We start from the raw sequence: 144,179 nt of genomic DNA, 5'->3' as shown, positions 1-144,179 counted from the left end.
ACAGGGTTTTTAAGGTCAATCGGGATCGGCCGATCTAATTCAATTTCATGGCCGATCCATATTTAATATATCCTATAACTCCATTGTTACGTTTGTTTGTCGTTGTCCTATTGCATCAGCCGGCATTAGCGAGTTGGAAAAGTGAAGCGGACACGCGTCGGTAACATTGATAGCTAGTTAAAATGTCTGCAGTTTGGCAGCATTTTAAAATACTTACAGCTCAGTCGCTGACTGCAAAGTGCAATGTCTGTAATATGGAAGTTCCACGAGGTGGTGGTAACAGGTCCTCTTACAACACCACGAACCGTTTGGAATAACGCTGTTTAAAAAAACGGCGTTAGGTAACGCCGTTATCTTTTCAGTAACGGGGTAATCTAACTAATTACTGTTTCCGTCGTTACAACGCCGTTATCGTTACTGAACGTTAAATGCGGTGCGTTACTATGAATTGATTGAATAAACTGCGTAATCCAAACGCACCCCTGGCTCCACACACACACTGCTAGTGACCGGGTGGGTTAACAACGAGATAAGCGATTATGATTGGCTAAGGCAGAGTCATGTTTCATGGTAGCCAATCGGAGCCAGTGTTTTTACACACAAGCCAGGCCACGCGCACCACACACACACACACACAAACAGATTCGAAGAAGCAGCAGAGATGACGAGTCCAGAGCAATCCGATGACAAGTTGGTATTTTCAAGGTGGAGATATAAGCACTACTTCATTGAGGTCAAAGGCAAGAACGTGCATGTAAAGTGTACATTATGTCCACGAGCGAAGACTTTGTCGACAAATCTAATGAAGCATCTCACAACGACACACGCATCTATAAAGCTACTTCTTTTTTTTTACAGTAACACAAATAATTACTTTCCCTGGTAACTAGTTACTTTTTTTATAGAGTAAGCCTAATTCAGTTAGTAACTCCGTTGGAACAAGTAGTGAAAACTATAACTAATTACTTTTTAAAAGTAACGTCCCCAACACGTACCCTTTTAAAAAAAAACTCTTATTAACAAGTGAGAGAATAAAAGCTATTGAGCACAGCTTGGATGCATGTCTATTTCTTAATGTACAGGAAATTAAATGCTGTTTGCCAACACAAAAAGTGATATCGGAAATCGGTATCAGAAAACCAGTATCGGGAAATATCGGGATCGGATCGGGAGCAATATGAAAATATCGGAATCGGATCGGGAGCTAAAAAATGAGATCGGGACATCCCTACTTGTATCACCCGTTAGAATCACGGCCTTTCCCAGAGACCCGTCCAGGTGTCACTTCATTCACCCGAGCCCATAAAGCATCAGACCTCGGTACCACTTTTGATCGCTTCAGATGAGATGAGCGTAATAAGCCGGTCAACGTAATTTACTCCATCACCGTATCCAGGTCAACGCTTGGTGTCCATTGGGAATTGGGACCATTGGGAAAGCTGCACTCAGGCAGCTGCATAAAGAAATATATATATATATATATTAAACAACTTTCTTTTCCCTGCAGTGCAGTGCCCCTTTGTTCACTTTCCCCCAAACAGGATCACTTCTCATGTACAGGAGCGAAACACACAGCCAAGTCCCAAGCGCACCTATGTTCACCCGTGCGGCCTCCACTGAAAAATGACCCGCCTCACGCACCACAGAAGAAGACAATGCATGTGTGCATTAGCCTGGCCTGATGCAGCGGGGGAAGAAATGTAAAGCTGGGTTTGCATCATTAAAATCGTAATTACTGCGTTCATTAAAATAATATATTTCACAAATGCTCATGTGGCAACGCTTTATTACTAGAGGAGGAAGATGGAAAGAGCAAAACAAATAATACAAATGAGTTGTGCCAGCGGTATTCAGCTGCCTTCATAGCAGACAGAGAGGTCAGAATATTGACCTACTGTATTGAACTATCAGGTCAATCATTGTGGGGATTTGAGGTTTGACGTCTGCAACATGCCCACAACCTGTATCCCTCACTAGGGGAGAGAGAGAGGACGAGAGAGAGAGAGAGAGCGAGAGAGAGAGAGAGAGAGAACGAGAGAACGATTGAGAGAACGATTGAGAGAGAGAACGAACGAGAGAGAGAGAGAGAGAGAACGACAGAGAGAGAGAGCGAGAGAGAGAGAGAACGAACGAGAGAGAGAGAGAACGACAGAGAGAGAGAGCGCGAACGAGAGAGAGAGAGAGCGAGAGAGAGAGAGCGAGAGAACGATTGAGAGAGAGAACAAACGAGAGAGAGAGAGAATGACAGAGAGAGAGAGAGCAAACGAGAGAGAGAGAGCAAGAGAGAGAACGAGAGCGAGAGAGAACAAGAGAGAACGAGAGAGAGAGAGAGCGAACGAGAGAGAGACAGAGAGAGAGAGAGAGAACAAGAGCGAGAGAGAACGAGAGCGAACGAGAGAGAGAGAGAGAGAGAGAGAAAGAGAGGGAGAATGAGAGAGAGGGAACGAGAGAGACAGACAGACAGACAGACAGACAGACAGACAGACAGACAGGGTATGATGAGAGATCAAGAAATAGAGGGAGGTAAAGAGACAGAGAGGAGGGGGGAGAGAGAGAGATGGTAATACACATCTTGATGTTCTGCTGTGGTGGGTGCGGAGACCCGGAGGAGTAGCGGGGGGCATTAAATCTGCCTGGGGACGAGAGCCAGTGGCAGTCTGTCAGCCAGGGGCCCTCAGAAGGCGTTTTAAATTTTGCCAGGATGACATGTCTCGTCCACCACTCAGACTGTGCTGACAGCAGCTGACAGTTAGCCAGCTTTTACGAGGCCGGCTTGAAGGTGGCTCAAAGTCGCTGGAGAATAAGCAGCTGGCAGAGGGAGAGCGGATCTGGCCGGAGTTCGGTCTGCAGTCGGACAAAAAAAGTGTTTGAGGCAACAAAATAATTAAGACGCCAGCAGAGTCCAGCTGAAGCAGACATGCTCCCCAAAGCCCAAAAAAAGAAATATAAAGTGTTTGAAGCAATAAAATATTTAAGACGCCAAGAGAGACAGCTGAAGCAGAAATGCCCCAAAAAGCAAAAAAAATGTTTTCTGTGAAAATGTTTTTTCGGGGGAAGCTACTTGAATACAAAGGACCATTTGAACGGTGATCAACAGCACCAACAACAACACCCTGAGAGTACGCGCCTCCGAGCGCCGGGAACTTACAAGTGGGACTGGAGTGACGGGGAGGGCTGGAGACGAATCGCTGGGAGATAACGCGCGGCTCTGCGTTCTGTGGTAGCAGGCTGGGAGTCCACGATTAGGACGGCCGTACGGCGCCGTGCCTTCCAGACCGCGCTTCACAGGGCTCGCCTGTGTATTAACACGCTTCCATCGCCAAGGAGACGCCTCTGAAGCCACCCTGCCTGCCTTGACACATTACCATGGCGTTAGCCTATGTGGAGGTACAGGGGAAGAGGGAGGGAGGGAGGGAGAGAGAGAGAGACAGAGAGAGACAGAGAGACCGAGAGGGAGACGGAGAGACAGAGAGGGAGACGGAGAGAGAGAAAATGAGAGGGAGACAGAGAGAGAGAGAGAGACAGAGAGAGAGAAAGATAGAGAGAGAGAGAGAGAGAGAGAGACAGAGGGAGGCAGAGAGAGAGAAAGGGAGAGGGAGACAGAGAGAGAGAAAGAGAGAGAGAGAGCGCAAGACAGAGATAGAGAAAGGGAGAGGGAGACAGAGAGACAGAAAGAGCGAGAGAGAGCGAGGGAGAGACAGAGAGAGACAGGGAGAGACACACAGAGTGAGTTAGAGTCACACAGAGAGAGAGAGACACGTTAGCGAGAGAGAGAGAGAGAGAGAGAGAAAGACGAAAGATGTATATCTGTGTGTGGTGGGGGAGTGGGGGTATGATGGACGAGGTAGGGGGATTTATGCCTTTGATAAAATACCCATCTCGACCCAACAGCCAGTGGCACACTGCACCTTATCGATCGCGCACCACGCATTGAGCTGGGATATTGGCACCGATCAATTTTGTCCCCAGAATTTATGTTGCCGCGAGCCATCAGGCAGCAACGGATTCAGAACACATCCCGGCGGTAAATGACATTAACCGACCCGGGCGTCTAACCACGAGGGGTCTCTGGACGCACAGACACTTGGCGGTTAGCCACGGAGGACTTCAGACACCCACCGGGCCCAAGGTTGAAAGGTCACCGTTGTTAGGAAGATGAATGGAATGGGATGGAAACGGATAACTGAGTGAAAAGATCATTAATATTAAATCGAAAGGAATCGGCCACAGCAGGGAAATGACCACGAAAAAAAGCAATCATCATTATGTTATCAGTGCTTAGACACGGCCCTTTGGCAGGGCGGGATGTTTGTTTATTAATTATTAAAAATCAAATATGAATCTGTAATTATATTGTTTGGGCCTCAAACCAAACCAGCACGTCTTTGGAAAGCAGTAACAACGGTCTAACAAAAGGGGGGAGCTTCTGAGTGTAAAATCAGTCTTTACTTTGAGGTTCTGAATCCAAATTTACACCTGCAGCTGAAACATAAACTCCACCTCCCCAAGGAAGGACCTTCCAACCAGCATGCCCAACCCCCCGGCCTGCTCAGATCCTGACCTTGGTTCTTCAGACCCTCAGACCTGCGGATCTACGGCAGAGGAGGGTCCCCCTGCAGTGGGACCACAACGCGTTATGGAGGCTGGAAGCAGAAGGAGGATCTCTTTGTTCGCCCCGGTCAACCCTTTCCCCATCCAGCTGCTCCCCTAGCCATCACAGCCCACCCCGGCTCCCTGCTCACCCGTTAGGCAGCCGGTGCACCCAGCAGGTGTCTCTGCTCCGAGAGGAGGCTGAGATTAATCAAAGGCACAACAGAACCACCATATTGGCCTCCTTGAGAAACTCATAATCGCTGTTTGAAACAGGCCAGACTAATATTTCCTGTGCAATTATGCAAGGCCAAGGCTGCGGTTTGCTGTAAAGGCAATAGGCCCGTCACCCTCCATAAACGCATTACACAATGCAGCGGCATTGTGATTAAATATTTCCCTTGCAATATCTCTTCCTCACCAGAGCCGAGGGAGACCGGGGGGCCGGGGTAGGGCCGCTGGAGCAGGATGCTAGTGGAGGCTAAGGAATTATTACACTTAGCCCTTTATTTCTTATGAAGTTATTACTTATTCCTTGGTTAACCTTTTTTGGGATAATATTCCTCAGACTAGCAGGGCGGGTAAAAGATCCAGACTAAATAAGTTAAGAGAAAGAGGAAAAATTGGAAATACAATGCGCTGTTGGTTCTAAATCAAGAAATATTTGCACTAACTAAAACGTAATGAAAAGACCATGTACCGATCGCACACAAGATCGTGTTCCCAATATATAAAATCATGGGGACTTCTGGAGATCGTCTTCCTTTGCCATGTCATCACCCTAGAACTTTTCTTTAGAAAAACTCTGCTGAGGACGTTTGTGGTTCATTCTATCTCATAGTTCCCTACTCCGTTTTCAGTCCGTCGGTCCGGTTCCACCACCCTCAGCCAATCTCCTTGCTCTATTACCAACACAACCTCTATCCCCGCCTCACAGCCGTAATTCTATGAGATTGCCGTATCAGTAAAGAAACAAGGGCGAGATGGGCAGCACGACCAGGGTCTCTGTCCTGTATGAAGCCCTGTCTCATATAGGGCTGTGGGATGATTTAGTGAAGAGTGGAGGGCTCTTTAAAATGAGTAAGAGCCTGGGATGGGGGGACACGCCTCCTCGCAGGGCCATTTCGACTGGGTTGGCTAAAGGGTGAGGCGAGAGGTGCTGTCCATTTACAAGACTGACAGCACAATCAGAGATGTGTTAATCACGCCTGCTTGTCTCGTTCATCAAGCCAAGCACCACTGCTAACTGCAATGTCTCTGCCCACCAGTGCAAAATGTGTTTCCATTAATAATCTGGATACCCTCCAATGAAGAATAATAAAAGTGACCCCCCCGAAGGAAGTGTCTTCCAGGACTAAGGTGGGACGGTAACTTTGTCACTCTATTTTTAGATTTAAAAGGCTTTTGGTTATTTTAGAAGGTATGTCTTTCTATCAAGGTCCAATAAGACCTGTATATTTTAAATATGTAAATATTGTATTATTACTAATATTATATACTATTATTCAAAATTATGCTTCTATCATTATAATAGAAAGATGGGAAGCCACAACTGAGGTATAGGATCTATAGCTGGAACAAAGGGAAAGTGGGTCAAATCATTATAGAGAAATAACTTAAACATCATCTTTACATAATAGAGCCAGAATGCAGTACTGCTGAACTTGTAAGAGTCATCTAATTGTTTTTGCTGACTCAGGTATTCTCTAGTTAGCTTAAAGGGTATAAAATCTGGTCTCACCAAAAGGTTCTGCAATAACGAAGAGAATGTGCATTATGGATATGGAACATCAAGCATCCTAATGTGTTGGGGGGAATTTGTTAATCACTGGATCCATATCTGCCACAATGCCATGCCAACCTGTAATGCCAACCTGTCATTGCTTTACAAATGATTCTATCTCAAACTTGGACAGAGAAGCACTAATAAAATCTTCTTTTAGTCTCGCTCTGAGAATATGGTCGGATGACATAAACATGCAGGATACACAGTTGCATGTACACATGTGCATAGTGAAGAGTGCATGCACTATGCATGTGTATGATTAGCTATTAGATTAGAGGGTGTGTTTAGATACAAGCCATGAGAACCTGAATTCTGTACTGTTGTTTGTGATGTTGTGTTTGTAGTCATGGTGGGGCAGATTAGTATAGGGGTTTGGGTGTTTAACGCCTAGCTGAAAGGTACAGCCCATGTCCATAGCCCACCTGACGGCATACTTGAGCACGACGCACCACCACGACACGCTCCTTAATGACAGGAATCTCCATCGAATGACAGTTGCTTTGGATTCCTTTGCGGAACAGTAAATAGTAGCTATGAATAACTTTGGTACACACCAAAAAAGTGGTGTGTGCAGAAGGCGATACTTGATAATCCACACAGCGCACAGAGCCTTCTGGCCGTTATTTAGGCTAAATAAAGTTTTTCCTGGCTACAACTCCGCTAGAAACATTGCTCCCTTTGGTTCAATTTAAGGCCATGTTGAGTCTGCACACTGAATTTGCCTTCACAGTGTTACAACAAATGAATCAGATTTCCATTGGGCAACTCTGAAATATTCTTTGAAAGCATTTTTTAAACAAATGCCAACTATTTGTTGCTGGTGGACAGTGATAATCTTTCTGTGTGGCCGCAGTCTTGCCATCCCCTGTGTAATGTGTTATGTCTTTTCTAATGACTTTCTGTTCAAGTGCCGATGGCACCCAGTTCTGTCTAATCCCTAGCACACAGCTGTTTCACAGAGATTAATGTACAGCAATACAATAGTATATAATGGAATAAAACGCAAATCCAGGCTTTCAAGGCAGGACCATAAATATTATTTGCATTCGTCGATAATTACTGGGTTTTTGGAATGATGTAAGTCATGTGGTGCGTTTGTGCTGAAAAAGCAACGGCCTCGAGCTTAATTAGAATATAGATTTTTAGGGCTAAATCGGTAACACACGCTGCCCGATGTCAATGCAGATGCTGTGAAGAAGCTTCCAGAAAACTCTTTGAACCTCTGTGACTGGAGGCACATTGCAATTAAAAGCTTCCCTGCTTGTTGAAAATGGAAAGACATTCATGCTTGAGGACGTCAAAATAATAACTTTTGACCATTTTCGGATTAAGGTTGGAAGATGTTGATGTATAAATAAATAAACACACTGCTTGTTAACCTTAAGAAGAATACATATATATATATATATATATATATATATATATAGACACATTATTGTGCTACAGAACAAAAGCGATTGTCATGCAGGTGTGAGGTGGCCTCCGTGCCGGCTGTCTGATCAACGGCGCGAGGCTGTCGATAGATCACGTCCCCGCGGAGGGAAGGGGGTCCGGACCTCTGCCGAGCCTGATGTATCCTCCGTTTAGGACATGTCTTGTTGTGTGAATGCTTCCCGCAGCACAAAAATGCACGCCGTGAGGAAGCGGTGTGAATCAATGTGAGCGCCTAATGTCGAAGCACAGAGATGGGGAAAGTACCATCTACCACTTTACTTCCAACTTGGTGTGAATGAGGGATGAAATGGAGGAAAAACGCCCGCCTCATCGCGTTCCATTGTGAAAAGATGGAAACAGCAGAAGAATATGTTTTTTTGAAGGGGAAGGGGTTGGGGTTTAGCGAATATGGACGCTTATGGTCCAGAGTGAAATGAAAGCATCCATGAAAATACTGTACAATGCTGATACCACAGCAACCTATGTTGGATTCTCACTCAGCCCTATCTTGTGTCGGATACTAGGCGAGTGCTATTAGCATCTGGGTAAGAAATAGGGTAAAGCTAATGTAAAACGATGTGGGGTATTAGCAGTGAGCAATGCGGTGCGCGAGGTGGGATTCCTGTGAACATCATGGATTCTGATGCCATGGTGGGAGTTGCACTAATGTGGAATGATTATTAAGCAGGCCCTATACAATCCCTATCCCCTTCCAGCACACACCGCTGTGATGCACGTGATCCCCTGAATGAGACAAGCATGAGAATCAGGTGTTTCTTGGCATGGACTTATTTTAAAGCACATCCCAGAGTACACAATTTTTTAAAATAAATATCTTTAGCGAGTTCTTTAAACCGAGTTGATAACAAAACGGCAATCCTTCTCCACCATGGACCACGGGCGGGGCAAGGCAACGCTGGTGGAGTCTGGTTATAGCAGGTGGTCACAACGGTTATAAGGAAGGACTTTCTACAGGACCCTACCCCCAAAAAAGTTCAGTCTAATATAAATATTAAACAAAATTATCAAATTAAATAAATTGAACCACAGACAGAACAAAGTTAAGTAGGTAATAAGCTAAACACTCTCGTTGGAATACATGATACATAACCTTGTCCAGAACGTTGTATAATGTGTCGCCGGGCCGACCAGGGCGTGCTGACGAGGGCCTGTGCCGATACGAGGGCCTGCGCCGATGCGAGCACTGCTGCGATTGGTGGGTACACAGCGGAAGTGTGAGTGACAGTTATAAATGTTGAAATGGGGGGCTGATTAATTACAGCATGTTGGCTTCATTAATTATTATCATGTTGTTTGAAGCTCGATACCCACAGTGCTTTTTTGATAAATGGCATCACCATTTGTTGTTTGTTCACATGCCACCACTCCACAGCGTTCATTTATCAAAGTGAAAGCCGCAGAAAACACGGGCAGACAAATTATTGTAACATAGGGTCACGTAAGAAAATTAAAATGAAAACAGATCGAGTCTGTAGATGCGACGAGCTCCGGGGCTATTGGATGCAACAGCCTGACATTTTAATGTGAAGATAATTATCACAAGCACGTATTTAATTGCACGAACAGGATAAGCAGTTTAGAGATTTAATGATTGAAGTTAATGTGTAAGATCTAAATAACATAAGTTGCAACCTCAATTTAAAAACAAGGTGGTGTCAATGAGTTCTGTTATCTAACAGCGGATTAAAAATAAAAACACAGTTTGACATTTGTACTTATTCTTTCCCTCTTCTATATTTACCATCTTGTATCACATCACATGCAATGTGAATAATACAACTATTTCCTCCATCAGGTTTACCATTTACTGTATCATCTCAGGGCTATATTTGTGTCTGTGCTAAAATTATGTTGTCTTTCTCCACCTGCTCTGAGGATACATTTACGCGTTGCAATCTCAAAGAGAAAGAAAAACTAATCATGACAGCTTTGAGGACGACCGCTCTCTCCAACAGCTGAATCTTTGCATGGATGCTTGGAGGAGTGAGAAGACCCAGAAGGCCTTCAGATGAGGGGATGGGGGCAAGGAGAGAGAGGAACCAGCCAGATCAGAGATCCAGGACAGACCAGGGACCCAGGAGGAACCAGAGACGCAGGGCCAACCAAAGAACCAAGACAGACCAGAGACCAGGAAAGACCAGAGACCAGGACAGACCAGAGACCAGGACAGACCAGAGAACCAGGACAGACCAGAGACCCAGGACAGACCAGAGACCCAGTACGAACCAGAGACGCAGGGCCAACCAAAGAACCAGGACAGACCAGAGACCAGGATAGACCAGAGACCAGGACAGACCAGAGACCAGAGACCCAGGACAGACCAGAGACCAGAGATCCAGGACAGACCAGAGACCAGAGATCAAGGACAGACCAGAGAACCAGGACAGACCAGAGACCCAGGACAGACCAGAGAACCAGGACAGACCAGAGACCCAGGACAGACCAGAGGACCAGAGAGACCAGAGACTAGGGATGCACCGAAATTTCGGCCACCGAAATTTTTCAGCCGAAAATGGCCCAAAAGCGCATTTTCGGCTTTCGGCCGAAACACTTTTATCACCGAAACAACACGGCCGAAACAGGAAATTGTGATGACACAAACAAAAACCGCGGCCAGCACACACTTGTCTGGATAAGCCATAGATCATCAGTGAAACATTGTGAAACAAATGACACCTCTAGCTAAATGTAGTAATCTAGAGAACCAGCTACAACCTTGTTTTCATCCAAACGAGCCGTCTTTAGCGACGGCTCGCTATGAGACAGCTTCTATGAGCTGTCGGCTATCAGCCGCGAGTTTAGGGACCGTCCGTAAAGTGCCGACAGCTTCTATGAGCTGTCGGCTATCATCCGCGAGCTTAGGGACCATCTGCAAAGTGCAAAACGGAAGACGGTGTTGTTGTTTTTTCAGTGCTAAATAAATATTTTTATACTTTTAATAATTGTAATTGATTTATTCTTTGAATTGCAATGCCTTGATTTTAGTGAGGTTAGTACACAGTCATAGCTATAAATGCAATGGTAGGCCTACTAATAATTGGCATAATAATTTATTTCGGCCTTGGTTTCCTCATTTTCGGTTTTCGGTTTCGGCCAAGAATTTTCATTTCGGTGCATCCCTACCAGAGAACCAGGACATACCAGAGAACCAGGACATACCAGAGACCCGGAGAGACCAGAGACCCAGGACAGACCAGACACCCAGGAGAGACCAGAAACCCGGGACAGACCGGAACCGGGACAGACCAGAGACCCTGGACAGACCAGAGACCCCGGACAGACCAGAGAACCAGGACAGACCAGAGAACCAGGACAGACCAGAGGCCGGGCCTGGGACAGACCAGAAACCAGGACAGACCAGAGAACCAGGGACAGACCAGAGACCAGGACAGACCAGAGAACCAGGGACAGACCAGAGAACCAGGGACAGACCAGAGACCAAGGACAGACCCCAGCCACAATGCTATGTGATTAACCCACAACTGCTTGGAGGAGTTGGAGCTGGGGAGGGGGTGGGGGGGGGGGGGACATGTCATAGGATGAACGTCAGGACAGAGAGAGAAAGAGAGAGAGAGAGCGAGAGAGGAAGTGCTTCAGAGGCTGAGGAAGAAACACGGGATGACAGGTGGTCCCGGGGGGGTTGATCAGCCTGCAACCAGCCTGTCAGTAAGAACTCATCTGGTACCGGCAGATCCTCCATGTCAAACAGCACGGGGCACAGGAGGGACCCTGTGTATGGGCTGGCTGGGATGTGGGTGTATACAGCTGTGATGTGTGCGTGCATGTGCGTATGTGTACATGTGTACGTGTGTGTGTACGTGTGTGTGTACGTGTGTGTGTGTGTGTGTGTGTGTGTGTGTGTACACATGTATGTGTGTTTACGTGTGTATACATGTGTACATGTGTGTATACGTGTGTGTACGTGTATGTGTTTATGTACATGCGTGTGTGTGCGTGCATACGTACGTGTACGTGTGTGTGTGTGTGCGTGTGTGTGCGTGCATGCATGTGTGTGCCTCTGACGCCTGGTGTCAAACAAAGGTGCCATTATTGACACGGCATGCTACAACACATCAGCACATGGGAACATGACTGTAATTATCCTCCTGGACAGATGGGAAAGCGGTTGCCATTCAAAGTGTGCATGTGGCATTTCACGCACTAAGGGGTATTCTATTAACTTCACTTTGCACTACGGTGACCGACACAGGATAGTGTGCTGTAGTGTGGTGCGGTGTAGCTAGGGGGTTCAACTAACGATTTAGCTCCAAACAGTCCTCAGCTCCTCAGATCCCTGAGAAAGACGTCTAGCCCCCGACCGCTCATTAATGACTTGTATCTCTACTCTTTGTAGGTCACTTTGTATGCAACCATCTCCCTAACCCTAATGAGGAAATACTAATTAGTAGTAGTTAATGAAGCCATAGGCCAGTGAACCTGTAAGCATTGGTTGACGAGCTAATCGATTGCCAATAGGTCTTCTCCGATAGAGGGCAGGACAGTAGTTGCTAAGATGTTCGACTGGTGAACGACGTGCTTGAACAAGATGCCACACCCCTACCTGCTCCTTAATGGGTTGTCTGTAGTGTAGTCTTTCATTGTAACTCATTTTGGATAAAAGGTTGTTTTGCTAGATAAATAAACAGTAGCACGGTAATAGAAGCAGATATACAGTATCTTGGGTCATCACTTAAAGAATCTCATGTGAGCTTTAAGAATAAATAGTATGCTAATTTACTCTGTATTACTTTCCAGTCACTTTTTGGCCATACATCACCTTTTCACTCCTTTTCACTCTGTTTGGCCTGCGACAGTAAACCCAAGCTGTTTAAGCGTGTCTGCAAAGCATTTGGGTTTGGTAATGAGTTTGTGCAACTGTGGCAAAAAAATATGTATGGAGGGAGCTGATTTTGTTCTTAAAGCTGTTTAGCCCCATGCCTGACAGCTCCCAGCTGATTCTGCACTCATGTCCTGCTGACTCTCCAATTAAGCAGAATAAGCACAGACACTCCTTTAGTAAGGCATTGTGTTACACCGCCAGTGCTACAACTCTCTGTGGCCATAGATCATATAACGTGGGCATGTACAGGGAAACATAATTTGGGACGCAAGATCGCATTTTAAAAACTTTCTGATGTGCAGGGGAAACTGCTGAGTAGAAATTAAAAGTAGACTAGGGGGAGCTCAGTGGATAACCTAGACCCAGTTGTTCACAGAGTACAACTCTCTCAACGTTTCTAGTTTCTACTGAGAGTAGGAAGCCTGTATAAGAGCCATGTACGGTATAATTCGGTGCCCTGGAGAAATATCTCATTACCAACCATCAATTAGCAGATAATGTGATCGTGATATAGGGGGAGAGGAAGGTCAATAACAAGGGATGGGGGAGCAGGGTTTTTGGTGGGTGAGTGTGTTTGCTGGATGAGTGTTGCGTGAAAGGTACGGTGGAAGAATGGATGTTCCATTCTGCGTTGAAATGTGAAACGACCGCCCTAAACACGGTAGCTCATGACACAAAACCATGTCAAGGCTCAGCAACATGGGGATAGCAGATGACCCAGATAGAGATACACACGCATACCCTCGGGGGCTGGATAGTCTAGTGTTAAGTGTGTTTGACTCCCAGCAAGAAGGTTCCGGGTTCAAACCCCAATGCATGCAGTGTTATCCACGTCCATGCATTCTTAAAAACATACAATGTTCAGGTTGCATCTGCTAGGTAGTTAATCCCTTATACAAACGTTAACCCGGAATGGTGCAGTAGTAACTGTCATTGCCTGTCTTAATGACAGCAACTGTCATTAAGTACCTATACATATCAACCGACCACGGACGGTGGTCACTATAGGGAACAGATTCCCGGTAGGGATCCTATTTTACTTTCCTCTAGTGGTGGGGTGATTTAAGGTGTACCGGAGATGAATATTTCCATGGCCGGATCCGCACCAGAGTACTACGCTGGAGAGCAGGCGGCGTGCAGTGAATGACAGCAGGGAACACGAGAGACAATGGTGCTACTAGGAATGTAATTTAGTGGTAATAAAATAGAAAAGAGCAAAAATTGATTTCTAATCTTTCTTTCTTTTTCTCCTCTCAGTCCACCAAGAATGAAAATACCGCCACAGACGAGCGGTTTGGCCGTATTGTTATTGATTTCCCAGCTATTGATCTGTTGCTAAGCCTTGTAAGTTTGTTTATGATGGATCTATAGAGGAGGAACATAACTATTTTCCCTTAAAGAGCAAAATGTGTCGTTAGTGTGAAAAAATCTGACCTCAACTGTCAAATTTGGAAATTAGATTTGACAAAATACAGATACTAACTTTTTTCAGTTGGCTGCCTCCCAGGTGGTTCATGTGAACCAATACCATTGTTAAAGGTGCAAGGAGAAATCTAAATGTGTGGTATTCGATAAATTAATTTTCAAAAAGGCTAGAATAGGTGGCATTCAAGTTATTTCCATGAAAAAATGCTAGCAAAGGACTAAACAATTAAAGCCAGACAATCTTATCTACTGCTTTGGTATGGCGTGAGTGCTTTCAAAGACTTCAATAACAGATCTCCACCTTCTGCTAACTGTGTATTCCCACACAGTGTTTGCTTAAAGGATCCATAACATTGATACGTAATGAAAGTCTCATCCCGACTTATCCGAGTCCATCTGTCTGTGTGCATCTCTGTGTAAAGACAACTAAATTAAAACAAAAGCTTGACCGAAGCCGTGTCCGGATGATCCGATGCCACCAGGGACAAGTGGACATGAGAAGAGAAAGATGTGTCTGTCACTAAGGTTACAGTGTTGAGACCCTCCGTCATGGATCGCTCGTCTTTCTGGACAGATTCAGTGTTGATGAGGGTTTAAGCTGGGATGAAGACTTTACCATCAGCTTAGTGAGGATAACAGTCAATATTAGCCATGCAAATACTACGAATGACAACCTAGGGAACTGTACTGTTAATGTTATTATTCATATTATTAATAATGTAATCATAAACAAATGCTAACTGTATTCGGTTCGGCATTTAACTGTAGTTGAAGCTAATGGTTCCAATCTTAATTTACACTTTTTGTAAGTTGTCAAATTGTGCGGTCAAATTGAGCATGACTTCACTACAAAACCTTCCTCTCTAAAGATAATGCAATGTAATGCAACAACAAATCACATTAGAGACCACAACCTTTCCAAGGATGCCTAACAGCAAATACATCCAAATGATTGACATGCTAGAAGTGCATTACGCATAATAAAACGAAACCAGCACGGCTAGTTGCTGACATATGACGAGACAGTTACTGTAGGCTACTGCATGACTCGTCCAAAGGCTCGTTACCAGAATTAAAAGGCTGTAATCAACCAGTTTGTGAAGTTGTTGACAGACACAACACAACACGACAGCTACTACAGGCTACTTTGTGAGTTGTCTAAATTGTTGAGTCGAGGATTAATAGGCTCTAATCAGATGCCAGTGTCGACAGTCGCCCCCTTTGCGGGTAAAGCATCACCTGAATGGAACACAGAACACGTCACACAGTAAGGAGCTAATAACGAGGTACAAAGCAGAGTCATCTCGCAGCATTTAAACACACATCAGGGTCATTTTGAAGGTCACTGGGAAAGCTGTTGGGACTCTTGAGAAGGGAAACTTGTGTGACACACTGGTACGAGTGTGAGGGTGTTTCAGGAGTGGTAGAGCAGTAAAGGATGCCTAATATACGTCCTTCATAACTGCTGCATTGAAATAAAACAGTTAAATTCCCACCCATCTTTCTCTCGGTTTGCCCAGAATTTCATAACCAGTATTCCATTTTTGAGTGGCTAATGGTGTACAGCTGGGAGATGTTGTAAATGGAATCATTGTCACGGGGCATTTTTGTCCACTCATATCCTCACACAGTTAATAAGGATTGTTGCAAAGTATTTAGGATTATATTTTCAGCCATAATCAGGCAGGAATTAAAGCAGAGAACCAGAGGTCTGTTTCATCATCATTTATTTTGTTTTATTTTATTTATTTTTAACTTTTCATACCTAGCAGGAGTATTAGTTTCTAGTTGGGTAAACTATTTGACAGTTTGAAGCAAAAAACCCTTAATCGATACAAATCATTTTGAAGACACAGTGAAGCCTGTATTGTTCCCCTGTTGCCCTCAATACACACTTTGTCAAATAAAAAGACAGACTGCACTCAGCAGATATTGTATTACTACATCTCATGTGCCCACTTCCTGCCAATATGCCTGTCTACCCACAACCCCCCTGCCACACGCAACCAGCGGAGCGTTGCGCAGGCAAATTGAAAACAATATGTCAAAACTGGCTCACTACATTTTACACACAACTCTGAGGAAGACAATACTCTACTGTGACAGCCGCATAAATAGTTCAAATAGATGACCAAATGCAGAGATACAAATACTACAGTCCTACGTTGACAAATACTTTAATACAAATGATCACATTTCCCTCCTGTATTACCAAATACAATAACGCAAACACAAATACACTAGTCCTATATGACAAATACTTTGCCGATCCATTTTGTCTCAACTGAAATTTAAGGACGTTAGACCGACCCGATTCCTTATCCTCTTAACTTGGTGTCCGTGTCAGGTCGGGTTAAGCCCTCAAAACGTGACTCTGAACACTAATGAAACACTTAGTCACACTCAGGGCTGTTAATATGGGCGTACAGATTATGACAAACGCTGCCCGCCCCCCACACGTTTATGCAGGTTAGGCGCGGCCGCCCGGCCCTAGCCCAGCGCTCCCTCCCAGCCAGCTGTGTCCCAGGGGGCCTCACCCCAGGATAACACAATCAGACTCCGCAAATCTGTTTACCCAGGTGAGACCGCCATCTGGCCAATAGAGGGGTGCCAGCAGCTAATCTGCGCTAAATTCTCTATTGCTTTCTATCAGCCGCTCGGGTGAGGAATGGTTAGGTTACTAAGTGCTGGCAAAACAATAACGACCTTTGTTTGATTACAGTCGTGGTCATCCGCGTGCTGAGAGTCTGCAGCACCACTTCTTATTCTGTTTCAACTGGATAAGAAATAGTGAAACATCATTTTGTATACCTTCTTCCTTTTTTTTGTACAGAAAATATAGACAATAATATAATATTTTAACAGTAATGGGCAGGTTTCAAGGACGGCATACTTCTATTACATTTTCTAGCTGATATCTCCAAGGGAACGACCATCTTCTAGAGCACTAGACTGCCATTCATTTGGCATGCAGCAGCATTTGTAAACAGCAGAGAACATGCTTTATTGTTGTACCAATAACGCATGTACCATTGTACCATTGTTGTGCATGTCCACATCATTATTACACTGCCCAACCAGGTCAAGGCTGCTCTGTTCTGTAGCCTACAGGGCAAAACCATAATACCTCAATAAAATAATAACACATTAAAAAACAGCTCAGTTGGTCGAGCAAGGCAGAAACCATGCCAGGGTTGCTCATGCCATTCTCAATGGAGCTGACCATGTGAAGAAAAGCGTATGCACTCGCTCACTGAGACGCGTTGGATGAAAGCAGCCACCAAATGGCATGGTATTCAGCAATATACAAAATATTTCTGGGTGGCATGTGGCTCAGGAGCTAGAGCGGGTTGGCTGGCTGGCTCACTATGCTCCTCCGAGCATAGTGTCGAGGTATCCCTGCAAGACACCTTACCCCAACTGCTCCCGACGAGCCGGCTGTTGCTTTTCATGGTTGACACCGCAGTTGGTGTGTGAATGTGTGCGTGAATACAAAGCAATATTGTAAAGCGCGTTGAGTGGCCACTGGTTAGAAAAGTGATGTATAAATGCAGTCCATCCATTTACCATTTACCATTCTGCGGGTCTTCAGACTCATGTGGCCCATGGTTCACACACAATAGCATCCTGAACCGTGACAGAGCGCCATACAGAACCATCCTTGACCGACTCATCATCCCTAACTATCTGTTTCCCTCCCACAGTGATGTAGAAACCTCCCAGTCTCCACACAAGAGAGTATCCCCTTCCCCCAGCAAAGCTCTACATACACAGAAACGTGCTTACATCAGTCATTTCTTAAGGTGCCACTCATTTCGGCCCAGAGGCAGGGTGCGTGATTGAGGCCCCGGACCTTGACAGGCAGAAAGCGGCCAGGAATTAAATTCCTGCCTCCACAATTACATTGTGGATGTACAGTACACATTGACCCCCCCCAACATGGGAAGGACTGCAGCGAAGTGCTGAAGAAACTCTGTGAAATGCTGCATTTCATATCATAAAGAGGGGAAGGCGGGGTAAGAAGACTGATGTAGTGAAAATACACACACTCCCCATTACAGAGTGAGGCGGCTGGATGTAATTCTGCCCGCTAACCTAATCTAGTTTATTTACATGTCATGAATGATTCACTCTTGACATTCCGCTAAGTACAAATATGGGATGTTTATTCAGACTAAATTCGGGCTTGGTTTCAACGCTGGACTGACGTGAACTGTGGTTTACACGGCTACAAGCTCCAGGGGTCAGGCTAGCGGTATAGCGCTTGTGGCTTATGATTAGTTTACATGTAATCTGCTGCCACGCTAATGACCTGTAGGGGAAAGCGTTGGCATGAATCCATTGTAGCGCGCTGAAGTGCAGCCAGTTAGCCTGGGCTTAGAACTGAGTTGATGCCTCTGAAGAGTGTTTGTTTGTTTGTGTTTGTGTGTGTTTGTTTGTGTGTATCGTTTGTGGTTTTCCCTCTATTTACTGAATGGCTAGAGCAAACGCAGTGGAAAAAAAAGGTTTGATCTGATGCTGCAAAACATGCATGAGCATATGTTTGCATTGTAATCATTTTATGTGTAGGGCAAATTGACACTCATTTTTCCAAAACAAATCACAATGGACGATCCAGTGAAATGTGTTGTGTGAGGCATCGTCGAGTGCTTTCTCACTCTTGTTATCTCAGTGAATCTATTTTGACTTTTTTCTTTACTTCCATCCTTCGTGGGATGAAAATATGCCAAATTACTTTCCTTAGAAACAATGGCTTTCAAAGTCCCCCCGAAAAAAACTGAAAAGAGCTGATACTACTTTGGAATCTTGTTTGAATAAACACATTTTCCCCTTGGGATTCAAAAGCTCTGTAGACAGGGCGCCCAGCTGAGAGTGATCCTTTGTGCGACAGCAGTTTGCTCTTAAATCCATGACTGCTGATTGGACGGAATTAACAGTTTTAACAAGCTAGGCAAAACCTTTGAAGCTTTACATTAGTGTCATGCACCTTCTGAAGTGTTCTACATATTTAAAGGAACAGTGCACATAAAACCCTTGAGTGTGGCTCCTATCTCGCTGGAAAGAGATGACAACCTGACAAGAAAATGGGCACAGGGGTGGCAGACAAAGTGCTGGACACGACACAACAGTTCACTTTTCACTGGGCGCCGTGGACCGACGGCCAGAGAGGACTGGAGAGGCTCTCAGGGCACACAAAATGACCAGGCGACAAATGGCGCAATAATCAATAGCTTCCCGGGCCACTTGTTAAAAACACTATTTCCATCTCCTCTGAGTCGGAGACAGAGAAAGAGGGGGAGGGAGAGAGAGAGAGAAACCTCTCAGACATGGAGAGCCACATATCAATCTCCGCCCCTGCCCTTGCCTGGCAGGATGAAAAATAGGGGGCCCTCTGTCAGTGACCAGTATTGATTAGGAGTGAAAATGTGATCATTTTGCATTAACGCACACCTCAGAGCCCGGTTCTGTCAGGGCCCGCCAGTGAAAATGAATGTTTTCATATCATGCATAAGAAAAATATGGTCGCCTGCTCACTATTCCCCCCCGAGACAAAAGAGGTGCACGGCACTCACGGGAATGTAATGGGATTCCAAAAGGCTCCTAATGAGATGAATAAGATTAAACTCGTTATTTAACACATTTTCCCGCTACTTTAAGGACATTTATTATTGCCTCTGACACCCCTTTAATAGAGCCAACGACTTGGCATTTCAAATATCAATTTCTGATAATTAGAGATGTCATAGTGAGAGGGAGTGGGGCTGGATGCGGGAGGGGGAGGGGCGTCGGCCAGCCAATGGGAAGGGGCCTCGTTCCAGTCGAAGGTGTGGAACGTGACCACTAGTTCTGCCGGCACCACAGTGTTGGGCAGTAGCGTCGCTATTTGTAGACGCTGGTAACTACAATTCTCAGTAGCTTGGTGGTAACTTCACTATTTCCTGAATCAAGTAACTTTTCAGTAGCTTAACTCTTTTATTGATCAAGTAGCGTGGTAACAACCACAGAAGCTATTTTTGATATGGCTTAACACAGTGGAGAAGCAGTTTGTAGTCTAGAAAATAAATTATATTATCCACAACACAAGCACTCAAGATTGTTCGGAACATGGGCACACTCCTCCGGCGGCAGTCCGCATACGAGAAAAACAATCCCTTTCTCCTCCATGTCGCGGTTCAATCTGGACTTGAGAGTCAAACCCAAAGTTCCTTTCCCCCAATTCCTTCTCCATGGCCAAGATAACTCCCACTATGATTCTTTACTTGTTGTGGAAGTACCAGAGAGTCAGAGAACCCGACTTTAAGATTCATAATATCAGAGAATATAATATAAGAATATATATATCAGTTTGGCCGCGGCACAATGAATGAATAAAGAACGTAAACACGTCAGAAGAAAAAAACATTTATTTTGACAGATGTGCCCGAAGTTACTACTTTACAACCTTGTTGAGGAGCAACATTTAGAAAAACATGTCATTTTAATTCAGCCTTAGGTGCAATCGAAGCATAGTGTGTACTTCAACCACTGAATGCATGCTCGCTCCCGCGGATACAATTTTTATAGGGGGTAAGCATTCTCTCTCTCTATCTCTCTCTCTCTCCCTGTAATCCCAAACATTTTAACTTTTGAGTGATCATTGGGGAATTATGGAGCACATTGGCACATCCTCTTTCAGGGGATGGGTATGTTAATGAAATGTTGTATGTTAATGGAATGTTTTTTTTATAAAGTCCTACTACTGGATGGTTTGACTGCTGTAGTTTTGTTTGTTAAGCCTATTACTCCAGGCATTTTTATTCACTGGCTGGAAGGTTCTAATAAAGAAATGGAATCCCAGCAATCGTTGGTCTTTGATTTAATTTATTTTAGTGACTCTGGCATGTATATTGATAACCCAATGGAATTGACTTTTATGAATTTGGTCATTTAAACATGTATTTTCTCATGTTGATTGCCATGTTAAGTTGGCGTTGGAGACACTGGTTCTGACAGGCTGGGTCGGTACAACCTCGCTGAATACATTCCTCTCCTAGTTATTAGTCATTAAGCAGACGCTTTATTTTGAGGTGACTTGCAGTGGAGGTGACTTGCAATTTACGGAGAACGTAAAGTTGAGTTATTTTGCTCCAGGATACCGACAGGTAGGCCGCCAACATCAGGGACGAACAGAGCCTCACAGCTGGGAGTCAAACACCCTAACTATTACTGTACCCTGCCCTAACTATTACTGTACCCGTCCCTGCCCTAACTATTACTCTACCCTACCTATTACTCTACCCTACCCTAACTATTACTGTACCCTGCCCTAACTATTACTCTACCCTACCCTAATTATTACTGTACTCTGCCCTAACTATTACTCTACCCTACCCTAATTATTACTGTACTCTGCTCCAACTATTTCTCTACCCTTCCCTAACTATTACCGTACCCTACCCTAACTATTACTCTACCCTACCCTAACTATTACTCTACCCTGCCCTAACTATTACTATATACTATTACTCTACCCTGCCAGTCGTTCACAAATACCCTAACTATTACTCTACCCTGCCCGTCGTTTACAAATATTCGGTCCATTTCTACACTGAGATATAAACAGGCCCGATAGCTGGACGTCCAACTCTCAAACGATCGCGAGTGCACGGTCAACATCCCCACAGGTCAGGGTGGCTGTTCTGCAGACTTTGGAGGCTCTATAAATGCATTCAGTGACCTTGCCCACGCCAGGTTCAGCCTTTTTCCTTGCATGCTTGGGTGCTGGGGTCCTTTTGTCCTGCGAAACGTTTTAACCACGCTTGGGGTTGTGGATCCACACGAGCACACTGCAACATCACACACGACCAAAGTGACTCACTTTCTAGTTCGCCGTACGCCAGGTTTCAGTTCAGCGGTCTCCCTCTGCCCGAACCATATGTAAATCCTACTGGGATAAAAGGGAAACTAGTGGAAGACTCAACTTTGAGGACGCCTGCGTCAGCACCGCGGGAAGATAAAAAGGAGCAGGAAAAAGCAATTTGTAGCGCCGTGCTACTGACCCTCCTTAGCCGGGGCGGCTGTGGGCTTCATAAGGATGGAATAGCCCACGGCGCCGGAACACCAGCTCCACAAGGCCACTCTTTCCTTATTGAGGGCACCGTTCCTCACGTCGCAGAAGTCATAAATACCACCCTGACGGTGGAATGGCCTGTAGTATGATATTATTATTGAAGTTTCCTGTTGTTGTTGTTGTTATTCTTCCCTCCACTCTTTTTTCCAATTGCAAATTTAATATTGCGCTACCAACCCTACAGCTTCCCACATGCTAAGTGACAACAGCTCAGAGCAGCCTCCCCCTGCCGGGTGTTTTGTCCCAGGCTCAGGCGTCGCTCCACAGCTCAACCACTATGACAGAGGTGATATTACACTGAGTGTCAGAAGCCATGCACCTTATCTGGACACGTAATCACTACCTTGCAAACAGTGATGCATTAAACATGGGATGAAGGAGCAGCGCAATATATTTTGTTTGTTTGAGTCCCGGATTGGTAAAAACAAAAGTAATATGGGGCTTGCAGATGGAGATATTGTTTATGGCGGGAGGCCTGGAAATTTTCTGGAAATCGTAGGAAGACAAAAAGGTGTGATGGCTTTGCCCACAATAATCTTGTGTCGTAGATAACGTGCCTGCGACATTAACGCGTCTTATTCTACAAAAGTAAAAGCAAAATACAATCAACGCTTATGTTTCATCATTTTCAAAACGCTATCACAGTGAAACCAACGGCAGATTTACAAGTGAAACCGCTTTGGAGCAATAGACAAGTAAAAGATAATAAATGTAATCATTTTTCTCTCCGCTTCCCTGGGAAGGTTGTGTAAAATTGTGTTTCAGTGGTGCATGTTGACGGTGGCGTCCACAACAGTCAGGTGCATCAGCCGCCCTAATCCCCCTCCAACGGCCGGGGAGCCCGGGCAGTTCTCCGGGTGCCGCTCCGTACAGATGTACTGGATTACCCAGGGTTCTCGGCTGCCGCAAACAGATGTCACACCGCACTACGCTGTCAATTCCACCAGACAGGTGGGAATTGCTCTCCAATCTGTAGTAAATCAGGGGTGCAAGTGAATTAAATTGAGACAAGCCTGTAGGGTGGGGGGGGGTTGAGGGTGTGTGTGGGTGGGTTGGGGGGGGGGGGGGGGGGGGGAAGGGAAACCAGTGTCTTTTCCAGAATGTCACGCTCAGTGGAGGGGTGGAAGCCATGGTACCATTAAATACCCTTCAACACACACGTGGCAACAGCGATTTCACTCCTCACATCTTTTAATTGGTACCATCCATCACGCTCCTGCTCCAGCCTCACGCATGTGATTTGATATCTTATTACAGTAGGTTCCGCTTTCAAAGGGGAACTGCCACGTTACGATTTTGTGGTCCCCCAAGGGCCTTAATAGGGACCACCTTGTCGGAGCCCGGACTCCGCTGACCGTACAGATCATGCAAAAGCACGAGGTCCAATCAAACATGCCCGGCCAGGGCTTTAACCCAATCCAGAGGAGCTTTCCATCCATGCATATCAGCACTCCAATGGCAAGGGCAGGTTTCATAAGCTTGGAAGGATCAAAGCGTCGAGATGCAGGCGGTGTGGTCTTAATGTATGTGTGGTGACGTCCACTAGCAACTAGTAACGACTAACTCCAATGGCTCTTAGCAAAAGCAAGGTAACACTGTTTCTGGCTAACTAAATTGCGTTTGCTGAATTAATAATCTAACATATTATTTATTGCCAAAGTCTTAATTGGATGGCAGTGGAGGAAGTGACAATGACAACACTATCTGCAACGCACCAGAATCTCACGGGACCACAACAATCAGCGACAGTGAATATTAAGGCAATACCAACCAGCTCTATTTTAATCCCAACCCCCATTACCCCTTTTTGTTCTATTTGACTTGGCATGGCATAAAGTAAAGGCTAATTAAACAATCAAGCCCGTGGAGCCTGAATCCATTTCCGTCCTTTTGACATTGTTACGGCTCTCGTCCCCTTGGCGGGTTCAAAGCCCGCAGTCTGACGCCAGCCTGGGAGAAGCGCTGTTGTCGCACTTTGTTTGTTCCCCCGGCCTCCGCTCTCTCTGTGAGGACAGAGCTTCAAAGCCCGAGTACACTGTGAGCCCTGGCACAACACACTCGGCGCCCCCCGCCAGCGGTCTGGAGCCGGCCCCCACCCCAGAGTCAACAGTCCTCCCGTGGAGGAACTGCAGAGCTGTGTCAAATATCAGGACCGGGTGGCATTGAAGTTGTCAAATGACTTGAACGTGATGTTAAGGAGCTTGAAATCAGCTGGCGACAGCCCTGCCACACACGGGCGACCCGTAATTAGATGGATCTCTTTGTAGAGCCCATAAAACAAGGGATATGTATTCATACCCACTTTATCCGAGTTTTCCGGCTTTGCGTTTGTTCAGTTGGTTTGTACTGGTAGGAAAAATGTAAATTCCGAATCCGGTGGAATGGTTTTCGTATACTTTTTTGTGATAACGGACCGGCATTATCTGTCTCAACAGCAGCAGCGGCTTTCTCCTTCTTCGTTTCTCTCCTACATCCTCCAGCTCCTTTGCAGCCGAAGCAGCAGAAGCAGCAGAAGCAGCAGAAGTGCAGCGCTCTGTGAGGCTCTTCTGTTCCCCAATGGAGCACTCCACATCCAAAGACCCCACTCCAAAACACTTCCCCTCCGTCTACCAGAACCTCTGACGGATCCACCAGCAGCAGCGACCAGCTAGCACTTCCCCCCTCCCCATCCCCACCCAAACCCCCACCCAAACATCTTTTCAACACCTTCTGGAAAGTTCTAGTTGATCCGAGAGTCCACTGACAGAATCCTAACATGTGAAGCCCGGGGCGTGAATGGGTTTGGGGTCGTGCATGGTGTGACGTGGTGTGACGTGGTGCGGTGGCTGGCTGTGGAGATGACTGAATGTTTTGCCCTGTAGCGAACCTACGAAGGTCAGCCTCTGCGTGTGTGACGGATTAGAGGCAGGACCAGAGGGCCGTCAGGTGAGATCGACCGTCCAGGAGTGTTCAGCGTGAAAGTCATACATTCTGCACCGTACTCTAATTGCACTGGGCAACAACAACATATTCATAACACGGACATGATTATACTGTATTTAATTATTTAGATCCAATTAAAATAACGTATAAAAAGGAAACAAAGATTAGAAATACGTGTGATTTATAACAAAATAATACGACAATCTACTAGGGGTGGGGGGAAAAAAATATTTATGTGGGTATCGATTTTTTAAAGAAAATAAATGTCAACGTAATCTTAGTGGAAACGTATTGATGGTACCGTCCAACAGAGGGTGCTATAGTGTATTCGCTTAGAGTGGATTTGCATCAACTATGATCTGTTCTGGTCAGCCACTTTCACATTAAATACATGGCGGATATCAATGGCCTCAACGTTATATTCATTGGTTAAACCACAGGAAAGATAAATTCACAACAAAGATCACAATCTTGTATCAAAGAAAGAGTTGAAAAGGTTGCTCGACTAGCCATGAGGACTACATCTCCCAGTGAGCTGTGGTGGTGATGGCTGCTGTAGCTGTGGTGTGATGCCACACCCTGTCTCTCTCCCCCTCAGCAATGGCGCCTAGCATGTGCAGATTCCAGTGCCTGGCTTCAAATATGTGTGTGTTTGTGTGTCTTTGTGAGTGTGTGTGTGTGTCTGTGAGTTAGTGGGGGAGGAGGCGTGGCACGCAGGATGGATGTTACCCATCATGCAACTCAATCAGCCGCCCAATGATTCATTTCACAGACGCTTAGGTAATTATAGGAGTCTGCTCTTCACCTCTGGGGGGGCGGGGGGGGTGGGGTTCGGAGAGGGGGGGCTGGTGGGACAACATAGCAGAGCTGGGGAGGGTGGAGGTGGGTGGAGCAGAGTGGAGGTGGTGTAGGGCTGGGGTGTGGCAGGAAGCTGAGACGGAGTGAGACTAAGAGGAAACGGGGGGAGATGGTGCTGGAAGGAGAAGACAGAGCAGGCGGAGGCGGGGAGATTCATTATGCCGGTGTCTGAGGTCTCGTTCAGGAGAAACATTATGGATGACTGAGTGGAGGAGGTGGTGGTGTGCCGGAGTCCTGGGACCTCAGAAGAGTTGTTTACACCAATTAACATGGAGGAGATGCGCAAGCCACAGAAATAGACAGGATACAGTGGAAGGAGAGGAAGATGTAGACAAAGGCTATTAAAGCAGTGTGAGCGATGGAAAGGGAGGGATGGAGGGAGGGAGGGAGGGAGAGAGGTGCATAAAAGAGAGTTAAACTAGTGGGTTCCTGGTTCTAGGCAGGAGTGCAAGCGCCCCCTATTGGTAGAAAGTTGGATTTGCATGGAGACATTGTTCGGGTTTCATTGTCTGGAAATCACCCTGATACTAGTGTATATATTTATAAATGGAATTATGATTTAATACAAGCTATATCAAGATTGCATCTCTATGTTCTTGGTAGAGGATTGTAAGGATATGGTTGTCCTTTAGCCATCAAGCTGATCAATACAGCTTAACCTTAACATATATTACATTGAACTTTAAAAAGCACATCATTCTTTGCAAAGGAAAGGAATTTTACCACTGTTGCACAAATGCTGTGTGTGAAGTGCAGAAAAGGAAGGAAAATGGAGGTGAACTCCCAGATTTTCATAAACTCAATAGTCTTCACAGAGTTCAATGAAGTGAACACAATATTGATTTGGATGACAACAAAAAATAATTGCATGCTACGTCTGCCGCGGGGCGGGCTGAATGAATCAGGGGGAAAGAGCCTTTGAGGATCTATGGCCGGGGCCACAGAGCTAAAGAGAGCCCATTGATTTTGTCATGTTTGTGTTCAAACTAGAAATATTCACGGCGGGTGCTTGTTTAGGCGTGGCTCGCATCGAGCTACGCGGCTCGCATCGAGCTACGCGGCCAGCACCACTGTGTGCATGGTGGCTTGAGGCCATTGATCCCCAAACCCGGGTGACGCCCACTGTCCAGGCAGTCGGGAGTCTGCTTGGACAAACGTTAACGCACATCGGGAGCACACGGCGGTCCGAGAGGCACGGGGACCAAGGGGCAGAGGGGGCTGGTACGTTTTGGGAGGGGTGCAATAAAACAATACAATACATAAAAAGTCATTGATTTAACCATGCATATCCTCAGAAAGACTCAATAACAACAGCATGAGGCTACTGTTTAAAAATCAAAAAGAATCTAATTATTAATCAGTGCAGCAATAGCAGAGATTTGATGTTAAAGTCAGCAGGGCGAGACATGTAGAATCAACTGTTTGAGGTTTGTGTTATAGCCCCGAAAAGTGAATATCTGACCCCCCACAGCAGGTCAGGACGGGCTCCACTGACACAGCTGGGCCTTTACGTTGGTACTGGAAATTGCTGGGTATAAGGGCGTACAACAGTCAATCTGAGCATTAGCATTAACCAACGTTGACCTTGGACTGGACCACATCACCCCCAGCTCACTCGTTAACATTTAGCTTTGTTCTGAATAAGAACAATGGCTGAATCATTAGAAATGTAAAAAGAAGACTCATTAGTGGAGGTGAAGCCCCCCCAGCAGACACCATAATCAGTCATAATTCATAGATGGTTGCTTGTTGTTATTATTATAACGTACCATTCGCTTGCCAGACTGGCTTCATTCTCAAGAACTACTGACATTTAGCATTTGTGATTCGGCGGTGGAAAAATAAAAACGCTTTAAAAAAATAAATACATAACAGTGAAGGCTACCGATGTGCGTTATGTCACCTTTGGAATAATACATTCCCTCGCAGCTCACATCAGTTATGTGTTATGTCATACGTCCTCATCTACATCCAGGCTCTCATGTGACCTTCCAATGCAGCGCTGGCCCACCATTTGCATCCCTCTCCCCGCCTATGTACGTCTCTCTCTCCATCATCATTACCTCCCTCCCCCCTGTACCTCTCCCCTTCCCTACCAAGCAGCTCCCAAACACTGCTCCTCTATCCACCGTGGGGCTGTTTTCCACTCCATGGTGGTGGTCGTCGTTCTTGTGACTCTATTCTCCTCCCCTCCGTCCCAGTGTGTGCGGCGTTCGCACCGAGCATTGTGAGGCGATCCAAGGCTACGGCGACATAACCAGGTGGAGGTGCCATTGTGACTAGCACAATTTATCGTCTGCTCCCGAGCAGGAGAACCGCGTTCAATAACGTGCCGTGAAGATTAATCCACAAAACCACCCCCCCCTTCCCCCCACGCCTTCCGACACCAGAGGCCGGGTGGGAGGGGGCCAAGGCTGTTTCTGCAGGGTCCCCCTGCCGGGTAATTTATACACACAGCAGGTAACACAGCTCAGCGGCGGTGGCCCTCGGAGCAGTTAAACCAGTGTGTATTAGTAATTCCAAACCGTTTAATTACACTTTCAGCTTTCCACAAGTCTGACAGCGTTGTAAATTAAAGTCTGTGAAAGGTTGTGGCATTGTACATTATGACTTTCCTCCGCACGTTGACTAATACCGTGTTGGTTCTGTGACGTTCCGCGGATCGGCTGCAGGAACATTCTCCACCTGGGCCCCCTTGTGTTAGCATAGTCCATTAGTGAGTGATTTGTGTGCATGGGCGTGTGTGCGTGTGTGCGTGTGTGCACATTTGTGTTTACATCAACACGACGCGATCCATATTCATGAAGGTGACAGGATGATATTTACATAACGTACGTACACACACTTCCTTTGAAGTCGGTCGGCGTCGCCATCGCTAAATCCGTTCCCTCCCGCTCAGAGATAACTGTCAAACTGTTCAACCAAAACACAGGGTGGCGCGTGCGGAAGTGGCACGTCTGGAAGAAAACTGTTATTTTCCCCCCACGTTGTACACTGAAGGAAATGTTCTGGAACTCTGGGATCACTGACAGGCGGGCAGGGAGAGCAGCGGGCGCTCCGATAGACAGCCGACGATGATGATGTACGGCCCTGCACACTCGGTGCTCGGGCCTCATTCATCTCGGCCCACCGCGACACTTCCATGGGGCGCTGATGCGTGCGCTAGCAGGAAAAGGTTCCTCCCACAGAGCTCGGCCCGGGGTTCTCCTGAAGCAGGCCCTGTCCCTTGGCCACACCCCTACGCCGCCGAAACCCACAACGCCTCCCTCCTCCGAGCAGACGCCTCCCAGCGCTCCCGCGGCATCTGGCGCCGTGGCAACCGAGAGGCTTTGATAGGCCCTTAATCATCAACATGTGTCAACACAAACAACCTCCCATAAACCTGAGGCACAGTGCTGGCCTTGCATGCGTTATGAATGGTCTAGTGCACTCTGTAGGCTGGGGCTCTGTGGTCGTACTGTAGTTTTAGTGCTGTGGTCTTGTTGTAGTCGTGCTGTTGTTGTAGCGCGCAAGTCAGGTTGTAGTAATATGCTAGTTGTAGCACTGTAGTCACGGTGTTGTCATGCATGATTGTAGTCCTGTTGTAGTCGGATTGTAGTCATGTTGGATTAGCGTTGAAGTCATATATCTAGTATAGCCAAAACTAAATGGCCAAGAATGTACAGATATTCTCTGGTTTCAGATCACCTACATGTCTCCCAAATTTGAAATAGTCAACAAAGCGCCAAGTGAGAGCACGGTGAGGTGTATTAATCCTTAAAGTAATTCAAATCATCATTCATCTGATCCCTGAATCTCCTTTGCATCATGGGAATAAGCACCATGGTACCAAGATACAGATCGCTGAACCACAATGATCTGAGGTACTAGAGGACAGAAAATAACACCACCCTGGGGTCAAGCCCCAGGGTCATAGTGTCTGCCGTGTAATTGTAAAACTAGCCGGAGGGCAGGTTAAATTACTTCCATGTCCAATTAAAGCTTTGCGTTTATTTTGTTGTAAACAAAGGCAAGCTAGCGTACACTAGTGTACACGCAACCTACTTATCTTTTGCAACCCCCTTGCTGGGGGGATGGTTGTCCGAGAAGGCTGAAGTAACTAGGATGATTGACGATTCATTTAGTTCACTTGAGAGACTGGGCCTTTGGTGCTGCATGCTGGGTGAAGTTTGGATTAACACGACAAATGTATGGATCCATTCTCCATATCCTGGGGTTAAGAGGAAACAAGGAAGAAGATACACAATAGTGGAGTGGCCTTCCACTGTCTAAAAAGCTTAGGAAATTAAGAATAGAGACAGTGCCCTGGCTCTCATTCAGCTCAGACTAGTGTCATTGTTTCTTATGATGTTAAAAAACCCAAAGAATATTCTACTCTTGTGCCCAGTCACTCTGGATAAGAGCGCCGACTTAACGGCGAGACATGTAAAATTGGAAATGTAATTACTTGCCGGTTCCACACACTCTGTGAACACTTTTACACAACCTGATAAAGCGCTGCTACATACACCTCTTTTTCATATTCAGATAAAGGAAAGGAAAAATGATTACCACAAATGCAATTTCCAATAAACAGACACCTTGCTTGTGGGGGCTAGTGGTCTTTTCATTGCGTGGGTTAAGGGTTGGGCCATGTGATTGGTCACAGTCCACTGGGATATCTCTGTACTGGCTCCATCCAGTCAACCCCTTAATGGCTCAAGTCATATTTCACCACCTTACGTACGGTTAAATCAAAGAACAAAGCAGGTCCACAGGTTTTTTCAGGTTTTTCAACGTAGCCACAAAGGGGTTTTTAAATGAACAATGAAGGCACCAAACCGAACCTCTTTCCAGGTGGTTTCTGTTCACTGTCTATTGGCTGAGTAGCAACACAGGTCAGCCTGACTGAGCACGCGCAGCCAGGCGTCGTAAATTAACTCCTGAAATGGTTCCGGAAACGCACGACAAAGAAAGTTCTCGAGGAAATAATTTGTGTCCTAATGGAGTTCGCACACCCTGCTGTGTCGTGTTCCATTTGAGTACAGCGGCCATGTTTAGTCTAATGAATCATACATGACTACACAGCGGCCCTGCAGGAGAGAGGCGGGAAACACGGCCGCCCCGCACACCGAGCTGCCAGCAGATGTAAACAAAATGCTATTTCTGAAGGGTGTGTATGTAGCTCCATCCGGAAAGCCGAAGTTGCTTACACAAAACTGAACTCCTAAAATATAAATGACATGAACACGGGGGATAGAATGGGACATAGGTCAGCATGAAGGGTGATGATTTAGGGAACTGACTATGCGATAGGCGGATCATTTATGTAACATTTTCTCATAGTTAGTTTTTATGCTAATTGGTGATTTCATTCAGACTAACCATAAAGGGTAGATCTAGATTCTCTTCTACTGAAAGTGAAATTTCTTCTGTGCCCATCAAAGCATTTGCATCCCCACAATTTAAACAATAGTGCCACCTACTGGTATAGTCCTGTCGGGGTTCTCAAAAGACCACACATTCAGAGAATCACCTTTATAGATAAATCATTAATATCAGGTACTATGGGTGTAACTGAATTGTGGGTCTGTAGAACAGAGGACGAATCTTTAACATTACAATTCTAAAATGACTTTACTAATCCCATGCCCCACTGTGAAAGTGAAACCATTTCTATGTCACATTTTCCTTCCCTCGTTATTAAGGAAATAGGTTCTCTTTTGGATGAAGTGCTGTGCTTTTGCATCCACAGGTACTCATTTCCTGCTTAGGAACATACACCCTCATCTATCAGTTATAAAGGAAATGCAATTGTAATCCAATCCAATTAGGTTGGCACTAATACCACTTTTTCTTGACCAATCCAGCATCCCTGCCCGAGTGTTCTGTATCAGTCATTGGCAGCATCGCCTCAGGCAGCGTTTACTGGTATTGAGCTGGACTACAAACTACAAAGCTCGCCTGCAGTGATGCTGCCGCTCGGTATTGATTGAAACTATTAACTATTTATATTTAATTTTTTTAAGAAACCACGTGAATAGACAAAACCCCAGCGTTGTATAAAGTACATTTTATTATATCCTAAATTAGCTTCAGTGTGTGAAAAAAGCCTAAAAAGAAACCAAGAACATCTGATTATCAATTTTCTTCTTTTAGATTAAGGAATACCTTTCTCAGATTGAATACTCTCCTAAATTTTCATTCATATAATTATATATTACGACTGGACCTTTTCATCTAGTTCAACCCTTTCATTCATCGCAGGCCATGTCGAATTCCTCCATTTCACGGATCCCCATTTTATCCATTTCCTTGATAAGAGATTAAAAAAAATTAATAGCATCACTTTAATGTCCGACATTTATGAAACCCATGAACTCTATCCTGTATATATTTCAAACAAAGCCTTTCAGCGCATTGTTATTTATGAGTGAACGTGGTCTCCTCCTTTGAAAAAAGGGGGAATGCATATATGTATGCAGCCAACAGAGACCAATTCTTTGAAAAATGGAAAACATCAATTTCTCCAAAAGCATCACTCTGAACATCTAAAGAACGGCTGTCTTGTGTTTTTCACTTTTTCTTTATGAAATGCAATGACCTGGTTTTTCCACTCTCTCAAATTCCAATCCAGCATGAATAGGAGACAGGCGAGTGTGGTTTGTAATGGACCATCAGACAATCTCCATGATGGATTGTAGAAATTGAGCAGATGACCGAGTGTGCTGGGCCAGACATTTTCTTTTGTTGGCCAACAATACAGAAGCGCAGCCTGGGACAGAAGTGTAGTTGGCCTCAATGCCTTTCCCAACAACACAGAGCCCCGGCGCCTGAGCCATTCACATCAAACCAAACTACCTCTGGGTTCAGGGAGCGCAGGAGTACAATCACACCACTCTCTCGCTATTCTTCAACTGCCGTGTACAAATGTACTTTTATATCTGGACGGTCAGACGGTCAGCTTATGGAAAAAGGCCATACCCACAATTTCCACCACAGAAAATGGATCTCCATGAAAACATCTGCCAAGTGGAAGGATCTGAAAACGCGTCTGCGATGTATGGACAGACAAAACGTATATTTCTGAAAGCGATTACACATAATTGTCAGGTCGGCTGCCAGGCAAAAGTGGTCCGTACATTCCAAACAAAGCAACAACATTTCTGCCCTGTTTCAACATTGATGGACCACGTTTCCCGAAAACGCTGTAAAAAACAAACGCCTTCAACGCGAAAAAGCTGCATTTCCCCACATATCCATCCAGCATAGCGTGGACATGGCCTGAGTTTACTTGGCTGTTTGTCTCCCAGCACAACACAACAGTCACCTTGACATGAGCAGCACATCCCTGGCAGAAGGTGTGGGAGCAACAGGGCAGGCAGCCATGCTAATAACCAGATGGTGGTCGTAAAAGAAGCCCCATCAGCCCGGGCTTCGGCACGCTTGTGTATCTGTCGCTCCAGCAAGGCCAGCCGGCTTTGAATGGAGCCATGCATGCCTCCCTCTGCATTCACAGTTTGTCATTTAATTTAACACTGGAATGACTGACTGAGAGGAGGTCCAGGACTGAAGGTGATGGATAGATTGGTAAACGACTGCCGACTGCTGGATAAAGCAGGATAAAGCAAAACAATCCTCTTATATTAAAAACCATCCACAGAGCAGAATTGAATTGTTATTGCCATAACTCAATTAGGGGCACCAATAACCATATGCTCATATACCATGGGAAACATTATGTTTTTATATTCTTCTGTTACTTACCTCAAAGCAATACCATTCCAGCTAACTATGATCTTACAGCTAATGGCTGAAAGCTCAGTTTAAGAAGAGTCTTTAAGCTGATCTCCACCTCCACCGGAGGTCCTACAACAGGAAACAGCGATCAGCTGACACTCCATCTTACCTTATGGACGGCCCTATACCACCACATGGGCATTAAATAATTGCAAACAGTATGAATGATACGGATGCACATGCCAGAGATCTATATGCATTGAAAAAATAAAACCAATAAACAAGGACCATTTCATCTCTGTCCCTACTATGTGTACCAGTTTTATGGCCATTTGTAATTCTCTTGACAATCTCTGGCGGCCAAAGCCTCACACTTTATAGTGGAGTCTCTGCCTGCCAGACTGCTGTCATCATGGCAATGATTCTCCCCCTCACCAGGAGACAGTTAAATAAAGAGTCCTCTTCCTCCTCTGGAAGGATCATCCTAAAAGCTCAGAGATAGTTCTAGGGATGTATAAGAGTCCCATATTGAACATAAAGAGATATGTGTTGGGGGGAGCCGTATATACAGAATTTACTAGTGTGCAATAATGGAGAAAGTGTTCCTTAAGGAATCTTAATTGCCAGGATTCTAATGAGTCTGAGTGGGGCGGTCACAATTAGCCATGACGTCAATTATTCTGCTACTTTGAAATGTCAACGTCTATGTATTTATAAGATATTGTACACCCTGTTTGTTATATCCACTACCACTGTTTGCTATATCCACGGCCTAATGCAAAAGTTACAATGAATCCATGAATCCAACAATGAATCCATTAGGCCAAATACGACTCAATAATACCCCAGACTGATCGACAAGCCGATCATTAGTCGCTGTCCTCCCGAGCTCGTCCTGCTCTCTCTCTCTGAGAGGCTCCATCACTCGCCCCCTCTCCAAACAGCTCCCTGGCCGTTGCCCCAGCACAGGGAGATTCATTGGACTACGTCGGAGGAGGGCTGAATGTTAAAACACTCATAACTCTCCATTTTCCCACATTAACCTTGCACTGCCCTCTGACGCCTCAAACTTGACATTTGTGTATGTATTGTGTGTGTGTGTGTGTGTGTGTGTGTGTGTGTGTGTGTGTGTGTGTGTGTGTGTGTGTGTGCGTGTGCGTGTGTGTTTCTAATTGTTAGTGTGACAGATCCTGCCATGCTATAAATAATTCTGGCCACAGGGAGGTGTGGACACCAGACGAGCGGTGTGACACCAGAGGACGAGGTGGCCTTGTCCTTCTGGGATGTGTGGTTTCAATCTGGTCCCAGACCACCAGAACCAGTCCATGTAGCAAACCAGTGCATACAAAGCACGTGGTAAAGCGAATGGATGAATTGGAAAAATCTTGAACTGGAAATACAATTGTTCTTTAAAAATCCTAACATTTCAACAGCAAACACTTTGATAATAACTATAAAGAAATGCAGGTAACTACAGGAAAGAAGGAATAACATTGTGGTTCTTTTCCATTTCGAAGTGGAAAACACTGTCACCTAAACTAGTGACATTTTCAGTTAGCAACAGCAAAACGCACCCTGATTAGACCGCCAAGAAGCGCGGGTAGTTACAGAAAAAAAGTGTCCACTTAGTCGGCCAGTATCCTCCATATCAACTACATCCCGACAAAGGAAATGGTAAAGGTTTTAGTCCTACCTTGACCCTGGGCATGAAGTAAAGGTCCATGGAGAACTGCAAATAGTTGACAAATGGAGTAAAACGTTGCAGTTCGTGTTCGGTGAACTCTGACCTCCATATTGCTCTGGTTCCATGTGCTCTCTGAACCCTTGGAGGCTGACGAAAAAGAGAACCATACTTAGCCTCTCTATAAAAGATCCTAGTTTAATATATCCCTCTGATATTCGCTGGAAATGGAACAGTAAAATACCACACTTCTGTTTTGCACTGGCAGATTTCATTACGTTGGGATTCTTTGGTGAATAGGACCATTGAACACTAATTTTGAATAATAGAACAGAGATTTGTTCCTTCTATTTTAGAAGCCAGGGCTTGAATACATGAAGAAGATGGTCAAACATTAATTTCTACAAGGGATTCAACATTAAATATTAGCCTGAATTTATAAAGACAGCAGCTGTGTAAATAGTTTTTACTAGACATCATTAATCACATGTCTAAATACACTTTTAGTGGGTATACTCAATGAGAGGAATGATAGCCCTGCTATCATCTAAGCAAGCATTGTGAATTGTGAGAGAAATATTCAGGAATATATTACAAGAACACATTGGTACAGCAGGTAAAAAAGGACTGGAACCCACAGGAATAAGTGAGGGCATAAATTTGATGAGACGCAGCTAAACTTTCCCAGGGATCTACAGCAATTAAATACAAAACACAAAATGCAAGAGCAGGTCTTAAACTGTGTTACACATTCCCCCCCTGGGGTTAGGGTTAGTGCATGTGTGGATATACACAACGCTACTATATATTTTGAGTTACACTGAAATATGTAGACATAGTCGGATGTAGCTGACGTATGATTTCTAGGTTTTAAGGTTTAAGGACACAATAGGCCGGTTTTAGCAACACTTTGTACAAATTAATTTGTACAAGCAATGCAATTGCTATATGCATTAACATATCAAATTCATTGAAAACCTAAAGAAACTAGCATCTCCGTCTCTGTGAAAGTAAGCAGAATGTAAAAGGTACTGTATAGATTTGTTATCTCCCGACGGCATCGCCCATAGTGTAAGCTGAAGCTCGTCGATAGCGGCAGGCTTCATGTGGGTATAAACGAGCAGGGCTAGGCGAAGACAGGTGGCATCATTAGTTAGCAGGATGTCAGTCGTTGGCCTTCCTGTCTGCACGGAGACTACGCTCATCTCATCAATCTGCCCACTAGCTCATTAGCATTGACTCAGCCAGCAGTGGGAAGCAACACAGCAACACAGGCCCCAGAGACCACAAGACAGGAGCCCTTGACCTGTAGTCTGTCAGCTTGCACAAGGTTGGTATTGCCCTCAAACAGACCAGCAAGAGTCAAGATTAGGGAAAATACGGCAACGTCTACTTGGATTTTCATGCTAATTATGTTGACCGATAATAGAAGGAGCAGACTGAGCCGATATATAATCTCTCTCCCTCTCCAAGTATTATCAATAAATAATTTACATTTCTGATTGGGGAAGGCCTTGACTCAGTTTCTATTAGAATTTGATTTGAATCAACACCCATTTAAATGATATATTAAAGTGGTAATCTCAAAGATTTCCATTTCGTTCTCTTTGTCATTTTACCCAGAGATCCAAACAGTATTGCTGATGACACCCAGTTCGTAACATTCATAACACTGCATACGCAAGGGGTTTCATCAGCAGGCCATAGTCTCAAACACCATTGTGTTACCCATGCGATAGATAGTGACTCAACAGACATTTATTTACAATAAAATCTTTGCCACACAGATTACCACTTACAAAATATAACGGTAATATAAATCAGAATTGAACTATTGCCGAGTCTGCTTAAGAAGACCTAACAGAAACAAATGCAAAGGAAACATGCACCTGGGAACAAGCAATGTGTTCCAATGTGATTGACTGTTACCCTCCACGCAAAAATACATGCGTGCAAAGACACACACAGTTAGCACAGACATACCTCTGTCAGTCAGTCCTGCAGAACAGCTTGACGTCTTTCTTACACTGTAGCCGATATCCCACAAGCTGAGGTCCTGCTTCTCTTCCTCTGTCTCGCTCTGTTTCCGTCTGTCTGTCTCTCTCTCTCTCTCTGTCAGTCTAGCTGTACTGTATGTCAGTCTGTCTCTGTGTGTGTGTCAGTCGGTGTCTGCCTCTGCCTCTCTCTGGCTGAGTGAGCTCTAAGTTAAGTTGTCTCTTCTGCCCACTCCCCACTGCTATGACACCCTCCGACTCTCCATGTCTGTGAAGAGAGAGGGAGAGAGAGAGAGAGAGGGAGAGAAGAAGTGAGAGAGAGTGGAAGAGAGGGCAGGAGAACGATTGTCTTGGTAATGGAGACTGTCGTGTGTGGTGCATGCATGCTACATATTTGTCATCGAGCACATAAACTAATTTGTTCCCTCTGTCCCCTCATTCAAATGTGTCTTCCCGTTAATGTTTAATCAAATGGAACCTCCTTACTGTCTGGCTATAAGCCTTGCTGCTGTGTAATGTTACTTGTGAAAACTTAGCCCCTTTTTGTTTGTTAATGTAGGATTTCATTGACAAAACATTTAGTTTCCCCAGGGGGGTTAATAAAACACACTCCAATATGACTAGGAAATGGTTAACAAAGTATGGCCTTTGTTGTCGAGTAAAACAAGAAATTAAGATAGGCCTATTAAGAAATGTTGAGGTTAACTGAAGAAAAGATAACATAGTGTAACATAGCAGAGAGCCATTTAGTGTTCATACGATTGATAAGGAAAGTAAGCAAAGTAATTGTAAACTTGGTAATGACAAGTCTAGCTTAATATACAAGACTACTTTCCAAACATGGCTAGATAAAATACAGAAAAAACATGAATCCTATTTATACTACTAAGCCAGAGGTACTACGGTGGCCGCTTTGCAATCTGATGTAAGGTAGAAGGCGTAAAACAATATTTAATTCATCTATTGTCAATGTATTTTTAATACGCGATTATTGTCAGTCGCTAATCTTCACTGTGGTGACCTTGTGGTGAATAAAGCGTTGAACAAATGTTCACCCTCCAAAAGACAGCGATCTGACGCAGAGAACTGAAGCCTCTCCTCATGGAGTCCTCCCGAGTGACTAGCAGGGTCTCCCTGCACTGGAGGCGGTCGGCCAGCAGCTCTCCTTTCTTCACCATCATTTGGTCTATATTTCTACGGAATAGGTGAATTACAAAGTACCCTGCCCTTAAAAGCAGCCTAACTAAGAAAGCAATGAATACCACCTGGCTCAGTAAAAAGCAGGTATCAAACAAATAAAAAACTGACTACAACTGAATTTAAATATGTGTGTAAATAAAAACTACAAAACGAATAAACAAGTTTTGGACCAACGTATTTCAAACAAACAAACAAACTCAAACAAATGCATCTTTTGGAATCAATTATTAAGTAGCCTAAATAAATGTTAACTATATAATAACCCCTGTATTTATATTTGTAAGAATAACTTTCTTGACCTTACTTTATTTTACGTTATTTATGTAGGTCTACCTTTCTAACCTTGAGTCTGGCCATGAGCCCAGCATCTAGTCAGGGCTCATTGTATGACCATCATGTCACTATAGTTACAATGAAACCACCACCACAGAACTGTCCATGATGGACAGAACTGTCCATCATAGACAGTTCTGTAATGGTATACCGTCATTCTCTTGCTGTGATGGACAGTTCATCACAGCAAGAGAATGACGGTTTTTGCTTTTATGTACCGCGTGTCACCAGCAAACACCCACCACACTCCAAAGTGCACGTTTGAAGGATACAATTATGCGTCTGCGTGTGTATTGTGTGTCGGTCCTTCAGGTGGCTGAGTCCGTCCTGTCCCACCTGGTCTAGGTGCTGTTGGTATCCCGAGACCAGCCAGAGCCAGAGGGTTTAGGGCTATGACATAAAACCGGAAAAACAGATCGTTCTTGAGACTAGTCTTCATAACAACAACAAGTATGGATGCCCGCACGGACCTCTTTGCGCTTCTTTGCTGAATCAGATGAATCACTTATTAGAACTGCTTGCGATTTTGGCGGTGGAGACGCGGACCGCCTACCACACCTAATCGCACCCACTGTTCCCACTGTACCGCCCCACTCGGTAGAAACGCGCATGATTGGCCCGGCTGGTCCCAGATCAGCGGGAAGCAAGCCGGGAAGCCCGGCTGGTCAGTGATGGGACTTTTTTATTCAATATATTAAATGTTCCGAAATGTGTAAATTAATAGATATTTCCTACTGTTCAATAAGTAAATACTATATACCACATAAATACTTAGAAACTTTAGAAAATATTGGTTTAACCATCATCAGTTAAACCATCCAAACAAGCCAGCTGAAAAAGCATAATTAATGCATAAGCATAAACATTTTAAGTATTTTTTATTAGAAACGTTTTTATTTTCTTTTTTGTAGAGAAAACAAGTCTGGAAGTCAACTAGTGTATCCTCACTGATCTTTGACCACAATCACAGATTGTCTGCAGTAGGGCCTACACAATTACAAAACTGATTACACCAATACAGATTTTTAATATAAATTTAGATTCCTGTAAACAGTCACAAATCTCAGTACGCATTTATAGATTCTTTCACACATTTAAAAAACGGATGACACACACGGATTGAGATATAGTTACACACGGATTGAGATATAGTCCCACAAATGAATCAATCAACATCATTGTACATAATCATACTGTTATGTGTTAAAATGGCAGCAAAGGCAGGCAGAGAGTCATGGATGAGTTTCAAATATTTATCTGAAAAACTTCAGCATCAAGGTTTGTATAGTTCACAATATTACACTACTTTTCCCCTCACTCCTAAACGCAAAGGTTCCCATTCAGAGGAATGTGCATATGAAGTCCAATAATGTCCATCGCGACCACGGAGCGTCGGAGAGCGTCCAAATAATAAGGCGTCCGCGAGAGCGGAGAGAGTGAAGAGCGTCCAACCGATCCAACGATCAGGCGCGTCCAAACGATGAGGCGTCCACGGATAGAGTCAACCCGTCCCTTCCGGAATTCTCCTCGCTATATATCGCATGTAATCAGGAATGGGCCAATCACCAATCACTAACAATAAACACGCATGTTGATCTGATGATTAACAAAACTAAATTAGATGACCGTATGACCACAAAATAAAACATAGATACAGAATCATGTCATACAGAATCATGTCAAAATAAAACAAAACAATTTAGAAATAAAATATAAATGTAGGTTCATTACACCTTCCCCCTTAAAGGGAAAATTTTGATCCCATAGATCAAAATTTTCAGACAGATCTATCTATAATTTCAACATCTTAACATCGAGATAGACAATCAGCAATAACATTATCTTTACCCTTGATATGCTTAATTACCATGTCATACTCTTGCAAAATTAAACTCCAGTTTAACACTCTTCTGTTTTTGTTCCTCATCTTACTCAAAAACACTAAGGGATTATGATCCGTGTATACAATGAGGGGTTTCTGACCTGTACATAAATAAACATCAAAATGTTGTAGTGCTAGAATCAAAGCTAATAGCTCTTTCTCAATTGTTGAATAGTTTATCTGATGCCGGTTGAACTTCTTGGAAAAGTATGCAACAGGATGCTCAACATTGTCACTCTCATCATGTTGTAACAACACAGCCCCAGTGGCATCATCACTAGCATCTACGGCCACTGAAAATGGTTTACAAAAATCAGGAGACTGGAGTACAGGGTAATTACATAACATGGACTTCAGTTTGTTAAATGCCTTTTGGCAAGATTCGTTCCAGACAAAATTCTCTCTCTTCTTGAGCAAGTTTGTTAATGGTAAGGCGACGTCAGCAAAGTTCTTACAGAACTTGCGGTAATACCCCACCATTCCCAAGAATCGCCTCAGGGCTTGCTATGGCAAAAGCCATAATTGTCTGAACTTTAGCATCAACAGGCACCACCTGACCTTGGCCAATAACGTGTCCAAGATAAGTTACATGGGCACAGCCAAACTCGCTCTTGGACAAATTAACTGTTAAGTTGGCCTCTGACAGGTTCTTCCTACATCCTCCAGATGTTTTTCCCAAGTCTCATTCCCAGTCACTAAGTCATCAATGTAAGCACTGGTGTTGGGCAAATGAATGAATCATTCTTTGGAATGTGGCTGGCGAATTCTTCATTCCAAAGGGGAGAACATTGTATTCGTACAGCCCAGAAGGTGTGACGAAAGCAGAGATTTCTCTACCACGTTCAGTTAATGGAACACACCAATAACCTTTTAACAGATCAATCTTAGTGAGAAACTTTAAACTGCCCTACTTTGTCAACACAATCATCAACCCTTGGGATTGGAAAAGCATCAGTCTTGCTAACAGCATTAACTTTTCTATAGTCAGTACAAGATCTTGTACTGCCATCAGGCTTTGGTACAAGCACACATGGCGAGCTCCCATTGGAGTGTGATGGCTGAATGATGCCATGCTTTAACATGTAAACCACTTCCTCTTCAGCTAACTTACATTTCTCAGGACTCATCCTATATGGATGTTGTTTGATTGGTTGAGCGTCACTTACATCAACATCATGGACTGCTACATGGGTTCTCTTAGGAACATCAGGAAACAAATCTTGGTACTTCAGCACCAAGTCCCCCATTTGAGCTTGTTGCCAAGGCTCTAAATGTGACATTTTCACATCAAGGTTCTGCAAAATCTCAGAATTGGACAATTTACAAGGAATGACTTCAGGTTTGATGAAGGGTTCCTCCTCCTGACAATGATCATCTACAGAACTCTCATCCTGGCTAACAACTGAGACAGCCTGTACAGCACTGTCATGGTAGCGTTTCAACATGTTGATGTGGCACAACTGTCTTGACTTTCTCCTATCTGGAGTTGTCACAATGTAATTGAGGTCATTAACCTTAGAATAGATTTCATAGGGACCATGAAATCTAGCCTGCAGGGGATTGGACTGCAGTGGGAACAAAACAAGTACTCTTTCTCCCGGCTTAAATGTCCTTGTCCTAGCCTTGCGGTCATACCAAGTTTTCATCTTCTCTTGAGTTGCCACAAGATTATCCTTGGCTAGCGCACAGGCTCTATGAAGTCTCTCCTTGAAACTCAGGACATAATCCAACAGGTTGACATGAGTCTCTTTGTTAGTCCACTGCTCACTCAGCAGGGCCAACAGTCCTCTTACTTGGTGTCCAAAAACCAGCTCAAAAGGGCTGAAGCCCAGAGACTCTTGAATTGACTCCCTAGCCGCAAACAACCGCAAATGAACACCTTCATCCCAGTCCTTCTCATTCTCATAGAAGTACGTCCGAATCATGGTTTTGAGAGTGGCGTGGAATCTTTCCAACGACCCTTGACTCTCAGGATGATCTGTCTAATTCCTAGCTGATAAACAACCTGCTGAAACAATCCGGAGGTGAAATTACTACCCTGATCGGATTGGATCTCCTTAGGCAGACCAAACGAAGTGAAAAACTTAATCAAGGCCCTAGAAATAGTAACTGCTTTGATATTTCTAAGTGGAATTGATTCAGGGAACCTCGTTGAAGCACACATGATAGTCAGCATGTACTCATTTCCAGTTCTCGTTCTGGGTAAAGGTCCTACACAATCCACAATAACCCTGGAGAAAGGTTCACCAAAGGCTGGGATGGGTTTCAATGGTGCCACAGGAGGGTCTAACTGGTGTTTACCCACCACTTGACAAGTGTGGCATGTGCGACAGAAGGTTGCAACATCTTTGCGCAAACCTGGCCAGAAGAATTGCTTCATTATTTTGTTAACAGTCTTGTTAACACCAAGATGACCACCTAGAGGTAAGCTATGTGCCATATTAAGTATGTCCTTCCTGTAAACTTTAGGTACGACAACCTGATTGATGACTGCCCAATCTTCATTGGCAGGAATATCAGGGGGACGCCATTTCCGCATCAAAACCCCATCTTTAAGGTAATAACCAACTGGTACTTTGACAATTTCGTCATGTGGGAGAGCTTTTTCTCTCAATTCAGCAATCTCAGGATCACTGCTTTGCTCAGTGATCAACTGCTTTCTTGACAATGATAAATCATCAGACACTTGTAAATCGTCCCCAGCATCTTATGGTGACCTACTACTGTCCTTCTCAAAGACTGTACTGAGAAAAGTATCTGACAACTCATCAAAACCTGAACTCTTACTAGAGCCACTATCTGACCCATGTTCTGAACGATCATGGTCTTGATTCAACAAAGTGCTAGATTGCACAGAGTCCTCCTCTTCTTTTGCCTTTTTGGCCATAGCTCGAGTCACTGCACATGAAGGGAAAATCTCAATGTCTAAATTAGACTCATCTTCAGTGCTCGGCTTAGAGGTTAACTGAACCGAGGGGACGACTTTCCCACCAGCTAGGTCGTTGCAGAGTAAAAGAGAAATACCTTTTATAGGGAGGCTGGACATAAGCCCCACTTTAACTTGTCCTGTTACTAAGTCTGACTTCAGAAACACAGAGTGCAGAGGTATGGTCACAATTCTCCCCTCAATACCCTGAACAAGAATGAAGTCACCCATTTCAGTGTCTTCATTTTCACAGGAGGGCAATGCCTCTCTTAACAAAAGCGACTGGGAAGCCCCAGTATCGCGGAGAATTCGAATGGGTTGAGGAGCAGAATTTTTACTTGGAGAAACAAATCCCTCTGACATGAAAGGAAGGAACTCTTCCCTCAGAAGATCAGACGACTTCGTTTTTTTAGCATTGTCAGGACAAAATGATTCCATTGATCCAATCTCAATAGGCATTTCTGTGAAAGACTTCACCAAAGCGTTAGGCGAGGCCTCTTTTTCTCGCTTTCTCTTAAGAGTTAGGCACTCAGACAAAACATGACCTGGTTTCTTACAATAATGACACCTAGGCCCCGTGGGCACCTCCTTCTTGGTGTCACTAAACTTGTTCTTAATATAAGCACTTCTCTCTTTAACATCCATTGCTAAATGTGCTAAATATGGTTTACCACCACTCTTCTTAGGTGGATATGGCCTATCATGAGACCCAAACTTAGATTTGTGAGTGAGTGAATACTCATCTGCAAACTTAGCAGCTTCATGTAGTGTGGACGCATCTTTCTCATCAAGATAAGACTTAATATCATCCTTAACACACCGCTTAAATTCTTCAACCAGCATCAAATCTTTCAACAATTCAAAATCATTATTGACAGCTCTAGATGTACATTGTCAACAGACAAAGCTGAATGGGCTCGTTGTGCTTTTCCTTTTATAACACTTTGTAGCGTCAATGGCCAATATTCTGTAGGCCACCTTAAACACTCAGCCACTTTTTCAAAATGCTGAAAATATTTGTCAACCTCCAGCTCATCAAAAGGAGGCACTAACCTCACTTCTCTGCTAGCACTAAATTTGTTTGCCTCAAATGGATCTGCTTTTCCTAGCTTTGCTACCTCAAGTTGTTTTTCTAATTTCTCTTTCCAGTTCAATATTTCTCGTTCAATCAACATTCGTTCTTTTTCCATTCTTTCATGTCTTTCTCTTTCTCGATCCTCTCTGTCTCTTTCCAATTTCCATTTATCCAGTTCAAACTGTCTTTCTTTGTCTCTTTCATTAGCACGTTATTTTTCTCTTTCATTCACCAACTGAATCAGTCGTATTTTTAACTCAGTTTCAGAGCTAGGCTTAGGTTGAGGCTCACCATCAAGGTCTACAAACTGAGCTAAGTCTTCACTTGTGAACACAGACTCATCATAGAAATGTTGTGCTATCAACTTAGCAATCTTAGCTTTTGTGTAACTTGCATTAACCTTAATTAGGTTTAGCGACTTAGCAACTTCCAATAAATCAGTTTTTCTCAAATCATGCAGACCCTTAACAGTAGGTAATTCCAAAAACTCTTGCACTGCTGCTGCCATGATTATGAAATAAATCACTTGGATTCCAATTGCCTTTTCAAAATTTCTTAATGACTCAAAACCGGTTCAGATCCCGGACGAGCCCCCAATTTTGTTATGTGTTAAAATGGCAGCAAAGGCAGGCAGAGAATCATGGATGAGTTTCAAATATTTATCTGAAAAACTTCAGCATCAAGGTTTGTATAGTTCACAATATTACACTACTTTTCCCCTCACTCCTAAACGCAAAGGTTCCCATTCAGAGGAATGTGCATATGAAGTCCAATAATGTCCATCGCGACCACGGAGCGTCGGAGAGCGTCCAAATAATAAGGCGTCCGCGAGAGCGGAGAGAGTGAAGAGCGTCCAACCGATCCAACGATCAGGCGCGTCCAAACGATGAGGCGTCCACGGATAGAGTCAACCCTCAACCGATCAGGCATCCACGGGCGCGGCTAGAGTCAAGCGTCCCGAGAAGGCATCCACGGGCGCGGAAAGAGTCACGCGTCCACCCGATAGGGCATCCACGGGCGCGGATAGAGTCAACCCGTCCCTTCCGGAATTCTCCTCGCTATATATCGCATGTAATCAGGAATGGGCCAATCACCAATCACTAACAATAAACACGCATGTTGATCTGATGATTGACAAAACTAAATTAGATGACCGTATGACCACAAAATAAAACATAGATACAGAATCATGTCATACAGAATCATGTCAAAATAAAACAAAACAATGTAGAAATAAAATATAAATGTAGGTTCATTACAATACCAATAGCCTACTTTTAAATATGTCTTTACCAATACTATTTTGTATTGAAGAACTGATTTGAACTACTTATCATTCTACTTCTAGTACTTATCAAACCAATACTAAAACATACACGTTAGTTGGGCCATTTGTCTCGTGTTTTTCACCATTGGTTGGTAGCTTAGTGGCCAGCGTGCTTATAAAGTTGGTTTGGGCAGGGGCTTCTGAATTGCCGCTTTTCCACCGCCAGTACCAGCTCGACTCGACTCGCCACGCCTTTTTTGCGTTTCCATTGGCAAAAAAAGTACTAGGTACTAGGTACCTGTAAATGGGAATAATCACTCAAAGTTAAGTTGTGTCCGGCGTGGTTGGAGTCCACAAACCCGCTCCCGACTGATCAGCGTTTCGCCGTGTGTGTCGCTCCTTTCCCGGGGCTAGAGTTAGGCTGCGCGTCGTTATGTGTGTCGGGCGTGGTTGTGTGTGTCCAGCGTGGCTGGAGTCCACGGACTGGCTCCGGAGGATCAGCGTTTCGCTGTTTCGTTTTAGGCCAAGTCCACACGTACCAAAACAATCTTTTTTTTCTCCGTTTTCCCTGACATCGTATCAAGAACATTTGCGTCCACACGGATCCATCTCAATACGACTCAACACGCTACTTCATGTTCCAGGCGTATAGGTGGCGCTGTTTTAGTTTTAGAAATTCACCGGAAACCGTCACTCAAGTAATAAAGCGTTAACGCAACCCTTTTGATCGTCTCAATTGGCGCACGCATGGCTGTTGTTTGTTTGTAAAATGTGGCTTATGTGGTTGTCCATCAGTCTTTTTTTCTCAGCGTGGTGGCACAGGAGCATAATATTTTGCGTAGTGGTGGGCCGTTATCGGCGTTAACGTGCTGCGTTAACGCGAGACTCTTATCGGGCGATAAAAAAATATCGCCGTTAATCTATTCTCAAAGTTGAACTAACCAGAAGCTGAGTGTTTAATAAAATATACTGTCCATAATCGCGCCATATGCTGGAGACAATGTAGCAATGATAATAGAAACAACTTGGGTGAGCGATGACACGTTTTGGGTTGATCGTGACATCAGAGCGTCAAAATAGTTGGTGTTGTTGTTGTTGTAATAATCCAAATCTTCCTCCGAGCTACCCGCCTTGGTACGGCGGTAGGCGGACGCGTACCAGCCGTCTGCCGTCAACGCCGCCGCCCCGGCTGCCGCGACGCGCACCGGAGACGAGCGTGCCGTGGACCTGTAGCGAGAGCACGTCCCGGCGCCGTTATATTTTCCCGCGTTTGAGTTTGTGATAGTAAGCGTGTAGTAAGTTATACTAGAGTTTGTGATGCATTTTGGAAACAGGAGATGAGCCCCTGGTCTAATGCGCCACCTGGCTTGAGAAACCCGTTCTCAAAGACTTACTTTTAGTCATTATTTAGGTAGCACACACATATTATGAATGCCTTCGGCAGAATTCAAATGAGCCATTTTAATATAGATTAATCTAGATTAATTCCAAGATTAATCAGGTTACAAGAGGTTACGCTCGAGGGGTGTGGCGATGACGTCATCGAAACGCAAGTATGCGTTTTGGCCGTCCAGACGAACACTCAAGGGCTGCGTTTGTGAATTTATTCACCCTGGGACCTGGTTTCAGAAAAGTCCGTTTGCATGCGATGCGTTTACAGGATTCGTTTGGACGATCGGCCAAAACGATGCAAAACATCTGCGTTTTAACCAAAAATCGGCTCCGTGTGGACGGGCCCTTAGTGTCGTTCCTTTCCTAGGGCTCGAGTTTCGCCTCCAGCAACGTTACCGTATGACTACAATAGAAGCGCAGTCATTGCGCTTTTTATTTTATTTTATTTCCCATCATAACCTTTCCCGGGAATCAGGAAATAGTCTTGATCAGATTCAGATTTCCCGGGAATCGCGTCTCCCGTGATTAAAACCTAATGACGACCCGCCCATGGTGGAGAGGTTCTTTTCTACCACCCGCCCACATTGAAGAGGTAGGCTACTTTTTTAGATGGAAACGCGCCTGGAACCGAGTCGAGGCGAGGCGAGTCGAGTCGAGTCGAGCTGATACTGTCGGTGGAAAAGCGGCAAATGTGTTTTCCTTGGATTTTGGCACAAGGCATAACATCTGATCCTGTGTATTAATGAAATACTAGGCCAAAACGTATCACTTCACTTTTTTTAAACAGTTTGACAATACCACAGTTGTTTGCATTTGTTTACTTTTGAAACCAAGTATTTCCACTCAAGTTTAGCTATTCAACATTTATTTTGTTTTAAACTATGAACGTACAAACTACAATGGCTTTGTTTACCAAAGTTATTAAAAAGGAAAATCTTCGTCAGATGATATAGCCGATTGGTTCCGAGATTGTGGCTCACCACATGCACTGTTCTCCCGGGTGTTCAACCGAATCCCGCTGAGACGTGGACACTACTCAGACCACAAACGGAAACCAGAATGCTTCTACCAATACCACAATCTGTGTCCATTGCCTACAGAGCCTGTATTCATATGCAGCCATCTGTTTATAGAGCTTACAAGATACTTCTTTCAGTCTGGCTCTGTATTCACACTGAATTAAAGCAACTGTAAGGTCTTTCATGTAAAATTACAAATATTTTGACGTCCTATCTGAATTGTATAGGCCTAAGAAAAAAAATACATTAAGGAAAGTTTATTAACAGTTTTTAAATGGTGAACCATATTGATATGGGCCAAAGTGTTGCATGCCACTCCATTAATTCTTCATAGTCCGTTCAGTTCATGGGGTTAGCCGGATGGTGCAGGGTTTAGTGCCGGGAGGGGCCACTCCCCCGGAGGTACGCCAGCAGCAACAGGACGATAGGGGGTGCTGTGATCACCACCACGACTAGACTGGACAACTAGAGAAGAAGAAACCACGTATTAAACCAAGAACTCTACACAGCTGTTTCCTTATCTACGTTACGTTCTATACACTTATTCAATATTTATTATAGTCAATGTTCTTTATTTAAGTTTTCAAAATTGGAGCCTCACCTGAGGACTTCTTAAGTATATTGTGACCAGGGTTTGGCTGTGGTTAAGAACGCCATAAATAACCAGCATCGTGCTACTTTAGGCACTTACGTTCACATGGTTTGCCAAAGTAGAGTAATCATAGTTCTTTATTTATTTTCTACTGATTAGACATTCAGAAGTTAATTACTCGATGACTGCTGAAGAACAGGGTGGAAAAGATAAAAACAGGTTGGTATGGATAAGACTAACTGTGAGTGAGGCGCTGTAGTCCCTCTGGAAGGACTGCAGATAGACGTTGATGAGAGCCAGACTGCATGGCAAGTAGGCCTCGGTGGACTCAGTGGAGTCCCGGCACCTGTAACATGGGTTCAAGATGAGAAATTTGCAGAGGATTTTCCCAGCCTAGGAATGCATGGCATACAAACTAGATCACACACTAACCTGCTGTACATGGCGGCCTGTAGTGTGTGTTTATCAGCCAGGTAGAGGTCAGGGAGACCCAGGTCGATCAGCACTGATAAAGGCAGTCTGTAGTCCTGCTCAATGAGGAGACCCAGGCTGTACCATCCCTGGAGGAGAGGAAAACGTACGGAAATGTATGGAAGGTCTTTCACTAACCCTCCTTTCTAGTTTCCCTGGCACCATGTTTAGTGTAGTTCATGAGAAGATAGTTTTACTACACTTCCAGTGGTCTGAGCGTCCACTGGAAGTGATAAAGTCATCTTCTAAATGACTGGCGAGGCCTAATGTAAATAGAACTACCTGTGGATCCTCCATGAGTGCAGCCCGTTTGTACTTCTGGGCAGCTGAGTCCATGTCTTTGTGTCCTGCGACACCTCCCTCGTAAAACAGGTCGCCCAGTTTAATAAGGGCTGAGGAAACAGAACCCACAAGGTGAGGGGTCCGTCAAAAACCACACAATGAGTACATACATGGATACACAAGTGATGCCGGTTTATTTGATGACTTACCTTTGGTGTCAGGATTTTGACATTGGACCGTCAGGTTGTAGTATCTCATCACGCAATGGGCGGCAAAAACAGGATCCAGAAATCCTTCCTGTTCCCATATTGGATAAAGTGGTACACCATTAGGTCAAGTCCTTTATTAATACAGTTTCAACATGCTTTAGGACGCTGAGGTAAAAAACCCAGGAGGAAAACAGGAATTAAGACGCAACATTATAGTGGAAATGTCTTGCAGAGTATAAACTACAGCCATCTTAGAATTTAATAAAGAATCTTAGAATGCAATACAAATTTAAATTTGTATTAACTCACACTGTTCTGTTCACATATATGGGCTGTGTTGAACTGGGCAGGAGCATATCCCGACTCTGCAGCCATCAAGTAATACAACAGTGACATCAGCCTATCAGGAAGCAAGAATACCCGCCAGTCACTGAAGGATAATTTCGGGCCAATTAAAAATCATAAAATATCACTGACCACTAGAATGAAATCAAGTGGAGGCTTTTACAATAAAGACATGCACCTTTCATTGTTAAGATGGGACTTCAAGGCCTTCCTTAAAACAATGCCCAGGTATCCATTGTGCTCCGACACCCATTTGGACCACCTGCAGACAGCAATATTAGCATTGATTCATGTTAGCATGCTATAATGTAATAGCATGTTATAATGTAATAGCATGTAAGCATACTATAATAGCATGTAAGCACACTATAATTGCATATTATAATAGAATGTTAATATGCTTGTTGTTAATATGCATGTTAAAATGTAATAGCACTTTTACACGTTGGCATACTATAATTTAATAGCATATCAACCTGTTAGCATTCTATAATGCCAGCATGTAAATATGCTATAGCATAGTAGGCTATAATGCAATAGCATCTTATCATACTATAACGTGAAAGCATGTTAACATGTTAGCATGCTATAATATATTATTAGCATGCTGATGCGTTAAAGGACAAACAGAAAGACAAGCAGCTAACAATACGGCATCAGCGGGCCGGCGCTGCAGTCGGCCGGGTATCCCGCTGGTCCACATTTCAGACAGATGGATCGCTCCGGTCACATGACCTCTCTGGGCAGACTTCAGGTAGTACTGATAGGCCATGAACTGCGTGTGACACACAAATGGAAGAGACTTGCTCCAAACCTCGCCTGATATGTATAGCATACCTATATATATTCTGTGATTTTTTACACACACACACACACACACACACACACACACACACACACACACACACACACACACACACACACACACACACACACACACACACACACACACACACACACACACACACACACACACACACACACACACACACACACACGTGTGCGTGCGCCTGACCTTGTCGGCAGGTTTCCCAGGGTAGTGGCCCTGGGAATACATGACCCCGAGGTTCATGGCGGCGTCCGGGTTCCCCAGGAGGTCAGCCTCTTCCCACAGCTCCACCGCCCGCTTGTAGTCTTTCTCAAACTGCTCGTAGTACCAGGCCAGGGCGTTGGTCGCGGGTACAAAACCCTGTCGGGGTGCATTGAATAGTGTGAGCTTTGAGTCCCACGACGTTAGAAAAACCAAGCTCAATAGGAGAGGTTGTTTTTAAATGGTATGAAGACTTCATCCAACCTGCTGTTTGGCTCTCTTCAGGTAGGCAACAGCTCTCGGGACATCCTTCTTAACCCCAATGCCCTGTTGAACACAGAATAAAGGCTGTGGGCTCTGTAAACTGGAGCCCAGCTCCTGTTATTAAAGTGACCGTAATTATAGTAATAACTCTGCTCTTAGTCAGTCAATACTACCCATGGACACCAAATAATACACTTCCACTCTACTAAAGAGAGCATCGTTTATGTGCAGCACTGTACACAACTGCAAAAAGAACACATGCCTGTATGTCCTGTGTATGATGGCTGTGTGCAGGCGTCTGACCTGCATCAGGACGATGGCGTAGTTGTACATGGAGGCGGGGTCCTGCAGGTGGACGGCCCCCCTCTCGTAGTGCCTCACTGCCCTCACCGTGTCTGCAGACAGCCCCTGCTGGCCCCAGAACAGCATGCGTCCCATCGTTTGCTGCGAGGCAAGGAGGGGGACAGAGCGCTTGTCACGTGGCTGCCATGGTAACGGTTGCCAGGGACAACCAGAGTTTGGGACGACCTGCATCCATTTTCCTGCTGTGACTACCTTGTCCCATTGCAACTGAAGTGCCACAAACTGACTCAGACTAACTGTTAGAAGAAATGTAACACAATGTATTCAAAATAAAACACTAAAATAATAGTTCCCAAAAAAGACATTAGGTTCAAACCCAGAACCTTTGAGGCTGGGATTCAAACACCCTTACCACTTAAAATGTGTCATCAGCATGTCATGTTTCCTCACTAATGTGACAGACACACACACCTCAGCGTTGGCGGCCCCCTTGTGCGCCTGTAGTTTGAGCCACTGGAAGATGTGGTGGTCCTCACTGGTTTGCTGCTGCAGAGCCTCCTCATTGGTCAGGTAGACAGCCTCCACGAACGCCTGGGAACACAAACACAAGACACTTAACAGACGCTCTCGTCCCAAGAAGTGACTTACAGTAAGTGCATTCAACAATGAAGATATAAACCCAAAAAGGGCAAGAATCTTTTACGTTTTTAGTTGCACCAATTGTTGTAAATTCCCTATTAGTTCGTTTATTGTATTACGTATAGAATGCGTGTATATATATATATCGTTATTTCTGTTCAGGCATTTGGGACAGCCCAGGTAGCGCCGTGGGGTCCTAGAATCACTAGGTGTACGGGGCTACGTCAGAGCCTGTTGCGCGCGACCGCATAGCACGCCACGACAAGAATGCGTTCGTGAAGAGTGAGTAATGTACTGAACCACGTATATTTATGAATATTTACATATGATAAATATTATATGCAGTCCGCAATTCGGTTCCATATTAGTGGGCGTGATTTTATGTTTGAGCCGGTTTCCGCTATTTAGTTGATTCACTCACGAATTGGGTAGCTATTGTATGAGCCTGTACCTCGTGTAGCATATGTGTATACGTCACTCGGCTGCGCCGTTGTCGGCTGTTATGTTGCACGTGTTAACGTGTATGTGTGTAATGTGGAAACTATTTGTTATGCTTGTATAGCATTTATGGGGTGTTAAGCCCGATGTTTAGGTGGATCTTGCAATAAGTATTTGTCTATTTCTTATTCTGTCTTACAGAAAAACCATTCATTCATTCATTCATTCATTCATTCAATCATTCATTCATCCATTCATTCAACCATTCATCATTCATCCATTGCTTGATTCCTTGATGTCATTCGCAATATTGAAGATATAAACAACCAGAACTGTTCCCTGTGTATGAGTCTACTCTCTGACCGGAGTTGCCGTCCTGGATAAAGTGGTCCCAGTAAAACACACAAGCACATTCTCCAATATTGGTCCTTCGAACCGGAATTACTTCACCCACGACGGAGCCATGGACGCACAGAGAACAGCAGCAACCGGAAGCGGAACACAAGGACAAGGAAGGCAGCGACAGCTTCCAGCACACATGCAGGGCTATCAGGTCAGCTTACCACAGTCCCTCATGCCTTATACTGCCCCCCTCCAAGACGACAGCGAGAGCGCCAGCGCACAGCAGCTGCGGTCACTCAGCCTGCAGACCGAGTCTGCCGCTACAGGTGACCAGCTATACACCGCGCTCGGGCCTCCTCCCTGTCCCTTCTCACCAGGAGCAGTCGATAAGGCGAGTCAATGGGACATAGCATCGTATGCTAGTAATCTGCCCAGCCACCTGCACACGTGTGTGGGGCCCCAATCGCCAGCTCCCTCCGAACAGAGCTGCTACAGTCGGCGCTTAACGGAATGCAGCTACAACGCAAGCGGACCAGGTCCTCCTACGCAACAGCACACGTCATCTATTGGTCTGGGCGACCCGTCAAACCACTCACCTTGGTTAGACCCCCAACCAGACAGCCGTGTCTTTCAGCAGCAGCCATTATTCCCCCAGCTGGGACCACCTACCCAGCCTCAAGATAAGCTGCTGCTAACACCACCGCTGTGCACAACAACTGCAGCATTACAGTCTCAAGTGACAACAGTTTGTCTGCCAGGCCAAAGGCAACAGTGCTACACGTTGACTCAGTCCCTACCGTCAACAATAACTTCTGCACCGTTATTCGGAGCAGTTCCTAGGCCGCCAGTGCCCACTGCGACGAGTATGGTCATGACGCAGTCTAACTTCCAGGCGACGCAAGCAGTGGGCCAACAGCTGTCAACAGCACCAGGGTACCAGCCTGCCTACCAGCCAAACCACGCTGCGTCATCGCCTGTGCAGACCATGTATGCCAGCACGCCAACGGCCGTACAGCCTACACATCAACCCCAGGCTGCATATCAATATGCTCCAGCTACGCCTGCACAGCCGACATATCAACCCCAGGCCGCATATCAATATGCTCCAGCTACGCCTGCACAGCCTACATATCAACCTCAGGCTGCATATCAATATGCTCCAGCTACGCCTGCACAGCCTACATATCAACCCCAGACTGCATACCAATATGCTCCAGCTACGCCTGCACAGCCTACATATCAACCCCAGACTGCAACACTGCAGTACCCTGCACACCAGTTACCCGCTGCAGCTGCTCTCCAGCCAGTGGGCCAGCACCCACTAGGCACGCCTCAGCAGTTTACCTATCAACCACCCACATGGGCAGTGGCGCCCTCACCATACACACCTGCTGCTCCCCCGCAGACAGCGTATCAGCCTCCGCCAGTCATCCCTGCACAGCCAGTGTATCAACTGCCACCGTACCAGCTGAGCCATCAACCACTACCGGTGTACCAGCCTCAGCCTGCTCCAACAACTCAGCCAGCCTATCAGCTGGTGCCTCCAGCACCTGGTCCAGCACCGTACCAGCTGAGCCATCATCCACAACCGGTGTACCAGCCCCAGCCTGCTACAACAACTCAGCCAGCCTATCAGCTGGTGCCTCCAGCACCTGGTCCAGCACCGTATCAGCCTGTACCAGCTCCGCCGGTCCAGTATGCCCTTCAGCCCAGCTATACACCAACACAAATGCCATCCACTCTCCAGCCTCCCAGGCAGCCAGTCCCAGTACCGAAACTGCCTAAGTTGGTCAACGACAATGAGAGAGACTTCACTGACCTGAAGATGGCGCTGGACCACCTACTCAGTCCACACACTGAACTCTCTGAGCATTACAAGTACCGTGTACTTATAGAGCACCTGGTCCTGGATGAAGCCAGGTTGATAGCACAGTCCTGCAGGCATTATGCGCAGCCCTACACCGCTGCCATGCAGGCCTTACAGCGGCAATATGGACAGCCACATCAACTCGCGCAAAGCGAGATTGCCGCGATCCTGAACTCTCCTGACCTCAAAGCTGGAGATGCCAAAGCCTTCCAGAGCTTCGCCCTTAGTGTCGACCTGCTAGTGGGAATGCTTGCATCGCTGGAAGGGCCCAACGGGATGGAAGTGATGTCGACCGGCCATGTCGATCGGCTCCTCAGTAAGCTCCCTAAACAATCGAGGGACGGCTTCGTGGAGCATCTACAGGCTCAAGGTCGCCTCAATACAAACAGCCTAAACCCGTACAACCTCCGAGACCTCTCCGATTGGCTCAGGGTAAAGGCTGAAACTCAAAGACTGTCCGCAAGAATGGCACAGCGCCATCGGATTGAAGGGCCACAGGCCCCCAACAGAGATAGGCAAGTTCCTGTGACCAGGCCTCGCAACCTCTCAGTTTATCATGGCTCCGACAAGCCTAAATCTGACAGTCATCAGCCTTCAGACAGGTTTCGGTCGGAGGCCAAGCAGCAGAAGTTCACGAAGATATGTCTCTTCTGTAAGAGTGCCGATCACTACCTATCACAGTGTCCAGACATCATCCGACGCCCACCGGAAGAGGTCGAGAAGTGGATAGCAGACAGCAAGCGTTGTCGTAAGTGTGGTCGCACCAACCACGGGCAAGACGCCTGCACCCTGAAGAAAGTGTGCAGTGAATGTCATGAGGTTCACCTCAGAGTTCTCCATACCATCGCCAAGCCAGGTCCCCGCGTCTACCTCATTACGCCGGAGGATCGCGCCTCACTCGCCAACTCCAAGCAAGGAGGAAAGGTGTACCTCAAGGTGGTGCCAATCATCATTAGCCATGGGAGCAAGTCGCTGCACACCTACGCGATCCTTGACGATGGGGCCGAACGCACAATAATACTGCCAGCTGCTGTTCGTCACCTGGAACTCAAAGGTGAAGCCGAATCTCTCGCTCTGCGGACGATCCGCCAAGACGTGGCTCGCCTCACTGGTGCGTCGGTCAACTTCCATGTGGCCTCCCTGGCACATCCTTCAGAACAGCACCTGGTTAAGGGTGCCTTCACAGCGGGTCGGCTAGCCCTGTCAGAGCAATCTTACCCCGTAACTGCACTTCAGAAGCGCTATCACCACTTGAGGGGCCTCCAGCTTCAGAACTTCAGTAAGGTACATCCGCTACTGCTAATCGGTGCAGATTGCACCCACCTGATCACAGCGAAGGAGCCTGTCAGGTTCGGCCCCAGAGGTGGACCCGCAGCTGTTCACACAGCGCTCGGCTGGGTGCTCCAGGGTCCAGATGGTCTCGGGTCTCATGCTGCTTCATGCTACTTCACATCTCTCAAGCCAGCACCAGACGACTACTACCAACATGTCGAACGTCTCTGGCAGCTCGACGTGCTCCCGTTTCGAAGCGAGAAGCTAGCAGTACGGTCCCGTCTGGACCAAGAGGCCGTGAGCATCCTGGAAGCACGCACTGAAAGGGTAAAGGTCATAGACACATTCCGGTACGCCACACCTCTGCTCCGGGCTAAGGATGCGCCACTGCTGAAAGCCGCTGCTGAAGCAGTCATGCCAATGCTCCGCAGCACAGAGCGACGACTGGAAAAAGACCCAGCTAAAGCTAAAGTCTACGAAGCAGAGATCCAAAAGCTCATCGATGGAGGGTGTGTTACCAAGCTCAGCAAAGAAGAGATGGATAAGTCCAGCGAGTCATGGTTTATTCCCCATCACCTCGTCCATCACAACGGCAAGGATCGCCTAGTCTTTGATTGCTCCTTCACTTACTGCGGCCTCTCCCTTAATGAGCAACTCCTCCCGGGTCCAACCCTCGGACCATCGCTCATCGGGGTCCTCCTGCGATTCCGGCAGTTTGCTGTCACCATCAGTGGAGACATCCGGGCAATGTTCCACCAGGTTCGTCTCCTACCAGAGGACCAGCCATTGCTGAGGTTCGTCTGGAGAAACCTGCGAAAAGAAGAGCAACCTAACATCTACCAATGGCAGGTCTTGCCGTTCGGTACAACGAGCAGCCCATGCTGCGCAACGTTTGCGCTGCAGAAGCACGTCAAAGACCACGCAGAGGGAAACGAAGACATCCTGCAGTCCATAGAGCAGTCGTTTTACGTGGACAACTGTCTCCAGAGCCTTTCAACATCCGAGGCTGCCAAGCTCCTCGTGGACAAGATGCGGCAGTGTCTAGCCTCGGGAGGATTCGAAATCCGGCAGTGGGCAAGTAACTTCCCATCTGTTGTCTCCCATCTGCCTTCCACTGCCAGATCAGAGAGCACAGAGCTATGGCTAGCTGAGAAGAGCACCGACCCTCAAGAGCCGGCTCTGGGTCTACGGTGGCATTGTCCGACTGATCAACTTGGCTACAAGCCCAAGCCTATGGAGAGCGAGATTCCCACCATGCGCCACATATACAAGGTGCTGGCCAGACAATATGACCCTCTTGGATTCATCATTCCCTACACAACGAGGGCCAAGGTTCTCGTCCAGAGACTGTGGGCGAAGAAGAGGAGCTGGGACGACCCAAACCTTCCTCCTGACATCCTCGCGGCCTGGTCTAGTTGGGAGAGGGAGCTCCCCGAGCTGGCGAATATCTCCCTACCGCGAACCTACGCACCACAGGACATCGCCACTGAAGCCACAGACTATACAATGCATGTCTTCTGTGACGCCTCCGAGCAGGCATACGGTTCGGTAGTTTACCTCACAACGAAGAGTGGCGACACCGTTCATGTCTCATTTGTTATGGCAAGGTCTAGGGTGGCCCCAAAGCGCCAGCAGTCGATGCCACGGCTGGAGCTCTGTGCAGCATTGACAGGGGCCCAGCTGTCCTCCCTCATTCATCGAGAGCTTACCTTAAGCATCACCCAGACCTTCCTTTGGACTGACTCCACCACAGTCTTAACCTGGCTGACATCCGAGTCCTGCAGGTTCAAGGTCTTCGTAGGAACCAGAGTCTCAGAGATTCAGGACTTGACATCCGTGCACACCTGGCGGTATGTGGACACGGCCAACAATCCTGCCGACGATCTCACCCGCGGCAAGACCTTGGCTGAGCTGGCGGCACCAAATCGGTGGATTCAAGGGCCATCGTTCCTCCGTGATCCACCTAAAAATTGGCCATCGCTTCCCACCTTCACAGAGCCAGAAGATGCTGCTGAGCTCAAGCAAAGTATCTTCTGCGGTCTCACACAGACGAGTCTGGCACCTCAAACACCAGACGTCACACAGTTCGACAGCTGGACAGACCTGGTCAACGCCACCCAGAAGTTCTTTGATGGGGCGGCGGCTGACCCATCCTTACCTCAACCGGACCCCTTTGACGCCGAAGCCCTCCTGCTGAAGGCCAGCCAAGCAGACTGCTTCCCAGGAGAGATTAAGTGTCTCAGGGCTGGTAAACCAGTACTGCCCAGCAGTAAGCTCAGTACGCTTACACCGGAGATGGATCCGACAATGGGTCTTATCCGAGTCGGTGGACGCTTTCGTCGTATGGACACCTCCTGTTCAACCGATATCCACCCCATAGTTCTCGATCCCTGCCATGCGATAACAAAACTCCTCATCAAGGACGTGGATGCACGACTACTCCACCCAGGGCCCGATAGGGTCTTCGCCGAGATCAGGCGCAAGTACTGGGTCCTGCGTGGGAGACAGGCTATCAAGCACCATCAGAGGACTTGTGCGGAATGCAGGAAATGGAGAGGGCAACCAGTGGTTCCAGTGATGGCGGACCTACCTCCTGCCCGCCTGCGGATCTTCAGGCCTCCGTTCTTCTCGACGGGAGTGGACTGCTTTGGACCATACGTCATCAAGGTCGGGCGGCGTAGTGAGAAACGATGGGGTGTCATATTTAAATGTCTTCACCACTCGATGTGTCCACTTGGATCTGCTGAATAGTATCGACGCCGACGCCTTCCTCCTAGCATTGAGGCGATTCATTGCACGTAGAGGCACTCCTTTCGAGGTTCTCTCGGATCAGGGAACAAACTTCCGAGGTGCAGAGAGAGAGCTGAAGGAGGCGTTCGCTGCAATGGAACCACAGCTACAAGAGAGACTTGCTAAGCAACGGATCAAGTTTAAGTTCAACCCACCAGCAGCTCCCCACTTTGGTGGCGCCTGGGAGCGTGAGATACAATCCGTCAAGAAAGCCCTGCAGGTGGTGATTGGCGCTCAGTCCCTCCAAGAAGAAGTCCTGCTCACTGTCTTAATCGAGGTGGAAGGCATCCTTAATTCCAAGCCTTTAGGATACGTGTCGTCAGACGTTGGGGATCCGGATCCTGTGACCCCAAACATGTTGCTGATGGGGCGGCGGGACGCCTCCTTGCCACAGGTGTCCTATGCCCCGGACCCACTCACCAGGAGACGGTGGCGTCATTGTCAAATGATGGTGGATCACTTCTGGACACAATTCCTCAGAAGCTACTTACCGTCTCTTCAAGTCCGTCAGAAGTGGCGCCAACCTACTGATGATCTTCTCCAGGACACTGTCGTGATGATCGTCGATCCTCAGCTACCACGTGCTCATTGGCCCGTTGGGAAGGTGGTCAAGCTGAATGCCAGTGCTGATGGATGCATTCGGTCTGCTGAGGTCCAAGTGGGGGACAAGACTTACCTGCGACCAGTGGCACGCCTTGTCCGGCTGCCAGCTGTTCCGGACGACGACACCGATCCAGGGATTTCTGTAGCACCTTAGGGAATTTATATTTGTTTACATAATAGCCATGCTATTCAGGGGGCGGCTGTTGTAAATTCCCTATTAGTTCGTTTATTGTATTACGTATAGAATGCGTGTATATATATATATCGTTATTTCTGTTCAGGCATTTGGGACAGCCCAGGTAGCGCCGTGGGGTCCTAGAATCACTAGGTGTACGGGGCTACGTCAGAGCCTGTTGCGCGCGACCGCATAGCACGCCACGACAAGAATGCGTTCGTGAAGAGTGAGTAATGTACTGAACCACGTATATTTATGAATATTTACATATGATAAATATTATATGCAGTCCGCAATTCGGTTCCATATTAGTGGGCGTGATTTTATGTTTGAGCCGGTTTCCGCTATTTAGTTGATTCACTCACGAATTGGGTAGCTATTGTATGAGCCTGTACCTCGTGTAGCATATGTGTATACGTCACTCGGCTGCGCCGTTGTCGGCTGTTATGTTGCACGTGTTAACGTGTATGTGTGTAATGTGGAAACTATTTGTTATGCTTGTATAGCATTTATGGGGTGTTAAGCCCGATGTTTAGGTGGATCTTGCAATAAGTATTTGTCTATTTCTTATTCTGTCTTACAGAAAAACCATTCATTCATTCATTCATTCATTCATTCATTCAATCATTCATTCATCCATTCATTCAACCATTCATCATTCATCCATTGCTTGATTCCTTGATGTCATTCGCAATATTGAAGATATAAACAACCAGAACTGTTCCCTGTGTATGAGTCTACTCTCTGACCGGAGTTGCCGTCCTGGATAAAGTGGTCCCAGTAAAACACACAAGCACATTCTCCAATACCAATACTGTGTTCAATAAGGGCCACGTGGGATGGTGGCCACTCCCCAGGGTACCCTGCCTGCTCCTTGTTGACATGCGTCTGAATTCACTCCCAACAAAAGTGCATGCTAAATCACAAAATAAGGATAGACGATAACTGCCATTACAAAAACACCCCCATGAATTAAAAAGTTACTTTGTGTAGTTAGGCAAAGTTGGGCAAATAATGATCAGTGTGTTATCAGCTGCGTGTTTCACCTTTTATGACGATCCAAACAAACCATAAAAGGACCTAAAAGGATCCCGAGGTGAGATTACCTGTTCGGGAGAAGACTTCTGCCGGTCAAATGAGGTCTGCTTGGCGATGTTGCCGTAGTAGGCATAGGCCAGGTCCTGGTCTGCTGGAAGGCCCCGGTCTCCCTGGTGGTGGGCGTGCCCCAGGTGCATCAGGCTCAGCCTGGAGTCCCGCTGGGCACCCAGCAGGGCCAGGAGCCAGGCCTGCAGGGAGCACACACAGTAGGGTGGCTGGAGGGATAGAGCTCGGTGATGGGAATACGTGATCATAATCAGCTGATGGAGTTTTTTATGGATAACGTTTTACATATTGTAGATATAAAATCCGTTAGCATTAGCTTTGAAAAATATAATTTATATTTCATATAGAGCTATTAGGCCTATAATGGCTGAGATAGATACACACACACACACACACACACACACACACACACACACACACACACACACACACACACACACACACACACACACACACACACACACACACACACACACACACACACACACACACACGAAACATAACTATACAAAATATATGTTAACTCGCGATTTTACAATCCAATTAACAATTTTGATATCTCACCCACCCCTACCCCCAACCCACCTTGGTGGGCTGCCTGCGGACTCCGAGCCCCGCGTTGTAGAGGACGGCCGCCATGTGGAGGGAGCGGTTTTCTCCCAGACAGCCGGACTGGAGTAGCAGCGGTAAAACTCTGCTGACCACTTCAACCTCGCCAGATTTCTCTAGTTTTGAAAGTGCTAAAGAGTAAAGTGCTTTGCCCACCAATGCCAGACTGACTTCTGACCTTCCTCCTGCGTGAACGGGTAGAGGGAATTCATTATAATAATGTAAGATTTGATACAAGGCAAATCATTTCTTCAACTTTTCCATCCATACCATGTTTTAAAGCCAGTAGTTTAGCTAGGTTTGCAGCCTGTCGTCTCTTGAGTGTACTAGCTTCCCATGGTTCACAGTGAGACTTTAATAATCGCATATTTTTCGTAATTTCATCGTAAAAATCGCCAGAATTTCTCTCTGAAACACACCAAAATCAAACGTAGAAGTTGATATTGTCATTTGTATAAACACATCTGAAGTTACTTTGGCGCCATCTTGTGGCCGTAATTTGCAATACACTACCAGCTTCTGCTTCTTGTTTGGCCATCAGAGAGAACCCGTTGATTGTGTCTCTCATGTCATTCTGAAGATCTTGACAGGTGTTCAACCACCTGGTCAGGTTTATATGGTTGAGAAGATCAGGAACATCGACTTCATCCTGCGAATGACGAAACACATTATGAATGGTGTATCAAAAAGGAATTCAACACACAATATTGACATAGCTGTGTAAATACCATACCTTGCTGGTTGAAGGTATTTTGTTTCGGTGGTATACCACAGGACCATAATAACCCTCCACACCTCTTATGAATTTTCCTCCTCCAATCACAAAATACCCCTCTGTGTCATCCAGCACCACAGAATGCCTGAAACTACACAAGACCAAGACAACGAAAGTGACTTACAACAAGTACATTTATCAGAAGAAAGAGAAACAATACATCACTGTCCATACAGTAAGGATGTTCGTAGTAGTGCCAAGCATTTACAATTGATATACCCATACACATCAAAGATAGCTAGGATAAGACCCTATACAATGCCAAGTACTATTTTTAAGAAAAACACTGCTGTTGACTACTATTTAGTCAACAGCACTTATGTTGTGATAGGTTATTAAGGAGAAGGTAGGGGATAGACTGGGGAAATGTTAAAAGACAGAACCTTTGGGCCATTGAACAACCTCCCCACTATATCCTGCTCCTCCTGGTGTACAACCACAAATAGATGATATTAATATATAGCTCATTATATTCCACATTGGTGCTATAGTTGTTTTAGCATAGTTCATACAGAAAGGAAAATATTAAATGATCGTACGTGTATTCTGTAGAATGAACCCTTTTGGAATGTCCGTCCGTACACGCCATGTTGATGGAGGTCTGTAGAATCAAAATGGAGGACACAGTTATCATCTTAAATCATCAACCATCACCACAGAAACCCATGACCGGGAGAGGAGACTCACGGCACGGCCACGCAGCACCACCCTCAGGTGACACCACTGGCGTAGAGGAACAATGAACGGACTGAGGAACGCTGAAGATTCACCCTCTTCTCCATTCATCTGGAAGTGGAGGTGACCTGCAGACATCAGAAGAGAGAGAATCACGTCACTCCAACTAAAGTGAGTTAGTGAAATAACATACAATTATTATTAGCCGTTACCTTGCCTGAAAACAACAGAAGGAGCCAATACTTCAAAAAGAGTAATACGATTAACCATTTTGCCCTTTAAGCCGACACTATTATCTAAAGCAACTGAACAGTGAATTCCGATACATGTCATTAAGGAGCGGGTGGTTAGGGCCACTCCTCGATGCCTACTTTGGGACATTGGGGATGCAACCCAGAGCCGTTGGGAATCGGACTCGAGACACCACATCACCATTGCCTTTACCTTTCTGCGTGAGGAATATAACGGGGGTGATGTAGTTGTTGTCGGAGTCTATGTGATGGAAGACGCTACACATTCGATGGTCACAGTGTCTGATCACAAACAGCCAGACAGAAAACATGCACCTGCCAACACACAAGAACCAATGAGCCGTGGTTAGTACGTAGACACAGATTCAGTCATGGTTCAGTAGTGGTATATGGGATCATTTGTGTTTCTCACCATGGATAGAAGACACCATTGAGGCGAGAGTTCTCTAGCACCTGACTGCTGTAGACGCCCAGGGACTTGGTCAGCCCAAAGTTCTCCCCACTTGAGGCATATATGGAATCGAGCAGGTTCACCGTCTCTGTGCACGGAGGACATATATTATAGGACTCGCTGCTAAAAACACCAAACACCTTCTCAAAACAACAGAAAATCTTCTGGTGAGAAGGTATTTTAAGCCCTTCTTCTGAAGGGCTTAAAATACAATCTTAGAAACAAACACACAAATTCAACTTAAATTGCCCAGTTTGTTAATTGTATTGAATATCATGTCTCTGTTCACTTGTCTTACCTTTCTCCTCTGTGCACTGGGTGTGTACAGAGTTCAAAGACAGCTGAATCATCTGTGAGTCCCAGGAGGGACAGATGTTGTGCCTTTTCAGGGGTCTACCGAGAGGGGGCACGGACCGCAACACTGCCAGATCCTGCACCAGGACCACCCCATCCTCACCCTCTGATTGGCCGGCCCGACGGAGTGACGCCAGCAGGATGTTACTCTGAACCCAGCGGGACTCTGGGACTATCCCGTCCCCTCGGTACACCAACCAGTCCGGGAAGCCCAGCTCCACAGCTCGGACCCTGGGTTGGCCGGGGGCGCAGCGCCAGCGGCCCAGCTGGTATGTGGCATTCAGGCCATTGTCCAAGGTCACCAAGCAGTCCACGTGTACCAGCGCATGGCCATCACAAGAGTAGCGCACCCTCAACCGGTGACCGGACACGGGCTCTGGAGGGGGGTTGAGGAGGGCCACGTTGTCCACCCCCCAAGCAAACTGTTGGTGAGGAGCAGAAGAGCTATCAACACATCATGGAACGATTTCCCACGTGTGGTTTGAATATTAAGCGTGGATGGAAAGTAACTTACTTGTAGACTGATGAGAAAGTGCACACATTGGTAAAATGTTGGGTAGTCCATGTTAATCCAAAATGTTTGTTTTCCTTTACCTCAACACTATTATTAAAATGTAGACTATGGTTCCAGGCACAACATAACAAATACAATCAACATAAAAAAAAATAAACAATAAGCTTAAAAACACTTAATAGGATAAAACAAAAGTTCAGTCTACGTGTGCTGGAACATTACTTCACAGAAAAGAGAAACACCGGAGAACAAGAGAAGCTCCAGATCCGGAATTCATCCTGCCTCGCCTAATTAGAGCAAGTGCTTGGGTCAATATTGAACCATGCGTCGCTCCACCCTGCTCCACGAGTTTGAGCACACACAGGCCTTAGAATGCACAACCGACGGGATGAGCTTTCTGTTCTCTCAAACACGCACAGATCAAAGCTCGGCCCTTTGAGATTCAAACAAGCTTCTAACCATCACACTGGCGGTCTGATTAGATGGTCATGTAGGAACGAACAAAAATAATAACAATTTATAATGTTGCTTTTTTTTTACAGCAGTTAAAATAAAGGGTCAATGATTTTGTCTATGTGCTCAATGAGCTTATTAGTTGAATAAAGTACATCCAAAAATGTTTTCAGATCCCTGCTAGTGAGTGCAGACAGTCCATCTCCTGGACAGGTGTGAGGAATCAAGACACTGATTAAACAGGATGATCACAGCAGGTGCTCCTAAGATGGTGGACAAGTGTGTGGCGCAACAAAGTGTATTTTTTATTCTGTGCCTTCAAGCCACAGATGCCCCAAGTTTGGGTGGATTGCGCAATTGGCCTGATGACAGCAGCAACGACCACTAGAGTTGTTGCCATAGTGATAGATGCTCATTTCAATTCTGCGTCTATTATCTGTGCAGATGAATATCTTGCCCAATCATGTGAAACAATTCTGAGTTTCCTTTAATATATGTGGACAATTGACTGATCATCTCCATATATAACCTATAAAAAGTTATTGTGCTCATATGTTCAGTGTAGCATGTAAAGACCAATAACAAATCCATCTCATTTCATTCAAAATAGTTTATTGCTTTCATGCAAGAGTGCCAGAAAAGTCGTGAAACATTACAGAAGATGCAAAATTATTATTTTTTCTCTGTACAAATATATGTGTTCATAAATATAAGCTCAAAAAGAGAGGAACAAAGAGAGAGAGAGAGAGGGTGTAGCCAATCACTCCTCGAACCCAACCCAGGTTTGGACATGTGGACATGCATCACCGTTTATAGTGCATCAAGAAGTATTATTATTACACGGGGCGCACACAGACTGACACACACTCACGGGACACTTAAAGCTTCGTCGTGCAAAAAGACGTACAAATGACGTTTATAAAGTTGTTTTTCACCATTAGGAAATGTATTGTTCTCAGCTGTTGGTTAAGCTAAAATTCTTAAACAGGTCTTTCCGCCCATGCCATCCGTTTGTTTACAACGAGCCAGCCATGGGGGACTCAACGGTGTGTTTGCAGCACTTTGTGGGTCGTGTGGATGTGAGAAGCCGAGTAAACAGACGTTCCCCCATTGGTTTCGTCTCACACTACAGGTCACTACTAATGGTAACGATGCATAGTGCTGTTCATGTATCAAACTGCCGGAGAAATACTGGCCCAAATATCCTGCTGTGGTCTCGCCTGTCTTGTATTACAAAGGTTTGCGTGTTTTTTTTTGCTGATTCTCATGTAGGTAAACATTTTTTATTGAAAGCGACACATCTGGCGAACTACATTAAAACCCTTTAACTGAGCCATGACAGTGCTCTGGAGGAGATCAACATAAAGCCCCTTTTAAAGAGAAGCAAAAAGCCGCCCTTAAGGCTTAAGCTCACATGTATGAAGCTTTATTTTGTTCCCTGTGAAATCAAGCATATCAAGCTATACATGGAAATATACTATTTTACATCAATATTTCAATAAAAGCAGTTTGGCACTTCAAAATGACCAGGTTATTTTAAGCCAGCTTGCATGTCCCCAAAACAACCTCTAGAGGTCGGGTTTGTACATGTATGGAAATAATATAGTTTTTGTCAAGTTAAACCTGCCACTAAAAGACAAATACAAAAGTTGGTATTCAGCTAGGAAATAACACTGCTTGCTATGTCATCTACAAGCGTGGAGGGGAAATAATCATGAGAATCTCATTCATTTTGCGATTATGAAGTGACATCAGTGTACTCAGGAGGGGAGGCGCTCGTGTTGTCTTCAGCCCTTTATTAGTGGCCCCGGTTCCTCACTGATTAACGCTGACCGACACTGCTCTCAGGACCAACCTCCATGCCTGCCTTAATGACCCTGACAGATAAACGGAGGGAGCAGAACAGTCTGCCAAACACACACACACACACACACACACACACACACACACACACACACACACACACACACACACACACACACACACACACACACACACACACACACACACACACACACACACACACTACCCACACTGGTAGGAGTTATAACCCCCTGTATAAATCCTGTATTTAATGTATCATTGCCTCATTTTAATAGACTTCAGCTTATAGGCTGTACAATAATATGGAATTTATACTGGCCAAGTGTATTTAAAACCAAATCACAATACTGAGGACAAGGCCTCCCTTTCCAAACGTGGCATTATTAGCTGGCAAACCCCCCAATAGAAGATCATTAACCTAAATCCTTGACAGTGGAGTGTGAACTACACTCCACTGGCCTTTGGGTATATAAACAAGAGCCAGATTCAAATAAAACAAGTTTACCTCTCAGTGAACTCAGTAAAAGATCATTATTTAGGGGAAATGGTTTCTCACTTTCAATTTACTAATCCACACAGGAACAACATATTCATATATTTGGTTAAAATGCTTATTTCACGTCTGTAAGTGGTATCACTTAATATAAACACACAGGGCCAATAATGGTTGGGAGTGCTACCTGGGTGACACATCCTTATTTAAGGTTGTAGTCCAAATGTACACTTTATCACAGTCAGAGTGACTACTGGCAGTTACAAAACTTCAGACCGCCTCAGTTCATCATAGCAGTAGTAAACTTCATACATAACGCAAAATGTGTCGTTTTCCTCCTCTGGCGAGAATGTCAATTGATATAAAGCTGGTAACCTCTGTGAATAAAATAAGTATCCACACAGAATCCACGGAAACAAATCGAAGCCTAGCATAGTCGTGAAGGCTACACAGAGTCGGTCGTAAAGACAAAAATAAGGACAAATAAAGGCTATAGAGTGAGGACTTAGCTGACTGGGGGGGGTGGGGGACGCAAGATCCAAGCGAACACCGAAAGCTTCCAAGCATAAGCCAAACAAAAGGTCAAGACATGCAAACCCATAGCGAACGGAGCACAAGAATAAGGTTAAAGAATAAAAACTAAACATCAGGACACTTGATTCCCTTGGATTGACTGGCACCGCTTCCTGCTGAATAAATAGTACTTTACATTCCGATATACACAGCCCTGCCCCAGAATACACGGAGGGCGGAGGAAGTGATAACCTCACACGTTGGTTGCTCCCACAGTTCCTTAAAAAACAAGAACCCAACGAAAAAAGACGCAAATGGCCAGATATTGTGCCCCCAATCCTTTTGGACCGTTAAGAAAAAATAAAGAACGAAAAAACCCAACAGAAAACAGGACGACAACGAACGGTCCCAAAAACGCCTTCAAAACATTCTCTCAGTTCTTCCTTGGCCCTCGACATGATCATCATCATCATCATCATTATCATTATTTCTTCTGCTTCTTGAAGATCTTGAAGGTGTGTTTCTTGCGGCTGGCGACGGAATCTGTGTCTTCCCCCGTGGAGCAGCTGTCCTCCTCCAGGGGGCTCTTCTTGTTCGACAGCTGGGGGATGCGGCTGCCGCCCCTGGCCGCCGCCTGCTCGCCGGTGGGTGACGGGGTGTCGGGCTCCGTGGAGTTGGGGCTGAAGGAGCGCGACGACTCGGACACCGACATGCTGTGGATCTCGCCCAGGCTGGCCGACTTCTCCATGCCGTACAGCCTCTTCATCAGGATGGGGCTCCCGGAGGCCGGGGCGTCGGGGTGCCCGCCGACGCTGCTCAGTGCCTCGTAGACGACGCGGTTGCCGCCGTTGGGCGTGTGGGCGTGCAGGGCGGACAGGTCCTCGGCGTGGGGCGCCAGGCCGTGCATGAGGAGGGAGGTGGGCTTCACCAGGTGGGCCTTGGAGCCGTAGATGGCCAGGCGGTCGCCCACTTGGGACAGGGACAGGGAGGAGTCCGAGTCAGAGCGGTTTAGATCCCTGGGGAGGAAGGGAAAAGAGACGTTTGGTCAACGACGTGTTTGGAAATAGACATTAGCAAAGTAGATTAAGTGGTGGTCAACCCCATGCCAAGCCCACGCTACGTCTACCCCGAGGCCGCTGGGTCTCCTGCCAAGCTATTAACGCCCTGGGGACAGCCGCTACACGGACACTCCACACTTGCTGTTAGACTGGCAGGCGGTTGGGGAGGCACTTTTAAATGGAGTCAGTGGACTTGAATAATAATAACAACGATGAGTGATGGGGAACGACAGAATGAACACGGGGGCAGGTAGGCTGCAAAGCTAGGGGGACACAAGATAAAGCCTGTAGCAGATAGCCTGGAGAGAAGAACACCAGTGAAGAACAGACCCCCATATGATCAGAACCACTGAGACAGAGCGAAGACATCACCAGCGTGAAGCAACAAACAGAATGAAAGAGGAAGAGGGGGGGGGGGGGAGGGGGGGGAGCAGCACCCACGCACATGCGACGGACGCGGTGATGCGTGTGCAGAGGGATACCCGGAGCCACCGTGAGAGCCGTCCTGCGAGGGGAAGTCTGGGATGGCGTCCAGTGGCCTGAAAGAGGCATGAGACAGATGGGAGGGGTGTGAGGGGGGCCCCCCCACAGAGCTGGGCAGGCAGGAGGAGGAGAAGGAGAGGGGGGAGAAGGGCGGAGGGCTGTAGGCGGAGGAGGAGCAGACGATGGTGGGATGAGACACGGCCGAGGACAGTGGCGGCAGGGCCAGCGCCTCGAACTGGCCGAAGGACTGGCTGCGGGACTGCCAGAAGGTGGCCCTGGGCCCCCGGGAGGCGTGGTGGGGGGCCTCGGCCTGCTGGGGGGACTCTACCAACCTCTGGGAGCCCATGGCCAGGTGGGGGTCCATGTGGCGCTGGCGGAGGGCCATCATGCTGGGAGCTGTGGGGAAACAACGACAACAACAAGGGGTTACACACCGCTTGGGGACACACACAAACGAGAGGAGGATCACCGCGGGTGGGGACGAGGAAAAGCAGGCGGCGGTTTGAGTCGGCTGGAGAGCGCTGACAAAGATAATGTCCAATCAAATGAATTGTTTCTTTTTTAAGAATGATTGTATGTTTTATATTATTAATTATGTTTATTTGAGATCTTTCCAAGACCCCCAAAGCGCTTTACATAATGTGCGTGTGGGATATGAGAACTGTGTTTGTGCTTCATTTGACTGAAATCCCGACACCTGCGTTTCACCCATTATTCCTACAATGAACATTGTAGGGTAATCAAAAAGATGGAACTCTGAATTAAACAAAAGATGAACCCTAATTATATTGGGTTCCACTTAATGTACTCAACAAAAAATAACTCATTGTGGGATTACAACATCGAAAAAGAATAGTGTTATTACAGAATGAACACCAAGGAAACCAAGGACATGAAAGTAGAGTGAACTGAAGAGCCTGGGAGGGGACTGTAGCGAAAGGGTAATCAGACACTTCCATCAGCAAACACTGCTCCTTCTATTGCCGCTTGCCAATTGGTTCAAAACCTACCCCTCATTCCAGCCAATCAGGAAGCAGAGCTCGGGCCACCTTTTGTTCAGACCAGAGCGAGCGTTGCCCCGTGACGTTCGTTTAGTATCTGGTTACTCTTTGTTTTTGGTTGGTTTTGAAAAGAAGGAAGGAAAAAACAATCTGGCAAGCAGGTAGCCAAGGTGGGGGTGGTGGTGAGGCGGGGGGGGGGGGGGGGTTCAGATCAGATGAACGCCTTATAGTGAGCAGGGTGGGGTCCAGTTCAACAATATTTTTTAGGTGGTGGTGGTGGTGGTCTCAAGCTGAGAGAAAGGGACATGTGTGTCAGAAGAGCAGCGGGGCAGAGATTTGTGGCGATGCCTGGAAATTTGCAGCCCAGAATCTTTTCACAGGAGCTGGCAGCCTGAACCACGGGGCCGTAGGTTGCCAGCCCTGTGCTCCAGCAGCAGCAGTGTGGTTGTCTGCAGCGATGCCCACGACGGCAGGTGGAGCCCAGGGGCCTGAGAGGCAGTGTTGGCGGAGGAGGAGGAGGAGAGGCGGGGTGGAGAGAGGGGGGGGGGGGGTAAGCGTCATCGAGGTGGGGTTCTTTAAAAGACGTGATGGTACTCACTACTGCGGTTCGGGGGAGGGGGGGGATCAGAGCCGTGCTGTGGTAAGACAAGTCCTCCTGAACCGGGGTCAAGTTCTGCCTTTGAAACCGACCGAATGATGCACTGCCCGGCAACGCTCCCGTCACCACCGTGTGTGTCGTATGGTTACTATCAACTATCAGGATTTTAGTAGAAGTTTAGTAATAAGTAATTAAGCTTTCCGTAGGAACTCATTATGGGCTGATTAGGTGAGATCAGTGTGTGTGTTCTGCATTTTGGTTCATATACTATAGCACTGGAATGTATTATGGGGATGTAGTCAATATGGAGTGTACTTTTTGCCGGTAGCAATTGCTCAGACACAAACACTTCAAACACGCGCGCACAATAAGATCTCATTTAAAGCATGTATATTTCAGAATTTCATTTTCAAAACCATAAGACAGTATCATCGCGGGCACAGGACTTTGCATCGCATCGACTGAAAAGCCACACAGGGTTTCCTTTATCCCGAACGTAACAACAAGTAAACACTGCACTGGAGATGTGTAAAAAAATTGTGACACAATTTCGAGTAATTACAGTTCACACACACACACACTGACAAATATAACCCCCCGCCACCCCCCCCCCCCCACACAGAGCAGCCCCTTAGCGACTGGGAAGGGGGAGGAGTCACAGCACATGGTGGACCACAACAAAAACACAAAAACCCCGGGTGAGAATTCTCAAGACGGCAGGTTTTTGGATTTCCCCTGGAGGTGCTTGGTGTTTTTGGGGAGTCTCCGGCTGAGCCCCAGAGACTCGCTGGAGGAACCCTTACATTGCAGGGTCCCGGGGGGCAGGATGTCCTCGTCCATGTCGTCCATGTCCTCCGACATGAGGAAGTGCTGGGGCGTGGCCCGGCCGCCCTGGAAGCTGGCGTCCAGGTTGAGCGCCGAGGCCAGCGTGGGCAGGCCCGGGTTGCTGACAATGGTGAACCCGGTGAGGATCTCTATCTGCTGCCAGCGGTGGAGCCTCTCCCGGAGGGCGGCCGTTACCTCACCCAGCGCCTGCCTGCGACCAGGGGGGAGGGGGAGAGGAGGAGGAGGAGAGAGGATGGGGTCATCAGCCTTGGTAAGTGGGTCATGTGTGAGTGGAGGAGGGCTGCGGTGACAGAACACAACCACAAAGGAAGTGTGGATCGCTACAAAAGTTGCTGCAGGAACAGAAACCGGTGGTGGAATTTGGCAGCCATGTGAGCACCGGCATTTCATTGACAGTTTGAGAGTTTGACTAAACTGTAAACTTTGAACGGAATAAACAACGTACTATTTCAATGCACATTGAAAAAGTTTTAATGTACATTGAAACAGCCTTGTGGAAACCAGGGCATGGCACAAACACTAACTACTATGCTGAATTCATCAATTCATCAACTCATACGTCATGTGTTTTATTGTTTGTGTCCACTACCAGGGTTTCTCTGTCGTATAAACATAAAAGATTGATATTTAACTGTTGCAGCCTCCTATAAAACAAAACCAACCCCACAAGCACCAACTTCCGTTGTATGCCAAGAGTACCATTAGCAATGAATTTGTCAAACGGAGACACTTCCGGTACTGTATGTTTGCCCTGAACTCTGGTAGGGTAAGAGGAAGAGCAAATGAATGTTCACAACAACACAATGTAACAGGTGCGCAATCAGTACAAATAAATGTGGCAGCGGCTCACAAGCATTTACAATATTCACCACTACAACATTTTCTCATTCCATCTTCTTAAGTTGAAGTATTTAAACAGTTGAAGTGTCAGGTGGAGGCTTACTTTGCTGACAGGATCTTGTGGTCCACGTCATCCAGAGAGGAGCTGTGAGCCACATGGAACGTCCCAAACAGAGTGTTCCTCTTCTTCTTGATCTTCTCAGCCTACAGACGGCGACATTCACGTGTAAAAATGTAGCACAGCTAAAATCTCTCTCTCTCTCTCTCTCTCTCTCTCGCTCTCTCTTTCTCTTACTCCTTCTTTGGCGAGCAGCAGCTGTTTCTCTGCGTTCTGCTTCTTGATGTTGTAGTACTGCACCTCCACCTCATGGGTGAGCTGCAGCCACTTCTGCAGGGACTCAGGGGGCGACCAGCTCATCCTGGACTCCAGCTCCTTCTCCGCCTTCTTCAGAGCCATGCGGACCTATGCACACACACCCCAGGGAAAATTCAGCCTTTAGTTCATTCGCAGCCACTTAGATCCAAAATGGCTTCCAGTGGGTCTTTTTGGATGCGTGCCATCAGGAAGAAGGTCGGGGGTCTGAGTGAGCCATCTGCTCGCGGTGCCTACCGTGGCTGCAGACAAGGGGGATCAAACCCACTACCTTCTGCCTATGAAGTCACAACACCCGGACCACCACTCCACCCGTACAATTATTAGTCAACTCTCAACATGCCCGTTGAGGGACTTCACAGTGTGTTAACGTTGTTGACAGTCCGTTTGATTGGATGCTAACCATCTGTTGATACGCTTTGTTTTCCCAGGTGTTTGTGGTACTCTGACCAGCAACCAGCCTGAGGACTTGCCTCGATGTGAATGACGTACAAAACTCCAAACTCTCCCCAGTGACATGAGGAGGGAACGTGTTGAAGAATGGCCATTTAAATCTCAATGCTGCAGTGAAACGCTCAGGTAAACCAGTACCGCAGGTTATACCGTCACTACGTTTCTCTGGTTAGCTCTCCTGCAGTGAAAATGAAAGCTGCATTGCTCATTTTCACCTTAATGACATTCTCAAATTAGTTTTCAAATCAGGTGCAGTGCAAATATTGCACAATTGAATGCCTGCAGCACACACAATCACGCCCAACTGCACTCAAAACTACAGTTGAGAGCCAAAAATATTCATAACATATATAGCTGCTGCTATAAAGTAAACCTCACCAGGGGGTGGAAAATGTAAAATAAAATCTGATAAAAAAAACACCAATCATTAAAACCAACAGCTACATCTTATGATTCAATGATGCCTGCGGTACTCCTAGACCGTAGTGTATTTGAATGTAACCAGAACGATTAGCAAAACATCTATCAGAAACAAGGTCGATCTTTAATTAGGCATGGCTTCTTATTGTAGGACAGATGCCTCAATAAGGGCACTGCTAGCACCATCAGTACAACAGTGCAAACAAATACACGAGTATGAGCTGATATGTCATCGGAGGACAATGCACACCCCAAACTAGGCAGTTCCCATTGAGACCACATTAAAATTCCTCCATTTCCTCTAAATACTGTTGAATTGGTCATTCATGTGCACACTCTAGCTGAACCGTTTCACCAGGGTGGAATTCAGCCACATTCCTCTCACACTAACAAGCAGAGAGCATAGTGCGTTGGTTACTGTTAGGTTGTGTCGGACAGATAGATCACAATATACTGTATATGTGTCCAACATTGCTATAAACTCGAGCCGACCCGCCAGTTTCCAGAGGCCTTTCAAGAAGGCGTGACGGGTGAATGACTTTTGCCTGACTTTTCCCCTTTAAGGATGCATGTCTTAAAAATAGTATCACAGTCGATGTGGTGAAAAACCCTCAAACCATCCTTAAAAAGGGGAAAAGTCACTCACTATTTTCTAATACAACAGAACTGCCATGAATAGCTACACCTACTACATTATAAAACAGCTGAGCGTGACGGTTCCCTTTAACTGTGACAACCAGCCGGAAGCTACGCTGCAGGTGAACATGTTGGGTTCATTGTGGTAGTCCGTTAACACTGAGCTCCATGCAACGCATGTTGCCAGGCTGCCAATGTGGGCAGCACCCTCACTTCCTTTCCCTGCCAGTTCCCTAATAGACGAAGAGTCGAGTGGGTGTGTTATGCAATGTCCCAACTGAGAAAAACCTAAACATGCTGTACGAATGACCCAGGCCAGAGAGACATATGCCGTACAGCCCAGCAGAGAGATACAGAGCACACCTGCTTCAAGACGAGACGGTTAGCCACGAGGTCTCTTCACTAGATGACACTTCCTCCCCACAATCGACAAACACGTGATGTCGATTTCCGTTTTAATCAGGCACACGTCTATTCCTGTGACTATCTCCCGCCATCATGATAAGGAACCAGGGGGTTAAAGCACAACGCCGGCGACGACCCGACGCGGTACCTGGTCCAGCTCCTCCTCTGCGTACTTCTGGCGGCTCAGCTCGTTCTCGGTGCCCTCCCGCAGCCCCTTGAGCCGTTGTGCCTCCTGCTTGGCCGAGTTGATCTCGTCCCTCAGCTTCTGCTCCAGGTTCACCTTCTCCACCTCCACTGTGCGGTGCTCCTCCTGTGCAATCTGCAGCCTGGGGGGGGAGACAAACACAGAGAGCAGTCAGTAACTCCCAGTCTTGTACAAAATCTTTCTGTCGCTCTCTGATATATATATATATATATATATCACATCTCAATATATAATATATATCAACAATCTCTCTGCACTGGTTCTACTTGTCCAAGTGCAAAAATTTTTTCATGAATTGCCACAATTAATACTTTGTTAAAGCTAACTAAGCTAGCCATAATGCCTTGTGAACTGATAACTTTGCATAAAGTGAACTTGAAAACACAAACACTATAGAAACCCGTTCAGAGTGAACCTGCTCTATGACCAGCTGGGACATGCAAGCCAAGAGTCGTGCATTGAGTGCATTGCCGGAAACAATAGCTAACATGTAGAAGGCAAAGAGCACTAGCCAGCTTCCAGGGAGCGTGCTGAATACAGGCCTGAACCACTCAGTATCTGGTTAACCTGACTCCTGAACCACGCAGTATCAGGTAACCTGAGTCCAGTATCTGTGGTACTATAGTAACATATCTAAACCAGGCAGTACCTGGTGGTCCTGTAGTAACATATCTAAACCAGGCAGTACCTGGTGGTCCTGTAGTAACATATCTAAACCAGGCAGTACCTGGTGGTCCTGTAGTAACATATCTAAACCAGGCAGTACCTGGTGGTCCTGTAGTAACATATCTAAACCAGGCAGTACCTGTGGTACTATAGTAACATATCTAAACCAGGCAGTATCTGGGGTACTATAGTAACATATCTAAACCAGGCAGTATCTGGGGTACTATAGTAACATATCTAAACCAGGCAGTACCTGTGGTACTATAGTAACATATTTAAACCAGGCAGTATCTGGGGTACTATAGTAACATATCTAAACCAGGCAGTATCTGGGGTACTATAGTAACATATCTATAAACCAGGCAGTATCTGGGGTACTATAGTAACATATCTATAAACCAGGCAGTATCTGGGGTACTATCGTAACATATTTAAACCAGGCAGTATCTGGGGTACTATAGTAACATATTTAAACCAGGCAGTATCTGACGGCCTGTACCAAGATATCTAGTGGTAGTCGGGGCCATCTTTCTACCAAGGTCAACGAGATAACCCAAGGACACCAACATACATAACAGATTCAAGAACTTCCTAACCACCGGAAAAAGTTACGTAACATATATCAATGTCTACAGATCTTGGTGAAAACCACTAGTATGTGCAAATTAAAGTAAATGTTTTCAGAAGCAGCGCTCAGCAAAATAGAGACAAAGTAGACCAGTGTTGTATCTTAGTCACCGGGGAGCAGGGCTCTCGTTATGCTGACAACAGGACTATAGTGAGCAGGGCAGTGCACACAGGCCTGCTGTAAGATGATCCAAGCGGCTTGCTATGGAAAATGTGGCATGAGGACAGTCCAGCAAATGCTCTCAACTCCGACCTCTGCCATTCTCCAGCTAAAGACTTGAAAAGCTCTCAAAGGGCTACAACGGCGAGCTTGGCGAAAAGGACAGGGGCCGCAAACGCTGAATGGCAGGTTTCACATTACTCAATGTCCTTCTGCACAGTATATAAATTATGACCCATGGCATCACTGGCTGTCATTCATCTACTGCGTTTCCTGAACACATGACAAAGCCAATACATGTCAAGAAGCACATGTATGCAATGGACAGTTAAGACGGTGCATGCCCGTCTCACTCTCTCTGACCGTCTCAATCTCCCCTGCTGACTCACTCTCTCTCTCTCTCTCTCTCTCTCTCCCTCTCTGACAATCTCACTCTATTCTGATTTATCTCCCTCTGCAGCAGTCTCATTTTCTCTGCAGCCGTCTCACTCTCTCTGCAGCGGTCTCACTCTTCCCGGCAGTTTTACTCGCTCTGGACGGCTCACTCTCTCCGGACGTCTCACACTCTCTGGCTGCAGGTCATAGCTGCAGGGTGAATTAGCACCGGAAGGTGACATGCTGGGTTGGTCACGCCAACACTCAGGGGTGTTGGAAAGAAAAGGCACCAAAGGGAACTACAGTTTCCTTCAGGGCCTCCTCCTCCTCCTCCTCCCACACCGAGGCTGGGCCACCCGATACGGACACACAATCGACTTGAGGGCCCGGAAAGAGAACAGCTGGCGGCATAGATCAGGAAGAAAGACCCGGCCACAGACATAGAGGACAAGCCCTGTCTCAAACACATTGTAAACAGATCAACAGGACGGAGCACCGTGTACGTGTACACACACACACACACACACACACACACACACACACACACACACAAGAGAGAAATGCCAGCTACTGTTTCAATGGTATACATAATGTTGTGGTGTGTGGTGTCATTTACAACATCTAAGAGGACCAACACAAACTTCAAGCATCAAAGTCCGGCCTTGTATTCTTAAATGTGCGGAACTGATAGGTCCCCAAAAAATGTGGCCCATTGATAGTACACTGGATGCGTTACAATTAATCCACCATTTCAAAATATGATGATTCATGTATAATTAGTCAAAGAATGGGCAGCTAAAGGTCATGTGACACACCACAATGACCATCTGCAGGTCGGATACAGTGCAGTGCATGTCCTGGTTAGGGCACATCAAGAGCCATTCAGAAGCACATCAGGAGGGGGTTGTGACAGACCATTGCTGCACAAAGCCGGCCTTTCAATGCAATACCAATGAAAGGAAGGATCATTGGATGATGATTGGATGAGTGTTGTTCATCAGCAAGAATACAAATGTCCGGAACAACATCTGATGTTGTTGTTAAAACTAAAATGAACAGCACAAAATCAGGTTGAAACTGAAAATGACCCAGTGCCAAAGGATCCATTAGAATAAATAAAAAACATTAATCATGAATTAAAAAGATATTGTGGCAACAGAATACACCCAAGTTTTGACGAATGACAGCATATGTGTGTGTTTGTGTGTGTGTGTGTTTGTTAATGTGAGTGAGTGAGTGAGTGAGTGAGTGAGTGTGTGTGTCAAAACGTGGGGCGATGATACTGATAACCACTACTAACCACTGTACACTATTGCACTAAATGAATGTCGAATTTGACACTTGTGACACCGTGTTGTTTTGCATTTTGATCTATGCTTTTAAAACGAAAACTCTGGCTGTTTCAATGTGTGTTGGAGAAGAAAGTGGCTGAAATAAAAGGTTTTTGTGTGTGTGTGTGTATATTGGTGTGAGTGGGAGGCCCAGAAAACATACTTTTGTGTTTCTCTTCCTAACAGTGTTTGAAGTTCCACATTCATACCTAGTGTAGGACCAATGATTTGCATGACGGTGGTCAAGTATCCAGCGTGCCTCACCAGGACAGTGAATGCATTCATCTGGTTCAGTATACGTGTCCCCACAGGAACAGAATCCTGGATGGTGCCGATAAACTACAAACCAACATAAATTGTCGTGTTCAAAGCGCTGGGGGAATGGCTTCGTCAGGCTGGTTTGTTTGGGCTGTGCGTTTAATGAGGGGAGTCAGGGTTCGGGGACGTGCTGCAAAAGTTTGTCTTTGGGCCGAGTGCCCGGCCCACACTGCGGCGATCCAAGCCCGACGCAGTGCTTTGGTCCAAACAGACATTTGTCTGCCAATTTCATTTAGTTTGAAGTATATGGGTGATGCTAGCACTGTGCTCCAGCATCTGAGCTACAGCACTAATATGATAGCACTAATACTGATACACATAGACCCCAACCAAAGCCTTGTTTTCAGGTTTCAAGGTGCCTTTAAACTGAATTGGTTAAATTGCTCTAGAGAAGAACTATAATAATAACTGCCTCCAGATAAAACTATCCACTTTCTCCAGTATGCCAGTTTCTCAATACACTGTTGTCAGATGAGATCTGCTGGTTCATTTGGGCCCCTAGACAAGACAAAATTAAATAATCACCACCACCCATCACCAGGTTGGGTGTATGGAAACGCCATCTCAATAGGATCCAGAAAACCTGGTTTGTTTTCATGAAGAAATGACATAAGCTTGTCTGCCATTAGTCTAGTATTACATAACTGTAGCCTGCACGGCATAAATAATTGCGATAATGCAGCTGGCAGGATTATACTCCATTAGATGCAAGCAGCACACAGCGGACACACAGGGTTCAGGTCAACAGTGAGAAAGTGAGGCTGTTCTGTGGTCAGCTTCAGTGGTCTCTGCGCCACGCTGAACACGGTGTTTGCACGTACAAGAAACAGGAGCAGCCCGTCCGAATGAGTTAGCATGTTGTGTGAACAAACCACAGGAGCTCCTTACTTCTGCTGCAGGTCATGGAGGCTCTGCTCAGCCCTCTGCAGGCCCTCCAGGTCCGTCATCATCTTCTTCATGTGGTCCTTGGAGTAGCGGTTCTGGATGAAGGCAAACCAGCAGCCGCCCATGCCGATCACTATGGAAACCACCAGCATGAAGTCCTTCAGGTGGTTGTGTCTGTTCACTGGGATGGGGGGGGGGGGGGGGGGGGGGGGGGGGGAGGGTGTATTAGTTTGGTATGACACCGTAGAACGCACCTTCTTCCTTATGGATTCTAATTTAAAAACACTCGTGGCATCGCTAGAAATGTGGACGTAAATTAGTCAGCGGAGTGTGGACATAACTTAAGTCACAGAAGCTACGCAAAGCAAGAAGGTCACTGACGGGTTTGGGGCTCCACCAGATTCCAGCTCAGCGGAGCGTCTATTTTAGGGGCCGGTAGCTGCTAATGATCAACAGCCCGTTAATGACCAGTGGACAGGAAGTGAGTGGGACATGGGGAGGGAAGGTGAGGAATACAAGCCCGACTTTGCCGTCCCATGTGTCCTCTGAGCAGCTGTGGAATGAGCGGCCAGTGTCCCTGTCATAACCTCACCATGAAAGGATTCATGGTTGCTCAATTCCTCACGCTCTCAGCCAAGCAGGCAGCAGCCAAACCTGTTTATTATTACCACAGCCTCAGACACTATTCAACACAAAAACAAAAAAAACAAAAAACCGCACTCCATTCACTGAGACTGAGATCACATTTAAACAAAAGGGATGTTGCTATGTCAAAATGATCACACCTCCATCACAGTGTGAATGTGTTAGGCATGCATGCCACACAACAGGGTTCTCGACATATACGGTGGGCATTTAAAGTGGTTGCGGTGAAGAATAGGCGGCCCATAGTAATAGTATAGACGAAACCTTGATGCTTCAAATGGTCCGGAGACACCATTCACTCAGAAAGAATAAATGTTATGACCCATCTCAATTCAAGCTTTTAGCACAAGAGTGCAGCCAAACATCTTCATTTGAGGCTTGGCACTGACCTTGACTTCATACTTCTCTCAAGTATATTAAAGTATATGAAAGGTCTCTCAAAAGGAAGAGTCACTGACCAACCATTGGCGGTTCATTTGAAGGCCTTTAGACTTTAAAACCAAACATTATGTCTCCATGAGTGTACTGGAATGTCAGTAGCTAGGTGGTCCGGGGGCCAGTATTTACATCAGTATTCATTTTGATAGTATTTACATCAGCAACAAACATGGTATGTGGTTTGCTCTAAATCAGAGTACAAATTGGTGAAAGCAGAAATAAACTGAAGGGCAGGAGTGAGCCATGCTCTGAATATGGTGGGTTTGATTCAGTGTTTCCTTTAAACCTTGTAGAGGTACACGGTGGGGAGATAACCGCACAGATTCATGACAGTAGGAGTACTTCAAAGACACTATAAACATTCCAACACAATCTAGAGGAGAAAGACACTCTCCCTTTCATGTGAAAATGCCTGGTGTATCTTTAGTAAGTGCGTTTTGAGAGCTACATTTCTAGCTGGCCCTCTACCATTATTATTATTTATTCCAGTTGCAATGCACATACTTTGTTACCTCACAAATACAATGCATGGCTGCCTCTTGGGAATGCCCTGTAGACAGCCTGAACTGACGTTTAATTAACCATTACAGGTGCAATGACAAGACTAATACAATGCGTTTGTGTTCCTCTGTGTGTGGTGAACAGCTAGTTGTGAAAGAAAACCAAATCAAAGAGACCCAGCTTGGCATCACTATTAACCATTACACAAGTGTCCACTTCTGGGGCACATTAGCATAAATCCATTGTGATAAGTGTCTTAACATGCTGTTGCTATGCCCAGTCAGCCCTTTGGACAGCTTAAGAGCAGCTCCCTGCATGTGAAGGGCTGTCAAAGCCAGACTTGCCTCTTAAATGGCTGCTCTGGCCAGCACTCTTAAACAAAGGACCCATGTCATAACCAGGCCACTACACACTTCTGTGGTTGAGACGCCGATCTTCTGAATGACTAACGCTAATAAGGCGTGATTCATCCTTACACCCTTGTAGACATGGAGGATAAAAAAGCAGATCCTGCTACATTTACATAATCTTTTCCCAAACAAACCGCGCCCAATGCCCTATTTTGTCGCAGTATTTGGAAAACCAAATCGACCCATGATGTCTGAATCACTAAACCAGTTTTGCCCCAACATGCCTGGTAGAGCTGCTGAGCACTGGTGCTCCCAGGGAGAGGAGCAGTGGAGCGACGTGCTCAGGAGGGGAGAAACCTGACCGCTCACATTCTATCGCGCCAGTGAGGAGACAAGGCGCAGAGAGGTGTGTCCAGAATAGAAATCAACCCCGCCACTCCACTTCCTGGAGACTAGAGAGCGAGCCTCTGAGCTAGCGCCTGAGCTACAGGTGAGAAGTGCACAACTGTTTTTTTTTTTTTTTACCACATACCATTTGTTGTTTGGTTGCAGTGCAGGTCGTATTTCAACCAATTTCCCAGTACAGAATTATTACTCTTTTACCACATAAGATTTGTTTATGGTTACAGTGTGGATCGTATTTCAACCATTATCCCCGCAAACATCTCTACTGAGAGCCACCACTGTATTCTCAGAGTCCATTGTTTTGCTTTCAATTCATTAGTCCATAATAATGGACTGACCAATTCCTACTGTGTTTAACTTCAAAAGGAAACTACCCGTTGAATGGATTCCAGCGGGTGTGACCTTTTCCCCATATGCTCGTACACACTGGAGATAGATCAGAAGGCATGTGGACTATGTTTTGTACTGTATGAGAAAAGCACACAGGTCTTGGTTTCACTGGCACAACGGCTGTTTTGAAACAATTATACAAATTGGAGGAAACCATTTAGTTAGGTTCATGTTTTTTTGGATGGCCATTTTCCAGACAGTCAGTGTCAGAGAGCCAGTTAAAACTGACTTCAAAATGCTTGTTGCAAATATAGCATATTTACACACGATGATACAGGAAATAAGAAGTGCTGTATTATGCCAATGTGTGCTTTTCATTTGAACACATAATGACAATGATTGCTCGATTAGCCTGTTTAATCTTTTGGTTTGTTTGCAGTATTGTAACATGCAATGTTACAATTCTGTTTACAGTACACATTCAATTAGTAGAGGGATGTGTATGTATGTATGTACACATGCATGTTTTGCAAAGTGGTTTGAGCCCACGGCCACAACCACAGTCGTTCAGGTTTGTCTCTTTATGTTTGTTACATATATTTTTGAGTGTCATGACATGATTGAGTGAATCAACAGTAGGAACAAATGTCCTCAGGTAGGACAGTATCAAAATAAAACTGAATCTAAATAGACCCCATCTATTCTAACATAACTACTGCGCCGGGCTACAAATTACTTATTTGAAATGCCTTTAGAATTAGCGTACATTAAGAGCCGACAACATCAGCTTTCGCTCTTGCCCGTCTGTACAACTAATATGGTTTGCGCCAGTTTTGGCAGAGCAACTGTTCAACAAAGAGCTTCTTTGTGCAGCTCAGTACAAAAGGGAGGGTCATATTTGGCTTTGGTCTTTCATTTAACAGTAAGCCATCCATCAGCCAAAGACCTTAGAAGCCTGCCTACAAGTTGCTCTGAGTTAACCATATTCCACCCTGCCCTCACAATGCATTACAGTAACAGCAAAAGACCATCGTCTAATCCTCCCATCCTATATCCATAGGATGTAGTCAAGTATATTTTAAGTAGTTTGGACTGTTATCGAAATATTTATACGTTTTCAACCCTGAGAGGGCCAGGATTAGGGTGTGTGTGTGTGTGTGTGTGTGTGTGTGTGTGTGTGTGTGTGTGTGTGTGTGTGTGTGTGTGTGTGTGTGTGTGCGCTAAACTCACTGAGGGGGGCTCCAAAGAGGACAGTATCGAGCGATTTCAGCTGCAGCTTCTGCACGTGGCTGCGGTCCAGCATCTTCAGAACAGCCAGGGTCAGAGTGGCATTCTTCACCGCTAATCTGGGAAAGCAATAAAAGAAGGTGACATTTTGAACACTTTGACACTTTAAAAACGCAGGCCCCTTTTCACCATGAGGATTTTCTTATCTCAATTGACCACACGTTTCACAATTATATTTAAGTACCAAATTTATTTTTGGCTTGTTGTCATATTTTTAGGTCTCAATAACATTAGCTTATATTCAAAGAACAAGTTGTATTAATTATTGTAACACATGACATCTGCAACCCAGTAGACCCACACCATGACCTGAATGACCAATGTCATATCTCATGTTCCTGGAGCCGGCTGAGGCAGTGGAAAGGGGCTTAAAGTGAAGCCAGGCCTGCGCTGCCCTGGGGCAACAGCTCTGCCCACCGCACCACAGTGCACCGCTCCAGGCACTGCTTCCATTCAGACAGCTAAATGGAACCGGTGACCTCAACACTTCCTGTACTAGATACCATCCAGTTCATGTGGTTGTAAACGCCTTACAACTCATACACCTCATGATAAAAACATATGTAGTACCAAGCAAGTATGGGTCAAGATTATGCTGAAAAACACGTATTTATTCTTCTATAACCGTACATATATTTGTAGCAAAAGCAATTCAAAGTATTGTTTTTTCTTAAAATGTGAAGCTATTCTAAATCTACTGCTGAAACTCATCAGCAGAATTGCTGTCTGCAATGAGAGAGTTGTTGAATGAATGACCAATGTCATATCTCATGTTCCTGGAGCCAGCTTCGTAGTTCATAAAACTAAGAAGCCCAGCATTCCATTCAGAAGGAAAGGAATGCTGGGCAACGTAGTTTTATGAACGCCCTGCACAGACGGGCAATATTAACCTATGAGACTATTCCATCGGTAGCACGTTGAATTAAAAAGCAGTGGAGTTTGCAGATTTTATTGACAAATTGAGCAATGCCATTATACACACATTATATACAAACAACACCTGTATTACGAGACTTACCTTGGCATGACGCTGCCATTAAATTGCATCTTGCGAAATACTTCCACATACTGCGGCAGTTCCACGCATGTGATCAACCATTCCACCACCTCATCCAAAGTCCAGTTGTACACTGCAAGACATCAACATACATCATGGCTTTAGAAAAAGGGGGTTGGGGACAGTTCAACACAATGCTATGGAAATGGTACTTCACCACATCGCACACATCATCACACACAAAGCAATCTGTGAACCGACACCATCGTTTAAAAGCATACTCAACTGTTTCCAAAATAAGAACGTCAGCTACATAAGCCGTGGTAGCAGCCTAACATAACAGATTACCACCGAATGCCATAAATATAAATCACTATGCGGAGTAGTCGGCAGCACACAGGCTGTGGTGGAACAACAACAGCGTTTGCTCTCCTGGTTTCATACACTGCGAGCTGGACGAGCCGGCCAGCCAGTGGCCTTGATCAGGAAATCCCTCCCAGTCCTGACAAGCTGCTGCAATGCAGAGCAACACGGCCTTCACAACTACAGCGGGGGTCTGGCAGGGGAACTGGAGGGAAAACCAGTGCTGGCATTGGGGGGGGGGGGGAACACCGCGGAGTAGACTCAGACTCCACTCTGGCAGAGTACTGTCGATAAGCAGCAAGCGAAACAGGAGGGTTGTGTGTCGTGATGTCTAGGAGTGTGTGCATTGTGTTGACAGGTTCAATGAAGCCCTGCCCGAGCCACGAGACCGCTGCTGATAGGATGCACACAGATAGTTTTCCTGCTTCATCCTGCGTGTTTTTTAGCTGTTGTTAGCTGATAACCCACTTTGCTGTTGTACGAGTGGGATGATTATATAAAAGCGGTCTACAAAACATGGACAACATCAGCCTTTCGAAAAACACTGCAGAACTTTAGGGTGGGTGTTCTCCGAAGCCCGCGGCATTGAGATGGTTAGCATCTGAGAAGTATTTAAAAGCACAATAGAAAAACAATGATGGCTTTAAAACATCAAACACATGGGCTGGGCATGAGCACATCAAAGTGAAAGGCAGCACTGTAGAAATCAGGGAGACATTGAGGCACCAGTGACGCGGTGGTACGGTACCTTCTGAGCCCTTCCACGTCTTCCACAGGTCCTCCACGCTGATGAACTGGTCGTCCCCGTGGAAGGTGTTGTGCTTGGCCTTTGGGTCATGGTAGTTCAGGTCCTCCCGCAGGAACTGTGAGGTGGGTTGGGGAGAGGGGTGGGGTGGACAGGAGGAGTTTTTTTAGCAGAGGACCGGGTGTGCACGCTTTGGCGCCGAACGTGACGCCATCCCTTTCGATCCCCAGCCCAAGGCTATCCGCATCCCTCGAATAGCATGGCTGTGTTGCCATGACAACACTGTCTCCTATCCATGTCCTGGAGACAGCTGGTTTGCGGCGATCAGTCAAAAAGGGATGAATAAAGATGACTGAAATGATTGTAAACCTAGACATACGTCTCTCACACACACACACACACACACACACACACACACACACACACACACACACACACACACACACACACACACACACACACACACACACACACACACACACACACACACACACACACACACACTTTTAAATAGAATGCACTTGCAGAATAACATTGGCTGCGGGATACGTTAAATACACAATAATGGGACAATAATGTTTGAGCTTCTTGTGAATCATGCACAAATAGAAGTCTAAGTGGTCTATGTGGACATGCCAGTCAGAAAACGAGGGTCATAAAACAGTATAAATATCTTAACCGTCTAGGACTGTTGCTTACCCATGTATAATGAGTAATTATTCTGTCTGAATTGCGTCACAGCCGTGGTGAAGTGACTCAAGGCTGCTGACAACAAGGGTCTTACCCTGGTCTCAGATTGATTGACTAGGTTGACTCAAGTAGTATGGGCATTATTCACCTTGCTGCCATCTTGTTTCTAAATAGTGTGGAGTGGACAAACTGATAGTGGAAGGATTTGAAATGTATTCCCCATAGTGTTGTAATATTTTGTATAACCCCTGTCCTACCCCATAGTATTACAATACTATGGGGTAGGACAGGGGTTATAAAAAGTGTACCCATCAAATGTTTGTATTTGACTAGATTATTAACGTTAATACACTTCTTATTGAATAATTTAAGCCTAATGGACTTCTTAAGTTAATGATAGATAGGTTAGATAGACGAGATACACCAATTAGCCTCATGAGAGTGGTTAGAACCCCCGACACATAATTTAACCTGGCTACTCCAATGGCAACAGGGAACTAGACACAAATACCAACCTCCATTATTCAACAGGCAGAGACCATTGTCTTGAAGAGCTACTTGGCATTGTGGGCCTTCCATATCAGGGATCACAGCCACACAGCAACATGTGTGTGAGTAACACTGCACTTAAGGGTTATCTAGAAGTCAAGTGGGTCATTGAATGTGCACAGAGGGCAGAGATTGGAGAGCAAAGGGCCTTCTTCCTCTGTCTTCCAAAGGGTCTAGAAGGAACCCAAACTGGCAGAGTCTCTCAGCTGCTACTGGGAGTAACACAACAGAGCTGGACTCCATTTGAAAGGGACCGCAGCAAACCACCTGCAAAGGTCTATATGTCTGCACAATTTGATGTATAGCACATGCTGTAAAAGTAACAACTTTTTTTGTTAAAGATAAAGGTTGTGAAGTTAAATCAAGTTCATTTTGTTTTAGAAGTTTGGGTCACACTAAACTGTATGATGTATTAGATGCCACTGAAAATAGTGTTGACATACTGGAATTGTTTCATAAGAAAATGAAGGGACTTGTATGATAGAAACACTAGCTGCTTTCACATATGACCTCCGTCTTTTCTCCGCATTTGTGGAGCAGGAGGTTCAACCGTGAGGGTCATTCACACTTATTCACACTTGATGCCCGATATGCGGAGATCGGTGTCAGTAGAATCTCCGGCTGCTTAAGGGGGGCGGGCTTGCAAGGGGCGGCATATGACGTAGGGTCACAAGAGGCGGGATCAGAATTGTTTTGGTTTGACCGCAGACAGCTCGCAGGCAGAACGGGCAGAACTCATCGCAATCATGTTAAATGTTGCTGCAGCGATGCATATATTCTGTTGCATCCACAACATCCGCATCGATCGATGAAAGATTGGAGCATGAGTTACAGACAAATAGAAGAAACGACAAACAAGAAAGGCATTGCGAACGACTGCGTTACCGGAGGAAGAGGGCGTCTTTTTTGGCTTCATTTCACATCTAACAAACACTGGGACAAATGTAGTTGATTTCTGTGTTTAACTGAGAAAACAGGGAGTGGAAGGACGGGACCCTATAATGTTCAGCTAACTGTTGTCAATAATAATTGTTACGAGAGTAGTGCATGTGTGTGTGCGAGAAAGGCAGTGTGTGTGTGTGGACGAGTGGATGAGCGAGGAGAGCGAGTGGTAGCGTGTGTCAGTTTAGTGAGGTAATGAACGAGTCCGGTCATGTCTGTGCAAACGTGTAGGCCCTACTGTAAAGTTAGTGAAACTAAGAATAAAGTACACAGCCTGTCAATAATCAGTGGCCGCTTCATTCCGACCATATTCAAACCTATAAGCAGACCCACTGCCGTTACTCCTGAGAGAATCGACGGAGCGGAACGTCGCTTCTGTGCTCCTCGACTATGGTCTGGGAGCCGACAGCAGGAAAGGTGTAACATAATAATAAAAATATTTTTCAAACCATTCAGCGAACAAAAGGCAATACGCTGATTATCGATTAGGGTGCGGGTGCCACTCAATGACATGCAAACGTAGACCAAAGCGTCATCAACGCGCCCACTCAACTGGTGTGAAATGCCGACATCCTACTGCTCATTCACATATAAGGTAATTAGCATTTCCTCCGGAGAACATACTACCTCGGGGTAGTATTTTTTCAGGAGGTCCAACGTCAGGATATGTCATTCACATATACGGCACCTCCGTAGAATAGACGGAGAACAGACGGATGCACGTCCATATGTGAAAGCAGCTACTATGAGGTTAGCAACAGACTGGCCTAGTTCAGTCGACAGAGGCTACTAAACAATGCTAAAGGAAGTTAATTGTTGACTACCAAAGGAATAACTCAATCAGGAAAGCACCGAAGCAAGTGTAGGATAATGGCCCACTTCCTATGGGTCCTTCACAGGGCTATACATTACAAACCTTGTTCATCGTGCTTAGCGATGGCCTCAGGTGACCAACGATTGCAGTTACAACTATGAGTTTCTACATTTTTATTATGTGGTGTAAACGCTGCTGCTCTAACCCGAACACATGATGAAGAGCCTTGCTAGCCACTCACCCCGTCCGTCTCCAGCACATCCACGTTCCCGTTTGCGTCATCGTCCATCTGCTTGTGGATGCTTCGGATGGCTTCGAAGCTCAGGGCGGCATTCTCTTCCTGGCAAATTAGCAAATCGATGCGGCAGAGTTCTGTTGGAAGATACAAAATAATAAGACTTTTTTTTTTGTAACACACACATACAGCTGAAGACAGATGGGTCCTTAAAGATTTGGTGATGTCCCGCCATGTCCTTAAAGATTGGTTAGTTAGCTATTCTCTACCAATTCTGGAATAATGATTTTTTTTTTTTTTTTAATGTTTAAGTGTTAAAGTTAAGATCCCCACTAGAAAATGCACTAGTTTGGTGACTATTAGGCTTGAGGGGGGAATAGGCTATTTCACAATGGAATGTTTCTGGGTTAAAGCAATTACTTGACAGACACTAATTGGACACAGCAGCTGAAATAGAGTGCACAAATCAATCAGTTTAAGACTCATTGCCGCTGAAGTAAGATCAGGTTCAATTTAGATCCATGTTTTCAGAAGAGGAAAGTACACATTAGTACACATTGGTGTGTGTATTCTAACCAGGAAGGTACTTGAATCATGGTGTAGTTTTACAACATTTGATATTTCAACATTATATGTTCTTCCAAGCAGCATTAAAGATTGAACACGATAGATTCATATCACATTAAAACCTGCATAGCCAGGTGTAAGAGGCCGTCAGAAAGATGTGAGACATTTAGGCTTTAGGAACCACACCTTTGTCATCAGATTACTCACTTGCATTCGACTACTGCTTTACATTGTATGAAATATGTGAGGTTCTAAATGGCAAACCTTTCACCCTTTTTAAAAACTGAAACAAAGTACATAATGGGGTTTCCCCGGCTGTTGCCAATTCTGAACTGATGAACCGATTTCTTTGTGAAAAAAGAGGGCGTAGGGGAACAGGAAGATTGATTTGGCGGGGTGCACAATTATCTAGTCTGTTTGTTTGGATAAAGCATTCCTTCACAGATGGCATGTTGTTGTTATGGAGATGACAAGGTTGTCTAATTTAGATTGAAATGTGACAAAATGTAAGTATGACCATTTCAAGTCATTTCAAAATGTCAGGCCACTACAGCACAGTGTTCTCCTACATGTTTTGGAGACCCAAAGTTTCTGCATGCGTGGAAATTCCTGTTCACCTCTAGCTCATAATGTCAACTGCTGCGACAATAAAGAAGGGACTAGTTTCAGGAAGTCAGCCCTCGATTTCGCTTCCCCTATCAGAGGCCTATCACAGGGCTGGCATTATCACGGTTATGAAACCAACCAGCAGGGCCAGTCAGACAGCAGTGTGTTCTCCCATTTCTCCTCAGGGTATTGATGTGGGAAAATAGGTTCATGCCTTTCAGGACCCAAGGAAATTTAAGTGCATGTTTCAGGTTCCCCCAAACAGTTGTGGGCGGAGATGTACAGCCTGCCACAAGTCTGTCAAAGGGGCTGCAGTGTAATGAGTGAGCTGGTTTTCATGATGTGATGGTAGATGACTTTGCTGCTTGAATTTGGACAAAGTCACAGAGTCCTTCCTTCTCTAAATCAAACCATTTCGATTTTCTGATGACATCTAAATATTTGTAAAAAAACGAACTTCACATGCTTATCTGAAGATATCACGCAGCCAAGATAATATAATATTACGCAATGGTCATGTCTGCGGACCATGTTAATAACAAATGACTCCTTGGGTCGGGAGGGATTCTCAAAGAAGTTAAAATGCTCCGCTGCACTGCAGCAAGCAGTTAGGCCACTACTACAAAGCTCTTCAATACCAGCTTTATCTTCTTAATTAGAGGAGAGATATGTGCCTTCTGTTAAACCGATGCAGCAAAAAGACCCAGATATGAAGCAGTAACGAAAATCTGTTCAAATACATTGTTTTTTATGAATGCCTCTGTATTTAAATTACATGGGATTGGAGGATTAGAGAATAATAGTAAACCAAACCTTCACTGGCTGCCCACTCAACTTAGGCATGAGATCTCCATTGACACTGCTATTCTGTTAGATATTTGCATCTATTGAAATATTGTGCTATTCTTTGTCTCTTGCCAGGGGTCGGATGCAGTGTGTCAAATACAGTGCCGCCTTTCACTACTTATGCATTCCCCGATTTAAAAACCAAGTCAATTAATTGTGCTACGGTACTTTGGTGAATAACTGGATAGTTATTTTCTAACACACAAACAGTACATTTGATACAGTACAAAATATATACTGTATCAAATGCACCAATCTGGTACCTGTTAAGTAAGAATGTCATCATTTGCTTTCCAAAGATTTTCTGTCTACCTCCACATAGTTGGAGAACCATACATGTTACGGCTGGCCGAGGGGAACCAGCCAGGACCATGGAAGTTGTCCCCACCCTACTCAAATTCCCTCAAATAAAGCCATCCAAACAAGGTTTGCAGCAAATACATATAGACTTCACTTTGAGGGACGGTCAACACTGTAGTATTTTATTATGCACAATAGCATCCTGGAATAAGCACAGTGCATGGAGATGAAAAAAGTCACCCTAGCACAAATGCACTTCCTGAATACAAATCATGGCAACTGGTCCAACTGAACAGTTAGAATGCTAATTGTTAGTAGCTAATTGTAACAACTCCAATTGACTCACTGTTCATTACAATCCAAACCATTGAACTAAACTAGCTAGCTGTGCTCGCTTGACTCTGCGCCACCATCTCTTAAAGGACAAGGCTTAACAGAGAATGTCTGCATGACTATTCTCAGTGTGGCTACATTTAGAGCCTCGACAATGTAATAGAAGTAATGCAATCTCTATAGTCTGTCGCCTAGTGGTTGCCCCCGAGAAACAAATGCTACACGACACAAATTACTCAATAGTTGAATCATTATTGGTGCTTACCCCCTCCATTGTCAGCATGGTGATTGTCCGATGAAGCTCCACTGCTCTTTTCGGTCAAACAGTCCCCAAAGACACACAAGCATATAATCCATAGGGTCACCAGTTTGCTGAACTCCATAACTGATGTTTGCTGGAAAAAGAAGAACAAGTCATTGAATGGCAGTCACTGAACGTCTGACATAGTTCCTACAATGCAAAGATACAAAGGCTGATGCCACATTGCCACTGGCCAGACATAAACCCATGCAGAACACATCACGTCGATATGTCCTTCCTGCTTCTCTCAACCTTGCAGTTCCGCAACGTTTCCCAGCTGCATAATATCATTAAGGGTTATATAAAGACCAAACAAACCAACACTGTTGTTTTCCTTCTGCATTTTAAATCGACCCCGTATCACAGTCAATAGTGATACGGTATGACATTACATGAAGGCATACTTTCTCTCACACACACACACACACACACACACACACACACACACACACACACACACACACACACACACACAGTGACAGCTGCCTAAACAACACTGCCATGTCTTGCCAGACGCCGACGTCTACCATGCTAACCCGTTGTTAGCCAACGTTACACACACGCCGACAGCCAACCATATCGTTTTCTTCTCCTACTATATTAAAGATGCGATACCATGACATCCACAGAGCACCGCTCCCACTTACGGCAATGTTTCCCTGTTTAAACGGGTTAGCTTGTGGCTGGCCAGTGGCCACATTTCCTCTAACAGATGCTAGCCAGCCAGAGACACCGTTCGCTAACCTGAGTAACGCAAAGGGAGGTAAGTTGGAGGGGGCTAACGTTTCCTCTCCGGGCTGCTGTCCTCCGCCGGGATAGCCGGCGTCTCTAGCACTGGTCCTTCATCGAAATGTGTGCTCTGCAATGATATAAATGATATTACCTGTCATACACCCGCGCCAAGTGATCCGTGAGCTCAGCTCCGTGTTAACATTGCTGCGGATGATGATGTACTGTGGTCTGGAGTGACAGCGTAACGGACTCCACCTCCTACTGCTGCTCTGCTCTGCTCTCCACCTCCTCCTCCTCCTCCTCCTTCTCCCCCCCTCCACCACCGAGCGGCAACCGGGCGGGCGAGAAATCCGCAGAATGCAGAGCGGTCGTATTAAAGAGAGGGAGCGTAACGGTGAAACCCGCCCTCCTGTCTCTGAGAACGTGTTCAAAATGGAAAAACACCGGGGAACCCTCTGTGTCTAACTTGTTCAGTCATATTGTGTTTTACTGATGACTGGATACTTTTATACCATGTTGTCTCTTTATTAGTTCAGAAGTCTGACAAATCCCACTTTAGATTGACATCTAAAGTCTGACGGCAGTCGCTTTTGTGGTCCCTCTTCTTAAATATAAGGCGCCAATGAGAGAATACTGGGTCTTCTTCTTCGCTCTCAACCAAGAGCGCTGTCCCCGCAGGATGGGGGTGGAACTATATTGTATGAGCTCGACATTCACTTCATTCTTTACAACTACGCCACCTGCGGGATTCCTTCGGTAGTCCGTCTAAGTAATAATGGTAAATGCAGGCGTATAACCTTGTTATTCCACATTAAATCATGATCTTAGAAAAAAAGTGTAAAGTCAAAACGACCTTACGCAACCATGTAGTAGCAAACTATTGTGTATTGTGTACAGTCTTAGTAGCAATGGCAATAGTAAGTCTAGTAGGTTAGGAGTAGAGAGCTTGTTTTATTTACACCCTCTTTGACCTCAACCGCCCCAACCCTAACCCCAAGCTTAAATAGCTTGGGGTTAGGGTTGGGGCGGTTGAGGTCAAAGAGGGTGAACTTTCTCCCAGGCCCATGTTTACACTAGATATGATATATTATCAGTCCTTCAACTATATTTCTACACTGAATGAACTTCTCAGGTAGGCATTGTCACCATTAAGCAATGTAAAACGATAAATATGATAAGTTATGTAAAAAAAAAAGACATAAAAAATATATATTCTGGTTTGTTTTTTTATTCCTCAATCCTAAATCATACTAAATCGTTTAGTTTGCTGTGGTTTGGGCTCAGGCCAGTCTTAATTTGAAAAAGTAGGCTATTGGTTTGGTGGACTTAAATGCACAACAGTATAAACTTTCATGAATTTTTCAATTGAGAGAAAATAATATACTGAAAAAAAAAATATATATATATATATATATATATAATCAGTCCTATCTTTTTCATTAGGGAAAATGGCACAGACAACTGGTTTACTGATTTTGCAGAGGATATGTATTTGAGAAACACAAAAGTCCAAAACCAGAACATTGCTTTTTAAACCAAGGATGAGCTAATCCATAATTTTACACATAAAAGAGTCAGAAATCCCACATGATTTGAAAAGCTACTGTTGTATTTACCATAATTTACCAGTATTTATAAACACAATAGTTGTTTCAATCTGATTGTTAAAAAAATTACATGATATTATATATATATATATAAAACATAACTTTATTTTGGTGCACCTCATTTTTTGAATATTATACAAAAGGTCACATCATGTAATCAAGAGCAGACAGAATATCCACAAGGGACATTTCATATATGACAGTAAGTGGGCTGTCTTTCTGTTATGTCATGAAAGATTGAAGGGACTTTCCTCTGTTATAATACTGTCGCTGACCTGGATGGTTTGATGACATAATGGACCCAATACACATAAATAAAATGGCTTATTCCACATCATTCCACTTATTCCTTCTGAACAGATGTAGGTATCTAAAGTATAGGGTTGACAGGTGAACTGGCATGACTTGTTACTTGCGGATCCTCCAGTCAGAAGACTTTATCCTCATTGGGTGAAATGAGAATGAGCTCCCTGCTCTTGAAGTCCCATACAGCTGTGAGGTGGAAGGCCATGTTGGTCAGCACCACCAGATACTCAAACAGAGCAAAGAACGTGTAACCTTGTGAACATCAGGGAGAGGGAAAATAACAATCACAGCTGAATTAGCTGCATCAAAATCAAGTTCAGCATAATCAGCTGAGTTGGACTGTTCATTTTTGTTTTGTTTGTTCTGATAATCTAGTATTTGAAACAAAATATTTCTCTATTCTGATTTCATTTTAAATATTCCTTTATTTAGACACATTTTGAATTAAAGTACAGTATATACTTACTCCCTGGTTCACAGAACAAGTTGTGTTTCCCGTAAAAGTACACAGCGAAGGCGCAGAACGAAATATTGAGAATTAAAAAACGAACTTTCCAACGGTAAGACTTGGTATCCTGTAATAAATTAATAAATAACACATTTAGAATAGGTTATACATGATATTGACTTAAGAACACACGCTCTATTGCTATTCTAAATTTAAAAATATACAAAAATACTATTCTAAATACAAAATCAATGCACTGTTAAAAATGTATATTTTCATGTACAGTTATTTAAGTTGTATGCTTGAATTAATCTTGAAGGGTTTAAAAGAAAGGGCGTTACCTCTGGGTTTAGGGAAAACTTCTTGATGGAATTCCACAAGCGGCAGGTGATAATCATGTAGAGGATGGAACTTATAATAAAGAGCACAAAGCCCTCCTTGTGTATAACTGATGGTTCAATCGGTAATAGAGGGGTTAGAGGGAATACATTGTTACTTTTATTATTATTACTGTTTTTGTTTCTTAAATCATACAATACAAATAAAAAAAACATGCAAGATGCACACATGTCACACACGTATTTGGAGGGCTATATCTGATATGCATCAACAATGTATCAACAGAAAAGTAAAGGTGATTGTGTACATTAGGCCTACTGCTTGGACTACTACTGGGACTTATGTATCATTGATTATATGTTGAAAAAATTAACAGATATGGGTTTACTCACGGTATTTCTCATTGGATGACACATAAGTAAGTAGCAACAGGCCAAAGTTCTCCGAAATTGAGAAGGCCACATTTAGGAAAACAAGCGAACTCTCTGGGAATTTGGAAGAGAAATGGCCCTTGTAAAACCGAAAGTAGGTGAAGGTCACAAGGAAGCGGGGTGCTGAGTGCAGACCGATGCAGAAACGCCAGATATGGCCCTCCGGTTCCAGACTTATCGCTGCGCTTATCGATGGCAGATAATTAGGAACCTAAAAGCAAAACACAACATGACTGATCATGATCAACGGTCGTTCATTGCACTTTACGGCAGATCTCAATGGAACAGCAACCCTGTTTGATCAGTGAAACAAAGGGAAGTTTAGTGTGGGATGTTGTTACCTGACAATGAGTGCCAGTTGAGTCTTCGAAATGAAATATAGAGGATATCAAGACGCACGTAGTGAGGCCCACCAAAGGTAGAAACACAGTGCCCAAAACACAGGTGCTGAATGAGAGTCTGATGGCCGGGGGTCGCTCATAGCCCAAGAAAGGGGAGGCTTGAAGCATTCTGGATGGGAATGGATCAACGGTACCTACATTTAAGCCATATCAACCATTCTGTCCCGTTTTGACTGATTTGGTAAACGCGTCAGGGATCGATCTGTTCATTCCATAAGCGTCTATTCATCGAATTGACAACAACGGCGTGTCTAAACCCAGCATGCGTTCAACTTAATTCATTTCTGAATAATGGGATAGACGCCTGACAATAACACCTGCATCCCTCGCCTATCTCTCGGACGGAAGCTGAGAGGAGAGTGCCTATTCGATTGCGCCGGTACCCGGAAGAAGACGATACAGCCAATCCAAGCACACTAGAGATCAACATGTTGATGGGTATTCAAATGTGTGTTTTGAATAAAGACGATGTCTCCTCCTTCACAACCAAAGAAGCACCAGAAAACGTTGCCTGGATTCTCCAACGGCATGGCCAATTGTTACAAGGGAGACCGGGAGTTGTCCTTGGTGCTGAATCTGTTTCCGTTATAAAGGAAACACTGAGTATATTTATTTTTATACTTTGTTGCTCCGGATCCAAGTCCCCATGTGTCGGTATTATGTGGCTATTTGAAGACACGATTAGAGTTGCACGGTTGTGTATGTGCTCAGTGCTCACTCTCACGTCAGCGCATCTGTTCTCGACCCTGCCTGCCCTATTTTTTCAGGCGCTCACAGGGTGGAATCTGGACTTGGCAGAGTCGCGGACTTCATTCACACTGCATGAATCAGATAGAAATACTATAATCGCTCTTTTATTTTTCAATTAACCTGTTCAAATGGTTTTAAACCTAACAAGATGAAACTATGGAGAATTCAGACTTCCCTTAAATTGCTTCTGTTTGTCAGTATTTTACCAAGTAAGTCTCTTTACCAATTGTTTTAAGTATTTTTCGTCTATATATAATAATAATAATAATAATAATAATAATAACGCAGTTAATCGCAAAATAATCAAATTCATTTATTGGCGAGTTTGTTTTCGAAATGACTTGAATTTGTCTGTGAATTTGTCTAGAGAATAAGATGGAGTTTCATGATGAATATAAGTGAAAGTGTCCTAGTTGACTATCATTACTATGTATTAGATGAATTGTGATAATTAAGTTATCTAAGTGTAATAAGTGTAATGATAAGGTAGTAGTACTATCAGTAGTATTAGAAGCATTACATGTGTTATTTTGTATATATGTATGTATGTCTTTTTCCTATTCCCCTCAAAAGCCTGTAGCAATGGAGGATTGACATTTGGCTTAACCAAATCCACGGTGGACACTGACAACATTACTTTGATGTTTGTAGCTCAGAAAAAAAAAATATATAAATATTTTCCACACCAGCCTCCCCCTACCATAGGTAGAAAATAATAATTCCTTCATGAACCACATAACAGATTTTAAAAAATTATACACAATCAAATTTCACAGATTCGTGCATCAATCCAAAACGAATCTGAAAACACAGCAGCCTACACAACACAACGCTGTTCATTATAAGTGCCAGATATGAGATGTGTAACCACACTGTGACTACAGCTGATGTTAATTCTACAGCAGGTGATGTGTCAGGGGTGTATGTTGCCATAACCATGGTATTATTGATACAGTATGTACTGGATGGATTAGGGCAAGGTCAGAGAGCCGCCATAAGACACATGTCTGCTCACAGCCATATAGAGAGCAGACGAGATACTACACCGGCTCATCAGGCCCCGTGTGCTTTATTTCCTAGAGAGGGCGATCTGGGAAATCCCCTGCCCATCTGTCAATGCACATGCTCTCTCCCTCACCGTGACCCACCACTGCAGCTACAACAGAGAAAACTCCCTGTCGTCATGACGTCATCACATCTTCGTCATCCTCACCATCATCATCATCCCTATAATCATCATAATCCTCAACGACGCAAAACAGAATGTAGCACTACAATTTAATCAGTATTTACATTTGCCTGTTGAAATGCATGTTGTTCCTTTATCATAGTCAAATCCATATTAGTGTCATTATTAGTAGCCTTACGTCATCATCCTTGTTATCAATGCAAATAGTTGCTAGTTTTAGTGGGAAAGTAAGTGGATTAGGTGGTGTTCTTCATAAATGCATGGTTACTAAAGGAAAGATTAAAATGGGAGTAGCAGAGAACCATTTAAGCGTGTTTCTCTCCTCTCCCCCACTGCCTCAGCATGTTGGGGGGCCAATGGGAAGTATGCACAGAAGCTCCTGACTGACCTGTTTGCCAACTACACCAGTGCACTGAGGCCAGTGGAGGACACCAACACCATACTGAATGTGACCCTGCAGATAACTCTGTCCCAAATCATTGATATGGTATCAAGTATTGTAGTTTTCTTTACATTGCATTTTCATATTGTTTAAAATTAATATATTGACTCAAGCTTGCTATTTGATGGGCTTTCTTGTCATTTCGTCATTCGGGGAGGAAGGATAGTCTCATAGCTAGGGTGTATGTCGCCCAGCGCAAAGGTTCTATGTTCAAACCCCAATGCCATCGCTATAATCAATGACATGTAGTAAACGTAAAATGAAGTCACTTTGGCTCCATGAATAACTGAAATTGAGGTACAACATGACTGTTTGAGTACTGCTGCTTCTCTTAATGCTATCCTGTCCTTTGTAGGATGAACGCAACCAAATCCTGACAGCATACTTATGGATACGCCAGGTGTGGGTCGATGCGCATCTCACCTGGAGTAAAGACGATTATGATGGACTCGATACCATCCGTATACCTAGTAGTTATGTATGGAGACCTGATATAGTCCTATATAACAAGTAGGTCGGACTGGTATCGGGTAGATCAAGGGAAATGCTCGCTACCACTGTCATAGTAAAGGCACAAGCTGAACATTTCTTGAAGCCATTATTCATGGGAATGTTCAGACCACCTTCTGCGTTTTATACACCGGTTTCGTATGTTAAAAAATGTTAATTAAAATAGAAGTTCTGAATGATGATTCAGCTGCCGAAAGAAGATTTATGATAGGTTAGCTCACACATTGATGTAAATTATGCGAAGAAGGTAAATATAAGATACATATAAAAGGCAGAAACAACACTGGGGCATGAGTACAACTCTCCAAAGGAGGTTGACTCAGGTCCTCTGTTGGTGAACCTGTGCCTTTGCAGATATTCATCTAGAGGCCCATTCGACCACATTCTGTAAGAGGTCTGATTCATTAAAGCACAATGCACCGCCCAATACACAACACCAGTTCCCCGTTTGTCTGAAAGTAGAAATAATCCTTTGGTTTGTTCTAGAAGGGTTTTCTCTGTATTCCAGCGCCGATGAGCACTTCACGGGTTCCATGGACACCAACGTGGTGATCCGCCACGACGGTCAGATCATGTGGGACTCGCCGGCCATCACCAAGTCCTCCTGCAGAGTGGACGTGTCCTTCTTCCCCTTCGACGCCCAGCAGTGCCGTTTCACCTACGGCTCCTGGACCTACAACGGCAACCAGCTGGACATCCAGAACGCCATGGACAGCGCGGACCTGGCCGACCTGGTGGAGAACGTTGAGTGGGAGGTGGAGGGCATGCCAGGCAGGAGGAACATCATCCAATATGGCTGCTGTGCTGACCCGTACCCCGACGTGACCTACACCCTCATGCTGAAGCGGAGGGCCTCCTTCTACGTCTTTAACCTTCTGATCCCGTGCGTGATGATCTCCTTCCTGGCCCCACTGGGCTTCTACCTGCCTGCTGACTCCGGGGAGAAGGTTTCCCTGGGGGTCACTGTGATGCTGGCCCTCACAGTCTTCCAGCTGCTGGTGGCAGAGATCATGCCCCCCTCAGAGAGTGTTCCTCTTATTGGTAAGGAGTGATGCTCTGTGGATCTGCCCTCAGAGTGTACCTCTTATTGGTAAGGAGTGGTGCTCTGTGGATCTGCCCTCAGAGTGTACCTCTTATTGGTAAGGAGTGATGCTCTGTGGATCTGCCCTCAGAGTGTACCTCTCATTGGTAAGGAGTGGTGCTCTGTGGCTCTGCCCTCAGAGAGTGTACCTCTTATTGGTAAGGAGTGATGCTCTGTGGATCTGCCCTCAGAGTGTACCTCTTATTGGTAAGGAGTGGTGCTCTGTGGCTCTGCCCTCAGAGAGTGTACCTCTTATTGGTAAGGAGTGATGCTCTGTGGCTCTGCCCTCAGAGAGTGTACCTCTTATTGGTAAGGAGTGGTGCTCTGTGGCTCTGCCCTCAGAGAGTGTACCTCTTATTGGTAAGGAGTGGTGCTCTGTGGATCTGCCCTCTGCCCTGCCACCAGTTAGGAACGCTGGGAGCTTTTTCTAAAAACAACCTTCTTGAATGTGGTCTTTGTGGGCCTGGTACTTGTGGGCCTGACTTAGTGGGCCTGATGTTTTACTTGCAACCTTACAAAGCCTTCCAGGTATGTTGTTGTCGGCTAAAGTCATGTTGCCAAGCGAAATACAAAAAGCTAAAACTGATTCAATTAAGTTTCTATATAACAGTCCTCATTTCAGTTTAAATATTTCTCAAGAAAAATACCATTTTGTATACATGAGCAACATGGGATTCAAAACAAAATAATAATAATACCCAGATACCTAGCTATCCACCAGCTCAACATCAGCATCCCTAAGAGGGGTGACTAAAGGCCTAGGATGCCTCATCTAAAATCAACAACCATGTATTTTGCTGTTGATCATTTTTAACCAGATATCACATTTGTCCTGAACAGGAAAGTATTACATCGCCACGATGACAATGGTAACCACCTCCACCGCCCTGACCATCTTCATCATGAACATCCACCACTGTGGCCCTGATGCCAAGCCGGTACCCAAGTGGGCCAAGAAGGTCATCCTGCAGTACATGGCCAGGATGTTCTTTGTCTACGAAGTAGGGGAGAACTGCATGACGCCCCAGCCTGAAAAACAGGAACCGGCTCCACCCCGATCGACGAGGAACACACACTGGGCCCAGAACGGGCAAGCCGGCCCTTGCAGAGACAACCCCTCACTGGGTACGGAGGGAGACCAGGACGCGGAGAGCTCCAAGGGGGAGGAGGACACCGATCAGACGAGCACGCTGGGCTCGCTGGGTACGAGCCCCACCAACCGGTACACCAGCTGGAAGAATGGCGTATTCCAGAGCATGGACTGTGGGGGCTCCCCTTGCACCCGGACAAGGTGCAGGAAAGGGGGAGTGAGCGACAGGGAGAACCACGAGAGAGAGGCGGCCTGCCTGGAGCCACAGCTCCTGCAGAACATCGAGTATATCGCCAACTGCTACAGGGAGCAGCGGGCCACGCAGAAACGGACCGGGGAGTGGAAGAGAGTGGCCAAGGTGCTGGACCGCTGCTTCATGTGGATCTTTTTCATCATGGTGTTTCTCATGAGTCTACTCATCATGGGCAAAGTTGTGTAACAGCTGCCAGATTTGCTTTAAATTATTTGATTATATGAATCCAAATGTTCAATATCGTAGTTGTATACTTTTTTTTTTAAACCAATGTAAGGATAAGGGGAACATTGGCTGTATTTACACCCACATTTCCATTCTTCCTCACAAACCTTTATTCACCAATGTATAGCACTTAAAATATTGCCCATAGAGTGTGATGGTTTACATGCTTTGTACAGACTAATTGAATGAATTTAAAAATAGCCATGTCAATCACTGTGTTGTAAAAAAAAAATAGGATATTATAATTGCTATGCCCTTAATGCCACTATAAAGAAATTCAACAACAACACTTTCCAGATGCCCCTGCCATTGTTCTAGGTGATTTAAACAACTTCAACCTGGAGAAAACTCTGCCAGGATTTCAACAGGTTGTTAAATGTAGAATCAGGAAGGAAAACATACTTGACAAATGCTACATTAATCTTACCAATGCCAACCAATCCATGAGCAAACCACCCATTTCAAACTCCGACCACAATGTAGTACATCTCATAGCCTACCAACCTACACATCAAAACTGAAAAACCATAAACCAGAGAACAAGGTTGTCCAACAGTGGACTCATGACAGCAGTCAGGAACTGGGAGCTTGGGGAGTGGGGACACATTGGATGAAACTTGCACTGCCACAACAGACTACATTTACTTTTGTGTACAGTCCATCATTCCCACAAAAACAGTCAACGTTTATCCCAACAATAAATCCTATATCCTATATCCTATAACCAAGACAAGACAATTAAACAAATAATGAATTTGAGAAAATTGGCTTTCAAAAATAAAGACACAAGGGAGCTACAAAAAAGAGAGTAACACTGAGGAAAGCAAAGGAGGCACACAACAAACACCTGGAGGAAGCATTCAAGGCTGGCAATCCACGTAAAACATGGGACACTGTCAAAAACATGACAGGTATGCCAGGTAAACTCAGGAAGCCTCATGTGACTAATGATGAGTTGGCCTCTGCTACTGAATTAAACACCTTATTTAGCAGGTTTGAAAACACTGTGTGTAAGGAGAGATGCAGGGAGGGGCTGGAGTCAGTCACAGTGGGCTCTGAGGATAGAATGATAATCACAGTGGGTCAGGTGGCTAACATCTTTAGTCAGCTTAATTCACGGAAGGCTGTCGGCCCAGACAACATCAGTGCCTCTATCCTGAAAACCTACAGTAAGGAGCTAGCCCCGGTGTGGCAACCCGTTTTCCAACAGTCCATAGACACACACACTGTCCCAACGGCCTGGAAAACATCAAAATGATCACACATCATCCCCCTCCCAAAAAAATCATGCCCCAAGGAGTGCAATGACTTCCGACCTGGCACTAACATCTGTATTGATGAAGTCATTGGAGAAAATCCTATCCCATCTGCTCTCTCAGTCTGTGCAGGACAAACTTGACCCCTTCCAGTTTGCATACAGGCAATAGCGCAGCACTGAGGATGCTGTTGCCACTCTCATGCATCTGGTCTCAAAACATCTGGATGCTCTGAAGATAAAAAAGTATGCCAGGGTAGTGTTCATCGACTTCTCCTCTGCATTCAATACAATAAAACCAGATATACTGCTCTCCAAAATGATTCATATGGGCATGAATCCACATCTCATCCACTGGTACTGGTCCTTCCTTACCAACAGGCAACAGCTGGTCTGGGTCAATAACACCTACTCCCCCATGGTCACAACCAGCTGCGGCGCCCCACAAGGATGTGTTAGCTCTCCCCTGCTCTTCACATTGTACACCAACGACTGTGTTACCAGTGTACCCAACCACCACATCATCAAGTTTTCTGATGACACTGCACTGGTAGCGCTGATGAAGGAGGGGGAGGGGGCTGACCTTTATCTTGAAATGGTGGATGACACGGTTAAGTGGTGCGACCATAATGGCCTCATTCTTAATACACTTAAAATGGAGGAGATCATTTTCGGCACCTCACATGATTGCCACACAAAATCACTCTGGACCCTTACCGTGTGTTGCACAGGGAGTACCAGCTCCGGCCCTCTGGGAGGCGCTATAGGGATCCAGAGTGCAGGAAGGTCAAATACAAACATTCATTTGTTCCCTTGTCCATATCACTGCTGAATCAGCACAGGAAGGCTAAGAAGTAACTTTTTAACCCCATATTATGTATGGCCACTCTATGTATGGCCACTCACTCTCTCAGCAGGGCTGAACCCCCCCATCATATTTATTATTCACTGTTGTTGTTTATGTTTTTAATGTTGTTTCATGTCCTCGTGTATAATTGTGGGAGCTTGTACTGCAAGAAAAATGTCCGTGCAAACGGACAATAAAGTATTATCTTATTATCTTATCTTATGTCGTCAGAAGTTAGTTCTTGAAATCACCACTAGAGGGTAGTAGAGAATAAGGTGTGTGCACCCATGGAGCAGCATTGCATTTATTTCACAAGGGATTACAACGTTTAAACAACAGAGCCATCTACGACTTCCGCATAATGTAATAACTATAATAATAACTACTATTTCATCCTACTCTTCACATATTAATCCAGTGCAATTTCACTGTACATGCTTTCAAGATACAGTGTATTTATTTAAGCCTACTTCTCGATTGAATGATTGACCTTTATGTATCATGATATAACAATCTACATCGTTTTATTTAATAGAAAATACATTGTCAAGGCAAAATAATAATTGTTATAATAGTATTAATGTAGTAGTATTGCAGCTAAGTTATAAACAATGGTAAATCATAAATAATATCATATTTATTCTATGATGCCTCAGTATTTATGTAAATAAGGATATAATATATAATTATTATTATATAATATATATAATAATAAAACATTATATTATTACATAATATAAGATAATATTTATATTATCTTATAATATAGCCTATAAAGGTTCCATTTTGTATATTTATATGTAGTTATCTGGGAGTACATTTCTAAATCACTAACTAGGCCTGATGGGTCCAAGCCCTAATATATTGTGTTTATAATTTTACTATTACTATATTAAAATTTAGTAATTTAGACGTTTCTGTCCAACGTGACTAACTAGTTCAGAATCAGGTGATCAATGAGCAGATGGGGTTAGACATCATCTCCAAAATGCCCACAGGTAAGCTGCAGACATTTTTGGAGCGAACCCAGCACCTTGAAGACAGAGGAGGTTAACATGAAGTTGGCTGTGCTGTACCTTTGATCAGTTTACTGCTTGGTAATTGTTGATGTGTGTGAGGGTATAGGTGTGTGGGACTCAGAACCTCACAAATCAGGGCCCCTGATCAATCTACAGTATCAGCACACACAAATGCCCCTGATCTCCAATGCTTTGACATTAGGATCAAAAAACAAAAAAAACTGGCACAAGGAACGTCCCATTATAAGACATATTAAGAAGACGGAGTGACCTTTCTGCCAAACACTTGCAGTATCTTATCACGCAACGACCTCGTTTGAATCGCGTATATAACTGGGTTGAGATTAGCGGGAATGACATGGAACAGGATGTAGGCGATCTTCCTGAGGTCGGGGTAGTCGGGGAAGCGGTGCAGTATGATGGTCAGGAAGCCCGACCACAGCATGATGAGATACAGCACCAGGTGGCTGGCGCACGTCTGCATGGCCTTGCTGTTCAGCTCCTTGTTCTTGTGCATCCAGCACGCCAATGCTATCCTGAAGTAGGTGAGCGTGATGCAGAACATGGAGGAGCTGAACAGCGCCACGGTGAAGAACAGCCCGTAGATGTTGTTGACGGACACGTCGTCGCACGACAGCTTGAACAGTGAGGCATTGTCGCAGTAGGCGTTCTGCACCAGCGAGCGGCAGCGGGCCAGCCGCACCGTCAGGCCGATCAGCACAGACACCAGCAGGATGGACACGGCCCACGCTGTGGTGGACAGCCACGCCACGGTGCGGGTGGTCATGAATGAGCCGTACCTCAGCGGGTGACAGATGGCCACGTAGCGGTCAAACGCCATGATGATCAGGATGAGGTGCGAGGCCGAGCCAAAGGTGTGGCTGCAGAAGGCCTGCGCCACGCACTGGTTGTACGTGATCAGTCTCTCGGTGGACACGATGTCTACCATCAGCCGGGGCAGCAGCACCGTGTTGCCTATGAGGTCGTTCACGGACAGGTTGCAGAACAGCATGTACATGGGCTGGTGCAGGCTTTTCTCGGTGACGATCAGCGTGACCACGCCAATGTTGGAGACAAGGATGAGTAGGTAGACGAAGAGCAGCAGGAGGGCCAGAGGGTAGGTGAACTGGGGAGAGATGTTGAAGCCCTGGATCTGTAGGATATCCTTTGTGATTGAGCTGTTACTTTCCATGCTGGTTTGGAGGGCAACAAAGAAACCTATGCACAGATTTTTGGCAAAGGAGAGATTATTATGTATAGCAATGGAGAGAGTCGGGGAAGAGCCTCATTTTCTTTTTTCTAATGAGAACCTGTTCACATACTGGCAATTGAAAGCGATTTATGCATTTCAGAATCTTACACTTGGCATGACTTATTTTTTCAATGAGTATATAACATAAAAAGGATGAATACCTACGAATGCAATTGTTTTCCTCACTGAAAGACTACTAACAGCAGACCGCACAATTCTGGAAACACAGGTGGAGAAAGAAAAATAAGGGAAGGTCAATACATAAGAATATATTCTGAACAGAACCACAACCCACATGCATCATACTATCATATGTCTTATGCTAAACCACCCCCGATCCCAAACCTTATGATACCATACATCAACAAAAAAACACCAGATTATACTGGGTGCAGAGTGAGGAGGTTCTGACTCCTACCAAAGGGAGTAACCTACCACTACCTACTCATTAATGACAAAAATCCCTGTGATATAAATGTTAACAAAAAGCCCATTCAATAAACACGTTGACTCAATGACTGCCTAGTAAATATTCAACAATGGTAAAGACTAAAGCCATGCACAGTCACAGGGGTACTTGGTTCTTTGATTACATGTGAGCCGTGGATCCAGCAGAGAACATGCCAAGGCTGAGGGAGACAGGATAAGTGACCCCTTTTTATCCATGACAGAAGGGGTCCTCCTCCAGGCAACAGGAAACACCTGTCAAGGGTTAACAGCTCCAGGCCCGCCAGTCCGAGGGCGTAAAGAATCGAATGGCTGATCTGAGCTCTATAGTGAGGTTTATGATTGGTAATCGATCAGCAGGTGTAAACATTTCTACAAAACGTTTTACAATAAGGGTACAATAATGAACCATTCATTGCATTAGTGCATTAGTTAATGCAGTAATAAGCATTAACTAACTTATGGTCTGGTAATCATTTACCAATGTTGTTGGTACCAGGAATACTGGAAGAATGCTTTCTGTGAATGACCTTTAGGTGATCTTAATCCTTCCTGGATGGTTGGTGTGGTCATTTTCCCATAAGAGGAAAAGCAAAAGACAAACCAAGGGCTCAAATCAATTAAGGCATTCAAACCTATTTAAGCCAGGGTCCACTGTGTCCATTTCCCTGGAGAGGGCCCATTAGCTCAGCCTGAAGGCTAACATAACAGTCCACATGTTTCAAAAGGCCCACATGTGTCCACTTAAGTTCCATGTTGTCCAAGCTGCACTGGTGTTTCAATTACTATTCAATGAGTTTCACCTAAATCTCATTCCTTTGGTGAAGTTAAATGTAAAGCTTAGAAATATGGATGGAAAAAGGGTAGGGCAGCACGATTATGAGAAGAAGATTCCTAATACGATTATTTCGCCCGATATTGTTATTGCGATTAATGAATTATCGATTACATTTGCCAACCAGGCAAACAAGTCACAGTACTCTGTTTCATTTCATTTCCAGTGGTGGTGATTCCTCAGATCCTTGATGGACAGTCTAGACCTAGATCTAGTGCCCCTATCAACAATTCCTTAGATTTTTTAGAGCGCTTATTGCTGAGTTGTAGCGGTTTGTAATTTTACATAAATGTAACAGGAATACGAAATCAGATGTATTTATTTTTAACCCTTTTTTCGATGAATATGGTAGCTAAAGTTTGGCCAACTGATTTTGTTTGTATGGAGAAGTATATTTGCACTAAGTTTTAGTCATTTTCTGTGTAAAACATACATTTATAGGCACAGGACAGCCATTTTCTTTGCCGAAAATAATAATAATAGTTTAGAATAAGTAAAGTATTATTGTGAGCTCAACAACAACCCTGTCACGACTACGACTGAGTGACACTTTTCATGAACAACATTGGCTAAACCTATTAACAACAAGGGGCTTTCTGGACCTCCAGGGAATAATTAACGCTGGGAAGATAATAACACATAATTTAAAGCTCCCTCTAAGGGACTCATTAATAACTGTGGTGTTTTTCCTCATAAGTAATGATCACAAACCTTTGGACGGATGATGACATGGGGTCAGGTCTGAGATGATTGTATCCCTTGGCCTCATGACAGTGTCACAATAACCATGTAGCAAACAACACAGTGGAACATATTATTCTCCCAGGGATTTAAATGGATGGAATCATCAGTCTCCACAGGGGTAATCCCCAGGAGACGTTTCATCACAAGGAATTTTGGTGTCACAGTAACAGTTTGTTTTTAGTTTTTTTGTTTTCACAGATGATGATTATTTGTCGCAGAAGATGTAAAGTGTGACAAAGATTACTAGAGATACTTCAAATAAAAACAAAAAATATACTTATCATATAATTGAATCATATATATCTCCATGGATATCCCAAATATCCCTATGAAAACCTATACATTTTAATACAAATAATGTTAGAAATCTAAATCTATCGTAATCTATTTTGATTTCTATATGTGTTTCATGTTTCCTGCCCTATTTCAAAATATATATTTTAGAATTATTTATGAATTTGTAAATGAATAAATAAAAAGTCAAGCAAATAAGCCATATAACCATATAACCAACCTCTATGGTCATTTATTGTTTCTGCACAACAGGCAAAACAAGTAAAACTAGTTTTACTGAAAATGGTACTTAAATAACCTTAAAGAGAAAATAAAATCAGTATAACTACAGAAGTCTGTGCTGGAAAGAGAGAGCTCATTGGGCTGGCAATTTGTGATGCAATGACGTGATACTTCTTGTGTGTGCCGGAAGAGATCTAATCCATATTTTATTTACAATGTGATATTGGACGCTTCATGTGATGACAGGCACATTATTAAATGTCAGATAAAATGTTGAATTTAAATATCTCAATACATACAATGCATACAATACATACAATCACACACACACACATACACACACACACACACACCATCATCATCGGCGGACACTCGAGGTCGAGTATGTCTGTCCTTATGGGTCTTCAGGTGGTCGAAGAGGCCAATCCTGGACCCGCATATTTTGGGTTAATGTGGGCATAGGTGGGCAGTGGCGATTGTGGGTTTGGGTGGAACCTTTTTGGTGGAAGCAATCTCCTTTCTGCATCTGCGTTTGTCTTCTGCAGTACTATGGAGATCGACATTATACTGCGCAGCTCCATTTTGGACAAGTTGTCTCCAGGCCGCCCTGTTTGTTGCTGTGGCCTCCCAAGTCTGAAGGCCTATGTGGCACTTCTTGAGGATTGCTTTCATGTTATCTTTGAACCTTTTCTTTTGGCCTCCTGGGGCACGCTTTCCTTGAACAAGCTGTGAGTAAAGGACTTGTTTGGAAAGGCGAGAGTCAGGCATCCGAATCACGTAACCAGTCCATCTGAGCTGGTGTTGGGCGATGATGGCAGTGATGGTGGAGATGCCAGCCTCCTCCAGGACGCTGGTGTTTGTCCGTCGATCCTCCCAGATTATCCTGAGGATTCTCCATAGGTACCTCTGATGGAAGGCCTTGAATGCTCTCAAGTGCCTGCTGTATGTGGTCCAGGCTTCTGACCCATATAGGAGAGTACGGAGCAGTACCGCTTTGCAGACCAGAATTTTGGTCTTTGACTGGAGGTCGCGGGCCTCAAATACCCTTTTCTTCAGTTTGGAGTATGCCCCGCTGGCACAGCTAAGACGGTGGTGTACCTCTTCATCAATGGTGGCTTTAGATGACAGGAGGCTGCCAAGGTATGGGAAGTGGTCCACAGCTTTTAACCTGGTGTTGTCAATGGAGATGTTTGGGGGAGTGTTGCTGTTTGGTGGTGGAATGATGGAGGATTTGTCTTTTTTAGGTTGATGGCCAGACCGAGGTGTTTGTACGCTTTCGCAAAAGCAGTCAAGGTGCACTGTAGGTCCTCTTCTGAAAGGGCTACAATAGCATTCTTGTCTGCATACTGCAGCTCTGTGATGGATACGGTGGTGGTACGGCCCTTTAGCCCTGAATCTGTTCATAAGTCTGTCAGTCCTGTACATAATTTCGACTCCCTGTGGCAGCTGGTTCGATGTCAGATGGAGGGTGGCTGCAATGAAGATGGAGAACAGCATTGGAGCAATGACGCATCCCTGCTTAACTCCTGTGTCGACCCGAAATGGTTCTGTTTCGTCTCCAGAGCCAGTCAGTACAGTGGCAGACATGTTGTCATGCAGCAGCCGCAGCACTTGGATGTATTTCCCTGGGCAGCCAATTTTTGCCAGGACCAGCCAGAGGGCCGGTCCTGACAGTTGACTGAGTCAAAGGCTTTGGTGAGGTCTATGAAGGCCATGTATAAAGCTTGATTCTGTTCCCGGCACTTTTCTTGCAACTGCCGAGCAACAAAGATCATGTCCGTAGTGCCTCTGTTTGGGCGGAAACCATTCTGAGACTCAGGAAGGATGCTTTCTGACCGGGGGGTGAGTCTATTGGCCAAAACCCGAGCTAGCGCCTTCCCTATGGTGGAAAGGAGGGAAATACCGCAGTAATTCCCACAGTCCGCCTTGTCACCCTTCTTAAAGAGGGAGATGACTAAAGCATCCTTCAGCTGTGTGGGGATCTCTAACCCTTTTTTCCTATTTTCCATATTTTGAGGAGCAGGGAGTGAATGTGTTCATGGAGGACAGGTCCACCTTCTTTCAGGACCTCAGCTGAGATGCTGTCAGGCACAGCAGCCTTGTTGTTTTTCATTGTCCTGATAGCGTCCTGCACCTCTTCCAAACTGGGTGGTTCTCCCATTCTCTCAATGATGGGCAGTTGAGGGAGTTGGACCAGGGCCTCAAACTCAGGAGTGGTGTCCCTGTTCAGAAGCTCTTCATAGTGCTCCTTCCACCTGTGTGTTATTGCCTCCCTATCTTTCATCAGGGAGAGTCCATCCTTAGAGTGATATACAATACCACAGCAAATAACAATGAAGGACAGTGCAAAAACCATTGATGTAACAGACAATATAACATTGCACAAATAAAATGCATTGAGAGGCAATTGTTTTAGTAGGTAAATAATGAATCATAGCTCATAGCTAGTGTGTGTGTGTGTGTGTGTGTGTGTGTGTGTGTGTGTGTGTGTGTGTGTGTGTGTGTGTGTGTGTAAGTGTGTGTAAGAGGGGAAGGGGTGGGTGAGCAAGTAAAAATTAACTGCAACAACAGTGCAACAATAGTGCAACAGGCTATTTGATAAGTATAGTGCTTAAAGACAATGAAAATGCACGGATGCAGTAACAGGCAATACACAGACAGAATCAAACTTTTTGAGAAATACTTAATGTATTACGGAAATATAAGATTAACCATTTTCAGCAGTTTTGTGTGTGTGTGTGTGTGTGAGAGAGAGAGCAAGAGAGAGAGAGAGAGAGAGAGAGAGAGAGAGAGAGAGAGAGAGAAGAGAGAGAGAGAGAGAGAGAGAGAGAGCGAGAGGTACAATTAACTGTAGCAACACAGTGGAACACAATGTAACTAGTGCACCATCAACTTTATTAATTAAATCAAGTAGTGTTAACAGAAAATAAAAATAAAACACTGATATAAGGTGACACTTATCCAAACTCTTAAACAGAAAGGGTTATTTAATTATTTATTTTTCACATATTTTGTAGCAAACTCTTCACGGACCCCCTGGCAATGTGCCGCAGACCCCACTTTGAGAACCAAGTCATACATTTGAATAGCAATGAAAAACTAATCACATCATAAACCAAGCAACTAGCAAGCAACTGAATACCCCCCCCCCCCCCCCCCCCCCTCCCTTACATCCGTTTTTTTATCACACTCAATCTGCAGTTTTCCCAGAGGACACGTCAGAGGATGACAACAAGCGTTAGTTGGTTTGTTATTTAAAACAGTGACAGTCAGTGTAACCCTCACAGTGCCCGCCAGTAGTGTCTTAATGGTCACTCTGCCACATCTCTTCAGTGGGTGAAGATTTGAATTTCTAAATGTTATTTTAACCATTTTTCCTGAATTGTGATTGCTTACTCCTAAAACTGTAGTTTTTTTTAGCTCAATATGGAAAATGAATCCATGAGTGTAATCAATGAAATAACTCTTGACCCATTCTATATTCCACCACGAGGAAGGTACCCTATATTCTTCCTGGGTGTCATTATCTATCTGTTTGCCATATTCTGCAACATGACCTTGCTGGCTCTGATCATATTTGACAGGAAGCTGCACACTCCCATGTACTTCATCCTGTTCAGCTTGCCTCTCAATGACCTGGTGGGCATAACGGCCATGCTCCCAAAGGTGCTCTCTGACATTGTCACGGGAACCAGAAAGGTGTACTACCAGCTGTGTGTGCTGCAGGCTTTCCTCCTCCACATGTACGGAGGCGGAGTCCTGTTCATCCTGGCCGCCATGGCGTTCGATCGCTACATGGCCATCTGCATGCCACTGAGGTACCGCTCCGTGATGTCGGTCAGGACCGTGGTGTCCATCGTCTGTCTGGTGTGGGGCCTGGACTTCCTCCTCATCCTGTCCCTGTTCATCCTGCAGACCCGGCTGCCCAAGTGCAGGTCGGCCGTGATGAACGTGTTCTGTGACAACCCGTCGCTGCTGAAGCTCTCGTGCGGCAACACCGCACTCAACAACATCGTCGGCCTGCTTACCACGGCCGCCATGCAACTGCTGAGCGTATCGGTGCAGCTGTTCTCCTACATCAGGATCCTGGTCGCGTGCATTGGGTCCAGAAGGTCCGAGGCCAAGACCAAGGCAATCAACACCTGCATGTCCCAACTCATCATATTCTGCATATTTGAAATCGTGGGCACCTTCACCATTTTATCCCACAGATTCCAAAACGTCTCGTCTGACTTGCAAAAGATAATGGGCATGCTGATATTCCTTGTCAACCCTATTCTGAATCCCATCGTCTATGGGCTGAAGACGAGTGAGATAAGGAACACATTACTGGCACTGGTTAAAAATAAAAGGTCAGGCTGAGGCAGGAATGATAGTGTTGAGGTGAAGAATAGACACTTTTGTGGTCAGATGTAGGAACCATTTTTATGTTCATTATCAACACATCCTGCTGCTACTTGACTAATCTTCTCCTTTCCATTCAGATTTACGTTGTTTGTAATCCACTTCATATTAAAGTCATATCAGTGATTGATGATTGAACATGATAAGACATGGTCACACATGGTCACACTGATATTCTTATGGGAACCAATGGTCATAATAGATGAAAGAGAAATGTAGCAAAGTTTGTATAAAATACAACATAGAATTAGGAGGTTTATAAAACATGCTGTTAAATGTAATTATAACAGGAAAATAACATGAACCATTGTCCTGGACATCTGGGTATATGCGCTCATGCTGTTGACATGATGTTTTGCATATCCTAACAAACCAGATGTGGGACAAAGAGTATGTTTGTGTGTGTACAATTTTGGATATTATCTTTAACAATCCATCTATGACAAAAACTACTCTGTGATGACACAAATGTCAATAACTACTTTGGCTTGATGTTCATAGGCGTAATTCAAGGAGTATCGCTGGTTATAGTAATATACACATACATGTGGAACACATGTATGTGTGTCCCCATACCTGAGAAGAGCTGTGGTTGTATAAATTATTATATTTCCCCCAGTCCTAAATCCACTTATATATGGGTTAAAGACAAAATAACTTCAGAAAAACGTGATTCAAATGTTAAAACAAGTGAGGTTAGCCAGAAAATGATGAGGATTGTTTTTATCTGACAACATATTGACCTATAACGTTTTCATTAAAATATTGAAAGTTAAATTATTTTGAGCAAGTCTTAGTAAGGTAGATTGATAATGAAATATATCAATAAATGAGGTCTCTACTAAATCACTGTTTTCTCGTCATTACCCAGAGGTTAGGAGGTCAAGGGGATATGACACCATTGACAGGCGACCTGTCTAGGCAAATTATTGGAAATATTTGGGATAATGTACTGGAATATGACATGATCAAAACCACAAGTAACACAAAAGTAACACAATGCCTATAAAAGGAAGACATCTAACGTCTAATGTGTGTTCATGGATGTGTGTGTGCAATAAAAGCCAACATTAAGGAAAGGTTTTTATTTTGTGATAAATATGCTTTACATCTTTCAATTCATCCCAATTAACATGCCCTGAGCCCCAATGAACCTGTAGAGGTGGGAATCTCTTGGCACCTCATGTTTCGATTAGATTCAGGTCAACGATTCGACTCTAAAATGATTATCGATGCATCTCGATGCATCTTGATGCAGCAATTTTTTATTTTTATTTCCATGCAGGATTTTTTAAAATATTTTTTGTATTATATTTTTATATAGATACACATCAGAGTTTGCTAATCACTTCCTACTTGTGTCATGATCATTAAAGACAATCAACAGATGAATTACCTTATCTAATATTTTATATTTGATAAAGTCGGTTCCTCGCAGAGAACAGACAGGCAGAAAGGAGTTTTCTGTAGCGCTCTGCAGCAGGCAAACAAATTATTATTATTATTATTATTTATTAAATTTCCTCCTCATCCTCATCCTCATCCGCTTATCCGGGGTTGGGTCGCGGGGGCAGCAGCTCAAGCAGGGGGCCCCAGACTTCCCTTTCCCGGGCCACATTGACCAGCTCTGACGGGGGGATCCCGAGGCGTTCCCAGGCCAGTGTTGAGATATAATCTCTCCACCTAGTCCTGGGTCTTCCCCGGGGTCTCCTCCCCACTGGTCGTGCCTGGAACACCTCCCAAGGGAGGCGTCCAGTGGGCATCCTTACCAGATGCCCGAACCACCTCAACTGACTCCTTTCTAAGCAAAGGAGCAGCGGCTCTAATCCGAGTTCCTCCCGGATGACTGAACTTCTCACCCTATCCCTAAGGGAGAAACCAGCCACCGTCCTGAGAAAACTCATCTCGGCCGCTTGTATCCGCGATCTCGTCCTTTCGGTCATCACCCATCCCTCATGACCATAGGTGAGGATAGGAACGAAGATCGACCAGTAGATCGAGAGCTTTGCCTTGCGGCTCAGCTCTCTTTTCATCACAACAGTGCGGTAAAGCGATTTATTAAATTTGTTTCAGATTATAAATTTTTCTGCATCAGGACAGAATCGTTCTAGAGAGAATCGCGATGCATCGAAGAATCTATTCTTTTTCCCACCCCTAATTAACTGACCCTCACACCAGATTAACTAGCCGTAAAAAAACATTAAACTGATCCCAAGACACAATTTAATGGCCCTAAGGCGGAACACCATGTCACAATACCAATGGGCGTTCCTTTTGACAAATAATAAAAATAGCTAATATCTTCCAATCAGCTCTGCATCCGCAATGCTGCATCCTAGTCCCTGGTTGCTTATCTAAAAGTAAGATGCTTGTGGAAGGAGAGAGAGTATTCAGCAATGAGTGTCACACTGAGGCTTGAGGAGTTTTCTAATGGTCTTACTGTTCTGTTGCCTGTTAGACTACCACTATTTAAGTTACTAGTGCAGTGTTCGGAACAGGGAGATTGCTTGGCGTCGGGTGTTGCTTCAGAAACAGCTTTCTTGTTTACCTCTCATCCAAACATCTTCCCACTCGACACTGCAGTTCATTTGAGCCTCAGCAAAACCGTCATCAAGTGTGAAATCGATCGGGTGTATGGTTGTCGAGAAATCGAAGGACAGACAGAGACTCCTTCTGTTAGTTAGATGATATCATGTTGTGTTCTATTTAGGGCTGTCAAACGATTACAATTTTTAATCGTGATTAATCTGATAATATTGGTGAGTTAACTTGCCATTAATCACATTTTTTAAATTATATTTTAAATCCATTCCAATTGAAGTTAAATTAGATTATCAAATGGAATGAGACATTATCATTCATACCAAATGTACTTAATAAGCAAAAACTAGACCAAGTGATCTTGAGGGAGTTTTATTGACTCACTCAGTGTGGGTTGAATATGAACCTTATGGAACACCACAGATTTGGGAAATGTAAACAGGCAGTTACTTAGCACAATTGGAAACCAACAGTGACTACAAGTGTTAGTTAAATTCAAATAGGCAGCCCCAGAGATGTGGGAATTGTAAACAGGCTGTCACTTACTGCAATTGTAATTAGGCATTCACTACCTGCAAGTGTAATTGAATGTAAAGTAAGTGGAACTAAAAACTAAAAATAATTCTGATATGAATCTTGACATTCTGTATTAAATTAAATTAAATAAGATTGCGTTCACACATTATTACTGTGGTCATTTTTACAGCCCTAGTTATATTACTTTATTATGAATCCTCATACTGCTATGATTAACCTTTTTTTCTTTTATTTCTTCTAGGAAGAGCCCGTTCTTTGGAAAGAAAAGCAACCCAACAATGAACACAAGCGATCCGCTAAGTAACTGGGCTATGCAACTAACACTACAGTCATTAGACCTACTGCCTGGCCACGAATACCCAGTTTTTGTCTTAGGAACGCTGACATATATGACCATTTTGTTCTGCAATACACTGCTGTTTGCAACGATTGTCTTCACAAAGAGTTTGCATAAGCCCATGTTCCTCCTGCTGTTAAACCTGCCAGTAATGGACATGATTGGAGCCACTGCTTTTCTACCACAGCTTGTAATCAGCATTTTGACCAAGAACCGCTCTATTTCCTACCCTGGGTGCCTCACTCAGGCTTTTCTCCTTCACTTCTACGGTGCAGGAAACTTCTTGTTTCTAACAGCAATGGCCTATGACAGGTATGTCGCCATATGCTTGCCCCTTAGGTACAACTCTATAATGAATCCGAAAACTTTAATGAGACTCATCATTGCCATTTGGTTTGCAGAGATTTTGTTTTTAATAGTGTTGTTTTCTCTAGTCACAAGGTTCAGAATTTGCAGGACTAATATTGTGGATATTTTCTGCAACAATCCAGCTATGACAAAACTAATCTGTGCTGACACAAAGGTGAATAACTACTATGGCCTGATTTTCACTGGCGTAATTCACGGTATACCGCTGGTTATAATAATGTACACATACATCCAGATCTTGTTGACTTGTGTGATGACGAAGCAGTCTGATGCGAGAGGGAAAGCTCTCCAAACATGTGGAACACATCTGGTGGTTTTTTTATTCTTTGAATTCACTGCTGCCATCACTTTGATCTCTCACAGATTTGAGAGTGCGTCCACATACCTGAGAAGAGTTGCGGGTGTATCAGTTCTTATATTTCCCCCAGTACTAAATCCACTTATGTATGGGTTAAAAACAAAAGAACTTCAGAAAAGCATGATTAAAATGTATAAAAGAGTGAGGTTAGCCTACAAATGACAAGAAAAAATATTATTTCCATCACATATTATTAGTGTGTTTTCAAAGAAAGCCACAATATTGTTATCAAGTGCCTATATTTTTCTTTTTCTACCTCCCTATTTTGCATAATTATCAGCTCCAACCATTTTTGGGATTGCAGACTTTTTAAAATAGTCATTTTTATATTAGTATTATTAGATTTTGAAATCAAATGAGTCAAAAGTCAAAAAGTCACCCACACTCCAAAGCTGAACAACTGAAAATTGCCAAATTTAATAGATTGGCCACGCCCCCCACTACATTTTATTAAAAAATCGAAAACCTGGTATCCGGCCAATCCGGGCCTCATTTGACATGGTGAATCATTTTGACTTTGAAACGATTGTAAAAACTGACCCATAAACTCAAATTACCAAAAATGCCCATTGGATTGTATGCAAATAAGCAAGTCATGAATCAATGAAATATATATTGACCTAAATTTAAATTGATTTAATATGAATTGATCAACATATAGTAAACATACTTGTTCATGTTTTACATTTTTTAGCTTTCATATTTTGCACAAACATTATTGTATGCTTGATTATTGATTAATTACTTATTAATTTGGTATTTAAATAATAAATTATTCTCACAATTATTCACAACACATTTAATGAAATATATTTTTAATTTGATATTACATATTTGAGAACAAATTCACTAAGAATGTGTTGGTATGAGATTTTTTGACATTGAGAAGATTGATCAATATATTGAAAAAGGTAGAGTAAATGTTGGGTATTCAAATACTTTAAATCCTCACCAGATAAATTTCAATCACTTTGTCGCGCAATCATCGCTTGGAAGAGATCTTGTAGAAGAGACATGTTTTTGGAGGAAATAATGAATAACAACAGAAGGAGTCTTACCGTACATTGGCCTAACCAGCTAATGTTCAGTTCCCACCAAAGTGCCTCCATCAACTTTACTCAGACATGAGTGTGCTTTTAATTTCTGCATGTTTCCCCCCTGAACAATATATTTGGGTCTGTCTTTATGTGTTAAGGTTCACTAAATAAAACCAGTCAAAAAAAAATATTGTGACAAATCAGAACCATTAAACTTGAAAATATCATATATCAACACTTTTTCGGAATTCTTAATAATAAATGGAGAATCAAACATAGAGCAAGTATATAATAAAGCAAGTATATCTGTAAAAATGTGTTTTAAGAGTTGGGGGAAGAGTAGTCTGGTAGGTGATATATTTGACCTCAGGGCCAGCTGAAAGTTTCTGGGTACAGAATAAAAGTGTCTACAGCCTTCCTGTGAGCAGCCTTGAGTAAGATTCCCAAACCAATCTGATTATTAACATTTAATTATTCAATAAAAAAATGTAAAAATTGTAATCTCTTTGGATAAAAGCGCACAGAGATCCATGTAGACCATAGCAACAAACTACATAGAGCAAGACCATAACAGGAAGACTGGGATAGACACACATGGCTGTAACACATGGTTCCTCTCCCATGGTAAGTACACATACCCTGTCAAAGTCTACCCTGTCCAACAGGTCATCCCATTTACTTATTAGGATAATTTCTGTGAAAGGTCCATCTATTTACTATTGAGGCATTTAGCACATGCTTTACTCCAAATCCATTTAGAATGAATTCAGATAGGCCTACATGTCATTAAGGAGCAGGCAGGGTTTCCCAATCTTACAGAAGGATGTCTACAGGTAGGCTGCGGACATTAGGGATGGAACCCAGAACCTCTCTAATGGGAATTGAACCAATCTGACCAACTGTAAATTCAGCTTCATAGCTGTAGCTCTATCCAATTGGCTAGCCACTGACTTGAGTTAAGCCCCCCCACCCTGGTCTGTTTGTTTTGTATTTCTCTCCTGAGTCTCCCTGGTTCTCACATGACCATAAAATAACTGTCCTGGAGCACTGCATTGGCAGAACATATATTTACTGAACATGCATGGTATCAATTAAAGTTGACATAAGTACTATCCAGTGTAACAGGTAAGATACCAAGAGGATAGCAATGAATGAATCGAGCTGATTGAAGTGTTAACTAAGATATTGTGACTTCTCTCCCGGAAAATTAAATTCCTTGACAACTAAGAACATACAATAATGAAAATAAATGTTACCTCTGGTCACTGGACATTGGAGCTGACGATGGAATCGGCGAAGCGGCTGCCCGCTTTGCTCGTACCTAAAACCGCCACTGGTCAGATGCAAGAGGGAAAGCTCTCTAAACATGTGGAACACATCTGGTTGTTTTTTTATTCTTTCAATTCATTTGTATCATCGTTTTGATGGCTCACAGATTTGAAAGTGTGTCCCAGTTATTGTTGGGTGTATCAGTTATTGTATTTCCCCCAGTACTCAATCCACGTGAGTGCTGGGGTCCGAGGTCCCCCTTGGTGGCCACTAATGTTATGATATGTGCAAGCATAGGGTAGTGCATTACCTATCACCCATCATCCAATTATGAAGGTATAATATGTCATTCCTGCAGCAAGGGGTCTCTCAATAAAACCAATAACAAAATATGTAGATTGATGATGTTGTGAAGTAGCCTGGGAACATGGGAGTTGTTGTCTTCACCACCATTACTGGTGAAAATCTATCTGATATGATTCAGACAGAAATCATGCTTACGAATGAGTTAATATATTAATGTGTTATTCACGTTATGTGTAGTCAAGATTATTAAGGTAACGTAATTTCATTCTAATGAAATAGCCACAAGTAACATAACATTAACTTGCTTACTAACTTAAATGAGTCAAGTTCCTCAACAGCTGTAGATAATGTTACATGGTGAATTTAATCATGGGTTATCCCAGAGCTGTTTTGTGGTCAAAACAATCATACTAAAAATAACTTTTCGAGCAAGTTGAAAGTTGTTGTTACTTTATTACATTACAGTACACATTACTGTGTTTCCCAAATAATTACATTCCAAAATATTTAAAGTTCTGAAGATATCGGGTATTCAAAAGGTATTCACACTCAGAATAACAGCGGCCTGTGGGGACGTGGGGAGCAAAAGATCATAGTTATAACCCAGGGTTCTATCCTGGGTCCCATCCTCTTCCCTTGGTACATCAAGTCAATGGGTTTTGTCATTCACTCACATGGCCTTCCCTACTGCCGCTGTAGAGATGACACACAACAAATTCAGTTTTTTCACATTCAGAAACCCAGTTTGCAGCTTAAATATTTGTGCAACTGACCGACACCTCTCTGTTGAGAGGGGTCAACACCCCACCTACAATTCATTCTGGACAATTCTGAGCTGCTCTTGCATCTAGACTTCTGCAACTCCCTTCTGGCTGGTTTGCATGCATGTTCCATTCGTCCTCTGCTGCTCATCCAGAATGCAGCAGCCCGGCTGGTCTTCAACCTACCCTAGTTCACCCACACTACACCCCTTCACCGCACCCTGCACTGGCTACCAGTGGCTGCTCGGGTATGATTCATCCACGGTACTCTCCTACCAAGCTACAAACTGCTCCGGCCCATTCTTCATCCATGACATGGTCAAACCATACACCCAAGCCTGTACACTTTGCTCTATGGCTCGCTACTGCCTCACTACACAGGGACCCAAGCTGCCACTCAACAAAACCTTGATTCTTTGCTGTTCTGGCTCAACAATGGTGGACGAGCGACCCGCTTACATCGGGACAGCTACACCCTAAGAATCTTCTGCCCCAGGCTGAAACCTTATCTGTTCAGACTGCATCTTGGACCAAAAATAAATAAATAAATATTATCTATCTCTTGTAGATTGCATGGTTTATGGACTTTATGTCCTCAAATGATTCTTGCACTTTTTGGGGGATTTCTTCATTGTTGAATGCACTTCTTGTAAGTCTCTCTGGAAGGAAGCTGTGTCCTGAGTCCTGTTTGTCTTGTCTAGTATATACCTGCCGAGGTGAAGGGGTTTCCAAGCAAAGCTTTTTCAGCAGTATCAATCCATATTTCTACACAATAGGCGAATTACAAAGTACCCTGCTCTACACATAAGCAAAGCTAAAATGTAATAAAACCAGAGATGTCTCATGCTTAATTTTGTTTCCTAATGGATTAAAATCGCTGTTTCAAAGTGTAGTCCGCCAGCTCTTCAACAATAAAAAGCAGGTAAAAAAAACTGCACTGTGTAAAGCACCCAGACTGTATATACTGTAATACAGGTTAAATAACTTTCTATATTGTATACATTGGTGGGGACTTATTGCACGCACAAAAAAGCATCTATAAAACGTGTACATTTGCACTCACACAAGATTAAGACCGGGTATTCGAGTTTCTGGGTATTTCTGGGTATTTTCAGCATCCCTTATATTCACAGACGGTCTGTTGTCAATGTGTTTGTGTGAGAGAGAGAGAGTGAGTGTGAGAGAGGGAATCAATGAAATAAGATCTATCCACTTTAAATAGTAAAAAATGTGTCCCTGTATGGGTAACACTATGAGTTCATGGCGTCGTTAAAAAACGTTATGATGAAATCAGTCGACAGATACACTTTAGTGGCCATTAATATGCCTTGCCAATAAAAGTCTATGTGTGAAAAACATTGCAGTAGCTTGGAGCTGGCATGAGAAACTTTTCATAGGATAGTGTTAGGGTTAGTTTTTTTTTAAATAAAACTTGAAAAAGAAAATGTATCACATAATCAAGTAACACAAAAATGATACTTCTATACTTCTGTGTGTGTCTGTGTGTGTGCAATAAAATCAAACATTAAGTAAACACAATAACTCATGTTTTTATTTTGTGATTAATATACCTTACATTGTGTTGGATGACAAAACACATTTTGTAGGCTATTAATTAACCGGCTCTAAGTCCCAATGAACTTGCCCTAAGCCCCAATGAACTGCCGCACACAGAATTACATAGCCCTGAAACCCATTCAACCAGCCCCAAGACACAATTTACTGGCCCTAAGGCAGCGGTTCTCAAAGTGTGGGGCACGCCCCACTGGTGGGGAATAGAGACGTGACAGGTGGGGCGAGACAAACGGGAGGAAATTTCGCTGAAAACTCCATATTTCTTATAGGAGCGAAAGCTTGACAGTAGGGCTGGGAGATATGGACCAAAAGTCATATCTCGTATTTTCAAGCAGAGCCGTTTCTTGCTATATGTGGACTATGCGGCTGCCCCGCAGCCACCAGGGGGCCCCCAAAAACTTTTTTTTTTCCATCTATTTTTTCTTTCTATTTTATTAACGATGCATCGTGAGATCCATCGTACGATGGATCGTACAAGCATGGATCCATCGCTATCGGGAAACGGGGCCCTGGGCTGCTGCTCGGGGCAGCTCTCATTCCGATGATCAGCTTGCCTTGTTGCCACTTCTTGTGATTAGGTTGACTGTGTTTGAGTAAGATTGTGTTAGCCGTGCTGCTAGTCAATAGACTGACTTTGTGTGGTTGTTTTGTGACCTCCTTTCAGGAACTGGGCCAGGGCCCCGTTTCCCGATAACGATGGATCCATGCTCGTACGATCCATCGTACGATGGATCTCACGATGCATCGTTAATTTTAGGGGAGCGTTTCCCGAAACTCATCTTAACATGAACGCGCGTGCTCTGCTCTTACAACGTTGTAGGATTGTAACTGTCTACTGACACGGTGCTGAAATGGGCTCGGTAGGAGGGGGAGACGCAGGAATGTTGTTGGATTCAACTATATTTTGTGGCAGCAAAAAATATCTCCCCATCAAGGCCAACAGCAGAGTAGCCTACGAAAAGAATGGACTAAGATGAATGCTACAAATATTAAAACACAATTTATTAGGTCTAGGCCGACATATGCTATATCAGTCCTAATCCCGAACGCACCGTGCGTACATTGTTTCACGGCATTTTCTTCCCTGAAATAATTCCATATTAAAAAAATAAAAAATAGCATGTGTCTGTGTGACAACTAGGCCTATAGCATTTATTTAAATGTGCTGATTTCTGAAACATGCTTTGCGCCGCAAAGAGGGCAGACTTTATCTGATTCCTGCATTCCATTTCATTCATTCATTCATTCATTCAGTGATTGACGCGCCGCGCACTCTCTAGAAACTTTGGTGTCAACATTAAAAATGCAACGTTCCATTCATTCATTATCATTCAAACGCAGAGGCATTGACACTGTTATGCTATTTTAGTCCGGGAAAGGCCGCCGAGACAGGATCGCTTTTAACTCACTTTATTTGGTTAAGGTTATTGGTCTATTGTCTATCGTCTATGAAACAAAAGGAGAGGGATCGTATATAACACGCGTGGAGCGTCTCTAATCGATACGCCGCCCAAGAGATTCTGATTCTAAAATGGCGGAGTCCGAGTTAAATAGGCAGGTAGAGGTGGGCGTGATCTGTGGCTTTAAAAGCCCGCCCCCTTCATCTATGACGCAAGTCTTACAACTTATGCTATGTTTACTCAGTATTGTGGCTATGGGAGAATATTATGGCTGAAATATGTTACAACACAGCTATTGCTGTTGCTGGTCTAGATCGATTCCTGCCCATATTGTTGGGCAGGGGGTATGATGGTGCGGGCAATGTAAGCGGGAATGGCACGCATCGCAGCACAGTTTCCCGCAGCAGTCTACGTATAGAAAACCACTCTCTCAACTTGGCGATTGTGCACTCCACTAAGGTCAGGGAGTTCGTAACTGTCTAGACACGGTCCAATAAATAGTGAACTTCATCACAGCCTCACCGACGCGCCTACAGTGCTTTATGTCAAACAATCGCAACAAAAAACGCCTGCAGAAATTATCCGACACCCGCTGGTTTCAGCATGATTCATGTACAGTATGTCTTCTGTCATTGATCAATATGAGGACATTTTAACCACGATGGTTGAATCAAAATCAGAGGGAGACAGCAAGTGCTGCTCGCAAGCGACCACCCACACGAGCAATGGAATCATTTGATTTTATTATATGCCTTGTGATAGGGTTGCCTTGTGACGTGGCGTTTCATCGGTACATTTATTTTTGGAATTTTAAATTGCTGCAATAAATTATATTTGTGTTGACTTCTAACATGTCTCTGTCTTTGCTGTTTAAATCTAACAGTAGTCTACGAGTAATATATATGCGGGAACCACTGTTTTTGGCGCTATTTGGGCGAAATAGCGCCAGCTGGACATTCAGTGGTATTGGATGACGTGTTTTAATAAAACACATCCAATACGGAATGTCCAGCTGGTGACTTCACTGAGGCTATAGTAACGATGCATCCTAGTGCTTAACGAGTACCCCTGTAGGCGTCGTTAGCGAGGGTTTTAACAACGTCGTTACGTAACGATGCTTTCGGGAAACGGTCCGAAAATTCTGCGATGATCGTACGACGGTGTTAACAACGTCGTTAGGCTAACGATGCTTTCGGGAAACGGGGCCCAGGACTTACTTTTGTTGCTGATTATGTTTGCACACCTGTAGTCACTTTGTGTTAGCCTCACTAGGTTTAGGGGTGCTGTGCTGTGCTGTGCTTTTGTTTTACCTGTTAGTCCCGAATCTGGGTTTTGGTTATATTGTTTTTGATGGTTTACACAGCACCCACTTGCCCGTTTCTGATTATTGGAAATCCTTGGTTAAACTCTTTTCAAATAAATAACCCTACTTTACCAAAAAAACAACTGGTTTATGTTGCTTCCCTTTCCCCTTCCGAGCCGGGTTGTAACAAGAGCCCTTCTAACATTTAAATTTTAGTTATTTGAGTTTCTCTCTATTCCACCTCATATGGCTTTTGCCGTAGGCCTGCTTGTTATTAAAAGAGAAAACTAAGCTGAACTACGCTGAATGGATCCATCCAATGGATCCATCCATAGGACGAGGAATGAAATTGTACCGTTGCTGTTAATATCTTATTATTTAAACAAAATGTTGTGTTTCGAGAGAAACAAGATCAATATGGAGGCTTTTATAGGACTTCATTATGTACAACCCACAGAAGACGATTTGCATTTCGTCTACCGCGATTCACAAATATTTGGTAGATAGATATATAGATAAATGTATACTTTATTGATCCCCGGGGGGAAATTCCTTGAGGAAAATACAGCATAACATAACATGAGGAGAGGGGAGGCAAAAAAATAAGACAACCCCCAGACTATGTTCCTGTAGGGAGTACAGTGTGGGGACAGGAAAAAAAAACACCTCAGCAACATAAGCACATAGTCAGTACACTTACGACATGAAAACACACGACCTGCAACAGGGGAGGGGGAGGGGTAACCCAGTGCAGGCAAGCAAGGTAGTTGTGCCTCTGCCTCGTAAAATGATATCCACACGGATATTTAGCGATCAACAAATGCATTTTTGACTTGTGTCTCCAAAAATCATATCCAAACTCACTTTTAGAACAGATTAGGCCTACGACATGTGAACTCATCGATACGCATTTGTGGATCTCTTCGTGTTTTGTCCAATGTGTACAAAAGGTCTGCAAAATCTGGATGCGTACATAGCATACTCCTGCAGATGGCGACATGCAAGTTACAGGAAGTGAGTTGTAACTCACAGAACACAATTCACGTTACATGTACAACGCAGTGGCGTAGCCACGGGTGTGCACGGCTGTGTACACCAGTGTATTTCTGGCACACCTTAATATTTTCTGAATTACATCATTACAGCTATTTTTTATAATTTAAACTAAAATGTGACAGAGAATGCGGTGAGCTGCAACCAATTTCTTTATATTTGCTTGACAATTTTCATTGTACATTTCGTACACTTATACACCCAATTCCTTGTTTCAGTTTAACATAATTCCCACATTTTGATTCAGGGAGCCTGAGGTCTGAACTTCAAGTCCTGTATTCAGATCAGGACTTGCAGGGTGGCAGGGGAAAGCTGTGTGATTTCTTGGTGTTCCTTAAAGACATTGAGTTGGACAAGTGGCTCAAGTCCTACACCCATAACACAATGGGCCATGGCCATTTAAGCAGCCTAGCTCTGCTGGCCATTGAGAGGACACTGGTCAAGTCACTGGAGAATACAGCTAGTTGGTATGACAGGGTCACAGAGCATTTCCTTGAAAAGGAACATAATTTACATATACATCAATTGACAATTTATATGATGTAGGCCGAAAATGAGCTTCCCCTCTTTGAAAGGCCAGCAGCCGCTACTGATACACAGACTCCCGATCATCAAATTTAAGGTCCAACTTTTTATTTGAAATACATATTTATATTAGGGCAATTATTACAAACATTAAACAGAGTATTTACCTTTAAACTGAGCTTAAAATAATCTAGTTTAAATTACAGTTAAATTAGTTAAAGTTAAGTTACATTTGTTCATACTCTATGTTCACGTGTATATTCGTAATATAATTAATGAATAATACATTTGACAGGCATTGCAAGTTAGCATGAGCTACAACTACTTTATTGCAACGCATCAGACAAATCAAGTCTACGTGTCTCGAATTGTCCCTCTACGAATAAACCATACCAGAAAATGTATTTATACATATTTTTACCTTTGCATCCTAGTATGTCAAATCAGAAAATACCATGGATATTCATTAATAAGTCATTGATAACTTTGACACATCAAATATTATGTTTGCAATGAGGCTTTGCATTATGAAAATATTTCCAGAAATATTAAGAATGTCTCAGTTACCTTTGATGTATCATTTTCTTTTGATATATTTAAATTAAATTTAAAAAAAGTCCATTAGCTGGTTTAGTTAGTTGTTTTTTAAGTTAGCCTTGCTCTTTTAATGACTTTAAATATGTTTTTCTGAAGTTCTTTTGTGTTTAACCCATATATAAGTGGATTGAGTACTGGAGGAAATACCATAATTGCTATACCCAGGGCCCTTCTCAGGTTTGGGGACACGCTCTTAAATCTGTGAGCCATCAGAGTGATGATACAAATTAATTGTAAGAATATAAAAACCACCAGATGTGTTCCACATGTTTGGAGAGCTTTACCTCTCGCATCTGACTGCTTATTCTTCATACAAGTCAACAATATCTGAATGTATGTGTATGTTACTATGAAGGCTGGTGCAGCTTGGACTAATATGATAACGAATAAGCCATAGTTTCTATTGACACTGCTGTCTTCACAGACTAGTTTTACCAAAGAGGGATTGTTGCAGAATATATCTACTATATTATTCATACATAATTTGAACTGTGTGGTAGTACCCAACAGCACTACCATAACAAAGATGAGAGATAACCAAACAGCTACAATGGTTATTATCAAAATATTTGACGTCATTAGAGAGTGGTACCTAAGCGGCGAGCATATAGCAATATATCTGTCATAGGCCATCACAGTTAAGAATAAGAAGTCTCCTCCACCAGAGATGTGAACCAACAGAGCCTGGAGAAAACATCCAGGGTAGGAAACAGTGTGGTCCTTTGACACTATACTGTGTAACAGCTGAGGGAAAAGAGCAGTGGCTCCCATTATGTCCAGTATAGGCAGGTTTAACAGCAAGATGAACATAGGTGAATGCAAACTCTTTGTGAAGACAATTGTTGTAAACACTACTATATTACAAAACAGAATAATTAAATACGTAAGGGTCCCAAAAACAAAAGCAGGGTACATGTAGCCGGCCGGTATATTTAAGGATTCCATCGTCAGCTCCATTGTCCAGTGACCAGCGGTATCATTTATTTTCATTATTGTATGGTTATAGTTGTCAAGGAATTGAATTGTCCTGGAGAGAAAAAATCAAAGCACTCCAAGTTGAATCAAAGTTAAGTAAGTCACAATATCTTAACACTCGATATTCATTGCTAACATCTTGGTATCTTACCTGTTACACTGGATAGTACTTCTTTCATCAACTGTATTTGATACCTTGCATGTTCGGTACATTTATGTTCTGCCCATGCAGTGCTCCAGGACAGTTATTTTATAGTCATGTGAGAACCAGGGAGACCCAAGAGAGAAATACAAAACAAACAGACCAGGGTGGGGGGGCTGAACTCAAGTCAGCGGCTACCCAATCGGATAGAGGTACGTTCACACCAAAAGACACATTTGTTGCCTGGTCACGTTGTCGCCCAAGTTTTGCAGCGCGACAGATCATAATCCGTCACTGTGCAATTGTTATGTCATATTTGGAAGCTCAATCTGTAAATTTTTCCCAACAAAATCTCACCAGAAGTATCCATTTAAAGGGTTATTTTTAATTTTTTTCTTCCAGGGGGGCATGCCCCCGGACCCCCTAGCGTTGCTAGGTTACCAACTCACAGCACCACTGCTACAAAAAAATCTAGGGGAAACACTGAAGTAAGTTTAGTTATTTATTTTTTACTGTTTTGGAATGGTGGGTTAAAGTTTTTTTTATGTCATGCCACCTTGTTATGCCACCTCAAAGTTTACATTAAACATTTTTCAAGAACATACTGTATCTGTTGCATTTATTAATGTACTCTAGCCTGCTTTCCTCTTAAAATGTAACAGACTGCTGCATCGTCCCAAAATATATGAAAAAGATAGGAATCTCTACCTCAGAATTAGAAAAAATAGGGCCCCCCAAATAGTATCTTGCATAGGGCCCCCAAACAGCTAGAAACGACCCTGCATGCAATGAAATATATTTCAAGTTGTTGACCTTGAGCTTCAGAATGAAATCAGATATCTTGAATAGAGTAGTTGAAGAAATTTACCAATATAAGGCCTACCCGGAGGATGCACATTTCTGCACAGTTGCAGAGGCCTTAATCAAAAAGCACCCTTGTTTAAAAGAGCCTGGCTCATTCAATGGCTGCTATGGCTGGAAACAGCGACTGAAGTACAAAATGGGAAACTACCGGACTCAACTCAAAGTGCAGGGGTGTCCAGAGCTGTCAGTAAATTCCCTGAAATCGAAATCAACGTCAGATGCTTTCCCTGCTAAAAAGGTGAAGAGGCCAAAACGATCCGAAGCCAACTTCTATCCATCCTTCCCTACTGGAGAAACTGAGGACAGCATGGAAAAAGAGAGAATAGAACTTCTGACGGATGTCAAGATGAGGAACAATGAAAGGGTAATCACGAACAAAATGGCTTGCACGTTTGCCTACAGGCGACAAGAGGTGGTCAACCAAGAACCCAGCATTCAAGACTTTAAAGACAGGTGGCCTGCCCTGTTCCATCAGAAAGAGGTATGGTAACAATGGAACTGAAATGACACAAATTGAACAGTTTATTGACAGAATTTACATATTCAAGTAAACTTTTCGTTGCATTGACATTTTGCCTGTTGTGTATGCAGGCTTCAGTGTTTACGTTGTTAAAGCTGAGATTGATAAAACTGAGATTGTATGTGAGGTAATTTGCATGTCCTTTTTATTTATTCATTTGTCATCTGTTTTAGATCAATGCAGAGTTCTGAGGCTCATGGCTGTTCCTCTTGAGGATAAGTTCTTTGCCCAGTTAGACATCCAATCAAGTCAGCTAATCAGAGTCATCCGTGCCAAAGGTGGATCAACACGCCGAAAGACTGCTGACATCATGGACATTTTGGACCAGGTACATCTAGAGCATCAAAAGTAACAAGTTTCCTTGGTTGCTTAGAGGGTGTCACAGTACCCCTATCTATTAAAGATGCATCATCCGGGTTAGCTTAGCTCCAGCGCCGGTAGCTAAGGGGATCAATAGCGTGCCTCCGCTGGCAGCAAGAAGATGAACTAAACGACTCACTAAACGCTTCTGTTTATTTACCAAGTTATGTTATGCTCGTTATTTCTGGCACGTGTTATTTTATAACCAAATGCATACTGGTAGGAAACCGCATGGGATGTAAACAAGACGTCAGTGACTATAAGGAGCAGAAGAGAGGTTGCTGTGAAGATCCAGAACTGTATAGATTTGAACCAGAATAAGCAGAGGAGCACCTAGATGTTTTGGAAGGGGAGCTGGTGAGGAGAGAGGCTGAGGCTGATGTACTGAGTGGATACGTGGGAAAGTTTCAATAACTGCCGGTTGAGTGACAGATTATTGATAAACAGATTGTTTTAACACAATCTGTTGTACTGTCCTCTCGCCTGATATGTCAAACCTTCCAATTGATGGCAGCTCCCGGTCTACTCAAAGGCACTGGTTTGCTGTCGGCAGGTGGACAAGCCCCACATCGACACCGCTAATGACTCTCTCCTCGTCCCCAGGCTGTTAACCAGCCTCTCCTCTCCCGCTCTCCTTCCAAAACATGTAGTTTCTCCTCTGTGGTTCAAATCCATACAGTTCTGTATCTACGCAGAAACTGAAAAGCCCATCTGCGTAAGTTTGTGTATGCCCGCTGTGCTCTTTCCTACCGGTATGTATGTATGTATGTATGTATGTATGTATTTGGTTCTAAAATGACACAACGTGCCAAAAATCACGAGTGCAACATAATGTGGTAAATAAACGAGCACAAGTGTTTGGTGATTGGTTTAGTTTTATCTTCTTGCTGTAAGTGGAGGCAGGCTACATGTTCCCCATAGCTACCAGTGCTAGAGCCAAGATAACCCGGATGAGCTACCTATGCCCCTAACTTCATTAAAAATGCACGCACAGTTAAAGGGAAGGTTTCTGTTGCCTTGCAAAGTGCTAAAAATTACCTGGGAGGACACCTGTCTTCAGAGATTTTGAAGATTAAATTAATCAAGATTTTATTGTCCTAGACTGAGGACATTCATCTTCGAAGGGAGTGTGTCCTGAAAGCCCTCATCTTCTTCCTTGGCGAGGATGCAGATGACCTGATCAAGGAATATCGTGTAAGTTTCCACATCAATTTGCATGTCTGCTCATCTCATATTAATCCTGTAAAACATACAGACATTTTTGTCAACTATAATTACTGAAACCTGGTTGGATTGACTACATGTTGTATTTATAATATATGTAGTGATTCTTGCATAGAGCTACTGGTTAAAAGGTTAGTCTAGAGTCCTGCAAAACATCAAGACACACTTTGACCCTTTCACGATACCAGGCTTGGCCAATAATGAGATGTGTGGCTGAGCCTTTAAAAGGCTCCAATCCATATAGCACTATTCAGTGAAATGAAGTCGATGTGATTTTGCAGTTGTCTTTTTAATGTGAGGCGTGAATAAAAGTACAAAGTGATGACAGTGATGTTTTGTGTCATGTACTTTAGGACTCTGGACCAGAGGACGTTCAAAGGGACCTGGAGCATCTCACTGTGGCAGTGTTTGTCATTCGAAGGGACGGGGAAGGACCGCAGGAGCCACCTGAAGACATGGGCATCGTCATCGAGGGCGTGAAGGTGTTGCATGGACTGACTTCAGTTGCCTCAGCTTGTGCCCTGCTTCTAGGTTTGCTATATGCACTTAACCTAGCTTATCCCAAACCCCTTCGTTTTACTTTCGAAGTGCTCCAGAAAATCATCATGGAGCTTGATCAACACAAGATGTCCCCCAAAGTCCAAAATCTGTATGGCAGTCTTCAAAGCTCGCAGTAATGACACGCATCACAATTGATTCCCTTTCTGGACCCAAAAATGGCCTAGGGAGGAACAATGTTAAGACTTGAAACTCAAGCCTCTTTGGGTGTTTTTGCCTTTGTGTGGTTAAAGAGACAATCGAGAGACAAATATTCTTCAAACCACAAGATATACATTGATTTTGTTGCAGGTTTTTGGAGGTGCAGGAGTTTTTCTCCAAACATGTTTCCTTCATTTTCTGGGGAAATGTTGAGCTTAGAGCTCAAATACCTTACTGAGGTGTTAATGTGTTATCAAGTGTTATCAATTGTTATGCACACTGTTGTGTGTCCGATTTTAAATCGTAAATTTAGTGCCTTTCATCTATACTTTTATTTCTTTTTTTTGAAGTAAAAAAACGACCTGTAAGTCATATTGAGAAACTAACTTACAGGATTTTCTTTTTTCAAAAACTGGCGGCTGCCAGAAGTACGCTACAAACGCTTTTGTACGGTTGCCGAAACTGAAGAAAGCCCTTTTATTTATTTTATTTTTATATATATTTTTTGTTACTACTGTGTCTACGAGCTTATGCTGGTAAAAACTGGTTCTATATGGGAAAGATTTTGCTTGCCCAAACTGTTATGCACTTTTTATGCATTAGTCTTGTGATTGTTAAAATGCATATTTGTTCAAATGTAATTGTCCTTTAAGCTATCCTGGATGAGCAACCTTTGTTGACCGCTACATCAAAAATGCATGCAGTTACAGGAATGGTTAGGCAATTCAAAATGTCTAAAATCTACATTTGTTGTCTAAACTGTAATGCATGTTATGCATATGTGTTAAAAGAAAAAAGTAAACTGTATGCATTTAATGTGTTGGAAGATGTCGGCATATTGCGTTTTATACTTTCATATAATAAAGTATTCACAAACAGTGAAAATGTGATATTTTTTTGAAAGCCAACTTAAATTTTTAATTGTAAAAAAAATATTTTATTATGTTGAGCAAACTTACATTTCACATTAAGGTTACTATAAAAATATTCTTAACCTCAAGGCAGAATATTGGGTTCTAAGGAAGCAGTATTTTACTTTAGGATATAGCAAAAAATTTAGTTGGAAAACAAGGACATTTTAATTTGTTGTGCATTCATTTTAAGTTTGATTGATGCAAATTGTTTATTTGAAAACTAACATATTAGTAATTCGATCTGACTTAAAATAATTGGGTCAGTCTAACTTGCTATTTTTATTTGAATAAACTTAATTAATTTATGTGTTACCAATTGAAGTAATTCAATTAAGTTGATCCAACTATTTTCTTTTTACAGTGTAGGTTCCGTCGCCGCGCTCCAACTCGTCATTCTATATCGGGGGCGCCGCGTCGCTGTGCTCGTTAACCTGCCTTGCTGATTGCAAACTCAATCCTAAATTTGGGTGTTTTAAAATGAGTCAGTCAAAAACAGTCGGAGCAAGATGTGGCAAATACATGTTTCGCGCTGAAGGGGATTTAAAAAAAGTGACGTGAGTGGAAGTGCGGGGCCTGGGCAGAGTGTGTGTGAGCCAGAGGCAGAGCGGGATGGTGAGAGATAAGCAGAGCAGAGTCCTGCACGGCTCTTATTTTGCAAATCCGCACCCGTCCTTACCCGCAAAACTTAAAACCACATCCGACCCGACAGTAGCGCGAATTACATTCCGCACCCGACCAGACCCGCTATAAATTGACTCCGCTCCTGAGTAGCCTCAGATCCAGCACCGGAGAAGTCTCGCTCGCTTGCTGCGCTGGATGCGCTGGATGCACTGAGCAGGGATGGCGAGGATAAATCTGTCAATCTGAGCAATATTGGGAAATGAACGACCGTGCTCTCCCCACCACGATCACACACCAAAAGAGTCATATTTAGGTGTTGTATTCAAGCAGCAGCTTCGTCCCGATGCTGCGGAGCTCATCACTGGAATCCTCTACGTCCGATAGTGTGTCCGCTGACACTCGAGCTCGCTTCTCGGCCGGGGGCACTGCTCGCATATTTTGTAGATGTGTCACTAATAATGATTTTTTTTTTATTATTTGAAATACATTTTAACATTTTAAGCTTGCAGCTTTGCAACCACTCATGCAGGGATAGGTCTCATAAGTTTTTTTGTTTTTTTTAACTTATGTTATGCAAGTTATGACACAGCTGCACTTTTATTTTCTATATTGTTGAACTTGCTGTTATTTGATGTTAGAATTTAGATACAACATGATGTAACTTGATGTTACTTCAATACATTTGGAAATGTTAAGCTTGGCGTATTTCATTAGCATTGTGTTGGGGCGATGGGGGTAGGTGGGGCTTGAAAATCCCCCCTTGTCCAAAGTGGGGGGTGACCGAAAAGGTTTGAGAACCACTGCCCTAAGGCAACGCTTGGTCACAATATCAATGGGCGTTCCTTTAAAGGCCAATAAAATAGCTTCCAATCAGCCCTGCAATCGCACTGCTGCATCTCAGTAAAGGTAAGATGCTTGTGGAAGGAGAGAGAGTATTCAGCAATGAGTGTCACACTAGTCTTGAGGAGTTTTATAATGGTCTTACTGTTCTGTTGCCTGTTAGACTACCACTATTTAAGTTACTAGTGCAGTGTTCGGAACAGGGCGATTGCTTGGCGTCGGGTGTTGCTTCTTGCAGATCTTGTTTACCGCTCATCCAAACATCTTCACACTCGACACTGCAGTTCATTTGAGCCTCAGCAAAACCGCCGTCAAGTGTGAAATCGATCGGGTGTATGGTTGTTGAGAAATCGAAGGACAGACAGAGACTCCTTCTGTTAATTAGATGATATCATGTTGCTGTCAAACGATTACTATTTTTAATCGTGATTAATCTGATAATATTGGTAAGTTAACTTGCCATTAATCACATTTTTTTAATTATATTTTAAATTCATTCCAATTGAAGTTAAATTAGATTATCAAATGGAATGAGACATTATCATTCATACCAAATGTACTTTGAGCAATAACTAGACCAACTGATCTTGATGGAGTTTTATTGACTCACTCAGTGTGGGTTGAATATGAAACTTGTGGAACACCACAGATTTGGGAAATGTAAACAGGCAGTTAATTAGTAGCCTACAATTGGAAACCAACAGTGACTACAAATGTTAGTTAAATTCAAATAGGCAGCCCCAGAGATGTGGGAATTGTAAACAGGCTGTCACTTACTGCAATTGTAATTAGGCATTCACTACCTGCAAGTGTAATTGAATGTAAAGTAAGTGGAACTAAAAACTAAAAATAATTCTGATATGAATCTTGACATTCTGTATTCAATTCTGTATTAAATTAAATAAGATTGCGTTCACGCATTATTACCACAGTCATTTTTACAGCGGCCATTTTTACAGCCCTAGTTATATTACTTTATTATGAATCCTCATACTGCTATAACTGATTAACCTTTTTTTCTTTTATTTCTTCTAGGAAGAGCCCGTTCTTTGGAAAGAAAAGCAACCCAACAATGAACACAAGCGATCCGCTAAGTAACTGGGCTATGCAACTAACACTACAGTCAATAGACCTACCGCCTGACCACGAATACCCAATTTTTGTCTTAGGAACGCTGACATATATGACCATTTTGTTCTGCAATACACTGCTGTTTGCAACAATTGTCTTCACAAAGAGTTTGCATAAGCCCATGTTCCTCCTGCTGTTAAACCTGCCAGTAATGGACATGATTGGAGCCACTGCTTTTCTACCACAGCTTGTAATCAGCATTTTGACCAAGAACCGCTCTATTTCCTACCCTGGGTGCCTCACTCAGGCTTTTCTCCTTCACTTCTATGGTACAGGAAACTTCTTGTTTCTAACAGCAATGGCCTATGACAGGTATGTCGCCATATGCTTGCCCCTTAAGTACAACTCTATAATGAATCCGAAAACTTTAATGAGACTCATCATTGCCATTTGGTTCATAGATATGTTGTGTTTCATAGTGTTGTTTTCTCTAGTCACAAGGTTCAGAGTTTGCAGGACTAATATTGTGGATATTTTCTGCAACAATCCATCCATGGCAAAACTACTGTGTGATGACACAAAGGTGAATAACTACCTTGGCCTGATTTTCACTGGAGTAGTTCTAGGTGTACCGCTGGTTATAGTAATATACACATACACCCTGATCTTGTTGACTTGTATGAAGACTAAGCAGTCAGATGCAAGAGGAAAAGCTCTCCAAACATGTGGAACACATCTGGTGGTTTTTTTATTCTTTGAATTCAATGCTGCCATCACTTTGATCTCTCACAGATTTGAGAGTGTGTCCCCATACCTGAGAAGAGTTGTGGGTGTATTAGTTATTATATTTCCCCCAGTACTGAATCCACTTATATATGGGTTAAAGACAAAAGAACTTCAGAAAAGCATGATTAAAATGTATAAAAGGTTGAGGTTAACCTACAAATGACAAGAAAAAATATTATTGCCACGCCCCCCGCCCCGTTTTATAAAACGTGGTATCCGGCCAATCCGGGCCTTATTTGACATGGTGAATCATTTTGACTTTGAAACGATTGTAAAAACTGATCCGTAAACGCAAATTACCAAACATGCAAAAATGGGGACTAGGATTGTATGGAAATAAGCAAGTCATGAATCAATTAAATATATATTGACTACAATTTAAATTGATTTAATATGAATTGATCAACATATAGTAAACATACTTGTTCATATGTTTTACATTTTTTAGCTTTCATATTTTGCACATTATTGTATACTTGATTATTGATTCATTGCTATTGGTCTTTAAATAATAACTTAAATTATTCTCACAATTATTCATAACACATTTAATGAAATATATTTTTAATTTTATATTACATATTTGAGAACAAATTCACTAAGAATGTGTTGGTATGAGCTTTGTTGACATTGAGAACATCCATTGATTTCTGTTGGAAGACTCATTGCTCGTTGACCGCAAACAGAAAGGGGGGTTGGTTGTAGTCTTTTCGCTCAGGCGAAAAGCCTACAACCAAATGTAAACAGCCCTGTTTCAATGGGATTTACAAAGTGCCAAATAAAACACAACATAAACTGTATTTCGCTATGATACTTGATTTGGAACATCAACGAACACCACTAACCACTCGGTGAGTTGCACATTTCTGAAAACGAACGTTTAGGGTTGCAACAAATGCATAGAGCAAGACCATGACAGGAATACTGGGATAGACACACATGGCTGTAACACATGGTTCCTCTCCCATGGTTAGTACACATACCCTGTCAAAGTCTACCCTGTCCAACAGGTCATCCCATTTACTTATTTGGATAGTTTCTGTCAAAGATCCATCTATTTACTATTGAGTCATTTAGCACATGCTTTACTCCAAATCCATTTAGAATGAATTCAGATAGGCCTACATGTCATTAAGGAGCAGGCAGGGTTTCCCAATCTTACAGAAGGATGTCTACAGGTAGGCTGTGGACATTAGGTATGGAACCCAGAACCTCTCTAATGGGAATTGAACCAATCTGACCAATCTGTAAATTCAGCTTCATAGCTGTAGCTCTATCCGATGGGGTAGACACTGACTTGAGTTCAGCCCCCCCACCTTGGTCTGTTTGTTTTGTATTCCTCTCTTGGGTCTCCCTGGTTCTCACATGACTATAAAATAACTGTCCTGGAGCACTGCATGGGCAGAACATAAATGTACCGAACATGCAAGGTATCAAATACAGTTGATGAAAGAAGTACTATCCAGTGTAACAGGTAAGATACCAAGATGTTAGCAATGAATATCGAGTGTTAAGATATTGTGACTTACTTAACTTTGATTCAACTTGGAGTGCTTTGATTTTTTCTCTCCAGGACAATTCAATTCCTTGACAACTATAACCATACAATAATGAAAATAAATGATACCGCTGGTCACTGGACAATGGAGCTGACGATGGAATCCTTAAATATACCGGCCGGCTACATGTACCCTGCTTTTGTTTTTGGGACCCTTACGTATTTAATTATTCTGTTTTGTAATATAGTAGTGTTTACAACAATTGTCTTCACAAAGAGTTTGCATTCACCTATGTTCATCTTGCTGTTAAACCTGCCTATACTGGACATAATGGGAGCCACTGCTCTTTTCCCTCAGCTGTTACACAGTATAGTGTCAAAGGACCACACTGTTTCCTACCCTGGATGTTTTCTCCAGGCTCTGTTGGTTCACATCTCTGGTGGAGGAGACTTCTTATTCTTAACTGTGATGGCCTATGACAGATATATTGCTATATGCTCGCCGCTTAGGTACCACTCTCTAATGACGTCAAATATTTTGATAATAACCATTGTAGCTGTTTGGTTATCTCTCATCTTTGTTATGGTAGTGCTGTTGGGTACTACCACACAGTTCAAATTATGTATGAATAATATAGTAGATATATTCTGCAACAATCCCTCTTTAGTAAAACTAGTCTGTGAAGACAGCAGTGTCAATAGAAACTATGGCTTATTCGTTATCATATTAGTCCAAGCTGCACCAGCCTTCATAGTAACATACACATACATTCAGATATTGTTGACTTGTATGAAGAATAAGCAGTCAGATGCGAGAGGTAAAGCTCTCCAAACATGTGGAACACATCTGGTGGTTTTTATATTCTTACAATTAATTTGTATCATCACTCTGATGGCTCACAGATTTAAGAGCGTGTCCCCAAACCTGAGAAGGGCCCTGGGTATAGCAATTATGGTATTTCCTCCAGTACTCAATCCACTTATATATGGGTTAAACACAAAAGAACTTCAGAAAAACATATTTAAAGTCATTAAAAGAGCAAGGCTAACTTAAAAAACAACTAACTAAACCAGCTACACTTTCAATGGACTTTTTTTAAATTTAATTTAAATATATCAAAAGAAAATGATACATCAAAGGTAACTGAGACATTCTTAATATTTCTGGAAATATTTTCATAATGCAAAGCCTCATTGCAAACATAATATTTTATGTGTCAAAGTTATCAATGACTTATTAATGAATATCCATGGTATTTTCTGATTTGACATACTAGGATGCAAAGGTAAAAATATGTATCAATACATTTTCTGGTATGGTTTATTCGTAAAGGGACAATTCGAGACACGTAGACTTGATTTGTCTGATGCGTTGCAATAAAGTAGTTGTAGCTCATGCTAACTTGCAATGCCTGTCAAATGTATTATTCATTAATTATATTACGAATATACACGTGAACATAGAGTATGAACAAATGTAACTTAACTTTAACTAATTTAACTGTAATTTAAACTAGATTATTTTAAGCTCAGTTTAAAGGTAAATACTCTGTTTAATGTTTGTAATAATTGCCCTAATATAAATATGTATTTCAAATAAAAAGTTGGACCTTAAATTTGATGATCGGGAGTCTGTGTATCAGTAGCGGCTGCTGGCCTTTCAAAGAGGGGAAGCTCATTTTCGGCCTACATCATATAAATTGTCAATTGATGTATATGTAAATTATGTTCCTTTTCAAGGAAATGCTCTGTGACCCTGTCATACCAACTAGCTGTATTGTCCAGTGACTTGACCAGTGTCCTCTCAATGGCCAGCAGAGCTAGGCTGCTTAAATGGCCATGGCCCATTGTGTTATGGGTGTAGGACTTGAGCCACTTTAAACAGGAGAAGCTCCTTTCTACACCTGCAGATGTAGCTCCAATTGTTGCCACTAATGAGAACAGTTTGTAAAGCTGAGGCATTGCACTGTCCAACTCAATGTCTTTAAGGAACACCAAGAAATCACACAGCTTTCCCCTGCCACCCTGCAAGTCCTGATCTGAATACAGGACTTGAAGTTCAGACCTCAGGCTCCCTGAATCAAAATGTGGGAATTATGTTAAACTGAAACAAGGAATTGGGTGTATAAGTGTACGAAATGTACAATGAAAATTGTCAAGCAAATATAAAGAAATTGGTTGCAGCTCACCGCATTCTCTGTCACATTTTAGTTTAAATTATAAAAAATAGCTGTAATGATGTAATTCAGAAAATATTAAGGTGTGCCAGAAATACACTGGTGTACACAGCCGTGCACACCCGTGGCTACGCCACTGCGTTGTACATGTAACGTGAATTGTGTTCTGTGAGTTACAACTCACTTCCTGTAACTTGCATGTCGCCATCTGCAGGAGTATGCTATGTACGCATCCAGATTTTGCAGACCTTTTGTACACATTGGACAAAACACGAAGAGATCCACAAATGCGTATCGATGAGTTCACATGTCGTAGGCCTAATCTGTTCTAAAAGTGAGTTTGGATATGATTTTTGGAGACACAAGTCAAAAATGCATTTGTTGATCGCTAAATATCCGTGTGGATATCATTTTACGAGGCAGAGGCACAACTACCTTGCTTGCCTGCACTGGGTTACCCCTCCCCCTCCCCTGTTGCAGGTCGTGTGTTTTCATGTCGTAAGTGTACTGACTATGTGCTTATGTTGCTGAGGTGTTTTTTTTTCCTGTCCCCACACTGTACTCCCTACAGGAACATAGTCTGGGGGTTGTCTTATTTTTTTGCCTCCCCTCTCCTCATGTTATGTTATGCTGTATTTTCCTCAAGGAATTTCCCCCCGGGGATCAATAAAGTATACATTTATCTATATATCTATCTACCAAATATTTGTGAATCGCGGTAGACGAAATGCAAATCGTCTTCTGTGGGTTGTACATAATGAAGTCCTATAAAAGCCTCCATATTGATCTTGTTTCTCTCGAAACACAACATTTTGTTTAAATAATAAGATATTAACAGCAACGGTACAATTTCATTCCTCGTCCTATGGATGGATCCATTGGATGGATCCATTCAGCGTAGTTCAGCTTAGTTTTCTCTTTTAATAACAAGCAGGCCTACGGCAAAAGCCATATGAGGTGGAATAGAGAGAAACTCAAATAACTAAAATTTAAATGTTAGAAGGGCTCTTGTTACAACCCGGCTCGGAAGGGGAAAGGGAAGCAACATAAACCAGTTGTTTTTTTGGTAAAGTAGGGTTATTTATTTGAAAAGAGTTTAACCAAGGATTTCCAATAATCAGAAACGGGCAAGTGGGTGCTGTGTAAACCATCAAAAACAATATAACCAAAACCCAGATTCGGGACTAACAGGTAAAACAAAAGCACAGCACAGCACAGCACCCCTAAACCTAGTGAGGCTAACACAAAGTGACTACAGGTGTGCAAACATAATCAGCAACAAAAGTAAGTCCTGGGCCCCGTTTCCCGAAAGCATCGTTAGCCTAACGACGTTGTTAACACCGTCGTACGATCATCGCAGAATTTTCGGACCGTTTCCCGAAAGCATCGTTACGTAACGACGTTGTTAAAACCCTCGCTAACGACGCCTACAGGGGTACTCGTTAAGCACTAGGATGCATCGTTACTATAGCCTCAGTGAAGTCACCAGCTGGACATTCCGTGTATTGGATGTGTTTTATTAAAACACGTCATCCAATACCACTGAATGTCCAGCTGGCGCTATTTCGCAATACCCCAAAAACAGTGGTTCCCGCATATATATTACTCGTAGACTACTGTTAGATTTAAACAGCAAAGACAGAGACATGTTAGAAGTCAACACAAATATAATTTATTGCAGCAATTTAAAATTCCAAAAATAAATGTACAGATGAAACGCCACGTCACAAGGCAACCCTATCACAAGGCATACAATAAAATCAAATGATTCCGTTGCTCGTGTGGGAGGTTGCTTGCGAGCGGCACTTGCTGTCTCCCTCTGATTTTGATTCAACCATCGTGGTTAAAATGTCCTCATATTGATCAATGACAGAAGACATACTGTACATGAATCATGCTGAAACCAGCGGGTGTCGGATAATTTCTGCAGGCGTTTTTTTTTTTTTTTGGCGTTTTGTGAGGCTGTGATGAAGTTCACTATTTATTGGACCGTGTCTAGACAGTTACGAACTCCCTGACCTTAGTGGAGTGCACAATCGCCAAGTTGAGAGCGTGGTTTTCTGTACGTAGACTGCTGCGGGAAACTGTGCTGCGATGCGTGCCATTCCCGCTTACATTGCCCGCACCATCATACCCCCTGCCCAACAATATGGGCAGGAATCGATCTAGACCAGCAACAGCAATAGCCGTGTCAATGCCTCTGCGTTTGAATGATAATGAATGAATGGAACGTTGCATTTTTAATGTTGACACCAAAGTTTCTAGTGAGTGCGTGGCACGTCAATCACTGAATGAATGAATGAATGAATGAAACGGAATGCAGGAATCAGATAAAGTCTGCCCTCTTTGCGGTGCAAAGCATGTTTCAGAAATCAGCACATTTAAATAAATGCTATAGGCCTAGTTGTCACACAGACACATGCTATTTTTTTTTTTTTTAATATGGAATTATTTCAGGGGAGAAAATGCAGTGAAACAATGTACGCACGGTGCGTTCGGGATTAGGACTGATATAGCATATGTCGGCCTAGACCTAATAAATTGTGTTTTAATATTTGTAGTGTAACCCAGACCGTGCGAGCTCACGCCACTCCACACCCGGACTCTGCGTTGTGTTTGTTGTAGGTGTTGGGGGGGGGGGTGCGGAAGGAGGGACACACGGATGGTTTTCTTGATTTATGGCTCGGACCACGCCGCCGTTTATTTCTCTCATTCACAGCTCAAACGTTCAACCTTACGGCAGAGAAACAAACAACTTACGGCAGAGAAACAAACAACTGACATAAGTATAAAAAAGAAGAGAAGGATTCACCTACGGCTAGCATTCTACCACAAAACATACGGATAAAACATAAGTACTTTACATTTACACAGAGCACCGTTTATGCAGCTTACCTTACGGCAGAGAAACAAACAACTGACAAAAATGGCGCTTGTGCGGGCGAATCCCTGCAACAAAACGGTGGCCTGTAAGGCCAAAAGGCCACAATCGCTAAACCGCTGAGGACCAACAACAACACAACAGCGCCATCCATGGTCGCGAAAAGGCAACTACCCTACATCCACCCCTTCTTTAATTGATGGCGTCTCAGTCATCATAACAAAATAAGCAAAATAAGGACCACCTATTAAACATAAACAAAGAGAACTGCCAAAATAAACATGTGAAGAATGAATAAGTGTGGTGTGCAGTGTTTTATGATGAAAATGTGTGCATGTACCCCCCCATTAAGGTGGGTGCTTTCGCTGTGTTAAGCTACATGTGTCCTGCTGCTCTTCTTGCTTTGGCTCTCTGCCACAACTTCCATCCTCTCTCTATCTTCTGCCGATCCTCCTCTGACTCCACGACTCGTAGCTCACAGGACAGCTTTTTGGGGGGACGTCGATTTCTCGGCGCGTTCCTCCTCGGAACATTGGGCCTGGGAGGCAGGCTGGTGCCCCTGGCTGTTAAATGTCCCTCCTCTCCTTCACTCACTCGTCCCGTCTCTGTATCCACTTCCTCCAGTTCTGTGTGTTCACACTGTCCATTTATTGTCCCAGGTACACACTTCTCCACATTGTCCTCCGGGTTATCCACTTCCAAGTCCTCCACTCTGTCTGACTCCTCTCCGGCTTGCTCTCCCATGTCCTCTGTATTCTCCATCTCCATGTTCTCTGTATCCTCCATGTTCTCCTCTGTGTCCGGTTCTACCTCTCCTCTTGTCATCCCACCAGCCCGATCGACTGGAAGACACATACACTGTGTGAGGAGATTGCGATGGACCACTCTCTCTGTGTTGCCATTTTCTGAGCGCACCACATACACAGGAATGCTGGGCTGCTTCTTCACCACAATGTATGGCCGGGGCTCCCACTTGTCTCCCAGTTTCTGCCGCCCCTCCACATGACACACTTTAACCAGAACTCTGTCACCTGGGTTGAAGACTTGACTCTTTGCTCTCTGGTCGTAATATTTTTTCTGTTGTCCCTTGGCTTGGTGAGAGGTCTGATTGGCCTGGGCATAAGCTTGTGACAGACAGTCATGCAGAGTCTGGACATACTCACTATACTCACATGGCTCATTAGTGGTCTGCAGCCCGAAGATCAGGTCGACAGGGAGCCGGGGATGCCTGCCAAACATCAGGTAATACGGCGTGTAACCAGTAGAGTCATGGCGTGTGCAGTTGTAGGCGTGTGTCATTGCATCCACATATTCATGCCACCGCGGCTTCAGGTGAGGCTCCAGTGTCCCAAGCATGTTCATGAGGGTGCGGTTAAACCTTTCAGTGGTTCCGTTGCCCTGGGGGTGATAGGGGGTTGTGTGGGTCTTGGTGATGCCAGTACACTTACACAGCTCCTTCACAACAGCACTTTCAAAATTG

The 144,179-nt window shown here is 44.1% G+C and overlaps 10 protein-coding genes, 1 long non-coding RNA gene and 1 pseudogene across 16 annotated transcripts; 7 read left to right on the top strand and 5 right to left on the bottom strand.

Annotated features, from left to right (window-relative positions):
- Positions 1-48,303: 48,303 nt before the first annotated feature.
- On the bottom strand, positions 48,304-65,312 carry LOC311342225 (protein sel-1 homolog 3). Of its 2 annotated transcripts, XM_084467045.1 has the most exons (23): positions 64,830-65,310; positions 64,260-64,737; positions 63,923-64,049; positions 63,704-63,825; positions 63,272-63,387; positions 63,124-63,185; positions 62,543-62,675; positions 62,323-62,458; positions 62,080-62,217; positions 61,786-61,994; positions 61,203-61,382; positions 52,442-52,561; positions 51,971-52,111; positions 51,668-51,730; positions 51,389-51,562; positions 51,021-51,148; positions 50,552-50,635; positions 50,338-50,428; positions 50,029-50,116; positions 49,820-49,929; positions 49,499-49,626; positions 49,307-49,412; positions 48,304-48,939 (listed from the first exon to the last, which is right to left on the bottom strand). In XM_084467045.1, exons 1-23 carry the CDS (start codon positions 64,878-64,880, stop codon positions 48,847-48,849), a joined length of 3,078 nt encoding a protein of 1,025 aa, XP_084323171.1. In that variant the 5' UTR covers positions 64,881-65,310; the 3' UTR covers positions 48,304-48,846. The 2 variants fall into 2 exon arrangements, with proteins under 2 accessions (XP_084323171.1, XP_084323172.1); XM_084467046.1 differs by lacking the exons at positions 48,304-48,939; positions 49,307-49,412; positions 49,499-49,626; positions 50,338-50,428 and having other exon boundaries at positions 64,830-65,312.
- On the top strand, positions 61,887-64,430 carry LOC311342226. Its single transcript, XR_014633396.1, has 4 exons — positions 61,887-62,006; positions 62,657-62,759; positions 63,244-63,430; positions 64,290-64,430. It is a non-coding gene; the product is annotated as an uncharacterized lncRNA (long non-coding RNA).
- Positions 65,313-65,872: 560 nt separating the features above from the next.
- Positions 65,873-93,046, bottom strand: stim1a (stromal interaction molecule 1a). 3 transcript variants are annotated; one of them, XM_084467057.1, is made up of 13 exons: positions 92,920-93,046; positions 92,001-92,130; positions 89,090-89,220; positions 85,857-85,971; positions 84,767-84,878; positions 83,692-83,807; positions 79,796-79,973; positions 75,374-75,551; positions 73,234-73,401; positions 73,042-73,142; positions 72,056-72,288; positions 69,653-70,049; positions 65,873-69,128 (listed from the first exon to the last, which is right to left on the bottom strand). In XM_084467057.1, the coding sequence occupies exons 2-13, from the start codon at positions 92,116-92,118 to the stop codon at positions 68,597-68,599; spliced, it is 2,379 nt and encodes a 792-aa protein (XP_084323183.1). In that variant the 5' UTR covers positions 92,119-92,130; positions 92,920-93,046; the 3' UTR covers positions 65,873-68,596. The 3 variants fall into 3 exon arrangements, with proteins under 3 accessions (XP_084323183.1, XP_084323181.1, XP_084323182.1); XM_084467055.1 differs by having other exon boundaries at positions 69,986-70,049; XM_084467056.1 differs by having other exon boundaries at positions 68,961-69,128; positions 69,616-70,049.
- Positions 93,047-94,802: 1,756 nt separating this feature from the next.
- On the bottom strand, positions 94,803-96,408 carry LOC311342566 (post-GPI attachment to proteins factor 2-like; the record flags this gene model as incomplete). Its single annotated transcript, XM_084467401.1, has 5 exons — positions 94,803-94,933; positions 95,148-95,256; positions 95,471-95,577; positions 95,861-96,110; positions 96,241-96,408. The coding sequence occupies 5 exons, from the start codon at positions 96,406-96,408 to the stop codon at positions 94,803-94,805; spliced, it is 765 nt and encodes a 254-aa protein (XP_084323527.1).
- Positions 96,409-97,198: 790 nt separating this feature from the next.
- On the top strand, positions 97,199-101,801 carry chrna10a (cholinergic receptor, nicotinic, alpha 10a; the record flags this gene model as incomplete). Its single annotated transcript, XM_084467284.1, has 5 exons — positions 97,199-97,259; positions 98,581-98,726; positions 99,037-99,191; positions 99,700-100,232; positions 101,113-101,801. 5 exons carry the CDS (start codon positions 97,199-97,201, stop codon positions 101,799-101,801), a joined length of 1,584 nt encoding a protein of 527 aa, XP_084323410.1.
- A 3,413-nt stretch (positions 101,802-105,214) lies between these two features.
- On the bottom strand, positions 105,215-106,153 carry LOC311342456 (olfactory receptor 52N5-like; the record flags this gene model as incomplete). Its single annotated transcript, XM_084467283.1, has 1 exon — positions 105,215-106,153. The coding sequence occupies one exon, from the start codon at positions 106,151-106,153 to the stop codon at positions 105,215-105,217; it is 939 nt and encodes a 312-aa protein (XP_084323409.1).
- Positions 106,154-112,181: 6,028 nt separating this feature from the next.
- LOC311342633 (olfactory receptor 3A3-like) lies at positions 112,182-113,117 on the top strand (the record flags this gene model as incomplete). Its single annotated transcript, XM_084467494.1, has 1 exon — positions 112,182-113,117. One exon carries the CDS (start codon positions 112,182-112,184, stop codon positions 113,115-113,117), a length of 936 nt encoding a protein of 311 aa, XP_084323620.1.
- A 3,386-nt stretch (positions 113,118-116,503) lies between these two features.
- Positions 116,504-117,463, top strand: LOC311341928 (olfactory receptor 1M1-like; the record flags this gene model as incomplete). Its single annotated transcript, XM_084466738.1, has 1 exon — positions 116,504-117,463. The coding sequence occupies exon 1, from the start codon at positions 116,516-116,518 to the stop codon at positions 117,461-117,463; it is 948 nt and encodes a 315-aa protein (XP_084322864.1). The 5' UTR covers positions 116,504-116,515.
- An 8,951-nt stretch (positions 117,464-126,414) lies between these two features.
- On the bottom strand, positions 126,415-128,386 carry LOC311342204 (olfactory receptor 10A3-like). Its single transcript, XM_084467016.1, has 2 exons — positions 128,254-128,386; positions 126,415-128,154 (listed from the first exon to the last, which is right to left on the bottom strand). Exons 1-2 carry the CDS (start codon positions 128,313-128,315, stop codon positions 127,176-127,178), a joined length of 1,041 nt encoding a protein of 346 aa, XP_084323142.1. The 5' UTR covers positions 128,316-128,386; the 3' UTR covers positions 126,415-127,175.
- Positions 128,387-129,244: 858 nt separating this feature from the next.
- Positions 129,245-131,889, top strand: LOC311342455 (annotated as a pseudogene). Its single transcript has 4 exons — positions 129,245-129,589; positions 129,802-129,956; positions 131,090-131,182; positions 131,566-131,889. The product of its transcript is annotated as an uncharacterized misc_RNA (transcript).
- A 2,400-nt stretch (positions 131,890-134,289) lies between these two features.
- On the top strand, positions 134,290-136,860 carry LOC311342646 (olfactory receptor 4E2-like). 2 transcript variants are annotated; one of them, XM_084467507.1, is made up of 2 exons: positions 134,290-134,352; positions 135,322-136,860. In XM_084467507.1, exon 2 carries the CDS (start codon positions 135,359-135,361, stop codon positions 136,304-136,306), a length of 948 nt encoding a protein of 315 aa, XP_084323633.1. In that variant the 5' UTR covers positions 134,290-134,352; positions 135,322-135,358; the 3' UTR covers positions 136,307-136,860. The 2 variants fall into 2 exon arrangements, with proteins under 2 accessions (XP_084323633.1, XP_084323634.1); XM_084467508.1 differs by lacking the exon at positions 134,290-134,352 and adding an exon at positions 134,469-134,732.
- A 185-nt stretch (positions 136,861-137,045) lies between these two features.
- LOC311342644 (olfactory receptor 10A3-like) lies at positions 137,046-138,702 on the top strand. The gene is made up of 2 exons (XM_084467506.1): positions 137,046-137,617; positions 137,717-138,702. Exons 1-2 carry the CDS (start codon positions 137,556-137,558, stop codon positions 138,693-138,695), a joined length of 1,041 nt encoding a protein of 346 aa, XP_084323632.1. The 5' UTR covers positions 137,046-137,555; the 3' UTR covers positions 138,696-138,702.
- The last annotated feature ends 5,477 nt before the right edge of the window (positions 138,703-144,179 follow it).

This window comes from Micromesistius poutassou, assembly GCF_964030765.1.
Source record: "Micromesistius poutassou genome assembly, chromosome: 4".
Taxonomy (NCBI): domain Eukaryota; kingdom Metazoa; phylum Chordata; class Actinopteri; order Gadiformes; family Gadidae; genus Micromesistius; species Micromesistius poutassou.
This window is presented reverse-complemented; position numbering and strand designations above follow the sequence as displayed.

Coding starts and splice junctions, on each gene's coding strand:
- LOC311342225 (XM_084467045.1), bottom strand. CDS start 64,880: ATGGACTACCCAACATTTTACCAATGTGTGCACTTTCTCATCAGTCTA. Junction 61,383..61,785: donor TCCGCAGGCAGCCCACCAAG/GTGGGTTGGGGG, acceptor TGCTCCCTGCAG/GCCTGGCTCCTGGCCCTGCT. Junction 50,429..50,551: donor TCCCATCTTAACAATGAAAG/GTGCATGTCTTT, acceptor GCTTCCTGATAG/GCTGATGTCACTGTTGTATT.
- stim1a (XM_084467057.1), bottom strand. CDS start 92,118: ATGGAGTTCAGCAAACTGGTGACCCTATGGATTATATGCTTGTGTGTC. Junction 89,221..92,000: donor CCATGCTGACAATGGAGGGG/GTAAGCACCAAT, acceptor ATCTTCCAACAG/AACTCTGCCGCATCGATTTG. Junction 79,974..83,691: donor CCTCTTTGGAGCCCCCCTCA/GTGAGTTTAGCG, acceptor CCCCCATCCCAG/TGAACAGACACAACCACCTG.
- LOC311342204 (XM_084467016.1), bottom strand. CDS start 128,315: ATGTACCGAACATGCAAGGTATCAAATACAGTTGATGAAAGAAGTACT. Junction 128,155..128,253: donor AGTACTATCCAGTGTAACAG/GTAAGATACCAA, acceptor TTTTCTCTCCAG/GACAATTCAATTCCTTGACA.
- LOC311342646 (XM_084467507.1), top strand. CDS start 135,359: ATGAACACAAGCGATCCGCTAAGTAACTGGGCTATGCAACTAACACTA.
- LOC311342644 (XM_084467506.1), top strand. CDS start 137,556: ATGTACCGAACATGCAAGGTATCAAATACAGTTGATGAAAGAAGTACT. Junction 137,618..137,716: donor AGTACTATCCAGTGTAACAG/GTAAGATACCAA, acceptor TTTTCTCTCCAG/GACAATTCAATTCCTTGACA.